Source organism: Oncorhynchus masou, chromosome 22 (assembly GCF_036934945.1).
Source record: "Oncorhynchus masou masou isolate Uvic2021 chromosome 22, UVic_Omas_1.1, whole genome shotgun sequence".
Classification (NCBI taxonomy): domain Eukaryota; kingdom Metazoa; phylum Chordata; class Actinopteri; order Salmoniformes; family Salmonidae; genus Oncorhynchus; species Oncorhynchus masou.
Genome location: NC_088233.1, coordinates 48378441 through 48522619, shown reverse-complemented (window position 1 = coordinate 48522619; position 144179 = coordinate 48378441). Strand labels below are relative to the sequence as shown.

At 42.7% G+C, this 144179-nt stretch overlaps 6 protein-coding genes, 2 long non-coding RNA genes, 1 other non-coding gene and 1 pseudogene across 19 annotated transcripts in view; 6 read left to right on the top strand and 4 right to left on the bottom strand.

The window, feature by feature from the left end:
* LOC135509615 (tripartite motif-containing protein 16-like) overlaps positions 1-8838 on the bottom strand; it is a 9860-nt gene extending 1022 nt beyond the window's left edge. Inside the window, exons 1-6 of the mRNA XM_064930411.1 lie at positions 8173-8838; positions 5770-5865; positions 5371-5604; positions 2816-2975; positions 1203-1250; positions 1-142 (exon numbers count right to left, since the gene is read on the bottom strand). The exon at positions 1-142 is cut by the window's left edge and continues 1022 nt beyond it. Coding sequence (XP_064786483.1) covers positions 1-142; positions 1203-1250; positions 2816-2975; positions 5371-5604; positions 5770-5865; positions 8173-8769 — 1277 coding nt within the window. The 5' untranslated portion in view covers positions 8770-8838. The remainder of the gene's footprint in view (positions 143-1202; positions 1251-2815; positions 2976-5370; positions 5605-5769; positions 5866-8172) is intronic.
* A 6366-nt stretch (positions 8839-15204) lies between these two features.
* On the bottom strand, positions 15205-25753 carry LOC135509613 (nucleobindin-2-like). Its single transcript, XM_064930410.1, has 13 exons — positions 25616-25753; positions 24067-24204; positions 23689-23796; positions 23314-23446; positions 22520-22617; positions 21160-21345; positions 18183-18273; positions 17956-18014; positions 17795-17887; positions 17579-17668; positions 17268-17438; positions 16733-16793; positions 15205-16521 (listed from the first exon to the last, which is right to left on the bottom strand). The coding sequence occupies exons 2-13, from the start codon at positions 24202-24204 to the stop codon at positions 16409-16411; spliced, it is 1341 nt and encodes a 446-aa protein (XP_064786482.1). The 5' UTR covers positions 25616-25753; the 3' UTR covers positions 15205-16408.
* A 582-nt stretch (positions 25754-26335) lies between these two features.
* Positions 26336-29427, bottom strand: LOC135509614 (uncharacterized). Its single transcript, XR_010450951.1, has 2 exons — positions 27475-29427; positions 26336-27330 (listed from the first exon to the last, which is right to left on the bottom strand). It is a non-coding gene; the product is annotated as an uncharacterized LOC135509614 (long non-coding RNA).
* Positions 29428-33675: 4248 nt separating this feature from the next.
* LOC135509612 (phosphatidylinositol 4-phosphate 3-kinase C2 domain-containing subunit alpha-like) lies at positions 33676-81992 on the top strand. The gene is made up of 33 exons (XM_064930409.1): positions 33676-33763; positions 43776-45010; positions 53843-53943; positions 54646-54806; positions 58764-58884; positions 61464-61575; positions 62484-62563; positions 62691-62754; positions 63050-63196; positions 64911-64935; positions 65107-65353; positions 66623-66745; positions 67286-67453; positions 67644-67752; positions 68075-68217; positions 69573-69761; positions 69977-70070; positions 70176-70270; positions 72489-72669; positions 73202-73306; positions 74192-74284; positions 75253-75382; positions 75508-75644; positions 76056-76225; positions 76671-76827; positions 77382-77491; positions 78031-78238; positions 78458-78582; positions 78919-79036; positions 79310-79391; positions 79767-79876; positions 80099-80224; positions 80407-81992. Exons 2-33 carry the CDS (start codon positions 43865-43867, stop codon positions 80587-80589), a joined length of 5160 nt encoding a protein of 1719 aa, XP_064786481.1. The 5' UTR covers positions 33676-33763; positions 43776-43864; the 3' UTR covers positions 80590-81992.
* A 1149-nt stretch (positions 81993-83141) lies between these two features.
* On the top strand, positions 83142-95332 carry LOC135509611 (small ribosomal subunit protein uS15). Its single transcript, XM_064930408.1, has 6 exons — positions 83142-83207; positions 89382-89430; positions 92633-92711; positions 92969-93138; positions 94632-94732; positions 95255-95332. The coding sequence occupies exons 1-6, from the start codon at positions 83185-83187 to the stop codon at positions 95286-95288; spliced, it is 456 nt and encodes a 151-aa protein (XP_064786480.1). The 5' UTR covers positions 83142-83184; the 3' UTR covers positions 95289-95332.
* On the top strand, positions 94880-95007 carry LOC135509821 (small nucleolar RNA SNORA19). The gene has a single exon (XR_010450988.1). It is a non-coding gene; the product is annotated as a small nucleolar RNA SNORA19 (small nucleolar RNA).
* A 323-nt stretch (positions 95333-95655) lies between the features above and the next one.
* On the top strand, positions 95656-101774 carry LOC135509610 (protein phosphatase 1 regulatory subunit 15B-like). Of its 2 annotated transcripts, none has more exons than XM_064930407.1 (3): positions 95656-96073; positions 96635-97770; positions 99139-101774. In XM_064930407.1, exons 1-3 carry the CDS (start codon positions 95890-95892, stop codon positions 99364-99366), a joined length of 1548 nt encoding a protein of 515 aa, XP_064786479.1. In that variant the 5' UTR covers positions 95656-95889; the 3' UTR covers positions 99367-101774. The 2 variants fall into 2 exon arrangements, with proteins under 2 accessions (XP_064786479.1, XP_064786477.1); XM_064930405.1 differs by having other exon boundaries at positions 96569-97770.
* Positions 101775-105365: 3591 nt separating this feature from the next.
* LOC135509641 (uncharacterized) lies at positions 105366-121226 on the bottom strand. Its single transcript, XR_010450957.1, has 2 exons — positions 121053-121226; positions 105366-105677 (listed from the first exon to the last, which is right to left on the bottom strand). It is a non-coding gene; the product is annotated as an uncharacterized LOC135509641 (long non-coding RNA).
* LOC135509751 (NLR family CARD domain-containing protein 3-like) lies at positions 114255-120719 on the top strand (annotated as a pseudogene).
* Positions 121227-140750: 19524 nt separating the features above from the next.
* The window catches only part of LOC135509634 (pleckstrin homology domain-containing family A member 7-like), a 202004-nt gene continuing 198575 nt past the window's right edge, over positions 140751-144179 (top strand). For 4 of the 10 annotated variants that reach the window (XM_064930452.1, XM_064930443.1, XM_064930442.1 and 1 more), the window contains exons 1-3: positions 140753-140918; positions 141045-141121; positions 141292-141349. In XM_064930452.1, coding sequence (XP_064786524.1) covers positions 140836-140918; positions 141045-141121; positions 141292-141349 — 218 coding nt within the window. In that variant the 5' untranslated portion in view covers positions 140753-140835. Of the gene's footprint in view, positions 140919-141024; positions 141122-141291; positions 141350-144179 lie in introns of all 10 variants that reach the window. The other 6 variants (XM_064930449.1, XM_064930448.1, XM_064930447.1 and 3 more) reach the window with 4 other exon arrangements.

Below are 144179 nucleotides of genomic sequence, written 5' to 3'. Positions count from 1 at the left end.
AGAACCTGGTAGTAGTTGGTGAATCTGTCTGGATGGCTAGGATATGATTGGGCTTGATCTGTAAAGGTGACCTTTCTCTTCCCTTCAGTCAGAAAGAGTTCTTCACATGCTGTGTTTGGGTCCAGTGTGAGCTGACAGGAATCTGGGACAAGAGCAGAGAAGAGACCAGCAGAGTTTAGAACAAGTTGTCAAATAATGTATCCACAATGTCAAAAAGAATCCTGTCTTTTTTCAGTAATTTACTGGCAGCACAGTAGCCAGTAGGTTACTGTAGATTTACAGGAAAAAAAAATTTTGGTGCTACAAAAATACAGTAAATGATTGGCAGCACAGTAGCCAGTAGGTTGCTGTATTCTGTGGCTGTACCCATTTCCCACAATGCACCATCATTTTCCAGTATGCTGCAGTAAATGAACAGCAAAACAGTTAATACAGTCATTTATTGTAAAATTACAGCAATTGCTAACAGTGTAGCTGAATGTCATTGAGCCCCCATAATGCATTGCTTTTACAGTACTGTAACAAAGAATTCCAGTAGCTAATTTAAGATTTTTAGCTGTACATTTTCACCAATTTGTTACAGTGTACCCGGTATTTGATTATAGCAGAGCAGAGATCAAAGGAGCAAGACAATGAATCAGATAGCTGCAGTACCCAGTCTTTGACTATATCCACTATTGCTATAGTATATATTCCTATCTCAGGGTATGTGAGGAGAGTCCGTATAAAGAGCATTAGTGATAGAGATAGCATCAACTGAGATTACACCAATCGGATTAAAACAGTTCCTACATTAATATTGAGGTCTATTGAACTTGACCAGTTCTACACACACACACACACACACACACACACCTCTTCTGCGCTAAACATGCCATTAGCTTTTCTTTGCTGCTTAATATTGCTGCCGCGGTAACATCGCTGCTACCCGCTATACATTGTCTGTTTTCTGCTAGACTCAACACCACCCCAGCCTCCACCTGTTTGTTTCTGCTATTTGTTCCTGTCAGGGGGATTGGTATATATATTTCGCTCACTGCCTGTGGTTGATTGATAATGGTAATAACGGTACTCATTGATATGGCATCGAGGCATCCCCTGAAGTAGCATTGCCTAATGCCAAGACCAAATCTATTGTCATCTGTTAAACGAATGAGGGTTTCCTGTCTGAACTGTTAGTTGCTTTGAATAAAGAGACTCACATTGTAAGAACTGTTCTCTTGTCTTGGGCTCTGTAGGCAAAACATCCACTACAGACAAACAAACACATTCACATAGAGAGGGAATGTTATCGTCATACCATATTGCACATGTACAGTGCATTGTTGTGTTACAGTGCATTATTACATTACAGCCTTATTATAAAATGGATTTAATTGTTTTTCCCCCTCAATCTAAACACAATACCCCATAATGACAAAGCAAAAACAGATTATTTTTTTAAATGTATAAAAAAAAATATTACATTTACATCATTATTTAGACCGTTTCCTTAAGACTTTGTTAAAGCACTTTTGGCAGCGATTACAACCTCGAGTCCTCCAAGGTATGACACTACAAGCTTGGGACTTTCTCCTATTCTTCTCTGCAGATCCTCTCAATCTCTGTCAGGTTGGATGAGGAGCGTCGATGCACAGCTATTTTCAGGTCTCTCCAGTCCGGGCTCTGGCTAGGCCACTCAAGGACATTCAGAGATTGTCCCGAAGCCACTCCTGCGTTGTCTTGGCTGTGTGCTTAGGGTCATTGTCCTGTTGGAAGGTGAACCTTCGACCCACTCTGATCTCCTGAATGCTCTGGAGCAGGTTTTCATCAAGGATCTATCTGTCCTTTGCTCTGTTTATCTTTCCCTCAATCCTGACTAGTCTCCCAGTCCCTGCCGCTGAAAAACCTACCACCACTATGTTTCACCGTAGAGATGGTGCCAGGTTTCCTCCAGACGTGACGCTTGGTATTCAGTTCAATCTTGGTTTCATCAGACCAGAGAACCTTGTTTCTCATGGTCTGAGAGTTCATTAGGTGCCGTTTGGCAAACTCTAAGTGGGCTGTCATGTGTCTTTTACTGAGGAGTGGCTTCCGTCTGGCCACTTTACCGTAAAGGCCTGATCTGAAGGTTCTCCTTTTGGAAGGTTCTCACAGAGGAACTCTGGAGCTCTGTCAGAGTGAACATCAGGTTCTTGGTCACCTTGGTAATCAGTTTGGCCAGGTGGCCAGTTCTTGGAAGAGTCTTGGTGGTTCCAAACTTCTTCCACTTAAGAATGATGGAGGCCACTATGTTCTTGGGGACCTTCAATAATGCAGAACTTTCCCCAGATCTTTGCCTCGACACTATACTGTCTCGGAGCTCTATGGACAATTCCTTCGACCCCATGGCTTGGTTTTTGCTCTGACATGCACTGTCAACTGTGGGACCTTATATAGACAGGTGTGTGCCATTCCAAATCATGTCCAATCAATTGAATTTATCAGAGGTGGACTCCAATCAAATTGTAGAAACATCTCAAGGATGATCCATGGAAACGGTATGCACCTGAGGTCAATTTCCTGTCTCATAGCAAAGGGTCTGAATATTTATGTAAATAAGGTATTTCTGTTTTTTTATAATAAATTAACAAAAATGTGTAAACACCTGTTTTCGCTTTGTCATTATGTGGTATTGTGTGTAGATTGATGAGGATTATTTTTATTTAACCCATTTTGGAATAAGGCTGTAACGTAACAAAATGTGGAAAAAGTCAAGGGGTCTGAATACTTTCCGAATGCACTGTATATGAATTGTAGGGATCTAAAGTTGATGTTCTTATTATTTTCAACGTACCTGTAGTCGAGATCTTGGTCCATTCTCTTTTAAGGAAGTATTCTAGTTTCTCTCTCAGCTCAGACACAGTCTTACTCACATATCCAAAGTACTGAAGAGGACGGACAGTGATGCTGGGTAAGTCTGAAGAAACACTGGGACTGGAGAGAGACTGATAACTCTGGGGAGTCAGACAAACGGACAGACAAATAATTGAGAGTTTCATCCATTCTACACTGATGTGTCACATGTACAGTTGAAGTCGGAAGTTTACATACACTTAGGTTGGAGTCATAAAAACTCATTTTCAACCACTCCGCAAAATTCTTAGGGCTGCAATCCCGTTAACGGGATTGATATGACAACAGCCAGTGAAAGTGCAGAGCTCCAAATTCAAACAACAGAAATCTCAATTAAAATTCCTCAAACATACAGTGGGGCAAAAAAGTATTTAGTCAGCCACCAATTGTGCAAGTTCTCCCACTTAAAAGATGAGAGAGGCCTGTAATTTTCATCATAGGTACACTTCAACCATGACAGACAAAATGAAAAAAAATCCAGAAAATCATATTGTAGGATTTTCATTAATTTATTGCAAATTATGGTGGAAAATAAGTATTTGGTGACCTACAAACAAGCAAGATTTCTGGCTCTCACAGACTTGTAACTTGATCTAGTGGAAGCCTTAGGAAGTGCAACATAACCAATATCCCACTGTGTATTCAATAGGGGCTGGGTTGAAAAATCGACCAACCTCAGATTTCCCACTTCCTGTTTTGATTTCTTCTCAGGTTTTTGCCTGCCATATGAGTTCTGTTATACTCACAGACATCTTTCAAACAGTTTTAGAAACTTCAGAATGTTTTCTATCCAATACTAATAATAATATGCATATATTAGCAACTGGGACTGAAGAGCAGGCAGTTTACTCTGGGCACCTCTGGGTACCTTTCATCCAAGCTACTCAATATTGCTCTGCAGCCATAAGAAGTTATTAACAAACTATAGTTTTGGCAAGTTGGTTAGGACATCTACGTTGTGCATAACAAGTAATTGTTCCAACAATTGTTTACAGACATATTATTTCACTTATCATTCACTGTATCACAATTCCAGTGGGTCAGAAATGTGCATACACTAAGTTGACTGTGCCTTCAAACAGCTTGGAAAATTCCAGAAAAATATGTCTTGGCTTTTGAAGCTTATGTTAGGCTAATTGACATAATTTGAGTCAATTGGAGGTGTACCTGTGGATGTATTTCAAGGCCTACCTTCAAACTCAGTGCCTCTTTGCTTGACATTATGGGAAAATCAAAAGAAATCAGCCAAGACCCCCAAAAAATAATTGTAGACATCCACAAGTCTGGTTAATCTTTGGGAGCAATTTCCAAATGCCTGAAAGTACCACGTTCATCTGTACAAACAATAGTACGCAAGTATAAACACCATCGGACCACGCAGCCATTATACCGCTCAGGAAGGAGACGCTTTCTGTCTCTTAGAGATGAACGTACTTTGGTGCAAAAAGTGCAAATCTATCCCAGAACAACAGCAAAGGACCTTGTGAAGATGCTGAGGAAACAGGTAGAAAAGTATCTATATCCACAGTAAAACGAGTCCTATATCGACATAACCTGAAAGGCCACTCAGCAAGGAAGAAGCCACTGCTCCAAAACCGCCATAAAAAAAGCCAGACTACGGTTTGCAACTGCACATGGGGACAAAGATCGTACTTTTTGGAGAAATGTCCTCTGGTCTGATGAAACACAAATAGAACTGTTTGGCCATAATGACCATAGTAATGTTTGGAGGAAAAAGGGGGAGGCTTGCAAGCCGAAGAACACCATCCCAACCGTGAAACACAGGGGTGGCAGCATCATGTTGTGGGGGTGCTTTTGCTGCAGGAGGGACTGGTGCACTTCACAAAATAGATGGCATCATGAGGATGGAAAATTATGTGGATATATTGAAGCAACATCTCAAGACATCAGTCAGGAAGTTAAAGCTTGGTCGCAAATGGGTCTTCCAAATGGACAATGACCCCAAGCATACTTCCAAAGTTGTGGCAAAATGGCTTAAGGACAACAAAGTCAAGGCATTCGAGTGGCCATCACAAAGCCCTGACCTCATTCCTATAGAACATTTGTGGGCTGAACTGAAAAGGCATGTGCGAGCAAGGAGGCCTACAAACCTGACTCAGTTACACCAGTTCTGTCAGGAGGAATGGGCCAAAATTCACCCAACTTATTGTGGGAAGCTTGTGGAAGGCTACCCAAAACGTTTGACCCAAGTTAAACATTTTAAAGGCAATGCTACCAAATACTAACTGAGTGTATATAAACTACTGACCCACTGGGAATGTGATGAAAGAAATACAAGCTGAAATAAATAATTCTCTCTACTATTATTCTGACATTTCACATTCTTAAAATAAAGTGCTGATCCTAACTGACCTAAGACAATGAATTTTTACTCTGATTTAATGTCGGGAATTGTAAAAAAAAATGAGTTCAAAGGTATTTGGCTAAGGTGTATGTAAACTTCTGACTTTAACTGTATCAAGGCAATATAGTTACCTGCAGGAAATGGATGTGGTCCTCTGTGTGTGAGAGCTGGTCCAGCTCAGCGTTTCTCTTCCTCAGCTCAGCTATCTCCTGCTTCAGTTGCTCCAGATGTCCTTCAGCTTGACTCGCTTGAGCCTTCTCTTGGGCTCTGATCAGCTCCTTCACTTCGGAGCACCTTCTCTCAATGGAGCGGATCAGCTGAGTAAAGATCTTCTCAGTGTCCTCCACTGCTGCCTGTGCAGAGTGCTTTTAGGACAGAGAGAGAGAGAGAGAAGAGAAGGCTTCATGTTAAACAGTCTATTCTCTCTTTAACTAGCCTGTTCCCCACAGTGGGGATCAGTGAGTTCGGAGAGGGGTCTCTCTCTTTCTCTCCGAGAGAAGTGACAAGGTGCATCCCTGGTCAATATTCACCTTGAGAGACTCCACAGCCTGTTGGAGATCCTTCAACTCCTTCTCTCTCTTCTGGACTCTCTGCTGGACCTTCTGCTGACTCATCCCCAGTTGCTTCTGTGGAAAGTCACTATTCAATGAGTTATCAAGCTTTATTTGTCCAGTAGTTCCACTAACACAGTAATGAGACATAGGGCCCATAGAACGTAAGGTCTAAAATAATGAGGAAATACCTTCGCAATATGATAATTGATATGTTGCTATGTAAACCTACATGTATCAAGTAGTTTACACTGAACTTTGGAGTCATGAAAGGGCTTATTCTGAATGATAATGGTGTTTGGCTTGAGAAAATGGTGATACATTTGGGGCATCTAGGTTAAAGTAATTATGTACTACATCATACATTTCGTATTATATGGTAATTTCCATGTAAAATTACCCATGAGCACCAGCATGTGAAGTTCATAGGAGCATATCAAATTGGGTGTCAAATGAAAGCTAAGAGTATATTTTTGGGAAATTAAGGCATAGATACATTTTCAACCATTTTCCATCTTAAAAATTAGGCACATGTTTCCATCCACAGTTTTTATGCGAGTAAAGTCATGCTATATACAAAAATGTATCACAACAGCTTTGAAGGAAACAGGAAGTTTCCGTCCAATATTATAAATGCCGACAGAACATTTCTTTGTTAGACATGGTGGGAGGGATCTTTTTGTGTCGGTAAAATGTATTACGCTAGACATTGTGGAAATGCCTTTAAGCGCAAATATTGATATAACAATCATCCAATTGGGAGTCACACGATGGCATGGTGTGTGGTCCTCCAACTAGGACTCGGGAAACAATGAAGTTTATTAGGCTACAGATTAAATAAATTATTATGAACTTCACAGGGTGGTGAAAGTGCACACCTTTCCAAGGTCACTGTATGTCAACAAGTCAGTTTGGTGGATCCACACCACTGGTGGAAAAATTTGCATATTTTCTTTATGCATATTTTTTAAATATTTGCATGATAATCTGTTGCCAATTGGATGGAAACCTAGCAACTAATGGCTTTGATTTCTGGTCAAACAGATGGAACATCTACCAGAAAAAAAGTCTTAAAAGGTATTAGAAATGCATCAATTACAGACCCCTGCCAATTAATATCAACACTTATATTTCGTTTGGATAAATTATTCGCCTTCTGTAAATTTAAGAAACATTGCCTTGTAATTCCGTTACCAAAAACCCACATATTTTTAAAAGCCCCGTGCATGATGGAGTTTTGGCTTGGTGACATTACCAGGTGGTAAATTCGTTAATAGACCAATTAGAAAGAGTTCCAAACATCTCTGCCAATTACAGCTAGTTTTCAGTTTTCCCCTCCCCACTCAGGCTACTCCCAGACAGTCCAAGCTAAATTCTTGCTTGAGAAATGTATCTTCGCTCAGAAGCAATTAGTTTCTTTTAGACCATTTTAATAGAAAACAATCATGATTTGGTGTTGAAATAAATAAATAAAATCTGCGTTGAACCTTTAACGGCAGAAGCACTGCAAGGACGACAGTCGTCAGGAAATGTCCCGCCATCACAGGATCCTTCTGAGCCGGTTTAGGGACCTGACTAATACAGAAAAGCAAGCTGATTTCGTTTAATTAACATTAAATTATTATTTGTGTTTTTTTCCCCTGCTTTTTTTCATTTTCTGAACTTCATTATCCACCTGTACAGCAGGTGGCGGAATGCACATATAATTGTTGCGAACGCCATTATACCAAAAATGGGGAAGACGACTAGTTTTCATGCAATTTCTTTCACTTGAGAAATACTGCGGCAAACATTTTAGTGAGATGAGAAATTGCGCACCTAACACCTCTGCAAAAAATGTGCAAATGAATTACGGATTTCTTGCGTTCTTAGATTAATTCAGACTATTTTGATAAAGTGTACTGGTTTACGGCATCTCGAGGGACAAACGGTAACATTGCGTTTTTCAAGCGTAGGTATGTTATAAGGGGATATGCGAGCGCAGACGTTCACTTCGCCTAGCCGAACCTATGTATGCGGAAGAGTGTGCAATAGCTGTCATCAAGACAAAGGGCGGCTACTTTGAAGAATCTCAACTAGAAAAATCTATTTTGATTTGTTTAACCTTTTTGGGTTCCTACATGATTCCATATGTGTTATTTCATAGTTTTGACGTCTTCACCATTATTCTACAATGTAGAAAATAGTAAAAATAGAGAAAAACCCTTGAATGAGTAGGTGTGTCCAAACTTCTGACTGGTACTTTATATTCTCACAGTTTGTGTTACTTCTGCTGTGGGTAAATTATATTTCAAATATATAAAATTCAAACAGACTTAGTTCCTACTGTATCTTTAAGTCTTTGTTCATCAGACAGTCACCAACATGTTGAACAGGTCCTACCTGTTTCTCAGTTCTCTCTGCTGCAGCTGACACTGTATCATGGCCTTTATGTACATCCATCACACACAGCATACAGATACACTGCTGATGTGTACGACAGTAAAACTCCAGCAGTTTGTCATGATGAGAGCAGATCTTCTCCTGTAGTCGAGCAGTGGCTTTAATCAATTTGTGCTTCTTAAAGGCAGGAACTTCATAGTGAGGTTGGAGGTGAGTCTCACAGTAAGAGGCCAAACACGCCAGACAGGACATGAGGGCTTTCTGCTTTCTGGTCCCAGTGCAGAAATCACACGCCACATCTCCAGGTCCAGCATAGCACAGAGTAGGAGGGGTAGCAGCCTGGAGTACTGTCTTCTTCAGTTTCTCAACTACCTCAGCCAACATGTTATTTTTCCTCAGAGTAGGCCTTGGAGTGAAGGTCTGTCTGCACTGGGGACAGCTATAGACCCCTTTCAGAACATTCTTATCCCAGCAGTCCTCAATACACCTCCAACAGTAACTGTGTCCACAGGCAGTAGTGACTGGCTCCTTCAGTAGATCCAGACAGACAGAACAACAGAACTGGTCCTGATCCAGGAGAACTCCTTGCTGAGCCATTTGGACTGTTGTTCACTCTCACACAGACAGATACTCAGATCAGCTTTGTTTTCTCAGGAGAGAGTTTGTGGGAGGGAGAGGGACTTCCTGGTTCTGGCCAGAGGGGTGGGGTTAGAAAGAGAGAGAGAGAACTGGGGCGTGTTCAGCAGGACGCAACGTTTCAGAACATTCAGATAGAAATATGTTATGTAGAATTAACATGCCACTCCGACATGTAGAATAAGGAATCACTTCGGCTCTATTTGTGGATTTCTATCTGCAATGTTCAAGAACATTTTGCAACTGAACGTGGCCCTGCAGGCAACTTCAAGAGAGGAACAAACCGTTTTGTTCCTAGGTTAGGGCCTGAAGTTTAATATGGAATAAATCAAACAATTAAACATTCTCAAATGCGAGTTATCAAATCAAAGTTATTAGAATATATGAAGTATGTTGTTCAAGTTTCCAGTTTATTTTTGTATAATTAGTTAGGTTGGAGTTAGAAAAGACCAAAGTTGCTTTTCAGATAAGCAGTGGGTTGGGTTTGAGGGAGTTTAATTAGGCTGAATCAGGGTGCACCGGGCTATGGCCCATGACATGACCGGGCAAAACCGGTGAGGGAGGAACACCCTTCTCAAATTGAACAGTGGGTGCCCCGGTTGGGCAAGGTTTGCTATCTGCTTTGCACTGGACACTCGGCTCATGCCCAGGACACAGCCGGTTACAAAATGAATGCAATTACTTTTCACCCAGTGCAAACTCCTCCTACTCAGTTAACCATACCATTTGAGCCCTATCAGTCCCAAAACCCCAGTATCACGTTTCAGGTAAGACCCAAATGCAGACTGTGTTGAAGTAACAATGTTTATTATAGCAACAGGGGCAGGCAAACGACAGGTCAAGGCAGGCAGCGATCGGTAATCCAGAGTAGGGGCAAAGGCACAGGATGGCGGGCTCAGAGTCAGGACAGGCAAGGGTTAAAACCAGGAGCGAGAAAAAGAGAGACATGGGAAAATCAGGAGCTGAGACATAACACTGGTTGACTTGACAAACAAGACGAACTGGCAACAGACAAACGGAGAACACAGTTATAATTACCCATGGGATAATGGGGAAGATAGGCGACGCCTGGAATGGGGTGGAGACAAGCACAAGGACAGGTGAAACAGATCAGGGTGTGACACCCAGCAAAAATGGTCTTTTCATTGATGACTTTCATTCATCTGCATGTCCAGCTCTTATACTGTATTTAGCCTCACAATGAAGTGTTTTACCCATTTCTTTTCAGGATAACCAGGGCTACAAGTGGAACACAAAACTATTTGACAAAATCCATTTTATTGACAAATGTAAATGTAAATATATATATATATATATATACACATAAAAAAAGGCTGCCAGAGCAAAAACCTGATAAAAATGAATTTATATGAAAGCGGTACAGAAATTGTTTGCTCACTGGGAAATTAATATCCAACTAGTCGATGACAACTATGTGGAGTCTGTTACAGTATTGTAGACACTATGTCCTAGGATTTCCTATGATCTTCTATGTAGAATAACCCCTTACCTTCTAATGACTCTATTGTAGTTTGTGGACATCAAAGAGCAAAGCATGTTCCATGTTGGTGAATCTCAGCTTTTCATAAATACCTTTTAATAGTTTGTTGCTCAAGCCATTCGGAATCTACAGACATTTTTTTTTTAAATACCTGGCACCAGGCCCCTTCGGGATTCGCCCTTGTCTCACAAACACCGCTCTACCTCAGCCCCCGTTAATTACACAAACTGCTTGGTATCTACAGATGAAGAAGAAATAGACAAATCCAAATGTTCCAAACCAGAAGTCAGTAGTTCAAACACATAATGATTCAAATGGATTAGAAGTTCAAAACACACCGGCGTTATGGTGGAACTAAATGGGTTAATCGAATCCCCTACCACACCCAATTCCGTTTTTAGGGGGCCCCCAATCAAATTGCTATAAAAAAATGTAGGGAAGTCAACTTACTGGCAGTATAGTAGTAGAATACACAATGTGGAATTTCGAACTTCGGTTGTGCATCAGCAGTTTTCTTCTTGTTATGTCAGTCGCTGATAATCACTCAATTAGCCCATGTCGTTTAACATTTTATAGATTGCTAGGTAAATTAGTCTAGCCTGCTGTCTAAACTTTGTAGTAATCATGGCCAAATTGCTGACAGGGCACGCAAGATATGTGTCCAGGGGCCCTGACCTCTTGATTTTGTTAGTCACTCTCACTCAGATATCATATGAACGTGGCATAATGCCGTGTTCACGTGTGTGTCAGAACTTCCTATTATTTTAAATGTGATGTCAGAAAAATGACTTATTGTCATTGATGTACATTCTGTCCGGAACACTTATACTACAAACCAATAATATTTTAGCGAGCTTGATAAGTTAACTAATGTTGCTTGCTTAACATTGACAATATTGTCAGACTAGCTACATTATCTATATTGATAGGGTTGAGGTTGTCAAAAATGGATTTGTTGTCATCTTTTGGTTGAAAGGTAAAATGTCAGTGGTGAAACGTCACAACCCGGCAACTCGGGCCACAACATTTTCTCTGAGCCTCCCAATTGTAATTCCGACTTGGAGGGTCATTCAAGGGAAACTTCCCAGTCAGAACTAGGAATTTCCGATAACACTGATAGCATGTGAACGCGCCATTTGTCATGGCAAAATATGTAGAATTGAAGGAAATTTGCTTTAAAACTGTCCATTTCTCTCTCCACCCAATGCAAAAATGAGTAGAACGCCATGAAATTTGTTTTGTTTTAAAACTTTAAACGTTTCTCTCTGCCCCATGGTAAAATGTGTATAATAGCAGGACATTAACTTTAAAGCTGCACTTAATACTCTCTGCTGCCAAGGTGGACATTAAAATGTTTTGCAGGCCCAGGAAAATGCTAAACGGCACCTGTGTAATATATCCCCTCGTGAAGGCAGGGGCCTGCTCTTCGAAATCTTTATGGGGAGGAAGTGAGTATTTCCCATGTTAACAATTCAATATTGGGCTATGTACAATGCTTGCCTGTTTCAATAAGACAAAATGGTGACAAAAATAAATTACAGTGCCTTTGGAAAGTATTGAGACCCTTTGACTTTTTCCACATTTTGTTATGTTACAGCCTTATTCGAAAATTGATTAAATAAAAAAGAAAAAAGATACTCAGCTATCTACACATAATACCCCATAATGACAAAGCAAAAACAGGTTTTAGCAATTTATTTACATAAGTATTCAGACCCATTGCTATGAGACGCGAAGTTTAGCTCAGGTGCATCCTGTTTCCATTGATCATCCTTGAGATGTTTCAACAATTTGATTAGAGTCCACCTGTGGTAAGTTCAAATGATTGGACATGATTTGGAAAGGCACACACCTGTCTATATAATGTCCCACAGTTGACAGTGCATGACAGAGAAAAAAACGTCAGTAGAGCTCCAAGGCATGATTGTGTCGAGTCACAGACCTGGGGAAAGGTACCAACACATTTCTGCAGCATTGAAGGTCCCCAAGAACACAGTGGCCTCCATCATTCTTCAATGGAAGAAGTTTATAATCACCAAGACTCTTCCTATTGCTGGCCGCCCGGCCAAACTGAGAAATTCGGGGGTCGGGGAGTTGACCATGAAGCCAATGGCCACTCTGACAGTGCTCTAGAGTTCCTCTGTGGAGATGGGAGAACCTTCCAGAAGACAACCATCTCTGCAGCACTCCACCAATCAGGCCTTTATGGTGGCCACTGAGGAGTGGCCAGACGGAAGCCACTCCTCAGTAAAAGGCACATGACAGCCCACCCAAGATTCTCTGGTCTGATGAAACCAAGATTGAACCCTTAAGCCTGAATGCCAAGCATCACGTCTGGAGGAAACCTGGCACCATCCCTACAGTGAAGCATGGTGGTGGCAGCATCATGCTATGAGGATGTTTTTCAGCAGCAGGGACTGGGCGACTAGTCAGGATCGAGGGAAAGATGAACGGAGCAAAGTACAGACAGATCCTTGATGCAAACCTGCTCCAGAGCACTCAGGACCTAAGACTGGGGCGAAGGTTCACCTTCAAACAGGACAACGACCCTAAGCACACAGCCAAGACAATGCAGGAGTGGCTTCAGGACAAGTCTCTGAATGTCCTTGAGTGGCCTAGCCAGAGCCCGGACTTGAACCCGATCGAACATCTCTGAATATACCTGAAAATAGCTGTGCAGCAAAGCTCCCCGTCCAACCTGACAGAGTTTGAGAGGATCTGCAGAAAAGAATGGGAGAAACTCCCCAAATACATGTGTGCCAAGCTTGTAGTGTCATACCTAAGACTCGAGGCTGTAATCACTGCCAAAGGTGCTTCAACCAAGTACTGAGTAAAGGGTCTGAATACTTAGGTAAATGTATATTTCAGTTTTTTTATATATATAAATTAGCAATCATTTCTAAAAACCTGTTGTTGCTTTGTCATATTGGGGTATTGTGTGTAGATTTGAGAAAAAAAAACACAATTCAATCAATTTTCGAATATGTCTGTAACCTAACAAAATGTGGAAAAAGTCAAGGGGTCTCAATATTTTCCGAAGGCACTATATATACCCGTTTTTGCAACACAATGATTCAAGCAAAAATACATTTGTGACTGATTTGTTCGTAAAAAAAATGCGTGGGGCAGCAACAGGCCAGTTATATCAAAATATATCGGTCAATTATCATTTCTACAAAACTGGTGGTTAAAAAAAAAATCTAAAATAATAATTAATATCATATATACGCTGAGTTTACAAAACATTATACAGACTGACCAGGTGAATCCAGGTGAAAGCTATGATCCCTTATTGATGTCAATTATTAAATCCACTTCAAACAGTATAGATGAAGGGGAGATGACAGGTTAAAGAAGGATTTTTAAGCCTTGAGACAATTGAGACATGGATTGTGTATGTGCACCATTCAGGTGTTCCTTACGTTTGTACACCCATCTAGTACCGGATCTGACCCCCCTTTGCCTCCAAAACAGCCGGAATTATTTGGGGTCTGGATATGTTCAGATATGCTGTGGCATTCAAACGTTGCTGATTTGGTATCAATTGGAAAACATTCCCCACACCATTACACCACCACAACCAGTCTGAACCGTTGATACCAGGCAGGATGGGACCATGGACTCATGCTGTTCACACCAAATCCTGACTTCGCCATCAGCATGAAGCAACATCAACCGGGATTCGTTGGACCAGACAATGTTTTTCCACTCCTCAATCGTTCAGTGTTGGTGATCGCATGCCCACTGGAGCCACTTCTTGTTTTTAGCTGATCGGATTGAAACCCGGTGTGGTCGTCTGCTGCAATAGCCCACCCGTGACAAGGACCAAAGAGTTGTACGTTCCAAGATGTCGTTTTGCACACCACTGCTGTAATGTGCCGTTATTTGTCCGTTTGTGGATCACCTGTTGCCTTGCACGATTCTTGCCTTTTTCCTTCCACCTCTTTCATCAACAAGCTGTTTTCACCCACAGGACTACCGCTGAATGGATGTTTTTTTGTTTGTCGCACCATTCTCTGTCAACCCTAGACTCTGTTGTGAGTGAAAAGCCCAGGAGGCCGGACATTTCTGAGATACTGGAACCGGCGCAACAGGCACCGGCAATCATACCATGTTCAAAATCGCTTAGGTCACTCGTTTTGCCCATTCTAACGGTCAATCTAGCAGTAACTGAATGCCTTGATGCCCGTCTGCCTGCTTTACAGATCATGCAACGGCCACGTGACTCATTGTCTGTAGGTGCAAACTATTCTCATGGAATTGGCCACTGAGTGCATCTCTGTATGTAATGATGGGTACTGTTTGTGTTTCAGTGTGTAAAATATTGGGTGGTCAAGATAATGGCTACTGTTGTAAGAAATGCAACCAGTTGATTGTCCTATGATGCCCATATAAAACATATTTAAGAGATATCCCCCTTCTCAAACCATCGCTCTCCCAGGCAGACTCAGGTAAACTGGTCCACGCCTTCATCCTCTCCCCGCTTGACTATGGCAACGCTCCGTTCAGGGGGCCACAATTCCTCCAAGATAGTCTTGACTAGAACCAGGAAGTCAGCCCACATCGCCCCCATTCTTGCTGAACTCCACTGACTAACACCACGGCAACTCACCACTGCTTCAAGTCCCGAAGACAATTCTCTGTACTATGGAGGACCGGGCCTTCTGCTCCATTGCCCCTCACCTATGGAATTCTCTCATTGACTTTCTGAGAGCCGCACCATCAATCAGAATTTAAAACGGTCCTTTCTTAGTGCTAATCTGGAAAGTCCTTTTATCACCAAGCCGACTATTGCTATTTCCTGGCTTGATTCTAAATGTGTTTTTATTAGTAATTTGTATTATCATTATTTTTGCCTATGTAGAACTTTGAGATAACACTGCAATGAAAAGCGCTATACAAATGAAATATATTATTATATCCCCACAATAGACTTTGGTCCTAAACTGTGATCATAATATATACTCTCACAAATAAAGACAAGGTCACACACAGAAATACAGACAATGGAAATTAAGATAAATGACACATTCAAGACTCCTTATTATCACTATTGTCCCTATCAACCACAATGAAACAATTTACAACATTCTAAGTCAACATCAAATGGGGCATTTTTGTTACACAAAAACAATTAGCAGTTTGTGGCATGTAAACATTCTTCGGACAATATTAAATTACTACAGTACCTTCTTAATGTATCTGTATGTATCTGTGTACTACAGTAATGTATCTGTATGCATCTGTGTAATGCATCTCTGTACTACAGTAATGCATCTGTATGTATCTGTGTAATGAATCTCTGTACTACAGTAATGTATCTGTATGTATGTGTAATGCATCTCTGTACTACAGTAATGTTTCTGTATGTATCTGTGTAATGCATCTCTGTACTACAGTAATGTATCTCTAGCTTAATGTATCTGTATGGGCAATTATTAATATCAGGAATGAATCAGCAAGGTTATCAGAGTAAACCATCTCCAGGTAAGGTTCTACATTATTTATCATGACAGCATACTATCAAGCAGCATATCGAAATTGACATTCATTTGACCCACCTCCGTAAACTATTTAACCAAAATGTCTTTTGTATTTTAAACAAATCTTTCCCCACAGAAATAATCCCACGGGGTAGCATACCTAACTAGGTAGAAAACAAAACATTGCACATATTCAGGAACAAAACCCTCTTTTCAATCATCCCAAATTACTTCCCATATCGAACCATGTGCTGGTTGTGGCAAGAGGGAAAATAACTAATAACAAAAGAGTGGATTGTCTACAAAATGCCTGGTTCAGCAATTATTTCAAGTCTCGTTGGTTGTGCTGGCTGTTCCTGCCAGCTCTGGAATGCCACGACTGGAAGTGGGTCAAAATCTAAGGCTTCATTCTGATTGGTTTAGCTGGTCTCTGGAAATTGTTGGACTGTATGTGTGCGTTCGGGTATATTGTGAGACCGTAGAGCGCTGACAACTAACTCAAACGGATTCGTTGCAAGATTAATTTACACACGTATGCACACAAAAACACATGAGCACACACACGTACAAACACACACCAAGAGATTCACACACACAGAAAAAGTTGCCAGGCCTGCTAAGAGTGTGCAGGTAAGTCTTGGTGGTGACTCGGGGGTAGAGGTTGGCTGTCTCCTGGTAGTACTGGCAATGATTGACCTCCAGGGGGCACTGCTATTGTAGCTCCTCCATCTAAAGCACATCATCGCATTTGAAACAGATAGTTAGGGGAAAATCCTTCCTCTTGAGTCAAATTTTCACTTTGTCTTCCATTGACATCAATGCTTGGCTAAGTGAAAATTTGACTTACGAGGAAGTTAGGATTCGACCGATGGTCATTATTCATGTTGACAATACTAGTCTATAATAGAGGATGTTATTACTGAAGGCAACTTGTACTGACCTTTGACCTCAACGGCCGCATTTGCTTTTTCAAATTTTATTATCTGCATTTGTTCCACCGCCTGAGGACAAGACAGACAAGAGATGGAGATGTTATTTGACCCCAAGAAAAAAAGAGAGCAATGACCCAGTTCAAAAAAACAGTTACAATAGGCCTAGGGCACTGCAAAGCAGCGCTAGCTGTGCCACCAGAGACTCTGGGTTCGCGCCCAGGCTCTGTCAAAGCCGGCCGCGACTGGGAGGTCCGAGGGGCGATGCACAATTGGCCTAGCGTCGTCCGGGTTAGGGAGGGTTTGGCCGGTAGGGATATCCTTGTCTCATCGCGCACCAGCAACTCCTGAGGCGGGCCGGGTGCACCGTGTTTCCTGCCGACGCATTGGTGCGGCTGGCTTCCGGGTTGGATGCGCGCTGTGTTAAGAAGCAGTGCGGCTTGGTGGGGTTGTCTTTGTGTCAAAAGGGTACGTTAGCTGTTAATAGCGGTTTATTCTGACATTTTATAAATGCTAACATTGATATCAGGTACTGTATTAGGTTACCTGCTGCAGCTCGGCTTTCTGGGCGTCGAGTTGCTCCTGCTGCCTTTCCAGCTCCTCTTTCTGTTTCTGCAGCTCTACGTTCTTCTGCTTGAGGTTGCTCTCCTCCTGGGCCAGCTGCTCCTCAAACAACTTCATCTCCTCGTCCGTGTAGGCTGGGGCCTGCTCCAGAGTCTGGAGAGGAGAAGATGTGGAGAGAGAGGAGTGGAGGGTAGAAGCACCATTATTAGGGTCAATGGCATTCAGTTCCTCTTGACCACTTCAGGCTTCAGCAGGAAACCACACTGAGGTGGCGGTAGTTGCCTGTCCCTTACCTCCCAGCTGTCTGGCTCTTGGAACTCTTTCTTGTTTGTGGAAATCAGGAACTCATCTAGGGAGACCAGTCTATCCTTGTTGGTGTCCACCTGAGTACAGATGAAAGGAATGAAATATCAGCAAATAGGTTGACTGAAGAAGCAGTGTTGATTTTGTGTGTGTGTGTGTCTATGACTCAGTGACTCCATCATACACCATCCCTCCTGCCAGCTCACCTCATTCATGACGTGTTCCCTCATGCGCAGTCGCTCCTCCTCCATCTCGGTCATGTCATCCTCTTCAAGATTAGGGCTGTACATCTTCTCCAGCTACAAAAAAACAACATATTTTTAAACTCTGGGCCTGCTCTGGTTACCACACACACACACACACACACCTCTTTAGTGAACAGGGCTTCAAGCTCCTGTTGATCAATGTAGCCATCTCCGTTGTTGTCTGCAAAACAAAAGAAGGAAAAAAGAAAATGGCTTCAATGAAAAAAAAGTGCTTAATTTGATGATTTCTTAATAAGGTCCATTGTGATTGGTGTGTAATTTGAGAACGTGACACAATTTTTTATTAGGCTTTTTTGAACCTGTGAATGGCTACTTATGTGAACTTTACCGTGGAGTTTGAAGAAGGTCTTGGGGTCAAAGTAATTTGGGTCCAGACCGTCAGACTCCTTCCAGACCTCTTTCAGCTGGTCCTGACTGCCCTACACACACACAAACACTCTTCACTAGTACAGTTTATAGAAATACACATATACAGTGTAAACTAGGGAACCAGTGAGGATTTCTTAACTTATTGATAATAATCAGCATTTTATACAGTACCGGTAAAAAGTTGACACACCTTCTCATTCCAGGGTTTTTCTATATTTGTACTATTTTCTAAATTGTAGAATACTTGTAAAGCCATCAAAACTATGAAACAACACACATGGAATCATGGACTTCAACTGTATACATATGCTCAAGCACACAAAACACACACACATGCATATTGACACACACACACACACACACGCTGCTGCTGGTTCTCCTTGCATATAGCCTTCTGAGTTTTTTTTTTATTGTGTTACTATTTGGGGCGGCAGGTAGCCAAGTGGGTAGAGCGTAGTACCTGAAAGGTTGCAAGATCAGATCCCCGTGCTGACAAGGTAAAAAAAAAAAAATCTGTCGTTCTGCCCCTGAACAAGGCAGTTAGCCCTCTGTTCCAAGGCTGTCATTGAAAATAAGAATGTGTTCGTAACAGACTTGCCTAGCTAAATGAAGGTCAAATAAAAATTCCTTGATTTAGTAGACATTTGTCTTACTTTTTAACTCTACACTGTTGGGAATGGGCACATATGTAAGCATTTGACTAAAGTCTACACCGATTGTATTATATGATGTGATATATGACCAATACATTTTTTTTTAATCCTTAGTTTTCTCCTATCACAGCCATTCAACTCTACCTCTTTTAAAGTCACCATTGGCCTCATGGTGAAATCCCTGAGCTGTTGCCTTCCTCTCCGGCAACTGTGTTAGGAAGGACACCTGTATCTTTGTAGTGACTGGGTGTATTGATACACCATACAAAGTGTAATTAATACATTCACCATGATCAAAGGGATATTCAATGTCTGCTTTTTTTTTACCCATCCAATAAGGTGCCCTTCTTTGTGAGGCATTGGAAAACCTCTGGTCTTTGTGATTGGATCTGTGTTTGAAATTCACTACTCAACCGAGGGACCTTAGAATTATTTTTATGTGTGGGGTACAGAGATGATGTCATTCAAAAATCATGTTAAACAATATTATTTGCACAGAGTGATTCCATGCAACTTATTATGTGACTTGGCAAGTCTAAATACATTCAGGAGTAAACATTTGCTTAACATAACAAAGGGTTATTGACTCAAGACATTTCAGCTTTTCATTTTTGATAGTAATTTGTAAAAATTCCACTGACATTATAGGGTATTGTGTGTAGGCCAGTGACCCAAAAAAAATCTAAAATGTAATTAATTTTAAATTCAGGCTCTAGCACAACAATATGTGGAAAAAGTCAAGGAGTGGGAATACTTTCTGAAGGCACTGTATAGTCCTTGGCCTATGTTGTTGTATAAGTGGAGTTATATATATATATATATTTTTTGTTGGTTTCAAACCACTTTGAAAATGTTTATCCCAATGTCACACATTGGCCCCATTATTTATAGAAAACCCCATATACAGTAACAGGGTCTTTGTTAGATTAGTATCACTGTAAATTCCTACAGGGTGGTAAAAGTTGTAGTCTTATCCTAGATCTGTTTTTGCATTATAGCCAACTCATATGGTTGGCTATAGGTCTACAGAACAAAAAAGATTGAAGACCAGGCTAGTTCATTTGGGGTTCAGTAATTTGGGGTTTAATATCACTGAAGTATCTTAGAGGGTGGTTGATAGTCAAGGTAAATGTCTTACATGGTGATTGATTTTGGGTTTAGTTATAGTATCATTGTAAAATCTCAGCCTCCAGTATTTATGCTGCAATAGTTTGTCTGGGGGCTCGGGTCAGTCTGTTATATCTGGAGTATTTTTCCTGTCTTATCCGGAGTCCTGTTTGAATTTAAGTATGCTCCCTCTTCCCTCCCGGAGGACCTGAGCCCTGAGACCATGCCTCATGACTACCTGGCCTGATGACTCCTCGCGTCCCCAGTCCACCTGGTCGTGCTGCTGCACCAGTTTCAACTGTTCTGCCTGCAACTATGGAACCCTTACCTGTTCACCGGACGTGCTACCTTGTCCCAGACTTGCTTTTTTCGACTCTCTCTCTCTACTCTGAATGATCAGCTATGAAAAGCCAACTGACATTTACTCCTGAGGTGCTGACCTGTTGCACCTTCTACAACCACTGTGATTATTATGATTTTACCCTGGTGGTCATCTATGAACATTTGAACGTCTTGGTCATGTACTGTTATAATCTCCACACGGCACAGCCAGAATAGGACTGGCCACCCCTCAGAGCCTGGTTCCTCTCTAGGTTTCTTCCTAGGTTCCTGCCTTTCTAGGGAGTTTTTCCTAGCCACCATGTTTCTACATCTGCATTGCTTGCTGTTTGGAGTTTTAGGCTGGGTTTCTGTACAGCACTTTGTGACATCAGCAGACGTAAAAAGAGCTTTAAAAATACATTTGATTGAAATGTCCAATACGGTGGTTGATTTAGGGTTTAGTTAATGCAATCATGTTTCCGTCCAACCCTTTTTAAACAAGTAAAGTAGCTGTTGGATAAAACAGCCTGATGGAAACAGCAAATTGTCTGTAAACTTCCCTAAACATTGACCAAACAAAATGATGCTCGAAGGGTGGATAATTTTTGGGCCGGTGAAACGGTTCATGTAACAAATTGGCAGTGGGAACTATTTTATTGGCGCAATTGTTGATGGAATAGGCCTAACCATCATGTTGGGGTAAATGTGCAGTCATGCAATAGAGGGTTTAGTTATGATATCATTGTAAAAGTCTTACAGGGTGGTTGAATTTAGGTTAAGTTACAGTATCAAGGTAAATGTCTCGCATGGTATTTAGCTTTGGGTTTAGTTATCGTAGCAGGGTAAATGTCTTACAGGGTGGTTGATTTTGGGATGGTTTGCGTGTTTCTTTCTCAGCTCTTCGTAGTGCTGTTCCTCGTCCTTGCGTTGCTCCTCGTCGAGGTTCTTCAGGTGCTCCTTCCTCTTGTGCTCCTTCATCATCTCGTACCTCTTAAACTCCTCGTGACGATCCTTGTCATAGTTTTCCAGGTCACTGGTAGCCTATATAAATATCAACCAGGAAAAGGAGAGAACGAGAACTGAACAAATGAAAACAAAAGGACAATTTCAAGTCAACCCCTAGCCTTAGATACCTCTGAAAAGGCTTTAGATTTGGGTAGATGTGGAATTGAGAAAAATTAATACTATTTAAGTCCACAGTTCTGTGTCAGAGACTAGTTACCCATGGATCTGGATGGATTTCAAACCAATAAAAAAAAATGTGGATAGAGACTATTATAGAAGAGACTGAGAAAGGATGTGACATGCTCTTGACGATTAGTTTTAAGTGCAAATGATATTAGTTCACATAGCAACATCACTGATTTCAGACTCATCGCTTAGAAGTAGCGCGCAACCAAAGGATTCACATTAGGCACTGGAAAGGTCAGAGCTCAAACTGAAATCACTTTTAGTTGAGTGTAAATGTGCAAAATCGTCTTAATTCAGATATCAAGAAAAACAGGAAGTAGGTTTGCATCCTTCTTTACCAAGGAGAAATCTTGAATTTTCAAGTTTAGTTCACACACACAACCCCAGGCTCTCTCAACAGTCAAAGCTGATTTGGCCCTTTACCTCTGGCAAACCAGCTCTCACCAACAAAGGACAAATAGCTCAGAATGCTTCACTACCTCTGTGTAATTAAATCTACAAGTGAAAGCTCAGGATTGTTAATAGCAACAAAAACGTTAATTTGTTCACCATGGATAAAGAGGAGCATTAAAAAGGTCATTCAAAGACCTCTATAGGTCAAATCGACCATTTAAATGTCTTGGGGACACTGTCGTCCTCTAAACATCCATGGTCTAACATCACCAGACAGAACACATGTGCATGGTCAGGATGAACTTTTCAATACATTTGCTATTCAAACAATAAGTTAGCTTGAAGACTATAACCCCTTGGGGCTGTTGGCTCAAAATGGATGTCCTAGCTCAGAAGAGTTTAAAAGTTATTTTATGCTTATTCATTCAAGAGGCATCAAGTGCAGAGCAAACATTTAAGCTGTCAGGCCATTGTCAGCATGTGAACTTTTAAACTCTCTTTTCGAGTATGGACCCTGGCATCATTTTGGTCCATGCACCATATGTTCTGAGCAGGGTGGTTTCAAGAACCATTGTGTGGTCATTTTAAACATTGCATCATGTTGTAGTGTGTGTATAAACAACATTCCTACCGATTTAATAAGCTTATCCAGGTCCTCCACTTCGAAGGTGTGTGGGTTCATGTGGTTCATGTACTCAAACTGCATGAGCAGCGCCTTGTGGTTCATTTCTGGGGGGGGAAGAGAAGTTTCCTATTAGGAGGGAAACTAATTCTGTACGATTTAAGTGGTTACAAATTGCTTGCTGACAACTGCTGCCAAAAAGTATGTGCCTACTTCATATGATGAGGTAATTGTATAGTTATAGCTCAAATGTATCCACAATTCAATCATTGTAATAGTGTTTGTAATAAATTAGTGACCTTTACTCTAGAATATTGTACATTATTATCCTCTCGTAACAATAATAAACTAGTCACTTGGTGATGACACCAAGCAGTTATTAATATTGCGGATATTGGACAATGGTAGTGCAATGCTAAAAGACTGCGCTAAGAATTCACAGGCAGTTGAGAGATTGTTTTGATGACTGACTCTTGCTTTGGCGGTGACCGCAGCCAGGTATTTCTGGCAGTCCCAATATAAGCATGGTCTTGTTTGTGTGCAAGACCATGCTTGTTAGTAGTATCTCAAACCCTCTTCCAAAATGTGTCAACACGGACATTTTCACAACATGTGACACGTTCCTATTTACTTGCACAATAGTCTTGAGTCACTTCCATTTTCCTATGTGACGGACTACATCAAGCTTAGGATGTTGGTGGTGGATTGCATCATATGTCCTGTCAATTGGACAAAAGTTCCTGCTGATAGGATGGCCGCCAGTTGGACAGGAAAGGACATATTTGAACAACAGACCAGCATACCATGCCCTCCCTCAACGTCTTGTTTAGCTTTGATGAGCGTCCGTAGCCTGTTCACCTCCTGCCTCTTCAACTCGTCAAGTTTGGTCCTCACGTGATGGCCGACAAAGTCCAGCTCTTTGGCCAGTTTGCCTTGCTGCTCAGAAACATAAGCAACCAGAGATTTGAGTGACCAATAACAATAAATGGAAACCGACCAGGAGGCCAGCTGGGTCATGTTCATTAGGGCATGCAACAAACAGTTGAAAACATTTTGCAGCAGAAAAATAAAATGAGCATTTCTTATTGGACAAGTCTGGGTAGTCCCTCCCTGTTTTTTCCCCCCCGTTTGGTGCCTATATGAACACAACCCTGCAAATGCTGTAGCTGCTGGGGTACCTTAATGTCCTCCATGTCTGTGTTGTGGAGCTTCTCTCTGAAATGCTGGTCCTTCTCCAGGAAATCAATGACTTCCCTGAGGTAGCGGTCATAGTGAAGCCCCGTGTCCTGAAACAAACAAAAAACGGTCAAAATCCACATTGTAGTGCGTAAGTGGGACAGAGATGAAAGGGGAGAGGTTCACATTGGATTCATATGGCCTAGGTCTAAACCTCCTTCCTTTTCCTGCAGCCCTTCCTCTTTCTTTCTTATCAAATAGCCTAGCCTTAGCCGGTCTCAAAATATTATTTGTCAAGTATTAAAAAGACAATCTGCTTCCTACACAGTCGTTATCACTTCTTCATCAAATTGCACATAAGTACTGCAACACAAACACACCACACTCTGTGGCGCCTCAAGTTTCTGCTCTGGGGTTTCCACTTTAGTCTTGTCCACAGCGATGGGCACTGCTTCCACACAGAACCACAAGCTCAGGACGAGCACAGGGCATCGGCAGAAGGCTTTACTCCACAACATCTGTGTACACAGGAGAACATCACCAGCCTAAGGTTAATAAGTGGCTACATCAACAGCTGCTTCAAGGGAAAGTACACAGGAAAGCATCACCAGGCTAAGGTTTATTGGCTACACAACAGCTGCTTCAAGGGAAACTTTGAGAAAATGCTGAATATAAAACAGACAAATGTCATATTTCACACACAATTGGTCAAATGAAATAACACTAATCTATTTTTTCACAGACATAGAATGGCAAGATCTACAGCATCTGTTTGAGCCTATATGTACGTAATTGATATTGCCAGTTGCCAATGGAGCTCTTTATGTATATAGTGTATATTACATTCCTAAATGTTTCATAGTGACAAGAACAAATGGGTTTATACTGTAAACATCACCTTCTTACAGTAAGCTCACTGGCCTGGGAAATGGGCCATTGATTTTGCAACCAGTGAACCCCCCCCACACACACACACACACACACACACACACACACACACTCCTCCCTATTGACCAATGTGTTGACAAGTAAAATGTTAAACTAGTTTAATCTCAATCTCCACAGTAACCGCCCCACCAAAAGAAAACAGTGGTGATTGTGCCACTCACCTGTCTGTGGGATAAACCAGGGAGTGTGTTCAGCAGGACATAACGTTTTGGAACGTTCAGATAGCAATATGTTATGTAGAACAGCAGGACATAACGTTTTGGAACATTCAGATAGAAACATCTTATGTAGAACAAAAATGCCTCTCCGACATGTAGAACAAGGCATCATGTCCCATGTCCCGAGTGGTGCAGCGGTGCGGTCTAAGGCACTGCATCTCAGTACAAGTGTCACCACTACAGTCCCTGGTTCGAATCCATGCTGTATCACATCTGGCCGTGATTGGGAATTCCATAGGGTGGTGCACATTTGGCAACAGCGTCGTCCGTGTTTGGCCGCCATTGTAAATACGAATTTGTTCTTAACTGACTGCGCCTAGTTATATAAAGGTTCAATACAAAATGTAATTAAATGTCGACTCTGTTCAAGGTATTTCTATCGACAACGTTTGGCAACTGAACTTGGCCCAATTCTCGTGGGCTTTAACACCTGAAAGAGAACCATGTCAACCTGTTTAGGTATTACTTCACGACACGACCACATCAGCAGCATCCAGTAGTTTTGAACCTGTTGTTGCATCTGTGATCTAGCTAATTTGATCAGGTCCATATTGTGGGTCTTTCCTGTTAATATTCTTGATAATGAGTTCTGGCTATATGTGTAAGAAATACCGGAAACATCATAATAACTACTTAAGTGTCGAACAAGTAGGCTGTGGATGATTTCCCTTCAACTGGTCCAACTAACGTTACTGAACTGTCATTTATCCATAATAGCATGATAATAAATGTCATTTAAAAGCTAAGAGAAACAGAAACTTACTTTGACAGCTGCCCCTTTCAAGTAATTGTCTGTCACGTTGCGCTTTTGAGACGTTAATTTATCCAAACGTTAAAAAGACTGGAGTCCGTTTCCAGCTGTCATGCACTACACACCGGCCAGTCTCTTCCTAACCCTAGTGGTCATCACTAGTTATCACAGCCACAAAGTCACAATTATGCCAAACCCCGCCTATTTAAAAAAAAAAATATATATATATATATAGTCCTTCTTCTTGATATCCCGAATTTAAAGCTAACCCGAACCCTAACCTTAACCACACTGCTAACCTTATGTCTAACCATAACCTTAAATTAAGACCAAAAAGCAACAACATTTTTTTTTTTACGATGCCAATTTTGACTTTATGGCTGGGGTAACTAGTGACAACTCTTCCTAGTAGTAAGATCAACCTACCGCTAATTGCCATGGTAACGCCCCCACGTGGCCTCAACTCTCCTCATTGGGTAGAAATATTCTCGTCGCTTTGTGAAATAGTCGCATTGGCAGCCAGTTGGGCAGAAGATGTGTCAGTCAAACTGTTCCTCAAAAGTGTTGGTCAAGGTGCTATGAAGCTAAACGTACGTGGCGTTTGCAAACCTGTGTGAACCAAGAACAAGTATGGTTTAGTATGAATATATTAAACCCACGTTCATGTTTGTAGGCGATGGGCGTATTCAAGTGGATCACTTTTGTCAAGTCGGAGACCACCGCCTTTCAAAGTGTGTTGCATTAAATCAAATCAAAGTTTATTGGTTGCATACACATATTTGAAGATGTTAACATAGGTGCATCAAAATGCTTATGTTTCTAGCTCCAACGGTGCAGTAATAACTAACAATACACACATAATGCAACATTTAAAAAAATAAAATGCTACTTACGGTTTGTATTTTAAAAGCTAGGTGGGAAAACCACATCACAGTAAGTACATTTTCTAGTTCTGACTAGTAAAGTGTAAAAAAAAGTCATGTCTGAGTGTTAGTTTACAAAAGGCATTCTGAATTAAATTTTTCAGGGTGAGGGTCAGAGGGGTAGAGGGTGTGGTGTAGAATTATTTAAGATCCTCTTCAAAGAGGTTGGTTTTAAGATGTTTTTGGAAGATAGGATAGGCTGTTCTAGCTTCAGGGGGAAGCTGGTTCCACTATTGGGGTGCCAGGATAGAGAAGATCTTGGACTGGGCTGCACATTCCCGTAGGGGTGGGAGGGCCAAGAGAACAGAGTACTCTGAGAATATGGTGTGTATTGACAGTATGGACAGTATATTAATAGAAAAGATATGTATAGCAGTATTTATAAAGGATGAGTTTTGACTAGAATACAGTATGTACATATAAAGTGGGTAAAACGGTATGTAAACATTAGTTGAGTGAATGGTGTTTGATGACTCTATTTACAGTACATAGGGCAGCAGTCTCTGAGGTGCAGGGTAGATTACTGGGTTGTAGCCGGCTAGTGATGACTGTTTAACAGTCTGATGGACTGGAGATAGAAGCTGCGTCTCGGTCCCAGCTTTGACACACCCTGTCTCCGCCTTCTAGATGGTAGCGGGGTGAACAGGCCGTGGCTCGGGTGGCTAAAGGTCCTTGATGATCTTCTTAGCCTTCCTGTAACACCGGTGCTGTAGATGTCCTGGAGAGCGGGTAGGTTGCGGGCGGGCGGTGCAATTCCCGTACCAGGCGGTGATGCAGCCCGACAGAATACTCTTGATGTTGAATCTGTAGAAGGGTTTATCATAGTCTAAAACATGTATGCACAGTAGAGTTCTAAAATATTGGATTGTTGGCTTTCATACTTTTCTCATTCTCAGCACAGCTCAAGCAATTTCTGGCAACACATTCAAATGAATAGAGGAAGCTTACCGGAGCTTACCGGATTGGAAATTGTGGCGAGGTGTGCTTTCAGGCTGTGCGTCTTCGACCGATGGTGGTCTCAGAGTCAAGTAGCTATGTCACAGTGGGACACCGTAATATCGTGTCTCAGCATCAGTATGATTTAAGCTTTATGGGGTTAAAAATTGTCCGACTTGCACCAACAACATGTTGATTGGGGTGGCAGGTTAGAGCATTGGGCCAGTCACCGAAAAGTCGCTGGTTCGATACCTGAGCCGACAAGGTAAAAAATCTGTTGACGTGCCCTTGAGCACGGCACTTAAAATCCTTAAGAGTCTATTGACGCACCCGCGTATCAATCTAATTAACATACTACAAAAATACCCATCAAAACTGTTCATTTAAGCTAGAGATATCTGGTTTTGCATGGGCTGGGTCTCAATCCACCACAGCCGTCTTTCGGCCTTCCGCATCTGCGGTGGAAAGTGGTAGAGCTAAAGAGCTGTTTGTCAGACCAGGAGACATCCCAAAAATCGCTCCATCTGTAGGGTCTGAACGGTTTGGCCTGCTAACTATGAAATGATAACACTCCAACAAACACAATGGTGTTTGTCACGGATCCCTCCGGAACTTTCATCATGCACACCCTTCCCCTATTCCCACTGATTAGTATTTGTATATATGTGCCCTTTGGTTTCCATTGAGGCTCGAAAATTGTTACAATGTCCGTTGGTGCGTGTGAGTACCTGTGCTGTGTGTTTAGGGCTTTCGTGCCCTTGTGGATTGAGCAGATGATTGCGGGTCTCGTCCCGTGTGTTAATCATTGTGCGCGTGTGTATTTATTTGAGGTACTCCTCCCTCTTTTGTTTGGGTTTCAATTCTGTGTTTTGTGTACGTGTTTGTTTGGTCTTCGTGCCCTTACACGGCACACCGTAATTTGGGGCCTAATAAAATTATTACGCATTCCTGCACCTGTCTCCCGAATTTTTGTTACCAACGTGATAGTATTCTCCGTTTTGAGGTACAACCCCCACAAGTGTCACGGGACTCAACCTCTCCCTCAACATGATTTAAGACAAAGGAGATGATTGTGGACTACAGGAAAAGGAGGACCGAGCACACCCCCATTCTCATCGACAGGGCTGTAGTGGAGCAGGTTGAGAGTTTCAAGTCCCTTGGTGTCCACATCACCAACAAACTGACATGATGGCAAGTTACTACAAAGGGTAGTGTGTATGCCCCAGTACATCACTGGGGCCAAGCTTCCTGCCAGGACCTCTATACCAGGCGATGTCAGAGGATGGCCATAAAAATGGTCAAAAACTCCATCCACCCTAGTCATAGATGGTTCTCTCTGCTACCGCACACTCAGCGGTACCGTAAGTCTAATTCCAAGAGGCTTGTAAAACAGCTTCTACCAACAAGCCATAAGACTCCTGAACATCTAATCAAATGGATACCCAGACTATTATTATTAAGTATGAGGGTAAATATGGGGTTAAATATGTGTCCAAAAAACTTTAATATTTCCTGAGCTTTCTTATATCTCATAGGCACAGGACAGACACTTCAAAACCTTTTTCTTGTGATTTATTTTTTGACAGTCATTTTTTGGCCATCCATGAATGTGTTATTCAATGTGTTCATGTGGGCTGTAGTAGTAAAGGCCAAATTCAATATTTTATCACTTTCTTTATACATAAAGGGGTCCTAAAATTCTAAATCTAATAGCTTAATGATCCAAGGTATGACCATCTTAAAACTATTCCATATATTAGCCTAGTAAAACAACACATTTCACTGCACCTATCCAGTGTATGTGACAATATTTTTTTCTTAATAATAATACATAAAAAAGACTGCATGAATATTGCAATCAAATACAAAGGTGGGGAAGTTTTTACTGCAGACGACTGAAAGTTTCTGCAGTTGCTCTTAGCCAACTTCCTCATGCAGCCATCGCCTGCGTTGTGGGAGGCTCTATTGTCAACCAATCATTAGACTTTTTTTGTTTGCCCCATGTAAACGTGACCCTCAGTCCCGCTCAAAATCCCTTAGATAGCTCTTTTGTCCCACCCCACACACATGCGGAGACCTCACCAGGCTTAATTGGTGCCTCCAGAGACAAAACCTCTCTCATCGTCACTCAACGCCTAGGTTTACCTCCACTGTACTCACATCTTACCATTGTCTGTACATTATGCCCTGAATCTATTCTACCATGCCCAGAAATCTGCTCCTTTTATTCTCTGTCCACAACACACTAGAAAGCCAGTTCATATAGCCTTTAGCCGTACCCTTATCCTACTCCTCTGTTCCTCTGGTGATGTAGAGGTTAACCCAGGTCCTGTAGCCCTACCCAGTTCCACTCCTATTCCCCAGGCGCTATGATTTTTTGATTACTGTAACCGTAAAAGCCTTGGTTTCATGCATGTTAACATCAGAAGCCTCCCCCTAAGTTTGTTTTATTCACCGACAACCCTGATGTCCTAGCCGTGTCTGAAGCCTGTCTTAGGATAGCCACCAAAAATTGGGAAATTTCCATCCCCAACTACAACATTTTCTGCTGAGATAGAACTGCCAAAAGAAGCGCAGTTGCAATCTACTGCAGAGTTAGCCTGCAGAGTTCTGTCATGCTATCCAGGTCTGTGCCCAAACAGTTAGAGTTTCTACTTTTAAAAATCCACATTTCCAGAAACAAGTCTCTCACCGTTGCCGCTTGTTATAGGCCCCCAGCCCCTAGCTGTGCCCTGGACACCATATGTGAATTAATTTATCATCAGAGTTTGTACAGTCATGTGACCTAAACTGGGATATGCTTAACACCCCGGCCGTCCTACGATCTAAGCTGGATGCCCTCAATCTCACCCAAATTATCAAGGAACCTATCAGGTATAACTCTAAATCTGTAAACACGGGCACCCTCATAGATATCATCCTGACCAACCTGCCCTCTAAATACACCTCTGCTGTCTTCAACCAGGATCTCAGCGATCACTGCCTCATTGACTGTGTCCGTAATGGGTCCGCGGTCAAACGACCACCCCTCATCACTGTTAAACGCTCTCCAAAACACTTCAGCGAGCAGGCCTTTCTAATCGACCTGGCCCGGGTATCCTGGAAGGATATTGACCTCATCCCGTCAGTAGAGGATGCCTGGTTATTCTTTAAAAGTGTTTTCCTCACCATCTTAAATAAGCATGCCTAGTTCAAGAAAATGTAGAATTAAGAACAGATATAGCCTTTGGTTCACTCCAGACTTGACTGCCTTTGACCAGCACAAAAACATCCTGTGGCGTACTGCATTAGCATCGAATAGCCCCCATGATATGCAACTTTTCAGGGAAGTTAGCAACCAATATACACAGTCAGTTAGGAAAGCTAAGGTTAGCTTTTTCAAACAGAAATGTGCATCATGTAGCACAAAACGTTTTGGGACACTAAAGTCCATGGAGAATAAGAGCACCTCCTCCGAGCTGCCCACTGCACTAAGGCTAGGAAACACTGTCACCACTGATAAATCTACGATAATCTATCATTTCAAAAAGCATTTTTCTACGGCTGGCCATGCTTTCTCACCTGGCTACCCCTACCCCGGTCAACAGCTCTGCACCCCCCACAGCAACTTGCCAAAGCCTCCCCCATTTCTCCTTCACCCAAATCCAGATAGATGATGTTCTGAAAGAGATGTAAAATCTGGACCCCTACAAATCAGCTGGGCTAGATAATCTGGACCCTCTCTTTCTAAAATGATCTGAGATCCCTAAAGATTGGAAAGCTGCCGCAGTCATCCCCCTCTTCAAAGGGGAGACACTCTAGACCCAAACAGTTACAGACCTATATCTATCCTACCCTGCCTTTCTAAAGTCTTCGAAAGCCAAGTTAACAAACATATCACCGACCATTTCGGAACTCACCGTACCTTGTCTGCTATGCAATCTGGTTTCCGAGCTGGTCATGGGTGCACCTCAGCCACGCTCACGGTCTTAAACGATATCATAACCACCATCGAAAAAAGACCTTACTGTGCAGCCGTTTTCATCGACCTGGCCAATCAACGCATACTTATCAGCAGACTCAATAGCCTTGGTTTCTCAAATGACTGCCTCGCCTGATTCACCAACTACTTCTCAGATAGAGTTCAGTGTGTCAAATCGGAGGGTCTGTTGTCCGGGCCTCTGGCAGTCTCTATTGGGGTGCCACAGGGTTCAATTCGTGGGCCAACTGTTTTCTCTGTATACATCAATGATGTCGCACTTGCTGCTGGTGATTCTCTGAACCACCTCTATGCAGACGACCCCATTCTGTATACCTCTGGCCATTCTTTGGACACTGTTTTAACAAACCCCCAGACGAGCTTCAATGCCATACAACTCTCCTTCCGTGGCCTCCAACTGCTCTTAAATGCAAGTAAAACTAAATGCATGCTCTTCAACCGATTGCTGCCCGCACCTGCCCGCCCATCTAGCATCACTACTCTGCACGCTTCTGACTTGGAATATGTGGACAACTACAAATACCTAGGTGTCTGGTTAGACTGTAAACTCTCCTTCCAGACTCACATTAAATATCTCCAATCCAAAATTAAATCTATAATCAGCTTCCTATTTCACAACAAAGCCTCCTTCACTGATGCTGCCAAACATACCCTCGTAAAACTGACTATCCTACAGATCCTTGATCCGGCGATGTCATTTACAAAATAGCCTCCAACACTCTACTCAGCAAATTGGATGTAGTCTATCACAGTGCCATCCGTTTAGTCACCAAAGCCCCATATACTACCCACCACTGCAACCTGTATGCTCTCGTTGGCTGGCCCTCGCTTCATATTCGTCGCCAATGACTGCCGTTGGCTGGCCCTCGCTTCATACCACGCGCTCCAGCAGGTATATTTCACTGGTCATCCCCAAAGCCAACTCTTTCTTTGGCCGCCTTTCCTTCCAGTTCTCTGCTGCCAATGACTGGAACCAATTGCAAAAATCACTGAAGCTGGAGTCTTATATCTTCCTCACTAACTTTATGCATCACTTGTCAGTGCAGCTTACCAATCATTGCACATGTACACAACCCATCTGTAAATAGCCCACCCAACTACCTCATCCCCATTTAGTTTTTTTCTCCTTTGCACCCCAGTATCTCTACTTGCACATTAATCTTCTGCACATCTATCACGTCAGTGTTTAATTTCTAAATTGTAATTATTTTGCCACTATGGCCTATTTATTGCCTTACCTCCCTAATCTTACTACATTTGCACACACTGTATATAGATGTTTCTATTGTGTTATTGACTGTACGTTTGTTTATCCCATGTGTAACTCTGTGTTGTTTGTGTCGCACTGCTTTGCTTTATCTTGGCCAGGTCGCAGTGGTAAATGAAAACCTGTTCTCAACTGGCCTACCTGGTTAAATAAAGGTGAAAAAAAACACACAAAAAAACAATTTTGTACATATCAACTGCATACATGCCATGCGGCAAAGTTGGTTCCCGTTTCAGTCACATTTTTGGTCAAGTTCGCGTGGGCCAAACAAAAACTCTAATGATTGGTTGACAATAGATCCTCCCACACTGTAGGTAATGGCTGCAGGATGAAGTTGGTAAAGAGCAATTTCAGAAACTTGCAGACGACTACAGTCAAAACGTCATGGTCTTTGATCACAGACAATATCCCCATAGTGCAACAAACCTTTAGAAGCGGTGAACATCTTGACAAAAGTGATCCGCACGAACACGTCAAAAGAGATGCTGAATTGGAAAGTGGTCCAACCAACTGTATCATTCGTCTCAGTTGTAGCCTGTATTTGAGATCCCAACGATCTCGGGTAGCACTAACCGTTTAGATGGCAATGCACAGCCTGTGTGTGAGAGATAGAGAGAGAGATTTTCTTGAGGTGACACAACTATTGCTAGTTATGTTATTTGAATAACCTACCTGGCATTCTGTTTGTTATTTCTCATTGCGCTCAAGCTATCAATAAAAAAGAAAACGGACTACAAATGGAACATACAAAATAAAATTAATATTCATATTGTTTGGGAACCTGACGACAGTGACACCAATATCGTGCATAAATAAAAAAAATATATATATGCAGAGATGTAGATAACTTGATCAACATTGTCCAGAGATTTTTCCTGCCTTATTATTTTAGTGTATTTTATGCCACATGGTGACGCTGTTTCATAATTTTAAATAATTTTGGTGAAATGTGATCAAACTACTTCAACAGGAACTGACGTTTATCTGCGCGAGCGGGTGGATGGAAAACAATTGCAGCTGCAGGAAAATGATTACAAACATCGTACCGCTCAAAGGTGAGAAATTCTATTTATTTACCGGAAATGTATGTATGTAAAAGTTAAGATTACCGAGAGCTACTGGCAGATATCCGTAAGGTATTCGAGCCTTGCTCGTACTCAAAATCCTGCGTTTCTTCCTTCTTGTGTTTCACTTTGTTGGCAGGTCACTGAGTGCTTTAAATGATAGAACCAGTGATGCGCAAAGTTCTGATCATCGAACATAAACAAATTATTCCAAGACAAATGGCACGTAGTTATGCCACGCGTGTCGACGTTGAAATATATATATTTGAACTTATCCACTGAAGCCAAACTGTTGACAATACTTTTATTCTCTCATCAGTTCTAGCTACTTAGTCAACTTTCAAAAAATATATCTGATGAGTCTTAAATTTACATGTGTGTACATCAAAGTCACAGCAGGGAAATTATTTGTGGCTGAGGAATTCTATTGAGAGCAAGTAGGCTTCAAAGGGAATTCAGCTCGAGTCCGGTGTGCCTTTTTTTTTTTTTAAATCGCTGGTGGTATACACTTACCCCAATGTAGGCCCGTATGTGGATAGTTGAGATAAATATGCGATCTGTAGCCCTGACTGTCAGAGAATGAATTTGTGCCAACAGAATGAAGTGTTAATGTTTGCCTCAATCAAGTCGCAAATCTAAAGCCTTTTCAGCATCAAATTAGAAGTTGATGAAGTTATTTTGCACCTTCCCCAGTGAACATTACGTAAACTTCTCAGTCTGTAGTGTTCTTTGCTATTGCTGACTGCCCGTTGCATCCTGCTAAGTTGTCGTCATGGCTGCTGCTGATCAGGGGGTGAGCTTCCCAAAAACATGAAGATACTTTTTAGACTGCGAAAGACTCCTTTGAGTGGGTGGTATCTATTTTCCCACTCCCAGAGGGAAAGGCTGGATCTGTGTCTGTGAGAGATTTTGCAACTGCTAACCATGAGCATGAAAGTGCATATACCAGTATTGTACTGAGGTTATGACCTGCCATTTTGATTGGGGAGTTAGCCTATCATCAATTGCCACTTTGTTTCCTACTTTCACTTCAAATCTCATTTTACATGGACAAAATTTGACATAGTTGTGTTTAGGTTATTGGGACTCCACTGTCAAGCATGGACACTATAAAGTCTTGCCAGTTTCTTTTTATAGGCTAGATGTTAATAATATAGCAGACACCTTTATCCAAAGTGTGTGGGTGGCCCCTGGAATCTAACCCACAATCCTGGCGTTTCAAGGACCATGCTCTACCGACTGAGCCATATGTTCTGTACACGCTCTCTGTTCGACCCAAAGCAGCAGGAAGATCAGCCTTTGAGATTTTGTCCCAGTCATTGGCCATCGTTGTACAGACTGAATCTATACAAGCTATAAGCATGACTTGGTTACTTAGTCCTGTCTTAAAGATGTTATTTTGTACCTTGATCCGCTGCCCGGTATGTCTGCTTCAGATTGGTAGTGGCGGCCTGCTACTTGCATTTTTATTAGGCAATTTGTAAAGAGACCATTCTACTCAATCCAGTGAACAAATTATCTCTGAAAGTTTCAAACTGACCCCTGCACCCTTAAATTATTCCAGTCAAGCAGACATTTCCACCGGAGGAGAATGGTCGTCGCTAGCTCCCAGTATCGCCTGTCTTTTTAGCCCAAACTACTTTTGAGGGGAAACTAACAATGTTCTCAGATCCGTTTTGAAGTCGTTAGGGAATTTGGCCAAAAATGGTTTACAGCACCATGGGTTATATATCTTGTTTTTGTTTTACTTTGAGCTATTTCTATTCCTTGTCTCCAACTTTTTCTTTTCATTTACCCTCTGCCTTTTAAGGGCTTTTAAAACATGATGGCATCTCAGGTCAGGACCCTTTGTTCTGGGGATTAGGTTTAGTGGCTGAAGGTTTAGCCCGTCTTCCTGTAGCCACTCATTGTAATATGTAGGCTAAATGTAAGAGACATTTGGGTACATTAAGTTTTGAACTCTATTGGTGAGTCATGTCCACACATTTAAATGGCATAGGTCTACATTCTCTCTTTCTTCTTCAATGGCCCTTCATTTGAATGGGATGGGTAGTCCAAAGCTTCAAGATGAAAAATGTATATAGGCCTGATCCCTCACTATATGTAGCCTAGCCTATAACATTTACAGACGCCATAGTCCACTGCATCTACTCAGAGTAGTGTTTAAGCTACTGTTTGAAGGGAAGACTGAGGTCCAAACTTGACACTCTGCAAATATGAGGCAGGGTTACATGATGATGATGAAGAATCCAAAAAATGAATCCAGTACCACCACAGTCTGCCTACCTCTTTCCTTTGCCCAGGTCAAACTCAGTTGACGTCTGTCTGGCAGAATGTGGCTTCACTACGCTGCTTGACAAATGCTTGAGCGCTGCTGCCGTTGGTTTTCCACCACCGGAATCTCTGCCCAGGCTCTGATATTAGCACAGCTGATAAGACACCCTTGGGCCATAGAGTACACAATGCTACAAAGAGAGAGTGAGAGACCCGCCTGGCTACCTTACATGCCAAATTCCTCACAAACATTAGTGCTAGGCTAGCTAGAGAGAGCCCATGCACAGCTAGCCTTCACCACAATGGGAGGTGTGAAGAAAACTCAGGAGAGGCCTGTGTCGCCTGATAGAGAGTATCTGACTGAGGGACTGGGTAGTGATAAGAATTTGTTTCTTTTGTTTTAGACCTATGTTGTTTGAAGAACTTGATAAATGCACACACGTGTTGCCGGTTTCTTGACAACACATAGGATGTTCTTATTTCGAAACACATTGTTCTGTAGTGTACAACCCATGTGACAGTCCTTGTGCAAGCCAGGCACACTAAACTTTAACAGGCCTTTTATGGACTCCCCTTTACCCTGACTGTGCATAATTTTGTAAGTGGGGTTGTCATGGATTTCTGAGACAGCATGACCAAATAGATTTAAATTATTTTTCCCTTTCCTCCCTGCTGTCGCTGGTCATTTCCATGTAAAAGAACCCATTCGCAGAAATTTGATATTTATAGGATCATATCAAATTTGGTGTCAAATGAATGCTAATAGTGTATATTTTTGAGAAATAAAGGCATGATATGTTTTTCAACCATTTCCCACCCTAAAAATGTGGAATAAGCAAAGGCTTTGATTTCTGGTCATACAGATAATCTTAAAAGTTATTAGAAACACACCAAAACACAATAATGTTGAAGTGAAGGTGCCTGCCAACTAATTTCAACAGCAAAGATACAGGTGTCCTTTCTAACTCAGTTGCAGGAGAGGAAGGAAACCAGTCATGGATTTTACCATGAGGACAATGGTGACTTTAAACCAGTTACAGAGTTTAATGACTGTGATAGGAGAAAACTGAGGATGGATCAACAACATTGTAGCTAATCCACAATACTAACCTAATTGACAGAGTGAAAAGAAGGAAGCCTGTATAGAAAAAAAATATTCCAAAACATGCATCCTGTTTGCAGGCACAAAAAAGGCACAAAAAAATCCAGCACATCACTGAGTACCACTCTTCATATTTTCAATCACGGTGGTGGCTGCATCATGTTATGGGTTTGCTTGTCATTGGCAAGGACTAGGGATAAAAAATAACTTTAGGATAAAAAATAAATATTTGCTTTCCAACAGAGATTGGGAGACAGTCACTTTTCAGCAGGACAATAACCTAAAACACAAGGCCAAATATACACTGGAGCTGCTGACCAAGATGACATTGAATGCTATGGCAAGACTTGAAAACGCAAAATGGTTAGGCCTATATTGGTTATCGCAATATATCGTAGAAGAGGTTTCCCCAAATATTGCCCAACCCTATTAGTCATAGTATTGTTGCTGCTAACAATTTTGTTTATGAATTATGATTAAGGCAGCCCCCCGCTCCTCTGATTGAGGGGTTGGGTTAAATGCAGAAGACGCATTTCAGTTGAATGCATTCAGCTGACGAGGTATCCCCCTTTCACCTTTCTTTTCCGAAATCAATGAGTGGCCAAAAAATCAGTAACATAATGACTGCAATTGAATTGGCCACAATGGGAAATTATAGTCACAAACCACAGTTGCAGTAAAGAGAAGTAGAGTATTCGTTCAGTACTGTACAACATATTGATTCTTCTTGACCTGAGTGCTGCTTTTGACATGGTGAGCCATCAGATCCTCCTCACCAGGCTTGAGGGTCTGGTTGATGAGGGCACCGCACTCTCCTGGCTATAATCATACCTCACCAACTGGACCCCATACATCTCTCTCAATGGCCACACCTCAGCTGCAGTTGTACAGGTGGTCCCCAAAGGCTCTGTGCTGGGTCTCTTACTCTTCATCATCTACATCCTCAAATCAAAATCAAATGTATTTATATAGCCCTTCGTACATCAGCTGATATCTCAAAGTGCTGTACAGAAACCCAGCCTAAAACCCCAAACAGCAAGCAATGCAGGTGTAGAAGCACGGTGGCTAGGAACAACTCCCTAGAAAGGCCAAAACCTAGGAGGAAACCGAGAGAGGAACCAGGCTATGTGGGGTGGCCAGTCCTCTTCTGGCTGTGCCGGGTGGAGATTATAACAGAACATGGCCAAGATGTTCAAATGTTCATAAATGACCAGCATGGTCGAATAATAAGGCAGAACAGTTGAAACTGGAGCAGCAGCACGGCCAGGTGGACTGGGGACAGCAAGGAGTCATCATGTCAGGTAGTCCTGGGGCATGGTCCTAGGGCTCAGGTCCTCCGAGAGAGAGAAAGAGAGAGAGAAGGAGAGAATGAGAGAACGCACACTTAGATTCACACAGGACACCAAATAGGACAGGAGAAGTACTCCAGATATAACAAACTGACCCTAGCCCCCCGACACATAAACTACTGCAGCATAAATACTGGAGGCTGAGACAGGAGGGGTCAGGAGACACTGTGGCCCCATCCGAGGACACCCCCGGACAGGGCCAAACAGGAAGGATATAACCCCACCCACTTTGCCAAAGCACAGCCCCCACACCACTCGAGGGATATCTTCAACCACCAACTTACCATCCTGAGACAAGGCCGAGTATAGCCCACAAAGATCTCCGCCACAACCCAAGGTGGGGCGCCAACCCAGACAGGATGACCACATCAGTGAATCAACCCACTCAGGTGACGCACCCCTTCCAGGGACGGCATGAGAGAGCCCCAGTAAGCCAGTGACTCAGCCCCTGTAATAGGGTTAGAGGCAGAGAATCCCAGTGGAAAGAGGGGAACCGGCCAGGCAGAGACAGCAAGGGCGGTTCGTTGCTCCAGAGCCTTTCCATTCACCTTCCCACTCCTGGGCCAGACTGCACTCAATCATATGACCAACTGAAGAGATGAGTCTTCAGTAAAGACTTAAAGGTTGAGACCGAGTTTGCGTCTCTGACATGGGTAGGCATCCCCCTTGGTCAGATCCTCCGTCACTTCAACCTTGACTTCCACTGCTATTCCACTGCCAAATCCCTCCTCAACCTACCTCTGATCCACATTGAATCCTGCCTCTCTGTAATAAAAACATGGATGCAACCAAACTTACTCAAGCTCAACAGTGATAAAATTGAACTCCTCCTCATAGGCACCAAATCCACCCTCACCAAAACTAGAAACTTCACCCTCACTGTCTCTCCCTCCCTCCATGCACACAACTTTGGAGTCATCCTGGACTCCACACTCTCTTTTGACCAACACATAAGACAGACTGTCAAATCTTCATAATTCCATCTCTGCACCATTGCCAAAGTCAGGTCTTCCCTCTCCTGTCCTGCTGCTGAAACCCTCATACATGCGTTCATCTCTACCCGTCTTGACTACTGCAATACACTACCACACTGCGACCATTGGTTTGTGCTCATAGGTGACGTTGTTGCCAGGTGAGAACCTACCTTACAACAGGCCTACAAGCCCTCAGTCCAGCCTCTCTCAGCCTATTGCGGACAGTCTGAGCAATGTTGGAGGGATTGTGCGTTCCTGGTGTAACTCGGGCAATTGTTGTTGCCATCCTGTACCTGTCCCACAGGTGTGATGTTCGGATGTACCGATCCTGTGCAGGTGTTGTTACACGTGGTCTGCCACTGCGAGGACGATCAGCTGTCCGTCCTGTCTCCCTGTAGTGCTGTCTTAGGCGTCTCACAGTACGGACATTGCAATTTATTGCCCTGGCCACATCTGCAGTCCTCATGCATCCTTGCAGCATGCCTAAGGCACGTTCACGCAGATGAGCAGGGACCCAGGGCATCTTTCTTTTGGTGTTTTTCAGAGGCAGTAGAAAGGCCTCTTTAGTGTCATAAGTTTTCATAACTGTGACCTTAATTGCCTACCGTCTGTAAGCCGTTCCACAGGTGCATGTTCATTAATTGTTTATGGTTCATTGAACAAGCATGGGAAACAGTGTATAAAGCCTTTACAATGAAGATCTGTTATTTGGATTTTTACGAATTATCTTTGGAAGACAGGGTCCTGAAAAAGGGACGTTTCTTTTTTTGTTGAGTTTATATAACGTAGGTACATGACGTAATAACGCCGCATAACATTTTGCGCTACACGTGCCTCACAGCATTCCTAACCTAGCCCGCACAATGTCTGCTGTGTGGGTCAAGCAGTCATTTGAAAGAGTAAGAAGATTTCAGCAAAATCCATTTAAAGCCAAGATGATGGAATTCAATGCCCTTGACAATCAACCGTTCTCTGTCGTGGGTGATGTTGGCTTTCGCCGACTGGTTGAGCACCGGTACACACTACCAAGTGCGCTATTTGTGAGATGTTGAACTACCGTAATTACACAGACATATATATATATATATATATATATATACACATATATACACATATATACACATATATATACTATGGAACGCCGTTTGGGTCTTTGCATGTCAAAAAAGATACAGTAGCACTGTCAAAGCTGTACAAAAAAGTCTGCAAGCAAACACCGGCCACAAACAGTGTGTTTACAGTACCAAGTTGGTAATAAAGCATAATTTGTTCGACTGCAACTTCTGAGGTTGCTAGCTTTAGTTTGGTAGCTAGTTAGCACAAATACAACCAGCCTGAAAACAATGACCAGTAGAAACTGCAGTCATTTTAATTATTCTTGGCAATGATTTAGGAATCCTTGTTGAGTAAATTTCAGCTAGGTTGCCACTTGTTTGCCAATTTGAAATTTCAGTTCATGAAAATAAATCGCTAGCTAGCTACTTAACCCTGTTGCCCAAAGCTAATGTTAATGTTATAAGCAGCCAGCTAGCTTCATCTGGCTAGTGAGGCTCGACTGAACAGAGTTATGTGTTGTTAAGCTAGCCACAATAAGGTTTAGGAAAAATAAAACAATGTCATTGACAGTGATGCAAATGAACACAAATAATTATATAAATACTTTTATTTTGAAGGCCAACCGCAAAGTCCACTATTGTGGCTAATCTGTCATAGATGGGTCCGAACACCATTCATGAAATAAGAACGGTCTTATAAATTAGGGTTATTTTAGATGATGACACCTAGCTAGCTAGCTAGCTATACCTACTGAAACAGATATATTTTTTTGAAAAGCAAAGACCCAAACGGCATTCCACAGAAATCCTGTTTGAGAATGAAACAACTGAGCAACGAAACAGCACAGCAAGTAAGTGAAAGAAAGGTGTTGATTATGTTTTACTGGTAATAGGGACATTACGTAAATGCCAACAAAATAACTTTTTGGTGTGTGTGTAACCTTTTATTTAACTTGGTGAGTCAGTTAAGAACAAATTCTTATTTACAATGACGACCCGGACGACGCTGGGACAATTGTGCGCCGCCCTATGGGACTCCCAATCACAGCCGGATGTGATTCAGCCTGGATTTGAACCATGGACTGTAGTGACGCCTCTTGCACTGAGATGCAGTGCATTAATCCGCTGCGTACGTGTGTGTAACTATTTAACTGTACTAGAATGCTTCAAATGTTAAATATCTGTTTTCGGTATCGTTTATTTTTGTCAAGGAAAATATAGGATATCGGTATCGGCCAAGAATTTAATGTTGGTGCATCACATACATACATACATACCGTTCAAAAGTTTTCCATGAAAACATACATGAAATGAGTTGCAAAATGAATAGGAAATATAGTCAAGACGTTGACAAGGTTATAAATAATGTTTTTAAATTAAAATAATTGTGTCCTTCAAACTTTGCTTTTCTCAAAGAATCTTCCATTTGCAGCAATTACAGCCTTGCAGACCTTTGGCATTCTAGTTGTCAATTTGTTGAAGTAATCTGAAGAGATTTCACCCCATGATTCCTGAAGCACCTCCCACAAATTGGATTGGCTTGATGGGCACTAATTACATACCATATGGTCAAGCTGCTCCCACAACAGCTCAATATGGTTGAGAACCGGTGACTGCTGGCCACTCCATAATAGACAGAATACCAACTGACTGCTTCTTCCCCAAATAGTTATGGCATAGTTTGGAGCTGTGCTTTGAGTCATTGTCCTGTTGTAGGAGGAAATTGGCTCCAATTAAGCGCCGTCCACAGGGTATGGCATGGTGTTGCAAAATGGAGTGATAGCCTTCCTTCTTCAAGATCCCTTTTACCTGTCCAAATCTACCACTTTACCACCACCAAAGCACCACCAAAGCACCCCCAGACCATCACATTGCCTCCACCATGCTTGACAGATAGCATCAAGCACTCCTCCAGCATCTTTTCATTTTTTCTGCGTCTAACGAATGTTCCTCTTTGTGATCCGAACACCTCAATCTTAGATTTGTCTGTCAAAAACACTTTTTTTCCAATCTTCCTCTGTCCAGTGTCTGTGTTCTTTTCCCCATCTTAATCGTTTCTTTTTATTGGCCAGTGAGATATGGCTTTTTCTTTGTAACTCTGCCTAGAAGGCAAGCATCCCGGAGTTGCCTCTTCACTGTTGACGTTGTGACTAATGTTTTGCGTGTACTATTTAATGAAGCTGCCAGTTGAGGGGTCTGTTTCTCAAACTCGACTCTCTAATGTGCCTTTCCAAATCATGTCGAATCAATTAAATTTACCACAGGTGAACTCCAAGTTGTAGAAACATCTCAAGGAATATCAATGGAAACAGGATGTACCTGAGCTCAATTTCGAGTCTCATACCAAAGGGTGCGAATACTTTTGTAAATAAGGTATTTGTTTTTTATTTCTAATACATTTGCAAAAAATTTTAACTTTGTAATTATGGGGTATTGTGTGTAGATTGCTGAGGAACGTTTTTTTTTAAATGTAATCTGTTTTAGAATAAGGCTGTAACGTAACACAATGTGGGAAAAGGGAAGGGGTCTGAATACGTTAACAAATGCACTGTATACAATGTCGGTATCAAATGTCTTAGAGTGATGGACTGTGCCTTCTCCCTGGCCTCCGCGATGGATTAGTCCAAAGAGACTGGCACGAATCAGACAATTGTATTGTGCACCATAAGAAAAAAAATAAGGATTGCGACTGCTCTACTAAAGAAATCTCAATCTTGGTCGACCAACAGCTTAATGACCAAACAATAAACGAGAACGAAATGGGGTCAGCCCTTAATGTGTATGGTTTGTTAAACTTTGTCATTTTTTTGCTTGGCATACATTTGAAAGTGAAAATGTGAGTCTCAGCGTCACTCTGTTACTGTGGAATTGCCCCCTCCATCCCCCATGTTGAAGGACGGTGATACTTCAGGATGTCGGTTGGTCTTGTGCTTGGATTTTTGTACAAGCCATAGTCAAAGGTCCAGTGTGTTTAAAACACAAATATATCTTGGTAATAGATTGGAAACAGCCTAGCTGTAATTCTATAGGGAACAGTATAAATGCATTGGTATCAGCTAGTTTTTAGTTTTTAGTTTTTTTAGTCGTGCAGACCATTCGCAGTTTCCATTCGCTATGGACATCGCTCATTAGATGCAGAACAAATGCCTGTCAGACCACTTCATGGTTGTGCGATGTTCCTGGTGATGTCTGTATTGTTCCTGGTGATGTCTGTATTGTGACTTGCGGTCTTTTCCCATCCTTTCCCAGGTGTTTGAAGAAGCAGAACTCCCGTCTGACCTGTTGACACCATAGCTGAACTACAAACGCTGCGTACATGGCACCCTCCAGTTGACACCATGGCCCAGATATCCAGTGGTAATGGGTTCAAGCTGGATGTGGCCCAGCCAAAGGGGGTTGTGGGTAAGGAGGAGGCCCTTCGTATGGAGGCGGAGGCCTTAGCGAAACTACAAATGGAGAAGAGACAGACGCTCCCGGCGACCTCGTCTTCCACCTCCTCTTCTGCTTCCTCACAAAACAAACTTCATCCCGCCGCCGCTCCCAGGCCTACTCCTTCCTCCAGCAACCGACCGGAGAAGGATCTCATCGTCTTCCCCGAGGCCAAGAAGCAGGTAGAGAAGGACAAGTTCCGGGACATCGACGTCGACAAGCTGACCAACCAGGAGCTAGAGAAGCTCCTGCTGGACGACAGCTTCGGGGCCAACAGCAGCAAGGCCTCGCGGCCCTCCTTGCTGCTGGGGTTCAACCTCAGCGCTTCTTACCCGGGGGGCCACGCCACCTGCAGCTCCTCGCCCTTCCACAGCGGCCAGTGGACGCCCTCCATGCTCTCCACCCCCTCCAGTTCGGGCGTGTCCACACCCACCCACCAGCAGGCTCCCATGTTCCCTTCTGCTCCGTTCCCTAACCCCGAAAACTTCTCCTTCCACAATGGCTTTTCACCGGCCATGCCGCCCTACATAGGCCAGCTCGGCCCGCAGACCTCATTCATGGCCTTCACTCCAATCCAGCAGCCCGGGGCCATGGTGTTCCAGCAGCCCACCGTCACCCTGGAGATGGCCAAGCTCTTCGACAAGATCCACAGTACCTCGGAATACTTGAAGAACGGCAGGTCGGCCAGCACAGACCTTGATTCTTCGTCGACCAGCGTCGCGTCCCTGGCGCCCAACCCACCGCAACCTGCCGTGGAATCCCCTGCTTTCAGCCGCTTCGAGTGGCTGGACCTGGACCCACTCAACAAGCGCAAAGCTGAGGGCGAGGAGGGCTCCTCCCTGGCATCGCGCGGTACAGTAATGGTGGTGGGAGGACCAGCTGGAGGGGACCCCTGGGATGCCGTGCTGCTCGACGAGACAGAGGGCGTGGCTGATGGCAGCAGTCAACTCGCGGGTCGCTCTCAGCCCCGGAGGTCGTCGACGGGGGCAGCGGTCACCAGGAACCACTCCCTTACCATCCCAGCGTCCTCATCCCAGCAAAAGCCAAACAATCAGGTACGTCTAATTATCTAACGTTAAAAATAAATTATACAATCTCTCTCCTAAGCAAATCTGTACACTACCATACCACAACCTAAACAGGCGGTCATAACACAGCCAAAACAACCAAGTTTTACCATGGCTCATTCAAAATAACCCAACGTAATTAACGCCTAAACAAATGGGTATGATTGTAGCTGAACCAAAAATATCAAAGGGTTCATCAAAAGCCTAGCCAAAACAACCAGGTCAAGTCTCACATCAATGACATCATACAGGCACTGCGAAAACATCAATTTTTGTTTCCAAAGCACATACCTATAGCCAAGTAAATGTTCCACCTTGCAATGCCAACACCTTGTGACGGCGATTCTAAGCCAGCAGTAGCGGAAAATATTTTTGGTATTTCAAATTTGTTCTGGCAATTCTAACATATATAAAATGCTATGGGAGGAAGATGTTTTATATTTGATTTACATTTGTATCACAAACAATACAAATAAAAAAATGCAATTTAAAAATTTTAGGACAACATCTTGGTGACATTATACCCCTTATATTGTGTGCTCTCCAATATGGTGTATGTTTAGGTTCTAAAATAAAAATATTCACATTCATTTATACAACGCAAAACTGTTCTTTTACAGTGTTTTTTTTCATGACTGTCACAACCCTGTGTGTGTGTCGCCCAAGCCTGTCTGCCTCGCTGCCAGGCAGCAGTACTTAGTGTTGGTATAGCCTAAGCAGGGACAAGATCATACAGCTCCCCAACATGCCCCACGGCGGACTCATCTGACAAGCCCCAGAGCGACCCAGTGTTGCCATGGCAGCAGGCGCTCTCATTTAGGCCGAGTGTGAGACTGAGTGTGGCCGGGCGAAGCACTACTATCAACCAGCGGGGCCAGCACAGAGTTACCTTTTACAGACCCAGTCACCCCTTTTATCGGTTTACAGCCCCATAGTAATCTTTCATCAAATGTGTGTTTCAGAAAGTATTCACACCCCTTGATCCCCCCCCCCCCCCCCACCCCCACATTTTGTGTTACAGCCTGAATTTAAAATTGATTAAATTGAGATGTGGCCCTATAATGTCAAAGTGGAACTATGTTTTTAGAATTTTTTACAAATGAATTAAAAATGAAAATCTGAAACGTCTTGAGTCAATATGTATTCAACCCCTTTGGTTATGGTAAGCTTAAATAAGTTCAGAGTAACAAATGTGCTTAACAAGTCACAAGTTGCATGGACTCACTGTGTGCAACATTTTTGAATGACTACCTCCTCTCTAACCTCTGGGCAGGTAGCCTAGTGGTTAGAGCTTTGGACAAGTAACTGAAAGGTTGCAAGATCGAATCCCCGAGCTGACAAGGTACAAATCTATCGTTCTGCCCCTGAACAAGGCAATTATCCCACTGTTCCTAGACCGTCATTGAAAGTAAGAATTAGTTCTTAACTGACTTGCCTAGTTAAATAAACGTATAATTTAAATCTGTAAGGTACCTTAGTTGAGCAGTTAATTTCAAACACAGATGCAACCACAAAGATGCCCCGCAGAGAAGGGCACCTATTGGTAGATAAGGCACTTATTGGTCCCTTTGTGCTTGGTGAAGTTATGAATTACTTTTTGGATGGTGTACCAATACACCCAGTCACTACAAAGACACAGGTGTCCTTCATAACTCAGTAGCATGAGAGGAAGGAAACCGCTCAGGGATTTCACCATGAGGTCAATGGTGACTTTAAAACAGTTACAGAATTGAATGGCTGTGAAAGGATGCATCAACAACATTGTAGTGACTACACAATACTAACCTAAATGACAGAGTGAAAAGGAAGCCTATACAGAATAGAAAATATTCCAAAACATGCATCCTGTTTGCAATAAGGCACAAAAGTAAACCTGCCAACAAATATGCCAAAAATGATTGTCCTGAATACAAAGTGTTATGTTTGGGGCAAACACAGCACATCACTGAGTGCCACTCTTCATATTTTCAATCTGTATCACGTTATGGGATTGCTTGTAATGGGCAAGGAATAACAAGTTTTTTTAGGATAAAAAATAAACGGAATTGAGCTAAGCACATGCAACATCCTAGAGGAAAACCTGGTTCAGTTTGCATTCCAACAAACACTGGGAGACAAATTCACCTTTCAGCAGAACAATAACTTAAAACACAAGGCCAATATACACTGGAGTTGCTTAACAAGACAACATTTAATGTTCCTGAGTGGCCAAGTTACAGTTTTGACTTAAATCAGCTTGAAAATCTATGGCAAGACTTGAAATGGATTGTGATCCACAACCAAAATAATAATGTGCAAATATTGTACAATCCAGGTGTGCAAAGCCCTTGGAGAATTACCCAGAAAGACTCACAGCTGTAATCGCTGCCGAAGGTGACTAACATGTATTGACTCAAAGTTTCACCATATTAAAACGAGAGTTCAGTTCACGCGACAGGGTTTCCGTTAAAATGTCTTCTAATGAAAGCAACAAAATAACAAATTCTTTACAATGATGGTGAAACCTTGGATACATCTTGGGGTTAAGTGGGTTTAAATCTTCAAGGATGTCACAGGGAGTGCACAGAAGAATGTCAAAATGCTGAATTTTAGCGCTTTATCAAGTCTCTGAATATTAAAAAAAATATTTATTTTTTTAAACATTCTATGTGGTCTAAAGATACCAAAGGGACACAAAGGTGAATTGGTTGGTGGAACTAACCATAACCGAAGGCCTCCTCAGCCCTCTTCTAATCTTCATCCTCCATTTGAAAAGCTTTAAGACACCTCTGTGCACCTCTGCAAGAAAATCTGTCTCATTTAGGTATACTTCTGCAATTAAGACCAAATTATAACCATGAGTCTTCTGCGTTCTGTTCTTTCATACACTCTGTGGTGGTGGATAGATAGGCCTACAGAGTGACATATATGGCTAAAAGTAAACTCGGTGACTCAAGTCAATTATCTCGGTCTTCTCCACCTTTCACCCTGTTTAGTCACGACAAACAGGAAGTGCCTTGTGGGTGGAAATTGTAGTTGAGAGCCAGACACTAACGGAATCCTGTGAATCAGCTGATTAAGTCCTAGATGATAACAACAACCGCATCCTTTGTTGAAAAAGGACATTTCTATAATGTCACAGTGGAGGTTAGGACAGAGGAATCACTAACTTTCTGATTAGAAAGAGGAAGTCAAACTTTACTTGGTTCACTGGTTCTCCTGACGTGGCTTACGCTAGAAAGTGTAAACCAGGAAGAATCCAATTAAATTGACTTTCATATGCGCCGAATACAACAGGTGTAGACTTTACCATAAAATGCTTACTTTCGTGCCCTTTCCCAACAATGCAGAGTTAAAAAGTAAGAAAGGTTGCTAATAAAAATAGAGAAATAATAACAGCGTAACTAACAATAATGAGGCTATATAGAAGGAGTACCAGTACCAAATCAATGTGCAGGGGTACGAGGTAGTTGAGGTAATATGTACTTGTAGGTAGGGGTAAAAGTGACTAGGTAATGAGTGTAGATAACAGAGTAGAAACAGCGTACAGTGCATTCGGGAAGTAGTCAGACCTCTTGACTTCTTCCACATTTTGTTACGTTACTGCCTTTTTCTACATTTGATTAAATAGTTTTCCCCCCCTCATCAATCTACATACAATACCCAATAATGACAAAGTAAAAACAGGTTTGTAAAATAAAAATACCTTATTTACTTAAGGCGGCAGGTAGCCTAGTGGTTAGAGCATTCCCCAAGCATTCCCCAAGCGGACAAGGTAAAAATCTGTCGTTCTGCCCCTGACAAAGGCAGTTATCACACTGTTCCTAGGCCGTCATTGTAAATAAGAATTTGTTATTAACTGACTTGCATATGTAAAAGTATTCAGTATTTACTGAGAGACTTACTATGAGCTCAGGTGCATCCTGTTTCCATTGATCATCCTTGAGATGTTTCTTCAACTTGATTGGAGTCCACCTGTGGTAAATTCAATTGATTGGACATGATTTGGAAAGGCACACACCTGTCTATATAAGGTCCCACAGTTGACAGTGCATGTCAGAGCAAAAACCAAGTCATGAGGTTGAAGGAATTGTCTATACAGCTCAGAGACAGGCTTGTGTCGAGTCACAGATCTGGGGAAAGGTACCAAAACATTTCTGCAGCATTAAAGGTCCCCAAGAACACAGTGGCCTCCATCATTCTTAAATGGAAGAAGTTTGGAACCACCAAGACTTTTTTCTTAGAGCTGGCCACCTGGACAAACTGAGCAATCGGGGAAGAAGGTCCTTGGTCATCTCTGCAGCACTCCACCAATCAGCCCTTTATGGTCGAGTGGCCAGACGGAAGCCACTCCTAAGTAAAAGGCACATGACAGCCCGCTTGGACTTTGCCAAAAGGCACCTAAAGGATTCTGACCATGAGAAACGAGACTCTGGTCTGATGAAACCAAGATTGTACTTATTTGGCCTGAATGCAAAGTGTCACTTCTGTAGGAAACATTGCACCATCCCTATGGTGAAGAATGGTGGTGGCAGCATCATGCTGTGGGTATGGTTTTCAGGGACTGGGAGACTAGTCAAGAACGAGGCAAAGATGAATGGAGCAAAGTACAGAGAGATCCTTGATGAAAACCTGCTGCAGAGCGCTCAGGACCTCAGACTGGGGCGAAGTTTCACCTTCCAACAGGACAACGACCCTAAACACACAGCCAAGACAATGCAGGAGTGTCTTCGGCACAAGTCTCTGAATGTCCTTGAGTGGCCCAGCCAGAGCCCGGACTGTGCAACCTGACAGAGCTTGAGAGGATCTGCAGGGAAGAATGGGAGAAACTCCCCAAGTACAGGTGTGCCAAGCTTGTAGCTTCATACCCAAGAAAACTCCAGGCTGTGAAGTACTGAGTAAAGGGTCTGAATACTTATGTAAATGTGATATTTCAGTTGTTGTTTTTTTAATAAGGCTGTAATGTAACAAAATGTGGGAAAAGTCAAGGAGGTCTGAACACTTTCCGAATGCACTGCATGTGGAGCGTGTGAAGTTGTGAGTGAGCATGTGGATGTGTTTAAAACACACTTTTTAGCTTTGTTTTTTAGCCGGTCAGTTTTTTTAAAATTTGTTTTTATCCTCTTATGTGAGTTGTGTAGTAAATTATTTCAGCTTTATTTTAATTGTTTTTGTTTTGTTTGTATTTTCCTGTAACGCACATTGTGTTGCATTCCAAGTCTTAAATGTGCTGTATGAATAACGCTTGATATGATTTATACTAACGGGACATTTTGTTAGTCCCCACATGGTCAAATGCTATTTCTAGGAGGTTTAGGGATAAGGTAGAATAAGGGTTAGTTTTAGGAGTTACGGTTAGGTTTTGTGGTTAGGGGGGGACCCAATAAGGTTACTGCAACGAGTGTGTGGGTGGAGTCCAGTCAGTGTAAGGTTGAGGAAAGTAAAATGGGCTCATGTCAATGGAAGTTTACAGTATTAGCAAACCACTAAAAACCTGGGCCAGTGAAGAAGGCACCATTTTCTAGGACTGTATATACAGGCAGCAGACTGGCACAAGCCTTGGACCATGAAGTGGTGTACTGTACCATTTTAAGACAGACCCAAGACAGAGGAGCTGTTAAGCAGACCGGACCTGACTCAGAACAGTAGGGTGACTAGACCAAAGCGAACCAGAACAGAAGAATGACGTGAATGGTGTGAGTCACATGGGCCATACTCATCCCCTCAGGCTCCAGTACACCCCCCCACCACCACTAAAAGCAGCTCAGAGGATGAAATGGAGAAAACAAAGACAGGACTGTCTAACTGTACAGCCTGGTGTCTGTCCTGCAGTGTGTGTGTGTGTGTGTGTGTGTGATCTCCGCCTCATTGGATTATCTCTGCGTGTTTGTTTTCGATGAAAGGATCTTGTCTCAAAACACGAACACAGCTAATGCCTCACTCTTTTCCTGCCAACTGGAGACCTGGCTAGCTGGGATGTACAAGTTTTCTCGGAGAGCGAGAGATTGCCATCTCAGCCGTGTCAGAGCTACAAACACACTGATTTGTAGATATGTATCAGTTTCGTGATATTTTATGTCAAAACAAGAATGTGTTAGTCTCTAAGAGTTCGCCGCAAAATGTATCGTGTTGATTAGACAACGCAATGGAAAACGTTTTAAAACCCTTTGCGATGAAAAAAAAATAGTATTTTTTTATTTTATTGGACAAGTCCAAGTAGTCCCTCTGTAGTTAAGTCCGTTTTCTTCCTTTTGGTGCCTAATGAACACAACCCTGATGCCTTTGCTTGTGGAGTGAAGTTTTTATAGGAACCGCTAAGCTGAGCAAAGTAGCTCATAAAATAATGCTAAATCTCCTGTCGTCATTGTCTCTCTTTTTGTTCTGGCCCCCGAAAATGACAAAACATAAAGAAGGCAGACTGATCATTAACGTTGTACTTCTCATGTCAGCAATTACAAATAGACGCAGTCATGACATCCTATTAACATAAAACATCTGTAAAGATGTGACTTTTTCTGAACACAAAACTAACATTACATTTTTCCCCATGAAGTGTCGATCAGTGGGTGTTAAAATGTGTGTGTGTTTTGAATGTTTTAAACATTTTTTTTTATATAAGGATAGTTCCACGAAATGAGTCTATTTAGGGTAGTGTAGCTTGTTGAACAAAAATGACCTGTGTTATTTCACAAAATGTTTACATTCTGTCATGACGAGCACATGTTCAACTTAGGAAAACATGTTTGTTTATTTACTATCGCAAGAGGTTAAATAAATCACTGTCTGTAGTAAGTGCCAAGTAAAGTAAGTGATCATCACAATATTGACGATTTCATCTTAAATCAGCCATGAATGTCTTTGTGACAGTGGGAATGTAAGCTTTTTGTGTGCAACATTGAGGGCAATTAAATGCCAGCTTCACCAAAACATGTACATTGTTAAAAGATTTCTAGCCTGTCTATTTATTTTGACGTGTTATGCTCCACCCATTCAGTTTTTCACCACGAAACACCAGAAGTTTGGGAAAGAGAATAGAACACATGAAGTGTGTGTAGATCATGTTTAGATGGCTGTATTTTGCATAAACCTCAGCGTAAGAGTCACTGAAGTGGAGAATGGGTCAAGAAGTGCAGTTACTTTGACAGTGGTAGCTATGATGTGCAGTATGCCCCGAAAAGCTGTGCTCTGTTGGTGAAAAAGATGATTGATAACTTTTCATAAGTGCACTAGAAAGCACACGTTTTTTAAAAATGCGTTTTTGTTTTCAAATGTCTGCAACAAGTAACAACACACATGGAACAACACACAAAAGTTACTCTGCATACCAGGCATTTTTGTAACCCTTCCCTATTCCCTCAGAGCAGAATCAAAGTCTTCCTCTGTGTGCATCATGATGTCATTGAATTCCAACGCCTGTGTGCTTTTCTGCTGACTCACAGCAGACCAGGGAGAAGAGGCGGGATTTTAACTTGTAATTTCCTGTTGCACAGGAAACACATTCTTAGCCCCAACTAGTTAGTCAAATTATGGGGCGTTCCTCCTGCCAGTTCCCGGCAGCTTTTTCACGGCATCCAGGAATCTCTGAACTCAATTCCTAGGGGGGCCCTTTTAGTGTGTGAATGTGTGTGTAGATTTTCCCCACTAGGAAAAATTCACTTGATAGGATTCATTGCTTTCATATATCAAAATGTGTCTTGTTTTAGCTGCCTGCATACACCTCACTTACTTAGCACAATGCACAGGACTAAATTAATCGAGCCTCCGTCAGTTTGTATAATGTGTAAATGTACACTCCCCGGACAGTTTTTATTAGGTGCACCCTTCTAATACCGGGTCGGACCCCTCCTTTGCCTCCAGAACAGCCTCAATTATTCGGGGAATGGATTCTTCAAGTCGAAAACGTTCCACAGAGATGTTGGTCCATGCTGATGCGATGGCATCACACAGTTGCTGCAGATTGGATGGCGGTACACCACTGCCACCAGCCTAAACCGTTGACAGCAGGCAGGATGGGTCTATGGACTCATGATGCTTATGCCAAATCCTGACTCTGCCATCAGCATGACACAGCAGGAACCGGGATTCATTGAACCAGTCAATGTTTTTCCACTCCTCAAGTGTTGGTGATCGCGTGCCCACTTGTTTTTAACTGATATTAGTGGAACCCGGTGTGGTCGTCTGCTGCAATAGCCCATCCGTGACAAGGATCAACGAGTTGTGCGTTCCGAGATGCCGATCTGCACTCCACTGTTGTACTGCACTGTTATTTGTCTGTTTGTTGCCTGCCTATTAGCTTGCACGATTCTTGCCGCTCTCCTTCGATCTCTCTCACTAACGAGCTGTCTGCCGCTGACTGGATGTTGTTTTTTTTGTCGCACCATTCTCTGTCCACCCTAGACACTGTCGTGAGTAAAAAGCCCAGTAGGCCGGCCTTTTCTGAGATACTGGAACCGGCGCAACAGGCACCGGCGATCATACCCCACTCAGTCACTTGTTTTGCCCATTCTAACGTTCAATCGAACAGTAACTGAATGCCTCGATGCCTGTCTGCCTGCTTTATACAGCAAGCCACGGCCTCGCGACTCACTGTCTGTAGGAGTGATCCATTTATGTGAATGGGGAGGGGGGGGGGGTGGTGAGTGTTTACGTGCGTAGGTCCAATTAGGTGTTAAGGTCTTACTGCAATTGTACTTTTTGTATTTAATGTGTACCTTTCCTAAACTAATAACAATTTAATTCCAGTTCCATATTAATTTAGCACCAGTACATTGTCTCACGCACCTACTTCTTCTTGTTTTGCTCACCATTTTGTCCCCTTTGCTTTGTCTCATTGTCTCGCAGCACGATAAGGGAAGTGGGAAAGCACTGGCAAAGTACACCGCCCTGGAGGACCAGGAAGCCCAGAACCTGGAAGTTGTAGCCTTCTGTGAAGACGTAGCAATGTAAGCTGTGTGTGTGTGTGTGTGTGTTCAGTATGTGTGTGTTCTGAGCACACACTTAGTACTGTGTGAGTGTACGCAAAGGAGTGTGCGTGCTCACAGTACTGTGTGTGTGTGCTGTAATTGCGTGTTTGTGTGACTGGGTGTGCAGCCTCACTCCAGTCCTCTGGGTGGAGTGACGATGTAGCTTGGGTCTGAAATCGCTCTCCAGCATGGTAAAATAACATCACCAACAAAGCAGTGCACCACACACACACACACACAGCGTAAAAGCTGCCCCATCTACCCCCATCCCTAATGGGAAAGCCATCGTTATAGACCACAACGAGTCTTCACATGTAATTGCGAGTAATCTCGATAACAGTTCAGTAAGCATCAATACATTAGTTCCTGAGTAAGTATTCAATTCCGTTCAGTAATGCTTTATTGGCAGAAAACGCAGTACATGTGCAGCAAATATCGCCAAAGCAGAAGAGTTTTAGAAGAACTTTAGATCCAATAAGGAAGTACGGGAGGGGGAAGTTAAATAGGAGAACTAATCACAGGTATTTAGTCAGTCCGTTATCTACTAGTTTCTGCATCTACATGTGTAATAGGCCAGTAAACTTCCAGATTTGCAAACTAAGGTAATAAAAAGTAGATAATCAATTCTATGTAAAGGTAACATACTAGATTTCAATTGGCTGATTTGTTTTGTTTTTTCAGACTGAGGTCAAAGTTCGCCCACGATGACCTCCACACCAACCCGGGGTACGTGCTGAGCGCGGTGATCCCCCAGAGGGACGGGGGAGGGGACAACGGCTGCAGCGTCAAGGTGTCCATCGAGATCTCTGAGTCCCAGGAGCCTGTCACTTTCACCTGCGACGGTGAGCACATATCACAACACCCTTATGAGGTTTGCTAAATTCTGAAACCTCGGTTGGAGAATTCCAGGATTCGGACGCGAACACGTAGAGGCACAATCCTCCAAATGGGATTTCTGGATAACCGAGGGAAAGTTTCTAAAATGTTGCAACCCTAACCCATACAGAGGTGTGCAGTGTCCTCAACCCTGGACCCTGGGTGTGCAGGCTGGTTGCTAAGATAACCTACTTTTATGGTTATAAAGGTATTACTACATGCAATGACATCAAGGGCCTTCTTTAGAATGGAGCTCTCCCAGGTCTAATTGACCCAGCTGCAACAAAAATCGGAGGCATTTCCCCTTTAAGACAGAGCTCTTCAGATGACAGATAAGACTACTGGGCCAGAGGTCCAGAAGAGGAAGAAGCATTCGGGACAGCTAGTTTTTTTTCTTTTTTTTCCCTTTTTTGTGTGGAAACACACCACATTCCCTCTCCTCACAAATAAAAGGTTGTGCCACTGCCCTTGGAGCAGCTATGTCGGCCAAAGGGCTTCTCTATATTATGTTCACTCATTCGCCCACTGGGCTTTTGGTTTGATCTCTGGGGTTGCGTTGTCATTGTCTGACCCCAGGTTTGTAGCGCCGCCCCTGGATCCACCCCTCCAATGCCAGTCACTGATCTCTCTTGGCCTGGCCCAATGTGACCAAGTTCTCTAATGGAGTCCGCTCTGAACTCCCTGGGTCCTGGCAGCGAATCAACACCAGCCTTTTGTGTGTGGATTCTATCTATCCTTAATTGCTTTTTTATTTTAAAACCAAACTGGTATTGCTTGCTCGTTCCAGTGTGTGTGTGTGGCCAGTCCCACTAACCCAGTCTCTCTGTAACCACACCAACTGGTCATGCTGCCTCTTCTTTCTCATGTACTGTACAGCCAGGCCTGATTCGCTGTACAGTACAGATTCCCCCCAGGGTTGTATGTCGGCAGACAGGAACAATGGCCTTCAGTTCTCTCTCTTTTAGGAGTGGGGGGAAGTGTACGGAGGGAACAAGAGCAGGCTGAAAATATATTTTCTTTCCCTTTTTCTCTTTCTTGTGTAGTAATCTGTCGCGTTTCTCTCTCGGTCTTCAGACAGGCCCCTCTGTTCCACTTCCACCGGCATTCCACCAGCTTCCTAAATTTGCCGTGTGGAAAAATCTCCCGGGGTGAACAAAAACGCATTCCCAGATGACTCTTTCCCCAATTGCTACTGTTCCAGCTTCTCTGCTCCCCTCTGACACTCTTACTGTATTTAACAGCCAGACATAGCTGAGCTAGCTTCTGTTGCTGGAGAGGGAAAAAACGATTAGTTCTTTCTTAGGCTAGAATCTTAACCTGCAAGATTTAGGTTAGAGATTCCTTGCATACCTTGGCGTGGGGAGAGAGGAAACCCAGGGAACTGGCCCGAGGTGGATGTCTGGTGGCTTTGAGTGTTGTTGGATGTCACCTTAGTCAAAGCCCTTGTTTTTAGCTCTGTCTGCTGCAGTTCTCTGATCTGAAAGGCCCCGCTCTCTTTGTCTTGTGTTCTCTCTCTTGCCATCATACTGTCTCTCTCTCACTGTCTTGCTTTCCCTTATGTTCTCTCTCTTGCTATGTTGCTCTCTTTTTTTTATCTTTAACTGCCTTTTTAAATGTGATGAAGAAGTAGACAGTAAAACGCAGAAATGGAGTTGTTTAAAATCCTCGTATTGATGATGAGAAATGCAGTTGTTCCTGTCCCCGTTGGTGCTGAGGTAATACATCTGGGTTCTGCTTTGCCCTGGCAGGATCGCCCTGGACCTGGCCCCTTCCTGGCGGCTGATTGGATGTGAGCCCTCAATTGGCATCACTCATTGGCTGGGTATTCAAGTGCTAGCTAACGAGTTGCTAGCATCCTGCTGTGTTTCGAGCCTAGTATTGTAATCGTAGACACCAGTCCTGCCCTAAAAATTGTCAGACTCCAACCACCCTAGTCATAGACTGTTCTCTCGACTAACCGGTGCCCCCGCACGTTCTCTGTACCGGTGCCGCTGTATATAGTCTCGCTATTGTTATTTTACTGCTGCTCTTTAATTATTTGTTACTTTATTTTTTTAGGTATTCTTCTTAAAACTGCGTTGTTGGTTAGGGGCTTGTAAGTAAGCATTTCACTGTAAGATCTACACCGGCTGTATTCGGCGCATGCGACATAACATTTGGTTTGATTCGATTCTCCCGCTTTAGACCAGACCCAGCCCCCAAGCACCTACGTTGGTGTGCGTGTGTGACCACGCAAGTCACAAACATTCCAGCACCATGTGTGAGTTCGTAGCGACACGCAAGAGGGCTTTTTTTCAACCCACACTCTCCGGAATGCCAGCCTGGTCCCAGATCTGTTTCCGCTGTCTTGCATCCTCCAATGACCATAAGAGGCAAGGCAGCACAAGTAGATTTGGCAACATGCTCCCAAAATGCCCTCTCTTCGGTTGTTGACCAGTTAGCCTCACAGGGATCCTTAGAAAGTCACCTCACAGCACCCAGCCACTACCAAGATGTGACCAATCATAACGCTCTCTAAATTCCCCAATGGGCCTTCTAGTATTGAATCCTTAATACTAAGTCCAGTCCATTCCTCTGTAGGGTGTGGGGTTGTTATTGCTGGAGAGCCCGGGGTGGTCTGTGTGTGTGTGCTGGCATCAAACGGAGGAAAGAACCCCCCCCCCCCTAGAAGTGGCAGAACAATCTGTTTTGTGTCAGGTTACACATGCACTGCACACACACAGTCACATAGACACGTTTCATTCTCCGCCAAATATTTCCCAGGAAACATGCCCATGTATACGAACATGAGGCTTTTCCAATAACACAGTATCGTAATGCAGCCTGAGATCATTCACTGAACCGTTTTAATTCGATTTACGATCGGGGAGATCAAATTAGCCTGGTCTCAGATCTGTTTGTGCCGTCTTGCCAACTCATATACGCTCATTGTCAAAAATCTCTGAAACTGGAAACACTTATCTCCCTCACTAGCTTTAAGCACCAACTGTCAGAGCAGCTCACAGATTACTGCACCTGTACATAGCCCACCTATAATTTAGCCCAAACAACTACCTCTTTCCCTACTGTATTTATTTATTTATTTTGCTCCTTTGCACCCCATTATTTTTATTTCTACTTTGCACATTCTTCCACTGCAAATCTACCATTCCAGTGTTTTACTTGCTATATTGTATTTACTTTGCCACCATGGCCTTTTTTTGCCTTTAACTCCCTTATCCCACCTCACTAGCTCACATCGTATATAGACTTGTTTATACTGTATTATTGATTGTATGTTTGTTTTACTCCATGTGTAACTCTGTGTCGTTGTATGTGTCGAACTGCTTTTCTTTATCTTGGCCAGGTCGCAATTGTAAATAAGAACTTGTTCTCAACTTGCCTACCTGGTTAAATAAAGGTGAAATAAATAAAATTAGAAATAAATTGTCACGCCAGTGACAAGGAGTGGGCGAGACGGCACCTACAGATCTCGGACCAGGTTAGGTATGAATATGGTTTGACTTGAACCACCCACACTGTAATCCCATCTGAGAGGACCCTCGAGATATTGTTTTATGAAACCGCTATCTGGCCAATTGTTGACTTTTTTCCCGTGAGCGATAGTTTCTGACCCGTTTCGTCGAGCCTCTTGGACTTGAATTCATCACTTTATTGGGTGGATCAGAAGCTCTTGATTCCTCGTTTAGTGAGCATCTTGCTGCTTCTCCTTCTCCTACCTGTGGCCTAGAGGTGGACAAACGGCACCTTGTTTTATTAGCGTGGTGGCGTCCTTGTGTTCACCTGTCCAGTCATGTCTAATCAGTGATTCCTTCAAGGAAGGAAGGATGCACTTTTAAGGAAATTGAGCGGGGGACTTTGTATGCCATTGTGCTTGCTTTAACTCTCACTCTCTCTCCCCCCCCTTCCTCCTCCTCCCTTAGTGAGTTCTCCTGTAGAGCTCCTCATCATGCAAGCCCTGTGTTGGGTCCACGATGACCTCAACCAGGTGGACATCGGCAGCTACGTCCTCAAGGTCTGCGGCCAAGAGGAGGTGCTGCAAAAGTGAGTCGCGCACATATGCACAAAGTCTCACACACACACACACACACACACACACACACACACACACACACACAAATGTAAAACCCTGGCCTCCACATTTCCCACAATCCTATAAGCACACACACAACCCCACGCTGACACCTGCGTTTCCCACAATCCTCCCTCTAAGTGTCCTCTCGCCCTCGCAGAAAGAGGAGTGAGATAAAACAATATCAACAAGCTTACTGCCGGCATTCCTCAAGCAGGGAGCCATTTGTCTTTAATTGTGTTAGGAAAATGTTTCCTTTTGGCCGTTTTGCCAGTTCTGTTGCAAAAGCAACAGTCAGGAGGGCAGGGGCTGCTATTACTAAAGAACAGAGGGATTGTGCAAAAGGAGGTTTTCTTTTAAAGACTTCTTTGGCATAAATCCTCTTAGGTAAAGTGTGTGTGTGTGTTCGTGATGCGCCGGGTTGACTCATAACCTGCAGTTATCCGCGGGCCCGGCAGGTTTAGGGTCGTGAAATATTGTGCTGCTGAAGGGGTGCGTGGGTGACGGGTGGGTTGAATAAAGCGAACTCTGCATTATACATGTGTCCTTCTTGTGCAATTCATACCTAGGCTACATTGAGGTTTTTAATTCCATTATTTATCTCTAGCGTTAGGCCCTGAAGTTTAAGCTTACGCACTAACTACGTGCGCCAAATACACGGCAATTGCCACGTGCTTTTGGGAACTTGGGCAGAAAATGTTGACTTCGATCCACTGAGGGAATAAAAGGACAATGTTGGAGTTGCAATTGAATTTTACATTTTTTTAAAATAAAACATAAAAAAAATGGGAAAATAGCGAGGTTGAAAATAAAGAGAAGGGAGGGCCAGAACAGTAGCCTAATGTTTGGGAAATATGTTGTGTGTGATTTGTGAGGCGCTATACAAATTTGACAGTCACAAGACGGGGACTTCAAGTTTGGTACGTCAAGGGACATGTACTGTTCAGATGGGTTAAATGGAATAGTAACTGAAGTCTGGACGCTGACTGTAGGCTATAACCTTTCACATAGCCTAATATATTATCTTCGGCAGCATTAAGCACGTTGTTTCAGTAAAATGATACACCAAATGTACATTTTCACTCGGGAACAGGAGTGGAGAAATACGATTTGATTTATTTCAGCGACTGATTGTGTGGTTAGGGACCGTCTGTAAAGTTGCCATCTTTATCAGCGTCATAAAAGCTGATTTAGTATTACGACCACATAAAATATGCATCCAAGCCAAACTGAAATCTTATCAGAAACATGTTGGGTCATTTTCACAGCTTTTAATTCCCTTAAAACCGGTCCAACTTATGTTTGGATGGAAAATCATTCCCATTTTGTTTTTTTTGTTATTGCATTTTCTCCACGGTCCTTCAACGTCTTTGCTGCAGGAGAGAAGAAGAGATGAATGAGAAATGTACCAATGTCAACTAGATTGAAGCATGCGTTCTATAGATGTATGACATGTATTTTCTGATGAGCAAGGGTTTATTTAGTGTTCTAGGGCAACAAGTAATGACAGAAGAGAAGCTGCATGTATCTATAGACAAGTTGACTAACAAATAGTCTACCAAAGTGTTGAAAAATAGGCATATCTAAATTGAGCTTGAAAAAATCCTACATCCCCGGCAAAAAATTGTTTGGGTGCGAGCCTCAGGTTTTCACTTTATCACATACAGTCAGGCGGTTATGGATGGGTTATTAACAATATCGGGCGGCTGCAAGTGAACAAATAGCTGGCCCGCGTAGCGTGTGTGTGTGTGTGTGTGTGTGTGTGTGTGTGTGTGTCTTTCTGTGTGTGTTGCTTGCATGCACTAAATTTTTAGAGACTTGGGTCAGTTTCGCTTTGTGTCGAGCTACAAATTCCCCACTGTGTTTATCTCTACTCTCCTGGTCTTGGCAAACCCTCAGAAGGTCCTGGAATGTTTCCATTGCTCCCAGCCCCCGCTAAGCATAGCATCTCTCTCGGGTCAGGTCCCCCTCTGGCCCTTTAGATTCATTGGAACTCTTTAACTTTAAGTGGGTTTTAAGTGCTGAGTTCTAAGTTAAACTTGGGTTTAATGTCCTTGGGTACACCAACGGCCTTAACCGATAAATCTGAATGACTATGGCCTAGTTCCATTTGGCCTACTTTCTCACCATTGAACACCATTGATTTGAAAGGTTAGAGTAGGTGGAAACCAGAAGACGGACGTTCCATCATAACCTATTGGAAGGCTAGTTGGAGCCACTACCATATTGCTGACTCGTCCTTTTTCCCATAATTTGAGATCTATGAACACCAAAAGGATAGGTGGTAAGGGCTTGGGGCTAAGTGCTGAAACAGAACTGGGCTCATTCCTCACAATGTTCAGAGCATAATGCTATAACTGCTGGGTGTTGTTCATTTGGGCACGCAACGGGAAACCTTTGTAAAATTCTTGAAATAAAAATAAACTTGTTCATTTCTTATTGGACCAAATCCAGGTTGTCCCTTTGTTTCCTTCTGTTTGGTACCTAATGAGCAAGACCCTGATATCACATTTGACCTTTGACCCCCTGTGGCCCTGTGTCCTCTCCATAGTAAGCACAGCCTGGGCAGCCACGAGTACGTACAGAACTGCAGGAAGTGGGAGGCAGAGATCAAGCTCCAGCTGCTCTCCCAGAGCACCATGAGAAGGGATCTGGCACGAACGGTAAGACCCAAACCAACCAACCAACCTACCAATCAGTGATGTAGCACTTTGATGTGTGTTTTAAAGCTCAAAAGTAGCATAAGACCAGCTAAAGGTCAACGGCCTGGAGGAAAGTTAATGAAAGACAGACAGATGTCCAGAAAAGAGAACTTGCAGGGAGACGGGCAGACCTGCAGGGAGACGGGCAGACCTGCAGGGAGACGGGCAGACCTGCAGGGAGACGGGCAGACCTGCAGGGAGACGGGCAGACCTGCAGGGAGACGGGCAGACCTGCAGGGAGACGGGCAGACCTGCAGGGAGACGGGCAGACCTGCAGGGAGACGGGCAGACCTGCAGGGAGACGGGCAGACCTGCAGGGAGACGGGCAGACCTGCAGGGAGACGGGCAGACCTGCAGGGAGACGGGCAGACCTGCAGGGAGACGGGCAGACCTGCAGGGAGACGGGCAGACCTGCAGGGAGACGGGCAGACCTGCAGACTTGCAGACTTGCAGGGTGACGGGCAGACTTGCAGGGTGACGGGCAGACTTGCAGGGTGACGGGCAGACTTGCAGGGTGACGGGCAGACTTGCAGGGTGACGGGCAGACTTGCAGGGTGACGGGCAGACAGGCTGGCTATCATAAATACCTTGTTAAAGCAAACATTCAAGAAATACTGACCTTATTGGTAAGACAGACACACGCCATTTGAAACCTAGCAGTGTCAGGCCTGTAAGTTCAAGGTTCTTCCCATACACTTCAAAAGCGTGTACACTTCAACAGTGCCGTCGTTCACCATCAGATGCAATCATATTAAGACCTTTCATCAAAAGCTTGTCAATCTGCACTCCAGAAATGAGCCGACTTTAAAACCCTAGTGTGATTTGAGGGCGGCCGCAGTGAAATGTCATGGTTTGTTGTGCGCACGCAGGCAGAAGACGACACCTCTCAGGTGGACTTGGAGAGGCACTTGGGCCAAGTGGAGAGGCCGTTCAAGGAGAACGTCACCAGGTAGGAACATGCCTTTCTTTTTGCTCCTTATCGCATCATCTTAGCCATTGTCTGGAGCCAAACATGGCTGTCTAGAATTCCCGATAACGGCTGAGATTTCTGTGATTGGATCATTTCTCTCTCTCAGACAAGGCCTGGCCGACTATCTGGAAGGCTACCACAATCAAGTCAACATCTGCCTGCAGAATGAGGTAGCTTATGAAGTTAATTCACGTCTTTGACACTGAACTGAAGACCCTCAATGTTTCTGTGATAGCGGATGTGTGTGATGGTTGTGGTGTAAAATTGCTATCAGGTGTTGAGTAGTGGTTGTTCATTGTGTGCGTATAGTTCACACATGCTTGCGACAGGCCTATAAATTCCTGGATGACATGTGCTCTATAAATGGCACATCTGTTTCAAGAATCACTTGAATTGTTGAGTAACCGAACAGAGATTGTGTACACACTCACACACACATGAGACAATGACTTTGTTCCATCTCAGAGCACCCAGTATAAGACGGTGGATCGGGTGGTGCAGACAGTGAAGAACCTCTGCTGTGCCCTGGACGAGGTGGAGACGCAGGCCATCACAGAAGCAGTGAGAAGGGTTAAGCGTTCTGTCAACCTCCCCAGGACACGCTCGCCAGAGGTGGGTACAATCATGTATAACCATTCTATGAATATATAAAGGTGCAGTACCAGTCAAAAGTTTGGACACACCTACTCATTCCAGGGTTTTTCTTTATTGTTGCTATTGTCAACATTGTAGAATAATAGTGACGACATCAACACTATGAAATGACACATGTAGTAACCAAAAAAGTGTTAAACAAATCTAAATGTATTTTATATTTGAGTTTCTTCAAATAGCCACTCTTTGCATTGATTACAGCTTTGCACACTCTTGGCATTCTCTTAACCAGCTTCATGATGTAGTCACATGGAATGCATTTCAATTAACAGGTGTGCCTTGTTAAAAGTTAATTTGTGGAATTTCTTTCCTTAGTGCGTTTGAGCCACTCAGTTGTGTGGTGACAAGGTAGGGGTGGTATACAGAAGATAGCCCTATTTGGTTAAAACCAAGTCCATATTATGGCAAGAACAGCTCAAATAAGCAAAGAGAAATGACAGTCCACCTTTACTTTAAGACATGAAGGTCAGTCAATATGTAAAATTTCAAGAACTTTGAACATTTCTTCAAGTGCAATCGCAAAAACCATCAAGCAGTATGATAAAACTGGCTCTCATGAGGACCGCCAAAGGAATGGGAGACCCAGAGTTACTTCTGCTGCAGAGGATAAGTTCATTAGAGTTACCAGCCTCAGATTGCAGCCCAAATAAATTCAAGTTCAAGTAACACATCAACATCAACTGTTCAGAGGAGGCTGCATGAATCAGGCCTTCGTGGTAAAATTGCTGCAAAGAAACCACTACTAAAGGACACCAATGAGTAGAGACTTGCTTGAGCAAAGAAACATGAGCAATGGACATAAGACTGGTGGAAATCTGTCCTTTTGGTCTGATGAGTCCAAATTTGAGATTTTTGGTTCCAACTGCCGTGTCTTTGTGAGACGCAGAGTAGGTGAACGGATGATCTCCGCATGTGTGGTTCCCACCGTGAAGCATGGAGGAGGAGGTTTGATGGTGTGGGGGTGCTTTGATAGTGACACTATCTGTGATTTATTTAGAATTCAAGGCACACTTAACCAGCATGGCTACCACAGCATTCTGCAGCGATACGCCATCCCATGTGGTTTGCGCTTAGTGGGATCATTTGTTTTTCCACGGGACAATGACCCAACACACCTCCAGGCTGTGTAAGCGCTATTTGACCAAGAAGGTGAATGATGGACTGCTGCATCAGATGACCAGGCCTCCACAATCATCCAACCTCTACCCAATTTAGATGGTTTGGGATAAGTTGGACCGCAGAGTGAAGGAAAAGAAGCCATATAGTGCTCAGCATATGTGGGAACTCTTTCAAGACTGTTGGAAAAGCATTCCTCATGAAGCTGGTTGAGAGAATGCCAAGAGTGTGCAAAGCTGTCATCAAGGCAAGGGGTGGCTTCATTGAAGAATCTCAAATATAAAATACTTATTTGGTTACTACATGATTCCATATGACATCCATTTGATATCTTTGCTATTATTCTACCATGTAGAAAATAGCAAAAATAAAGAAAAACCCTGGAATGAGTAGGTGTGTCCAAACTTTTGACTGGTACTGTATGTCTATTGGTTGGTCACTTCTACCTGTCTCTGTCTTTCTGCGTCTCTGTGTCTCACTGCAGTGATAGGGCGTAGGATAGTTTTACAGGGACTGTAATTCTGGCAGTTATCATATGTGTACTTCTCTATCTCAGGTGGGCTCCAAATCCTCTGCAAATGGTGAGTCCTACAACAACCAGTCACATTTTTCACACACATCAAAAATTTGACTCCGCAATATGACTTTGATCAGTCTATAATCGCACACAGTGGGGCAATTCCTGCTTCCATAAATCAACAACAAAAACAGTTCAAATCATTTGAGCTCACGTAACCCTCTGACCCATCCAGGTCACCTCAGCCCCGTGGAGGAGTGCATGGGCTTCCTAACGGACGCTGTCTACGACCTGGCCAAGCTGTACTTGCGCTCCTTCTGCCCCGTCTCCTCCTCTTCCCCCGACCCCTCCTCCAACTCCCAGCATACCGAGGGGGAGTCTGCTGCGGAGGGGCGTGGCAGCAAGGAGGCCTCGGGCACCACGGACCATCTGCAGTTCACCCTGTTCGCCATTCACGGCATCCCCGCCGTCTGGGTCAGCAGGTGTGTATACCCCCAGTCCAATATACCATTTTACGTTTTCTGGATTGCAGTAAGGAAGACAACTGAGACTATAGTTTCCACCTTTTTAAGAATGACTTGGCCTCAGAACTGATACTCTTGTTTTGCTCCTCCGTTGTTTCTCTCCGTGTCTTATTTCCCCATCACTGTATCCAATTCCACCAAGGCTTTAATCTATTTATGGTGTCTTTCTGTCTGGAATAGACTTGAGCCAACCTTTCCATTCAGTGAGCACAATCTTGCACGACTTGGGGAGTGGCACATTTTGTGACGGTCTCACTCCAGGGTTGTGTTCAATATGGTTCACAACAGAAAGAGCTTTAAAATATTTTGCAACGGAAAACAACAATGTGCTTTTCTTATTGGACGCTTATTGGACGTTTCTTATAGTACCTCCCTGTTTCAGTCACTTTTTTTTTCCGTTTGGTGCCTAAAAAAAAATCCAGGCTTGATGGGAGAGGGGGAGGTCCAAAATGCCACTGTAAAACGCCGTCCAGGACCCAAGTATTTTTATGGTTGGCAGATGACTGCTTCAAAAAGAGAGGATCTGGTTAATAACAGGCTGTTTCTTTCTGCCCGTCATCCATAGGGCCTCATCCAAGAGCTATTTTTAGGAGATATGGAAAACATTTTTGAGCACCATACCAAAGGAGGCCCGAAATAATTTATCCCGTATCACAAGCCCAGAAGTGCTCCCCTGAAAATGTTTAGTCCCGAACGAACAGCTACTCTTGTGTTCCCAAATTATTTCATGGCTAGAATCGTCCCTCGTCATCATGGCTTGAGTGCTTTGCTCTTTTGTGGCTAGCGTCCTATGACAAACACACATGCAAACACACACACACACCATCTGTAGGCACAGCGATGCATCATGTCACCAGCGACAGGGGAGGCACGCATACCATGCTGTGTCGAAGCACAAGACTGATGGCATTGAGCAATAAGAAATATTTTGGAATCCCAAATGGTTCACTGCCTGGTATTGTGCTCATCAAATGCAATGTCTTTCATAATGTGAAAGTAATGGAACTGTTTAAATAAGAGGAGCCAACTTTAACAAAATCTGCATTTGATAAATGGTTCTGAGAGCTCTGTTAGTGGTGTATTAAAGAATGCACGAGTGTGGCTTTATTAGGTACAGAGGACGACTGTGTTTGTTATGGACAAGAGTCTATTCTCTCTCTGTACATAGATGGGATTTTAACTTGTTCATTCATAATTTGTTCATTTCTTGCTCCCTTCTTTTTGCAGCTATGAGAAGTACTACCTGATGTGTGCTCTGACTCACAATGGCAAGAACCTGTTCAAGCCCATCCAGTCCAAGAAAGTGGGCACCTACAAGAGCTTCTTCTACCACATCAAATGGGACGAAATGTACGTGACTCACTACCCTCTAGCCATAGAAATACAATGGCTAGTTATAATAGTGTTTATGTTGAATTATGTGCCTCTGCCTTTCACGTTTGCCTCTTTAGGATCAAAATGTAGACGAGGATCAAATGTTCTTCGCTTTCTGTCATGCAGGCTCCAATACAACCACATAGCATGACAGTAATACAAAACTGATAGCCAAGACAAGGCGAGGTCTGTTGTTACCCATAATCAGTGTATCGTTCAGCCTATCACTGGATACAATTACGAGTAGATAGATAGCAGATTCCACTTGCAGACACTTTGATCCAAAGCATCTTGCAGGACAGTGAGGGATGCTGTACGTGTTTTTGTATGTGATCCTTGCGGGAATTGAACCCTCATTCCAACTGAGCCACAAACCGTATGATGATGATCTAAGAATCTACTTGCAGGCGAGTGGGAATACAGACTCATAAACTATGCAAGTTCATACTTATTCACTATTCTTACTCCAATCCCACTCCATTTCCCACTCCTATTTTCACTCTTCCCTCTTTCCAGGATCAACTTTCCAATGACGGTGTCCCTGCTTCCATTGGAGTCGATGCTGACTCTTTCCCTCTTTGGGGTCCTGAACCAGAACGCCAGCGGCTCCCCAGACTCCAACAAACAGCGCAAAGGACCAGAAGTGCTGGGCAAAATCTCCCTGCCCCTATTTGACTTCCGACGGTGATGCGCAACACGTTTTCAGTAGTGTGGTTGACTGCAATTGCTGTTTGTGTGTTTGTTGTGTTGTATGGCATTCGAAATGAGTGTATTTCAAGAGTTGATTGTGTTAATAGCTGTCTATTGGGGATTCAGAATGTTGGGTTGTTGTGTGTGGCTTTGTATGCTAATGCTTATGCGTGTGTTTTTCCAGGGTGCTGGCGAGGGGAACCAAGCTGCTGTGTCTGTGGACCTCTCCTCAGGCTGCCTCTGCTGCAGCCGGGATCCGGAGGAAGAACCTGGCCGAGAGGATCATACTGCAGGTGACTCTACACAGCAAAACTGTACCCATAGAAAATTACTAGAGCGGGCCTTTGCCGTCCAAGTCAATGTTCTGCGACTTTCTTGTGTGTAGGTCCTGTTCAAATGCAAATCTTCCCTCCCTTTTTCAAAGCAATCAGTGATTCAACAGTTTTAACCTCAAGCAAATTGAAAAAAAACTTTTTTATTTTTTATTTATTTTTTACTTCAAACATTTCCCAATGTCTCTCACACAGTCCCCTATCTCAAACACATTTCCCATTTTGTGGTGACCTAATGTTTGTGTACCCATGCAAGTTTGTGTGTCTGCCTAACCCCCCCCAGGTCGACTTCCCCAGCCCAGCAGTGGACGTGCTGTACGTGGGGCCCCAGGAGAGCCCCTGCCCTGACCCTAACACCCTGGAGGAGCTGGACCCTGACCTGCGCCGCCGGGTGGAGAAACTTTGCAGCCGAGCCTCTACCTTCGGGTACTGTGTCTGTCGTCATGATATAATACATGAGTTATGAGGACACAGACTGTTATGAACCTTCCTTCTTAAGGCCCTTACATATCACAATCATAATTATGACACAGCAGTTGTCATAAACCGTCATGGCAGCTAGTGTCTCACGGTTTATGACATCTGCTATGTCATAATTATGATCGTGATATGTAGGGCCTTAAGAAGGAAGGTTCATAACAGTGATGTGTAGGGCCTTATGAAGGAAGGTTCATAACAGTGATGTGTAGGGCCTTATGAAGGAAGGTTCATAACAGTGATGTGTAGGGCCTTATGAAGGAAGGTTCATAACAGTGATGTGTAGGGCCTTATGAATGAAGGTTCATAACAGTTTGTGTCATAACTTTGTCACGTCTGTTGTCATAAGCTGATACCAGCTGCCATTATGACAACTGTTATGTCATTATTATAATGGTGTTATGTAGTGCCTTATGAAGGCTTTATCCCCAAATTACTCTCCAGTTCTCCCAGACCATAGATGTCTGTTCTCATTTCAGTGTCTGTTCCACCAGACATTTAACTGTGGGCATATAAATACCCACTTAAACCCACCCCAGGCTGCCAGCCAGATTCATTACCCTTTTTCCCAGCCTCCACAGAGAGCAATTTCTTCTAAAGCGCTAATCCCTTTTACTTTCTCTGAGCTTTCTCTCATTTACTCCGATTTATAACCATATGGTTTTGCCTTCTGTTTTGTTTGGGTGTATTTCCGAGTCCTAAAGGTTATCTCAGAACCAGAGCTAACCTGAAAGGCTGTCCACAGCATAGCCTGTAGACCAGAGGTTTCCCAAACTGGGGGCACGTTTTTTTTTTTTTTTTTGCCTGAGCACTACACAGCTGACTCAAATAACCAAGTCATCATCAAGCTTTGATTCTTTGAATCAGCTGTGTAGTGCTATGGCAAAGACCATAACGTGGCACCCAGAGGTGTCCCCAGGACCTGTGTCATCATAGGGGATGAGCATTATATGAGCTGTTGGTGGGATTTGTGGCAAGAGAGTGCTGCACTGCCGTCTATCGTATAGTGTTCATTACCACACCGTAGCAAAATGTTTTGCAATGGACAACAAACACAAGCGCTTCTTACTGGTCAAGTATTGATAGTTCCAAACCATTTGACTTTGCTTCAGACCCTTTTTTGTTGTTGTTTCGTGCCTAACTGAACATGACCCAGATGGTGATGACCATAAATTACATATAGAATCTGAAGAAAGTGATTTCTAATAGGGTCTTTGTTGTGAGAACCCTGTCAGCGGTAGCAGTGGTCTATATTCTGACTCACCGGTATCACCCCTCTCTCTCCTCCTCCCTCCCAACCCCAGGTTGACGCGGGCTGACCGCCAGCTGCTGTGGGACCAGCGGCACCACTGCCGAGCTCACACCCACAGCCTGCCCAAGGTGCTGGCCAGCGCCCCCAGCTGGGACTGGGGCAGCATGGCTGAGATTCACGCCCTCCTCCACAACTGGCCCTCACTCCAACCCGTCTGTGCCCTGGAGCTGCTCGACTCTAAGTACGTGTGGTGGACACACAGACACCGAGAGAGAGGCAGACACACACACACACACACACACAAGTTTGAGTGTGTCAAGCTGTGGTCAATAGAAACCTGCGGTAGATAAGTCGTATTTGTAAAGTGGGAGGTGTGCGAGTTGACGTTTTACGTGAGTATGTAGGTTAAAGGTCACCCTCAAGTTTGACCTGCCTGTCTTGATCTCTGTCCTGCAGGTTTGCTGACACAGAGGTGAGGAGTGTGGCTGTCAGCTGGATCGAATCCAGCAGTGATGACGAGTTGGCCGATTACCTGCCTCAGCTCGTGCAGGTGAACAGTCTATAGTACACACATACACAGGTAAACAATTTGTTAGTGACCCTGAATGCTTTTCTCACCCACTTATCCTTTTCCGTGTCCTTGTCGCTCTCTCAGGCGCTGAAGTTTGAGTGTCACCTGAAGAACGCCCTGGTGATATTCCTGCTGTCCAGAGCACAGGGCAACGTCAACATCACCCTTTACCTGTACTGGTGAGTCTCCACCGGGGCCTAAAATGAACACCAACCACCAGCCCAAATGCGGGTCGATTTTTGGAGTTGACGGATAAGAATGTAGAATTCATCAGCCTTGTTGGCAGGTGCTCACGCTCAGTGGGATATACAGTGCGAGCAGCTCATAAAAAGTCAAGTATGGGTACAAGTGCAGGAAGCCTAAACAGATTTAACATTTTACTAAAACATAATCACCTCAACTTGCTTATGTTTGCATACAATCACATATCTGTAACGCGTGGGAATACTTTGGAACAAAATGAAAGTCACTTGGAGATGTTTTCTTGGTGATTTTACAGTCTTTTATGTACCAAAAAAAATGTAAGTAAATAATTATTCAGAAAACTTGGTGGGGGGTAAATAAAATCACCAGCAGTTGGAGATGAATTATTTATTAGTATCCCCATTCGCCAATGGCGACGGCTCGTCTTACTGGAGTCCGACACATACAGACAAACTTTACAATGTACATACACTGCCGTTCAAAAGTTTGGGGTCACTTAGAAATGTCCTTGTTTTTGAAAGAAAGACCAAAATAAATCAAAATACCAAAATAAATCCCGTTTTTGAAAGAAAGACCAAAATAAATCCCATTACGATAACATCAAATTGATCAGAAATACAGTGTAGACATTGTTAATGACTATTGTAGCTGGAAACGGCTGATTTATTTAATGAAATATCTACATAGTGTGTTCCAATGGCACGTTTTGTTAGCTAATCAAAGTTTATTATTTTAAAAGGCTTATTGATCATTAGAAAACCCTTTTGCAATTATGTTAGCACAGCTGAAAACTGCTGTTCTGATTAAAGAAGCAATAAAACTGGCCTTCTTTAGACTAGTTGAGTATCTGGAGTATCAGCAATTGTGGTTTGATTACAGGCTCAAAATGGCCTTTCTTCTGAAACTCGTCACTCTATTCTTGTTCTGAGAAATGAAGGCTATTCCATGCGAGAAATTGCCAAGCAACTGAAGATCTCGTACAACGCTGTGTACTACTCCCTTCACAGAACAGCGCAAACTGTCGCTAACCAGAGTAGAAAGAGGAGTAGGAGGCCTCGGTGCACAACTGAGCAAGAGGACAAGTACATTAGTGTCTAGTTTGAGAAACAGATGCCTCACAAGTCCTCAACTGGTAGCTTCATTAAATAGTACCTGCAATACACCAGTCTCAATGTCAACAGTGAAGAGACGACTCCGGGATGCTGGCCTTCTAGGTAGAGTTGCAAAGAAAAAGCCATATCTCAGACTGGCCAACAAAAAGAAAATATTAAAAGATGGGCAAAAGAACACAGACACTGGACAGAGAAACTCTGCCTAGAAGGCCGGCATCCCGGAATCTTCTCTTCACTGTTGACGTTGAGAGTGGTGTTTTGCGGGTGTGCCTTGAATTCTAAATAAATCACTGACAGTGTCACCAGGAAAGCACCCACACACCATCACATTTCCATGCTTCACGGTGGGAACCACACATGCGGAGATCATCCGTTCAAATACTCTGCGTCTCATAAAGACATGGGGTTGGAACCAAAAATCTCAAATTTAGGGTTTGGCCTGGGTAGGCCGCCATTGTAAATAAGAATTTGTTCTTAACTGACTTGCCTAGTTAAATAAAATAAAACCTGATGTCAGTACATACACACGACAAGTAGGTTGTTGTGCCGTGAGGTGTTGCTTTATTTGTTTGTTTTTTTAAACCAGGTTTGCGCTATATAAGAGTGAAGGGAGTTCCATGCACTCATGGCTCTGTATAATACTGTAAGTTTCCTTGAATTTGCTCTGGACCTGGGAACTGTGAAAGTAGTATTCTAGTAGTGTGTGTGCTTATGAAGCATAGTATATAGAATAGAGTAGTTTTGCTAAGTGGTATAATGTAGACTTTTATGGAACAGGAGGTACCCAAAACTGATTTTTAAATGGGTGTCTAGGCTGGGAAACTTCCTCCTTCTACTCCATAAACGCAAGGTCGCTGTTTCCCTCAAATGCCGCAATAGGTAGTCAGAAATATGAACTGAGTCTTGTTCATTAGGGCACGGAATGGAAAACGTTTGAAAGCATTTTGAAAAACGGTTGTGTTCTTTCTTACAAGTCCGGGAAGTCCCTCCTAGTTTAAGTCCATTTTCTTCCGTTTGGTGCATAATGAACACGGCCCTGGTTTGTCCGATCCCATTATACTCCCCTCACTCTCCCCACCAGGCTACTGAGAGATGCGGTGCAGGACCCAGCGTTTGGCCGGAGGTACGACCAGGTGCTGGGGGCCCTGCTTTGTCTGTGTGGGGCCGGCCTCCGGGCCGAGCTGGACAAACAGACCCGCTTGGTCACTCTGCTGGGGGCGCTGGCCGAGAAGGTCCGGCAGGCCGGGGGCTACGCACGACAGGTGAGAGGGCCAGGAGGCATTCAAACACACACCAACAGACACACACCAACATATATATATATATATATATCACACACACACACACACACACACACACACACAGTAGGAGGTAGTATTCTAGTAGTATGTGTGTATCTCACAAGCCTCTAAAAGGGCTTGATAACACTTTATTTTACGGTCTGCTGTTGGGGCGGCAGGTAGCCTAGTGGTTAGAGCATTGAACTAGTAACCGAAAGGTTGCGAGATCGAATCCCCCAAGCTGACAAGGTAAAAATCTGTCGTTCTGCCCCTGAACAAGGCAGTTAACCCACTATCCCCAGACAGTCATTGAAAATAAGAATTTGTTCTTAACTGACTTTATCTAGTTAAATAAATGCAAAATAATATACAAATAAAATACTGTATTTATTTATGGTCCGTATGTCTTGTTTAACTACTTACGTTATTTACCAATTGTGTTTAAGTGCCCATTTTTTACATCATAATTTAAACCGTGAAGGCTTGACATTAATTCAACTATTTGTGTGTGTAGGTGGTGCTCCAGGAAGGTCTGGAGCGGGTGCAGTCATTCTTCCAGAGGAACAGCTGCAGACTGCCCCTCAGCCCCAGCCTGGAAGCCAAACAGCTCAACATCAAGGTACGTCCGTTGTCCAACAATGGAAACAGTGACCCAAAGCACGACCAGGTCTGTTTCCTATGGTCATTGTCATACAAGACGGCACAAACGGATCTGTTACCAGCTTAAAGTTTGACCGTACACTGAGCAAATGGCCATTTGACCATGGGGTTACTTGTTTGGTCCGTCGCTTACTGGAGGCTGACATGTCAACTGATCAGCATCATTTCCTCCATTTCAACAACAAATGGCCATATCTCGATGACCCATACTGTAGTTGTCCAAGTGGCTGATCAAGCCATCATAACCTCCACCATCCAAATCCTAACTGGCACTTAATCTACAGGTCACTTCAGTTACTTCCTAGTTACCCCCCCCACCACCTCTTGTAAGAGGCCATTGACTAGAATACAAGATCTAGTCCCGTACATCTACTGTAAGTGTGTAATGCAGGCATGCTCTTCTCTGTCCTCGGCGGCTCCCCTTTTTCCTTTCTGACTGAGCGCTGTGCTCCGTCCGCACACCCCCACCATGTTTCTCACAGCTGGGCAAGTGTGTGTGGCTGTGTGTGTGCGTTTTGTGTACTGTGTGCGTTTTGTATATGAGATGATCTGTGTGTGTGTTGTGCTCACCGGTGTATCTGACCCCAATCTCGTACCAGACAATCCAAGGTGATGCCCCCTCACTCAATAAAATCATCCCTCCTTTGTCTCCCAAAAGTAGGCCAGTGCTCCCATGGCCAGGGCAGGCTTGTATAACTAACCACAGGCACTCTCCTCTCTCTCCCCTTACTATTTTTTTTCCTCTCTCTCTCTCTCGTTCTCTTTCTTTTTCTCTTTTTCCCTCTCCTTTTCACTCTCTCCCTACTTTCTCTCTCTTGCTCCCTCTCTTTGTGTCTGTGTACAGTCGTGCTCCTTCTTCAACTCCAATGCGGTGCCCCTGAAGCTGGCCCTGGTGAACGCTGACCCTCTGGGAGAGGAGATCAATGTCATGTTCAAGGTGGGAGGCAGGGCTGGGAGTGCAGTTTGGCCTTTTAAATCATAATAAATAAGAGGGGGGGACCTGATCCTAGATCATCACTCCTCGACAGATTAGACTACTAGATTATTTTTCTGTGACGCCAGACTCAATGAAATATGCACTTCCAAGTTTCATGAACAAGCAATTTATCAGAGGTGTAATACTTAGTAGTCCTTGACATGTCACTGGAAATACCTCGACACATTTTCGAACCGTTCTCTGCATGAATTAATGGACAGTTAGTCATTGCTTTGGGAGTGTTTGAAGCATGGAAGAATGCAGGAATAGATTCTAAAGAGTTCCCTTGGTTTTGATTTGCTGCTTTAAGTGTAATTTTTTCCAACATAGAAAAGAGATCAGTTACTACAATCGTTTGCATCTTGTCTTTGGTTTTGTAGTTAAAACAGCACCACCTGGTGGCATGACAGTATCACAACATAGGGCTCTGTCAATAGAATGTGTAGGGTAGTCTTTGCTTGGCCAGACATTGACAGACAGATGGAAAGAAACTCTGAATGAGAATAAAATATTTTTCTGTGGATGATAACTTAGGGGTGGCAGGTAGCCTAAAGGTTAGAGCGTTAACCGAAAAGTCTCTAGTTCGAATCTCAGAGCCGACAAGGTTCAAATCTGTTGATGTGCCCTTGAGCAAGTTACTTAACTCTAATTGTTCCAGGGTCGCGCTGATAATGGCAGACCCTGACTGCAACAAACACATTTCCCAGTCACACTTGCATATTAATACGCATGAATACATGCTTGTACATCTGGGAAATAGGACAAATATAAGCACCTGCCTAATTCTAAATATTCTAACTAACGTGAGTCTTGGTCTGTGTGGGCCTCCTGTGTGTGCGTCTGCCTGCCTGCGTGCGTGTCTGCCTGCCTGCGTGCATGTCTGCCTGTGTGTGTGCATGCCTGCCTGCGTGTGTGTACGTGTGTGTTAGGTGGGAGAGGACCTGCGGCAGGACATGCTGGCTCTGCAGATGATCCGGATTATGGACCGCATCTGGCTTCAGGAGGGGCTGGACCTGCGCATTGTCAACTTCAAATGCATCTCCACTGGCAAAGACAAAGGCACTAATACACACTAGAATTCACAACACACACATCCGGTTTACTAATTGTAATGCAATGCGTACTCATGCCGTGTCTGTAGTTGTGACAGAGTGTGTGTGTTGTGGTGCTGTGTGTGTTGCCAGGTATGGTGGAGCTGGTGCCTTCCTCAGACACCCTGAGGAAGATCCAGGCGGAGTATGGCGTGACGGGCTCCTTCAAGGACAAGCCCCTGGCAGAGTGGCTCCGCAAGTACAACCCTGCTGAGGATGAGTACGAGAAGGTAACTGTCTGACCCTTAAACTTGACCCTTTTAATCTTTGGACCCCAGACTCCGACAGAGGATGAGGTTGAGAAGCTGAACAAGTGGTGATATGATCGTTTTATTTCTCATCTGCGCCTGCAATGCGCATGTTACACACAGATTTCTCCTTTATCACTGCACAAATTGGCTGAAAAGTCCAGTATGCAGATCTCTAGTGAGGATTCCACCTATTAGAGGGAAAACCAAATACTGTAGGACTTTTTACACTGTGCTTAATCGAGCCAAGTCGAACTGAGCTGTACTGAGACGGCCCGGTTATACATCCACCAGAGTTGCTGGAACCTTGCTGAAGAGAACAATGTTAAAAGGAAATCTCCAAGCCAGCGCAGTCTGGTATGTGTGTCTCACTCCTCCTCTCTGTCCCTCGAGGCGTCGGAGAACTTCATCTACTCGTGTGCGGGCTGCTGCGTGGCCACCTATGTGCTGGGTATCTGCGACCGCCACAACGACAACATCATGCTGCGCTCCACCGGTCACATGTTCCACATCGACTTCGGCAAGTTCCTGGGCCACGCCCAGATGTTCGGCAGCTTCAAAAGGTACGCGCTGTGGCCTGGTTTAGACACCCATCTTCCTCCAATGCTGGCTTGGGTTCAAATCTAGCGCACTCTCTCCCCTACCCTTTTAACTGTTTCTCGCTAACCTATTCCCTCCCTTTAGTAAAAGTCAAATGTTTCCTCAGAACTAAGAGTAAAGCTTTATTGACCTGTAACAACAAAAAATGTAGAGATACCATTTGGGCTCTGTGCTTACGTTTAAGACGGGGCCTGAGTGTCTGCTGGTTTTGGTCAAGTCTTTCAAATCAGTGTTCTGATTCAGACCTGTGCCAGACAACGTGCCATGTAGCCTGGTTACGCTAGACCAAAAGCTCCCCGTTTTAACCAGGCTACATGACATGTGCTTTGTTTTTGTTTTTAATTCTCCATCTCCCATGTTTTAGTAATATTTTCTCTCTCTCTCTCTCTCTCTCGCCCCTTCTCCCAGGGACCGTGCTCCATTTGTGCTGACCTCTGACATGGCCTACGTGATCAACGGGGGGGAGAGGCCCACCAGTCGCTTCCAGCTGTTTGTGGACCTGTGCTCCCAGGCCTACAACCTAATCCGTAAACACTCAGGCCTCTTCCTCAACCTGCTCTCACTGGTAAGATAAGGCTCTGCAGTCAAGTCCTAGCCCTGGTTCCAGATCAGTTTGTGCTACCGCTATGATTGTTGTCATGGTAAACATTTTAACATGACCATAGGAGTGGGAAAGACAGCACAAACAGTTGACGTGGAACAACAACATTGGCCTTTTCTAGGAATTCACCTGGCATTTAAGCTTGGCATCACAAATAATTCACAAAAATGGTACACAGGACCACTGTCAGATAGATGGGGCACAAAGCGTGTTTCTAAATTGTTTTTTCCCCCCCAAAAAGTGTGACGTCAACTTGATGAGTTACTTTGGTGTTGCCTGGGTAATGCCCTTTGTTAGGCCTTGGTGATGGCCCTCTTCTTGGTCTAAGGAATTTCTTGAGTGTACCGTAGCGATTCAAATGCTCTATTCTAGCCTCATTAATCAAAGCTCCCTTGTTACAGTATGACCTTCCCTAAGTCAGTGGTTTCTAATAGTCTTTTGTTAGTAAATCCTTTCGCTGTACATTAATGGATTGTAATTGTGTGTGTCTTTGTCTGTATGCGTGCGCGATTTAACAGATGACATTGTCAGGCCTACCAGAGCTTACTGGAGCTCAGGACCTTAAGTACGTGTACGACGCGCTGCAGCCCCAGACCACCGACGCAGAGGCCACCATCTTCTTCACCAGGTACTGTCTGTAAAGTGGGCTGTTTTTCCACGAGTGAATAGCTTTGAACATGGTGCACCGCTCCTCTCTGAGCCCCTGCCACAGTCGTGATTCAGCCTCCCAATGCAAAAGGCACAAGAATACGTGCTTAAGCCTTACTATGTTTAGTAGCTTGAATGGCTTGCGCTTGAACGACCAATTGGAAAGGCGACCAGGAGCCACAAATGAAATGTAACTTTGATTTTATTATTGCGTTTCAGCAGTGACAATTAATGCAGCGCTATACTTGATTTGCAACCACCGACTGCCCCACAATGCCCAGCTGGTGGCAGAACAATGTCGTCATGAACCGCCATAGAACTCCCAGTTGCAATCCTAAAACATTCATGTGAAACGCTACTATTTATCAATTTCTTCTTCCATTTACCTCCAGTCTCTTTTCACTCATTTTCACAGAGGCAAAGTGGAAAACACAGCTAATAGTGTATCATAAAAATAAAAATACTCCCTTTGTCTGAAGTTGAACCTCCTCTTCACTCTCCCGCCCTCCCTCCCTCCAGGTTGATTGAGACCAGCCTGGGCAGCGTGGCCACCAAGTTCAACTTCTTCATCCACAACCTGGCCCAGATGCGCTTCTCTGGCCTGCCGTCCAACGACGAGCCCATCCTCTCCTTCTCCCCCAAGACCTACACGCTGAAGCAGGAGGGACGCATCCGCGACGCCTCCATCTTCTCCTTCCAGAAGAGATACAACCCCGACAAGCACTACGTGAGTCTCCAACTATAGACGTACATGTGTTCATTGGTCTCACTGCTGCACTGACAGGGCAAAGCTGCCCTATAGGGATACCAGAAGAACACATATCTGGCATATCAAGAGTTTGAATAAATCTACATATCGAGAAGTCATAACATGAATGTAATTCTAAACAAGATAAGTTAAAATCCTATTTTTTTCTCCCTCCCCCTCGTCTTCCTCCTCCTGTAGACCTATGTGGTGAGACTCTTGCGAGAGGGGCAGAGCGAGGCCCAGTTTCTCTTACGCACCTTCGACGAGTTCCAGGAGCTCCACAACAAGCTGTGCATCCTCTTCCCTCTGTGGAAGCTGCCAGGGTACGCTCACCCGTGCACACGCACATTTTTGGGAGAACCCACATTTTGTAGGTGTTGCTCATAACACCTGAAGCTGTCTGGAAGTGGCATGGCAGCACCCTGTTCCCAAAAACACTTTGAAAGTCTGCCATATATATGACCTTAGAAAGCCAAAGGTAACCTCAGATTTTACAATGACAGTAATAATATTGAGAATATTTGTTGTGCTTTAACTCGAAGAGCCTTACATTATATGTGGGTAAAGCTTCCCTTCCACCCCCAAAAGTGTAGCCCCCACTTCTCCACAGATGCACGTCTTCTTGTTAGTGCACTAAACTTTCCCTGTCCCCTCCCTAGGTTCCCTAATAGGATGGTGCTGGGCCGTACACACATCAAGGACGTGGCGGCCAAGAGGAAGGTTGAGCTCAACAGCTATGTCCACAACCTGTTGAGGAGCTCCACAGAGGTCGCCCAGGTGATTGACACACACACACACACACACACAGTTATAAAAGCCCAACACACTCCATTTTCACTCAATATTTTGGTCACATTTTAGGGTAGTCAGGATAGTCCATCTGTATGTGCTCTACAGATGGTCATACTATCCGTTGGATAACAAATTGCTTCCTACGATTAGGGTGAAGTAGTACATAGTTAGTTGAAAGGTTACCGATAGTCCATTTGTCAATGCTCTACGGAATATCCAAATAAGGGTTTCTCAATATTTTCTCTCTTTCTCTATCAGTGTGATCTTATCTATACATTCTTCCATCCGATCGCGAGAGACGACAAGACGGAAGGATTCGAGGCGATGGCCAAAGCACCAGGTAAATCTGAGTCCTATTGTGTATATGTCAAATCACATTTTATTTGTCAAATGTGCCGAATACAACCGGTGTAGACCTTACCGTGAAATTCTTCCTTACAAGCCCTTAACCGACAGTGCAGTTAAGAAAATAAGAGTTAAGAAAATATTTACTAAATAAACGTGCGGGGTTACAGGTTAGTCAAAGTAATTGAGGTAATATGTACATGTAGGTAGAGGTAAAGTGACTATACATAGATAATAAACAAAGAGTTGCAGCAGCGTAAAAATAAGAAAGGGGGTTGGGTCAATACAAAAATAGTCCGGGTAGCCATTTGATTTGATATGTATAGCCATTGTTGCAGCTACAGTTTTGAAAGAGTTATTTCTCCTGCAGAGGCGCCACCATTGAGTCCAACCTCAGGTAGAGTGGAGGGGGAGGTGAAGCTGTCTGTTTCCTACAGGAACAGCACACTCTTCATCATGGTCATGCACATCCGAGACCTGGTGAGTAGGGTGGCTAACAGGGCCCAATCCTAACTAGGGCACAACTCAAACTTTTGGCAGTATAATTAATTGATAACTTTATCCTTAGCCCCACATATCTCAAGATCCATTTATTTACCCCTGATAGGATAAATAAAATGGTATGGAATTGAATTACATACATGAATCCTCAGTTTGGCCTTAGTTAATGCTCACTAAGCATGTCCATCTGCCTGCTTATAGGTATCTGAGGAGGAGACAGACCCTAACCCTTATGTGAAAACCTACCTGCTCCCAGACCCCCACAAAACCTCCAAGTGCAAAACAAAGATATCCAGGAAGACCAGGAACCCCACTTTCAACGAAATGGTGAGTGAAATCAGTGTGGCACATTTTCATTAGGCCACCTAGCAAATTGTCATAGCTAACGGCTTTGTGTCCTGACCGACTGTCACGTTGGAACTGTTCTCCTCATCTGCCTTTGTGACGAATGCGAACTAATACAAATTGCTGCTAACTCGTGTTAACTGCTTTGACTACCTCCTCCTTAGCTGGTGTACAGTGGCTACAGCAAGGAGACCCTTGGTCTGCGGGAGCTGCAACTGAGCGTGCTTAGTGCCGAGTCGCTGAGAGAGAACTGCTACCTGGGCGGCGTCACGCTCAAACTCAAGGACTTCGACCTCAGCAAGGAGACGGTCAATTGGTACAAGCTGACCGCCGTGCCCTACTTCTAGACGACTCCACCTGGGAACAACTCCACTTCTCACCTCTTCAAAAACTCCAGAGATACACCCATATAAGGGCAGTGGAACTGGCCACTCCCCAGGGGTGGGGCTTCTAAACTCCACCCCTTCCTCCTCAAGCTCACCTCATTCCCAACCTCTCTTTGACCCTGTCCAGAAACCCCTCCTACCCCTGAAGGCCGTTCATGTAGATCCTAAAGAATTATAAGCAATATGGTTGTAGCACCGACATTTCAGATCTACACAAGTGCCTAAGGGTTAGGGGCTAGGCTAGGGGTTGTTTCTGGGTGTGGGGCCTTTCTCTCACTCTCACTAATCATGGTTGTTTGCTACGATGAGGAAACAATCTCCACTTATTTTGTTTGTTCCTAAACTATAACACGAGAGCTGTAATGTTTTGTACATTTTGACATTAGAGGACCAAAATGGCTTACTTTCAGAAGAGTATATATAGATTGACACATTTATTTTTTAAAAAGGGGCTCATTTTTACATGTAACTTTTTTCTACATAGACAAATAGGAAGCGTCTGGTTTCCTGCTAAGCTAGCTGAGAATGTCTGGGGATGTGTCCGTCTCAAACCAGACTCCAGGAAAGAGAGTGATCTTGTGTTTCCCAATCACGTGCCAAAAGAACTGATGATGATGATGGCAAACCACTCTTCCAAAGGGGAACCGAACAGGGTGCCTTGTTTGTGTTCACAATCTCTACTACGCTCCACTTTAACCTTATCACAGTATATTTGATAGAAATGGTGATACCCCAATTGAAAAGAAAATCTATTCTGTCAAATAATGTCAACAGTTCTTCCACTGTGAGTGGGGTTCAGTACTAGCAACAGAAGGTGTTGGAATGATCAGCTCCAACTTGTCTGCACACCACCATGTCTTTTTAATGGTAATTACTTGACTCCTTTTCGGGATTTGTATCACGAACACACTCTTGTTGTGCATTTGATGATGGAGGATAAGGTTGCCTCTAAACACTGATCTAAGGTCAGATGTTATATCGCCACATTGGTTTAAGGGTAGAATTTGGGGTGGGGTAAGCTGTCCCTAGATCTGTGCTGTAGGGGTAACTTGACCTGGAGCCATATGGACAAAAAAAGGGAAAGACATCCAGGGCAAGAGATACGCTGCTTCCTCTGAGCCGACGACAAAACTAAAGATGAAATAATGAATAACGAATTTATCCTGGAGGGGTTTTAAAAAGAATATCAAAGACAAATAGTGACGATCCACTATTTTAATGACTGTAAAAAAATAAACATGCTGAGTTTGTATTATTAACATGGCCAGTTATTTATTCGTAATTGGTTACCTTAACCAGAATGAATCGGTGTGTACTGTAATCCCTTCTTTCCTAAAGCGAAATAAATGTTTTTTGAACAAAGACTGAAGTTCATTGTGTTTTTTTTGGTTATTTATGTTGGCAAAGGGCCAATCAATCAGTGATATTGACTGTCATTGATAATTGTACGTCTTATTTTGTATTTCTATGCACCTGATGGTCTCTTTTCCAAATCAAATGTCATTTGTCACATGCGCTGAATTTACAACCGGTTTTGATCTAAAAGTGAAATGCTTACTAACTGGCAATGCAATTAAAAAAATACGTGTTAAAATATTTACTAAAATAATCTTTAGTAAAAAATAAAGAGAAAAAAACTAATAATTAATGAGCAACAATAAAATAACAGTAGCGAGGCTATATACAGGGTGTACCGGTACAGAGTCAATGTGCATGGGTACGGGTTAGTCGAGGTAAAGTGACTTCATGGCAAGTAAGCAGCGTAAAAATGGGGGATGGGGGGAACAATGCAAATAGTCCGGGTAGCCATTTGATTAGATGTTCAGGATTCTTATTTAGATGGAAAAGTCAGTGAAAAGCATTCTTATGATGACATAGCCCAAAAAAAACAGAACCACACATTTGACCGAAAATATAAGGTTGTTTGAGGATGGTTGTGTTTCTCCAGCGCCATCCCTCACCTTTACAGCCAATCTAGTGGCGGGGCTGCAGTTCAGTTGTCTGAAAACAGTGCGGGATTGTGGTTTTCTTCTACTCAAACGCATTTGACGTAATTTCCCACGCAGGCGCAAAATTGTTATTTCAATCGCGGATCATTTTGCTCTGTTCACCTAAGAGTCGTTAATTTGGCTCACAAACGGCTCTTCGTTCACTAATGCTTAGAAATTGCCCTAAAACCATGAACACATTCTAAATCTGTAATGTAAAGCCTAAAACGTTGCTTACCGTTATATAAGATCGTGAAACGTGATTTAATAAGTGTGTACCTGATCAAATTATTAGATTGCCTGTAAAAAAAAAGAGAAACCACCTTCACTATATTGTTGCTGCACTGAGGAATTACCATCTTCAGACAATGTTTTTATCATTTATATCCAGATAATAGATGTCTGGAGCTCAAAAATCAATATTAGCAGCACAGATTGAACAATGAGGTTTAGTTATGCAAATCAGTGAGCCAAATGAACAACTCCCTTGGTTCCCAACGTTCACCAAAAGAGCTGTTCGTTCACGAACGACCGGTCATCCAAGGCTCTCTCTTTCTCTACTGCTATTATGGGTCGCATGCACGCTCCCGGGTAAGCTTTATTTTCACCGTACAAAACAGCTTTTTAAACATCAGTTATTAAATATATTTACCATTTATGCAATGAGAATATATTGTCTACACATGACATCCACATTGAACCGTCTAAATCGCCCCAGTCCCAATAAATTGAGTTTAAACATTGTCCCATTTAGCAAGCTAATTTAGCCAGCTACAAGCTAGTTACAGCCAGTCGTATAACTGGTTACTGTTAGCTAAAGTTATTTAGCCAACACACTTCCCTGCAGGCTAAAGTGTCAGCAGGCTAAAGTATCCACCACACAAACACTTTATCACTAGCTTATAACGTTATGAACTAACGGTAACTCCCTGTTTTCTTTTAAATTTAGTCTTGTCTCAATGGGGCCATTTTAGCTAACGTTAGGGCGTTATTGTGGTAAAATAAACATTGCTTTTAGGGCTGAACGGAGCATACCAAATGACACAACAGACTCTCAGAAGCACAGTGTGGTCAGATTTTTTTTAATTTAACTTTTATTTTTATCAGAATTTTTTTATTTAATCAGGTAGGCCAGTTGAAAACAAGTTCTCATGTAAAACTGCGACCCGGCCCCAGATAAAGCAAAGCATTGCGACAGAAACTACAGTGGGATAGACAAAACGTACAGTCAATAACACAATAGAAAAATCTAAATGTAGTGTGTGTGTAACAGTATAATTTTAGACCGTCCCCTCGCCCATCAAGGTCTCGGAGCAAGTGATGTCACCGATTGAAACGCTATTTAGCGCGCACCACCGCTAACTAGCTAGCAGTTTCACATCCGTTACATGTGCAAAAGTAAGATTAGGGAGGTAAGGCAATAATTTATAGGCCATAGTGGCGAAGTAATATCAATTTAGCATTTAACACTGACTGGAGTGATAGATGTGCAGATGATGATGTGCAAGCAGAGATACTGTGTTGCAAAAGAGCAAACAAGAAATATATGGGGATGGGGTAGTTGGGTGGACTATTTACAGATCGGCTGTGTACAGGTGCAGTGATTGGTAAGCTGCTCTGACAGCTGATGCTTATAGTTAGTGAGGGAGATATACGTCTCCAGCTTCAGTGACTTTTGCAGTTCGTTCCAGTCGTTGGCAGCAGAGAACTGTAAGGAAAGGCGGCCAAAGGTGGAGTTTGCTTTGGGGATGACCAGTGAAATATACCTGCTGGAGCGTGTGCTACGGGTGGGTGTTGCTATGGGGACCAGTAAACTGCGAAGGCGGGCTTTACCAAGCAAAGACTTCTAGATGACCTGGTTCCAGTGTGTTTGGCGACGGATATGTCGCGAGGGCAAGCCAACGAGAGCATACAGGTTGCAATGGTGGGTAGTATATAGAGCTTTAGAGTGACAAAACGGATGGCACTGTGATAGACTACGTCCAATTTGCTGAGTAGAGTGTTGGAGACACAGGTCAATGGCAAAGCCTTTTCCAAAAATAGCACCAAAATGACAGACTGGACTCTGACTAACAAACATAAACTAGGTGTTTCGAGCCCTAGCTGAATGCTGATTGGCTGAAAGAACAGACTTTAGCCGTGGCATATTGGCCATAAACCACACCTTCGGCCTTACAGCTTAATTATATAACTGGTGGGTCTAATCCTGAATGCTGATAGGTTAAAAGTGCATTTCAGACGGTGTCTTTTCCACAAGTTAACACCGGCTAAATCTATGACGTTAAAATTCCTATTTACTCTGTTCCATCTGACTGCGCAATCCACTGTCTCATCAGCTCAGGCAGGGAAGTTTATAAAGTTGATCTCCACTATTATAAAAACCATGTAGACATTCTCACATTAATTTTAGAGTAATATTTAGTTTTCAACAGTGAAAATTTGTATAAACTTTCTCCAACATTGTTTCCATATTTAAATTCGTTCTCCAACTGTCCCATAGTAATGAACGCGTACGGGTCAGGGCGAGAGAAAGAATGCAAGCAGCATTTCTGAGCCAGTTGAAATCATTAATCAGTTTTATGTGCAAAGAAAAGTAAATTAAAAAAAGGTAAAACGAAACGCAACTAGTTTGCCGTTTTCCAGCGTCAGTTTGAAGTGATTGTGTTACTGTAGCTGTGTTGTTGGCTAGCTCCTCTGAACAACATTGTCCTGACAAGTGAGCATATTTTCTATGCTAGGCGAAATCTTGCCTCATTAGCTCATTGTTATGGATGTATCCAAATACATGTCACTAGAAAACAGCTTAAACAAATGCAGCTACTGTTGTTATTCTGTCTGCACTGTTTGATGTGACTGTAAGTTAGCCATAGTTGGCTAGCTAGCAAGCAAGGGATAATAGCGTTGCCAGCCCGTATGGCAATGGAACATTTTAGAACCAACAACTGGGTCGCGTCCATAGATACAGAACAAAAAGATTGAACAACTGGGTCGCATCTCTGGCAACTGTTCCAATAGAACGACTGACCAGCCGGCTTGGGTAGCAACCCTAGATTCGTTTCGGGACTATATCTTGTGGAGAGATGAAATAGTATGAATAATTTATATAGATATATATTTATTTTTTTAATGAAAAGATGTCAATCATTATTTTAATATGTTGGTAACCCGTTGTATAAAAGTAGTAATGCCCTCCAAGCCGGTGTTTGGAGGATATATTGGCACTGCTTGCCGGCCCTCCACGAACAACACCCGTTGTTCTTCAAAACACCGGCTTCTCGGACATTGTCACTTAATTATACCATGGAGTTGTTAGCCAATGCTCTCTGATTGGCTTTAACTTAGCGTTCTAAAGCGTGCATTATTTCCATATAACGCTTTGTATATTTGCATGGTAGAATTCAGTGGCTAAAGTAAAAAAAAAAATAAAGACAATTCGATATTCACAAGCTAGGATTGATGGTTTGGTTAGCTAAACTAGACGTTTGTTTGTTTTGGTTACCATGGCAACTGCTATAGCTATCTGAACTTGCTAGCTACTTCAGTGGATGTTGAACCTATTTCTTCCAGCAAGTGAGTAAATTTCTAGTGGCAAATGTGTTAAATTATAACCATGGTATGAAAGGGATAATCAACTCGGGGCTCTATGCGTTTTCTGGTTAATAATACAACTGCCATGGGTGGAAGGTCAGTTCCACTCCGCTAGTGCGTTGTGGAACACACCTTCCACGTCGTTCATTATTTTCCATGGAACGCATCCCTTATGAAACTCATATCTCAAGATAGGAATGTCCTATCAGCATGATAGTTTCAGGGGTTATACAATATTATGAGCATGTTAAAATGGAATATAATGAAATATACGTATGCAAATTGGCTGTTAATTTATGCACATATTGTAAGTATGCAATAAAATCATTGACAATTGCTAGGTTCCCATCTAATTGGTGACAGATTTTCATACGAATATTGTAAAACCTGCATAATGAAAATATATGCATTTCCTCACCAGTGTTTCCACCAAATGGACTTGTTGGAATAAAAATAAGTGTGATTACAGACAAAATGTAATTTTCCACTCAAGTTTTCATTTCATTGCATTTTCAACTCCTCTGATAGTTTGGTCACAAAACTGTTGCATTAAACAGCAAATGTGCCTACTCTGGTCCTGGCACATGTTCTCTATCCAACAGCTCGCAGAAACAATGCGGGTAGGCTCATCTACATGATGAGAATATTATGGATAGGAGCAAGAATATCTTTCTTTGTCAAATGGCAGTCAAGCTTCGATCATCATGTCACCTGAATAAGACCCCCATATTTATTGGAAAGGAGCATCAAGATCACCATGCCCTTTCACCACTCTGACATTCATCAGAACTTATTTCATCTGTAGCCTAATAAACTGCATGGTTTCCCAATTCATAGGAACAATTTGATATGAAGCAATTGAAACTGAGGTTTAAATTGATTATAGTGAATTTTTGTTTCACCATATCGAGCGAGAGAGGGAGTCTTGAGAATGCAGTGAGAGGAGAAAACGGCCCACTCTATCCCTCAGCTAATGTTAGCTAGCTAGCTAAACGGCTTGTTAACCACCTACTCGCGGTAAAACCTATGATCGCTTCAACAATTCAGCATGAAATCTTTATAGCAGCATATTAAAATGCTACCAAGAACCTGAGCTTTGTAGTGATATACGTTTTTGTATATGGTCACAGTGTAGATGAATGCTTGTTTGTTGCTTACATTCTCACTCAGCCGATTTTTGCGCTTGCTCCATAAAACTCCTTCCAGAAGTCAGTCAACTTGTCTTCTTCGAGTTGATACTCTTAATAGTTTGATTGAACAATATGACACCTACAGAAATGGACGAATGTGAAAACAGTATTTTCAGGAGAGCCCGAAAAGTGGTTGTCAGAAGCGTCAAACTGCTCTGACCCCTCTGATTGAGCTTGCTCCCCCGAATCAGAGATGCTCACAAATGGTTTATCAGACAACACTGACATTTACAATATTTTGTTATTCACAACATATTAAGGAAGATTTTTGTAAAAAAATATTTACATTTAATTCAGTTAATAAAATGGTATTGTCTGAAGAGAGAGCCTTGAATTATATGCCGTATGCATCTTCTCTATCTTAGTTTGTGCCGGTGACTGTGACTTCCTCCTCAGTCAGACCAATTGGCAGAACTGCTAGAATATGTTCTGGAAGTTAACTTCTTGATGCACCCATCCCGTTAGCGGGATCATTTTCATCAATCACCGCAGAATTGCAGAGTGTCAAATTCAAATTAAATCACTAAAAATATTTAATTTTCATGAAATCACAAGTGCAATATAGCAAAACACAGCTTAGTTTGTTGTTAATCCACCTGGTGTGTCAGATTTCAATAAAGCTTTTCGGCGAAAGCATACCAAGTGTTTATGTAAGCACATCTCTCAGTAGGAAAAGTATTACAAACAGATAGCAGCCAAGTAGATTGGTCACGAAAGTCAGAAAAGCAATAAATTAAATCGCTTACCTTTGATAATCTTAGGATGTTTGCACTCACGAGACTCCCAGTTACACAATAAATGTTCATTTTGTTCCATAAATATTATTTTTATATCTAAAATACCTCCATTTGGTTGGCGCGTTATGTTCAGAAATGAACAGGCTCGAGCGGTCACGACATCGCAGACTAAAATTCCAAATAGTGTCCGCAATGTTCGTAGAAACATGTCAGACGTTTTTTTATAATCAATCCTCAGGTTGTTTTTACAATATATAATCAATAATATGTCAACCGGGAATGTAGCTTCTTCAGAGAGAGAGAAAATTAATGCTCCAAGCTGTTGCGCATACAAAACGCTGCTGGCACCCAGCCATACAATGATGCGATGTGATCTTTCTCGCTCATTTTTTCTAAATAAAAGCTTGAAACTATGTCTAAAGACTGTTCACACCATGGGGAAGCCATAGGAAAAGGAATCTGGTTGATATACCTTTAAATGGAGCGAAGGCAGTCTATGGAACATGGAGCTTTCAAAATAGAAGCCACTTCCTGGTTTGATTTTCCTTAGGTTTTCGCCTGCAATATCAGTTCTGTTATACTCACAGACAATATTTTGACAGTTTTGGAAACTTTAGAGTGTTTTCTATCCTAATCTGACAATTATATGCATATTCTAGATTCTGGGCCTGATAAATAGGCAGTTTAATATGGGTATGTTTTTCATCCAAACGTCAAAATACTGCCCCCTACACTCGAGGTTTTAAGAAGGGAGACATTGCTCAGTTTCTTGGCTAACCAGTCACCTGCAGGAACCAACCCAATGAACAATGCCTATGTAGCTTTTTTATATAGCAGTATATAAGAGGACTGAAGGGACCGCCCTGGCGGAGCTTGTGACAGACTTGTACATGTGTTGTAACCTCTACAATTAACTGATAATAAATAGTGATTAGTCATTGAATATAAATAGTAATTGAATATTGGCTTCAGGTGTCTCTGGTGTTGAATTTCCACCACAATATCATGATTAATAAAGTGAGCACCAGAATCAAACCGTATTCCCAGTCAGCGTTCAGATTTTGCCACGTGAACGAACACCCTACAAACGTTAGTATTTGACGGACTCAGTCTTATCACCATCTCGGTCGGTTCACTGAATTTGTAGCCAACAATGAATTGCACCGCACACAAACATTTTTCAACCTGTTTGCTGCCAGTTTAGCTACTTATAAATTGCCCAACTAATGTGAATGCCATGTCTGTTGCAGAAAGGGCTTGTCCCAGTCGGCGCTGCCTTACAGGCGAAGTGTCCCCACTGTAAGTACAACGGTTCATCAGTATTGTTGGGTCAATATTGGTCTGCTGTATACTATACGAGTGGATGTAGGCAGCTAGTGTCTACATAAGACTGGTAAGTAAGCCTTCGGTAAGAAGGTGAGTGGACACCTACCTGATGGTAGGGAAGTCAAATGAATGGGCTGCTGTAGATATGGGAGTTCTTTCTAGAGCACCCGGTTAAATTGTGAATAAGAGCATTTTTGTAATCTCAAAATGGTTCCACTAGTGAGAAATGTGTGATTATTGACAAAATCTTGCTTCATTTACTATCATCCTAAATTAAGATATTGAATTATTACGCTAGTTTCCAGCATGTGGACAGTATGTGTTACTGCAAGCTGACGTTTTGACCACATTGAATTAGGGAGAATTGCACATCCTTTTTACCTCAGATTGGTGATGTTAGTAAAAGGTTGTAGTCAACACAATGACACAAGATCAATTGCATAATCCATATATTTTGGTTTTGTACGGTTCATTTTGTCATATGTGGTGGAGGTAGCAGGTCTTAGAACGCAGCTATCCTTTGTGTCTCAAATGGCAAAGAGAATTCTGGGTGGTCTCTATAAAAGTCGCTGACCGCACACCAATACACAAACTATCACTCAAACAGCCAATCCTTTTTATTGTAAATAATAATATGGATGCCACCATGATTATGGATAATCCTGAATGACTCTTGAATAATGAGTGAGAAAGTTAGACTCACATATCATAACCCCCCCCCAATAAAAAAACGAACAATAACCTCCCTTGTTATTGTAATAGTGAGATATTAGTCTTGGGAGTTGTGATATTTGTGCGTCTAACTTTTTACAGAACTGTTTAGAAACATATTATGTTATTATATTATTGTGATAGTTTGTGTATTGGTGTGCGGTCAGCAACTTTTATTGAGAGACCGGACAGATAATATTCACATTTTCGGTGACTTCAGTATTCGCTTGGAAGAGTCCACAGACCCACTCCAAAAGGATTTTGGAGCCATCATCGACTTTTGTCCAACATGTCTCCAGGCCTACGCATTGCCACAGTCAATCCCTGGATTTAGTTTTGTCCTGTGGAATAAATATTGGGAATCTAAATGTTTTTGCAATCGCAAAAAATAATCTAATCAGACCCCAAGGATTATCAAAAGACACTATATAAATTCTCGGACAACCCAAAGATTCCTGGATTCCCTTCCAGACTCCCTCCACCTACCCAAGGACGTTGGAGTAAAAACAATCAGTTAACCACCGAACCAAGGATCTAAATGTAACCTTCCTAATACAATGGGTGGGTCTAATCCTTAATGCTGATTGGTTAAAACCGCATTCCACAAGTTAGCACCGGCTAAATATCTGACATTAAAATGCCTATTTACTCTGTTCTATCTGACTGCGCACAGAGTAAATCGCACCTCATTAGCTCATTGTTATGGATGTATCCAAATAAATGTCACGAGAGAACAGCGTAAACAAATGCAAATGCGGCTACTTTGCTGTTATTCTGGCTGCAGAACGTGACTAAGTTAGCCATAGTTGGCTAGCTAGCAAGCAAGGGATAAGAACGTTGCCAGCCAGTATGGCAATGGAACATTTAGAACAAAACAACTGGGTCGCGTCCATAGATACAGAACAAAATGACTGAACCGATAGAACGAACAAAGCCGGTGTTAGGAGGATATATTGGCACGGTTTGCCAGCCCTCGACTAACAACACCTGTGCCAATATATCCTCCAAACACTGGCTTCACGGGCATTATCACTTAAGAAATACCCTAGATGCAGTCGCACCTCTAAAAACAAAAATCATTTGTCACAAGAAATGAGCTCCCTGCTATACAGAAAATACCCGAGCCCTGAAGCAAGCTTCCAGAAAATTGCAATGGAAGAGGCGCTCCACCAAACTGGAAGTGTTCTGACTATCTTGGAAAGATAGTACCGTGCAATATCAAAGGGCCTTCACTGCTGCTCAATCAGCCTACTTTTCCAACCGAGTTGAGTAGAATAAAAACAATCAAATGTATTTTTGATATGATCACAAAGCTAACTAAAAAGCAGTATTCCCCAAGAGAGGATGGCCTTCAGCAGTGTTGAATTCATGAAATGAAAAAAAAAAGGTAATTAGAAAGCAAATTATGGACTCCTCTTTGAATCTGCGTATTTCTCCAAAACTCAATTGCACGAGTCTGCCAAGAACTGTCAGGACCCAAGATCAATCGAGACAATCAAGTTTTTAAATCACGTATCTCTCGATACATTCACAAACATAGTCATGGCCTCTAAACCTTCCATCTGCCTACTGGACTCTATTTCAAATAAACTACTGAAAGAGCTACTTCCTGTGCTTGGCCCTCCTATGTTGAAGATAATAAACAGCTCCCTTTCCTCCGGGTGTATACCAAACTCACAAAAAGTGGCAGTAATAAAGCCTCTCCTCGAAATGCCAAACCTTGACATGGATTTTTTTTAAAGTATCAGCCTATATGGAATCTCCAATTCCTCTCAACAAAAAAAGCTGTTGCGCAGTCCTTCCTGAAGACAAATAATGTATACAAATGGTTGCTGGTTCAAATCCCAGAGGAGGCAAGGTGGAAAAATCTGCCATTCTGCCCTTGAGCAAGGCAGTTAACCTGACACCCACCTGTCTTGATCAATGAGATTATTTTGGAAAAAATATGATAGCATGTATATTATTTTATTTGTGCATATTGGAAAAAAATTAATTAAACTCCTCACCATTTTCTAATTGCCTGGTTTCATGGGCAACTAGCCACGGGAGTTTATAAGCCAACGAAGCCTTCTGAAATTATTAAGAAAGTACTGCTAAATTTAGTTTGGTGGACATTCATCTGTAATTGGTGAGTATGGAGACAATAATTAACTCCGTACGGGAGCTTCACACACCTGGTTACAGAATGTGGATCGGTGTTACACTGGTTGGAGCTTAGTTTTCTCATTTCCTGGTCTGCTCGCTGAACCCAGACTCCAAGTATATATGAAAAGGTTTGTCAATCCAGGCATGATTGATGTCAGTGTACTCCTTATAATCGGGAGTAGCTATCCTTCCAAGCCTGGATTAAGGAACATTTTCATATCCCTTTTCGGTCTGGGTGAGGTCATCATCGGATGAAAAGTCAGCCCCCCTCATGTCCCAGCCTTCAATGGCATAACACTCTTATGGTGTCCTCTTCCAGTGGCTGAAGCTGACATCTGATGATGTCAAGGAACAGATCTTCAAGCTGGCCAAGAAGGGATTGACCCCATCTCAGATTGGTAAGTGCAACAATAGCAAATACCAGCTGACGGTCCATGAATGAGAGAGCTTTATCTATTCATTGTTGTTGAATTGTCATCTTTGGGTGAGTTCTGAATAAAGCTGGATTTAGGCTAACAGGGGTGCCTGTCTGTTTCCTCATGGGCAAACTGCTTTGGTGTCATGCCAAACAGAAAGGTATCCAACCATGATTACGGTCATTTCTCTTGACTGTCCAGTTGACTCTGTCCCTTCCTTCCTCCCCCTCTCTGTCCAGGTGTCATTCTGAGGGACTCCCACGGTGTGGCCCAGGTGCGGTTTGTCACCGGCAACAAGATTCTGAGGATCCTCAAGACCAAGGGCCTGGCCCCAGATCTTCCCGAGGACCTGTACCACCTCATCAAGAAGGCTGTGGCTGTCAGGAAGCATCTGGAGAGGAACAGAAAGGTGAGCAGGCTCACATAACATAGGCTATGATGGGACACTTTGATGACACTGATCTAATATGGCTTGATGGGTGAAATCTAGTTGTAACATTTCAGTGTTTACTTCAAGGCAGGGAGGAAGATATTTTCATAAGCCATATTTTATTCAGAACGCTGTCCCTTTAAGCGAGCTAGCAACCTTTTGGTTATTTGCCCAATGCTCTAACCACTAGGCTACCTGCCGCCCGTCCAAGATAATCCATCCACCTGGCAGGTGTGGCATATCAAGAAGCTGATTAAACAGCATGAACATTACACAGGTGCACCGTGTGCTGGGGACAATAAAAGGCTAGTCTAAAATGTTCAGTTTGTCACACAACACAATGCCACAGATGTCTCAACAGATGTCGCAATTGGTATGCTAACTGCAGGGATGTCCATCAGAACTGTTGCCGGAGAATTGAATGTTTAATTCTCTACCATAAGCCTCGACCAACCTCGTTTTAGAGAATTTGGCAGTGCAACCTACCTGCCTCACAATCACAGACCACCTGTATCGTGTAGGCGAGCGGTTTGCTAATGTCAACGTTGTGAGCAGAGTGCCCCATGGTGGCGATGGGGTTATGGTATGGGCAGGCATAAGCTACGGACAACGGTCAAAATGGCATTTTATCGATGGCAATTTTAATAAACAGATACCGTGACGAGATCCTGAGGCCCATTGTTGTGCTATTCATCCGCCGCCATCACCTTATGTTTCAGCATGATAATGCACGGCCCCATGTTGCAAGTCTCTGTTCCCAATTCCAAGGAAGCTGAAAATTCCGCAGTTCTTCCATGGCCTGCATACTCGCAAGACATGTCACCCACTGAGCATGTTTAGGATGCTCTGGATCAACGTGTATGACAGCGTGTTCCAGTTCCCACCAATATCCAGGAACTTGGCACAGACATTGAAGAGGAGTGGGACAACATTCCACAGGCCACAATCAACAGCCCGATCAACTCTATGCAAAGGAAATGTGTCGCGCTGCATGAGGCAAATGGTGGTCACACCAGATACTGACTGGTTTTCTGATCCACGCTCCTAGCTTTTTTTAAGGTATCTGTGACCAGCAGATGCATATCTGCATTCCCAGTCATGTGAAATTAATAGATTAGGGACTAATGAATTCATTTCAATTGACTGATTTCCTTATATGAACTATAACGCAATAAAATCAATGAAATGTTGCATGTTGCGTTTTTATATTTTTGTTCAGTATATTTACATCTGATGGCCGAAGTGACCCCCATCGCACAATCGTCAAAAGTAGGCCGACCGATGTAAACACGTTTTTGTCTTTCACAAGATGTGTTAAATTTTGAGCCATATCAGGGACAGCACTCTCCTGTCTGGATCTGGTGTTTTTGTACTGCATGTGGGGATGAGTCATGTGTGCACTCTTTAAGAATAGCTTGTTAAACTACTTTGTTTCTAGAGATGCTAATGTCTGTACCCCTGTTTTTTTGCAGGACAAAGATGCCAAGTTCCGCCTGATTCTCACCGAGAGCAGGATCCACAGACTGGCCCGTTACTACAAGACCAAGAGAGTACTTGCTCCCAACTGGAAGTAGTATGTACCAGTAAACACAATTACTGCTCTTTTGTATGGCAAACATAGTCTGCCATACTTAATTAAGCTCAAATTGCTTCATAACATGTCCATTATATTACTGTACCAGACCTCTGTCTATGCCATTTAATTTGGACGTTATGACTCCTGCACAATTCTATGTCCTACTCTTTTTCCTGTAAGAGCTGAGATATTTCTGTTGTGCCAGAGGAATGCTGGAGGTCAATTATCAGAGTGGCTGCACTGCCAACTCTGCCAGTCCCCTTCATATAGCACTGTATTATACACTATAACCATGGTTTATTTCCGGGTTGTCTGATCTTGGGTCAAATATAACTAATTAGAATGTGAGTCATTATTTAAAAAATGTTGAAGTGGGGTGCCCTGATTTGTGTTGTAAATTGAAACGCAAAGCAGTTCTTTGTATTCTCTTCATGCTTGGTTAGGTGGTTCACTTTTGGTTTGTGAGAGTATTATTGCGTTTTCCTGTCTCTAATAATTTCCTTTATGTTTCTTCTCCAGCGAGTCCTCGACAGCTTCTGCTTTGGTGGCATAATCATCATCACGTTTTGGATAAATAAATAATTGCGATTCAAATAATTATTTGTCTTGTGTTTATTTAATGAGGACATGTTTGAGAATAATTTGTACATGTCTTTATGAAGCTGTCTCAATGAATTACATGGCGGCATAATATGGATATGTAATGGGAGTTTCTATTTGTGTTATTGTGTTGTTATACGTTTATTTTAGGCTGAACTACAGAGGCAGCCAAGGGAATTTACGGGAACGTTCCATGCACTTTCCATGCGTCACTGAAACATGTGAGGGGCGGTAGAGTTTACAATGAGGAGGAGGCACTTGGGTGTGACTGACGCTTACCTTGTCCAATCACAGCATGATACGACGACGCGAACTTGTTTATTTAAGGAGAGTGTTGTCGCAATCGTTCGACATTCACTCTACTACAACATCACAACTGAAAATATGCCTGCACGACTACTCAACGTTTGAGATATTTTACATACGTAGAAAGTAATACTTCAGGGGGAAATGAAATATTTTATTACGGTACGACAACTGACGAGGGAGAGTAATCTAGTTGTTTTCGACGAGCGATATCAGAATACGTGAGGATAATTGTTCGAATTATAGACATGGCTCGAGTTAAAATGGCATCAAGTGGCATCAATTCTTCTGCGACTAGTTCTCATCGAACTGCGATGGAGAGGTTTGGCGACCGTGGTATGGCACTCCTACCGTGGATCATGCATATACTGACCGTACTGTGGGAACAACAACGGTCGTTGGTCCATGTCATTTACTACAGTTTCTTGTCAGGTACAGTAACGTTCATTGCCATTTCTGTTTTGTTGTATCTGTCGAACTGCTTTGCTTTATCTTCGCCAGGTCGCAGTTGTAAATGAGAACGTGTTCTCAACGAGCCTACCTGGTTAAATAAAGGTGAAATTTAAAAAAAAAATGGATGCAGAAACCTCACTTCCTTTATGTGGGGAAATGTGGCCCTGGTCGCACGGATTGTAACTTGTTTGGACCTCGTACCGTAAAACATGCGACAGTAACAATATTAATTCATATTAAACAAAAGTTTATTAATGTCCTTATTTGATAAAACATTTTGGGGGGGAAAATGGGTTGGTAGGCTAGTTATTGTCCAAATAACAATACCGGACATAGAACCATGTCTATTTGGTATGACATGTCAACAATTTGTACATTGTTTAATCCATACAGTCTGGGTTAATCAGGCAAAAAGAGGGACGTTTTGGCAAACTATATAGGTAGCCTAACCTATTTTGAATTTATTTTTTACAGTTTTCCATATGTTCAGGTTTGAAGTTCACCTAAGAATCAACTCTGTCTCCGGAAATTCCCACACAGGGGCCTTTCTGTCCAGTCTACAGGCTGAGGCGATGTGCTGCAGATTGGTGGACGACTTTGTGTCCCATGCCAGGATGGATAGCGATTATGGACTTTGTCTTGGACACCACCCCAGCTGGAAACTGGGCTTTCCAAGTGACTGTAACCTGTTAGTGAGCAGCGCTGACTGTAGCTCCAGCTTGGATGAAATGTCTCACAACAACAAGGAGAAAGTGTTTGACTTTAAAACCAAACATGACACCACCGAAGATGATCTGAGTGTTTACTGGGGTAAAGAGGATGACCGAAACATGGGAGCATTTGACAGTGAGGACAGTAAAGCACTTTGCGAGTCCCTGGCCATCTCCAGCGACCCTTACAATCCCTTCTCTTTCCCCTCCTGCAATTCAAGCTGCTCCAATATGGAGGAAACAAAAAATGAAGATCAAGTTGGCGGCGGCGGCCTCGACTGTAACTTGTCCAGCCGGCCGGGTGAAGAACTTCAAGAGAGCCTCGGTGGCTTGAACATCTGGACCAGTCGTTCAGATAGCGAAAGCAGCTGGGGGAGTTCTGATGATTCCTGCGCAGACCTGGACGAAGAGGAGAGTGACAGACTCTGGGCGCTCTTCACCAGCCCTGTCGACCCATACAACCCCCTGTGTTTCACAGCATCTGTAGCCAGCTCAGTCCCTCACACAGACAAAACACTTACACACTCCCAGGAGGCTGATAGGGCCTCAGTCCTGACCTCATGTTCTTTTGACAGCGAGACCCCTGGCCCTTCCTCCTCTGAGGATGACACAGAGGAGCAGCTATTGAGGTCCTGCTCCCAAAATGAAGACCCTTACCACCCTCTGAACTTCCGTGCCTGCCTCCAGAGCTCCCCTACAACCACAGATCCACCTGCCTTCAGCACTGGAGACCCTCTCACCCCACAGACCTGTCCCACACAGACACCACCCGGCCAGGGTAAGCAGAGGGGCGTTGTGGCCAAAAGCCTCCAAACAACCAGGCACACAAAGCCTTGTCTACCCAAGAGACCGCTAAAGCAGCATTGCCACCCAGCTACCACACTAGTGCCCTGGAGGAGACCTGAAGCTAAAGTAACAGGAGGACAAAGACAACCTCAGGAGAAGTTCAACCACCCTCTTAAAAAGGTTATTAGTTTTCCCTGTTCTACATCCCTCAGTCTATAGTTGTAGTTTTACTGCCTTAAAAATGATATGCCCATCACATCGCCCATATAAACATTAGCAACCAAACATGATGTACTATTAATAGCTCAAGTTTGCATATTGGCTAAACCATAATACTTTAATATTAGGAACTGAATATTAGTAAGGGGGAACCACTTATTTACTCAGAAATACAAAACAAATATATAAGAAAGGTAATTGGCGATTCCACACAAGCGCAAATATTTTTCCGTATTCCAGATTGTTTTGGCAATTTTCAGAAACTTATTTGGGCAAGAAAGGATGTTTGATATGCTTTTTTCATTTGTATCACAAACCGTTTGAGAGAATCGCGAGTGGCCATTTTAGGCCCTTTTTAGACTTGCCTCCGACCCATGAACCGACAACATCTTGGTGTCATTTATACTCCTTATAGTGAGCTCTCAAACATGGATTATGTCTAGATTCTGGAAAAAAAACACACATTTATTCAACATTTTAAATATGAATTTCTCAAAGCTACATTTTTTTGATTTATTTAACTTTTGACATTGTTTAGAACAATATTCTCTTTAAACATGTCACATTTCCAGAGTGGGCTCTCTGGTACTTCTTAATGATATAATCCATTTTATACATAGAAAGTGAAGTTATAGGTCATTAACCAGTCACAGCCCTCCTTTAGGATTGCGAATTCAGCAAATCAACAGCAGACGAGAGTTCCATTTGAATCCATTTACTAGTCACTGTGTTTGTTGGTGATGCTCATAAAATGTATCATAACTTCAGCATTAGCAGAGAGCCCCTTCTGGAAATTTGATGTACTTCTAGAGTATATTGTTCCAAACGATGTCTTAAAATGAATCAAAGGGGGTAGTTTTGAGATTAATATTTTTAATGTTGAATAAATGTCAACCATTGTATTTCAGAATCCAGACATACTCCATATTTTAGAGAACACTAAGGAGTGTAATGCCACCACGATGTCTGTATTATGTACAGATTGTTTGGGATACAATGGAGTTTCCATGTGAAAATTCCCCGAACAATCTTGAGTTACCGAAAATATATTTCCTGCTTCCGCTAGTGTGGAATCTCCCCCAATGTAAATTGTAGTATCGTTGATGGTGAGGTCATTCAATGACTCATCTGCCTCGTACACGGCGTAGGCTTACTTGTGTGCTTACCCAAGCCCTTGTTTATTGTTGCTTAGCAACAGAGGTTGTAATGACTAAACCTGTCATATGATACAAGAGTCATGAGTCAGTGGATAGTAATGTTGCGTGACTGTCTCCCAACACTGCAGTCAAATGCTCTCATCTGACGTGTGTACCTGTTTGTGTATTTTAGGTGCGGTTCTCACCACTTGTCCAGGTCCATGTGATGCATACTTGGCCCTTTGCCCGGCAGATGTCTCGCAAAGGACCCTGGGAGGAACTAGCCCGCGATAGAGACCGGTTCCGAAAGAGGATCCAGGAAACCGAGCAGGCCATTGGCTACTGCTTCAGTCAATCACACAGACACGATTTGGGCAAATTTGCTAAGCACTTCAACATCAGCCATGCCCCTGGTCCATGAGCTCTGAACATAAATGTTTTACCATACCTTCCTAATGAGAACTTTTGATTGGTTGCAATGCAACATGTGGTTTTAGGTCAATTTATAATGTGAAGATGGTTTTAGGCCAATAGGATTTGGCATCAAATTCTACCTGCACTGTACCTCAACACTGTTGCACTGATTTTTATATTGGGTATAGTTATTATTCAACATTAATGTATGTAATGTTCTTTTGTATGCCTTAAAGTAATTTATTAATGCCCTATGGAGCTTGTTTGAATTGTACCAGTTTGAAATGTTCATCTTAATCCAGATAAGTGGTGTATTTAGAACTAAAATAATTAACAGATGGTATGTGATCATACTACAGTTAATAAACAACCTGTTTGACACCATAACTATAATGCTCTGTAATTCATCTTTGGATAAGGAAAACTCATAACTGTCTACTTTTTAAATTGAAATGACTTGAATCAGAATGAAACTTCAGTTGGTGTGATTATTTTAGTGGGAGGTATACTTTGACCATCCTGTGTGAGGTCAACCAAACCTATCTCTGTCACCATAGCTACACAGAAGTCAGTGTCAACTTGAATGCATAATGTGTCACGTCTATATTTAATGCCTTTACATGGAACAGCTGTTCCATGTAAAGGCAAAAGGCTTTCTGTCTCAGATTGTAGTGACATGCCTACAAAGCAGGGAGGGTATGTTCAGTGGAGTGAGTTCACAACGCTGCAGATAGAAATGTAATGTATAGAGCTGACATGAGTCAATTAATCTCCACAATACCAGGCTTGTCAGTATTTTCTGTATAATCTTGCAGAAAAGTCCCTTCATTCACTTCAATATTCACCTATTCTCCACATCATAAATCTAGTTGCCTACCTATTTTCACGCTATGTCGCTTAGGCTGTGTTTACACAGGCAGTCCAATTCTGATCTTTTTTCTACTAATTGGTGATTTGATCAATCCCAGATATTTTCACATCAGACCAATTGCTCGTGGAACATCTCATTCTGGCTCGCAGTCGGCGGTCCAATTCCTCCCAAAAGTGTGCGATGGGACTGAGGTTAAGGCTTTGTGCAGACCAGTCAAGTTCTTACAAACTGTTGTGGAAATTGCAAGATTATTGTATTATAATAATTGTTTTATTCTACAGAAGAGTATTCTGTTAACTATTGTGTGTGTGTGTGTTTTACGAAGGGCCTCTATGAGATCGCACTGACAGGAGATTTACGATGTCTTTGGGTAATAAAGCCTAAAGAGAATTCCAGAGCTAATGGTTCTGTTCTATACCGTACCAGGGAGACGGTTCCAGTTTGGAGTAGGAGGGCCAGACACTGGTCTTTACAATGCAAACTGTTGTAACTGTTGTAAATGTTTTATAGATATCTTTCATACAAATCTTAACCTTGTGACCATTCTATGTATCTGTTGTTCGTCATATAGGTTGAGAGGGGTGTATCTTGGCTATAAAAGATCTCTGTGCTTGTGTTGTCACATTTAATGGTTCATTAGAAATGGCGCATCATTGAAAGTTAATTGCTATTGCAAAGTTCTTATTATTAAACATGTAGTTTAAGTATAACTCTGACTGCTGTGTGAAATTTCTCATTTGGTAATGCAGAAATTAGCCACCATAAAACCAAACCGATCTTGACAAACCATTTCTGTATGGACCTCGCTTTCAAATTGATCAGAAATACAGTGTAGACATTGTGAATGTTGTAAATGACTATTGTAGCTGATTTTTAACGGAATATCTACATAGGCGTACAGAGGCCCATTATCAGCAACCATCACTCCTGTGTTCCAATGGCACGTTGTGTTAGCTAATCCAGGTTTTTCATTTTTAAAAGGCGAATTGATCATTAGAAAACCCTTTCCCAATTATGTTAGCACAGCTGAAAACTGTTGTCCTGATTAAAGAAGCAATAAAACTGGCCTTCTTTAGACAGGTGTGTGCCTTTCCAAGTCATGTCCAATCAATTGAATTTTACCACAGGTTGACTCCAATCAAGTTGTAGAAACATCACAAGGGAGATCAATAGAAACAGGATGCACATTAGCTCAATTTCGAGCCTCATGGCAAAGAGTCTGAGTACTTATGTAAATAAGATATTTCTGTTTTTTATTTTGAATATATTAGCAAAAAATTCTAAAAACTTGTTTTCACTTTGTCATTATGGGTTATTGTGTGTAGATTGCTGAGGATAATAACAAATAAATGTAATAAATAATAATATATTTTTTTTAGAATAAGGCTGTAATGTAACAAAATGTGGAATGGAATGCACTGTATTGCAAAAGCGTTGCAAAATTCCGGGAACTGTCAATAAATTCCAATATTTTTACAGAATCAGAAGGGAATAAAGCAGGAAATCTGGAATTCTCCAACCAGAATTTCTGGGAAACCACAAAATTTATTGAAAAGTTTTTGCATCCCTATGTCTATCTGAATCTTTAGTCCAGGTTATGTAACTTTGACCACATCATGATAGGCTACATCACTATATATTTGTTTACAGAAAGTCATAGAAAAATCATTTTCTGTTGCATTTGTTCCTACAATCCTGTCTCTATAACTGCCCTTCGGTATGTTGTTACTACAGGAGCGTGCCAACTTAACTTGAAAAAAGCTAAGAATACTTTAAGAATACTTGAAGTAGAGTTCGTCATTGGAGCCCTACTGAAGATGGCGCGCCACCGAAATGAAGGGAAGAAACTGAAACGGGTTCAATTTTACGCTACAGAACAAAAACGGAGCCAAGCTAAGCTGTACTGGGATGGCATAGTTGAACATTTTACACTTTTGCAATATGGTTCTAATTAGTCACTTGATACGTGGGTTGCTGATTGTGACGCACCTCTCCGTCTCCTTCATGCTGTTGGTCTGGTTGAGAGATAGGCAGCAAGGTTCCTATGAGCAGCCAGAATAGATCCATCTTCCTGTAGAAAGGTGATCTTCTCCTTGTGCATCTCCTTTCTTTTGAATACTGTTCCCCTGAGTGACCTTCTTCACAGATCATACGACATGCATGCGGTGTATTTTCCGACAGCGTTAGGAGAGTTTGACTTATGGGGTTAAAGAGAGGAATCAAGGGCTTTGACAGATACATGGTTGAACCCAAACGTTTCTGGGGGTCTGATTGAGACATGGACCGGATGCCTAAGAGATTCATGGGGTCCGGGAGGAGGATTAATATTGTCCTTGGTCCTCCTGTCTGTATATCCTATCCTTAGGCTGCACATTCTGAGTGTGTGACATGGGACAGGAGCTTAGGTTTTTTTCCGTGTTAGCCATTGAGGACTGAGTTTTTTTTGTTGAGTCCATCCTAGTGGGAGCTTTCATGTCGCTCCATGGAGGCCACTAGTTTGGCTCAATATTTGATGTCCAGTTCAACCTGCCTACTTTTCTTCTGTTTTATCTCTCTCTTGTTCCTTAAAAGTTTCTCTTCCAAGAGCAGGAACATGTACAGAAAGAGTTGCCATCTCCGCCTTAGTCATTGTGAGTGCAGAGACTTTTGATGATACAGGATAAGTAGAATTTGACGCACTGCCATCACAACCAATGTCACTGGTACACAGAAAGTAGACTGTCAAAATGGCCTTTACAAAGTACACCAACGGTCGGTCAATTACAATAGTTTGGCCCAGGTGGTGACCGTCTTTCCCGGTCAGGGTTCTGCTGAGGTTCCTGCTCCCAGTCTGCTCTCTGACCAATACAGCATTCTCTCTCTCATCACCTTTGTGTGTATATGACATGATTTGTGTTATGTTCTGATTCTCTACCTCAGGGGTTCAGCTCGTCACCCAAATTAGGAAAGAACTGTCTTCCAGCAACCCAAATTAAGAAGAAATAGTATTTATTATATGTGATTATAAATGTCTAACTTGCGACCCACCACTCACATACCCAGGGCCCACTTTTCGGTCCTGACCCATAGTTTAAGAAACCTTGCTCTACCCTGCTCTGTGCACCAATAGCACCCCTCATTTAAGCATTGGATTGAGTCATTTTATTTTTCCATTCTAGTTTTGATTTAAAACCCAGCAAATGCATATGATTTCTGAGGTTTCTGGTTAAAAAAAGAGCTCTGAACATGGTCTTTTTAAAAATGTTTTACATATATGTTTAAATACCAATGAACTGCCAATGCACAACGCTAAACTTTTGGGAAGGACACAATATCCTTAAGAACCTTAATAGTATTTAACAAATTAAGAACTCTTTGTTTGTTTTACAGGTTGCAGAGTGGGTTGTGTAGGAGTGAGCACTTGACTCCCATGTATCATAGACGGTGTTCAGACAAGACAATTATGTAATCCTGTGTCTGTGTGTGTTTGTGCCCATCAGCAGATTTCTGAAATGCTGACAAATTACAAATGTGTTAACTGTTAAAATATACACTGCTCAAAAAAATAAAAACAACACAATGTAACTCCAAGTCAATCACACTTCTGTGAAATCAAACTGTCCACTTAGGAAGCAACACTGATTGACAATACATTTCAAATGCTGTTGCGCAAATGGAATAGACAACAGGTGGAAATTATAGGCAATTAGCAAGACACCCCCAATAAAGGAGTGGTTCTGCAGGTGGTGACCACAGACCACTTCTCAGTTCCTATGCTTCCTGGCTGATGTTTTGGTCACTTTTGAATGCTGGCGGTGCTTTCACTCTAGTGGTAGCATGAGACGGAGTCTACAACCCACACAAGTGGCTCAGGTAGTGCAGCTCATCCAGGATGGACATCAATGCGAGCTGTGGCAAGAAGGTTTGCTGTGTCTGTCAGCGTAGTGTCCAGAGCATGGAGACGCTACCAGGAGACCGGCCAGTACATCAGGAGACATGGAGTAGGCCGTAGGAGGGCAACAACCCAGCAGCAGGACCGCTACCTCCTCCTTTGTGCAAGGAGGAGCAGGAGGAGCACTGCCAGAACCCTGCAAAATGACCTCCAGCAGGCCACAAATGTGCATGTGTCTGCTCAAACGGTCAGATACAGACTCCATGAGGGTGGTATGAGGGCCCGACGTCCACAGGTGGGGGATGTGCTTACAGCCCAACACCGTGCAGGACGTTTGGCATTTGCCAGAGAACACCAAGATTGGCAAATGGCGCCCGGTGCTCTTCACAGATGAAAGCAGGTTCACCCTGAGCACGTGACAGAGTCTGGAGACGCCGTGGAGAACATTCTGCTGCCTGCAACATCCTCCAGCATGACCGGTTTGGCGGTGGGTCAGTCATGGTGTGGGGTGGCATTTCTTTGGGGGGCTGCAAAGCCCTCCATGTGCTCACCAGAGGTAGCCTGACTGCCATTAGGTACCGAGATGAGATCCTCAGACCCCTTGTGAGACCATATGCTGGTGCGGTTGGCCCTGGGTTCCTCCTAATGCAAGACAATGCTTGACCTCATGTGGCTGGAGTGTGTCAGCAGTTCCTGCAAGAGGAAGGCATTGATGCTATGGACTGGCCCGCCTGTTCCCCAGACCTGAATCCAATTGAGCACATCTGGACATCATGTCTCGCTCCATCCAACGCCACGTTGCACCACAGACTGTCCAGGAGTTGGCGGATGCTTTAGTCCAGGTCTGGGAGGAGATCCCTCAGGAGACCATCTCATCAGGAGCATGCCCAGGTGTTGCAAGGAGGTCATACAGGAACGTGGAGGCCACACACACTACTGAACCTCATTTTGACTTGTTTTAAGGACATTACATCAAAGTTGGATCAGCCTGTAGTGTGGTTTTCCACTTTAATTTTGAGTGTGACTCCAAATCCAGACCTCCATGGGTTAATAAATTTATTTATCATTTTTGTGTGATTTTGTTGTCAGCACATTCAACTATGTAAAGAAAAAAGTATTTAATAAGAATATTTCATTCATTCAGATCTAGGATGTGTTATTTTAGTGTTCCCTTTATTTTTTTGAGCAGTGTATATATTGTGGCAGACCAGGGGGTTGGGTCAAAACGTTTACACGGATCAGACCCGGACAGAGTCGGATTAGCTCAGATCTGAGGTGTTTATTAAAATAATAGTTCAAAAGAAAAGAATAGGTATCCCCCATGAGACCCTCTCCGGGACACCGTCTTCTGGGCTCCCGGTCTTGCTGGATCCTGTGGGGATCAAAAACTGAACTCACTCCTGTTACCTCTGCAACCGTCCCCAACAATACTGGAGTCCTTCCCCCACTCTCTCTTCTGTGTGTTGCCCTTCTGGCAGCTTTATGGGACTTGTACAGCTGGTGAGCAATCAGCCCTTGATTATTCACAAACTCCCCATCAGCCCCAAGTAGTCCTGGCCGGAGACCCCGCCGAGACCTGGCACAACACACACACACACACACACACACACACACACACACACACACACACACACACACACACACACAGTGAAATAACACATTTGTAATCATATAGTAACCAAAAAGTGTTAAACAAATCAAAATATGTTATATTTGAGATTCTTCAATGTAGCCACCCTTTGCCTTGATGACAGCTTTGCACACTCTTTGAATTCTCTCAACCAGCTTCATCTTGAATGCTTTTCCAACAATCTTGAATAGGTTTGTCCAAACTTTTGACTGGTACTATATTTATATATATTACATATTTCTTTATAATCTAAAACAATAATTAAGTGGAATGCTCTCCTTTTCACCCCCTCACCCTGTTCTTCTCTGCTTTCCTCTCCTCTCTTCTGTTTCCTCACATACCCCTCCTCTCTTTTTCTCACCATCCCCTCCCAATATCAGTCAATCATCGATCTGAACTCTGATCACCTTTCTGAAGGTTGACTGAGCGAAATGAAGTTGCCACCAAGCAACACCGCAGACGAGCGGGAAGCAAGACACCTGCGCATGCGCACATATTCGATTCACGCTGTACGGGCCTAAAACAGCGGAGACGTTTTACCCTCACCCCTCAACGATCTTCGCGGAAGTTCACCCACTACATTGTTTACTTTGTGCAGCTACGTAATATTGCTGAGTCTTACCTTTAAATACAAATTAATAGCTTCCTTTCCACGTGAGGCAGTGGTCTTAAAACCAATTGCAGTGAATTACCTGACATTTCATCATGCCCCTGCTAACTTTCTATTAAAATGTATATTTTTAATAACATACCAACATGAACGGAGGTCATGTCAGGGGTAGGTCACTACTGTAAAAGGTTTTCTCCATATATAAAGTGGAACAGATTTTCTGTGCGCTCTACTTTGCTGGTGTTTACAGTGCTGCGCTGTAGCAATACTGCTCTCTAGTGTACATTTAAAAACATGGTTCAAACTTAGTTTGGAAACAACAAAAACAAACAAACTCTTCATTTATTACCTAAATGAGCTACAGAAAGTATTGTAGCCGCCATTGTAGAGTCCATACTCCAATTGACACTGTATATTGTTTTCAGAGTTTATCCAATGTTTGTAGAGTTTGTGAAAGAAGTCAGCTTGGCCATGGATGTGTGATGGTGTGTTGACAGCTCACCCATGTCAGGACATGAAGTGAAAGCAGAAGCATTACTTTCTCTCTGGTTGACCAATGTGAGGATTCTGTGTTATGCACTATAGCCCTTTACCATATATGTGTTTGAATATTATTTGCTGTTGGCTTGTGTGGATGTATGTGTTATGCAACATAGCTGACTTGAGACGTTGTTAACAGTTTCAGGGCCATGGGCCTTTCTCGTGATGGAAAAATACAGAATAACATAAAAACGGACACATACAGAACGTGGTGTGGGGAACAAACGGTATTTTGTTAGATAACAGGAGCCAGGTGTGTGATAACTGTATCGAGTGTGTGGGCACATAGATATTCTACATAACTACAACGACTGACCGCTGAAGCGCCTAGGGGGCTGGGACTAGCTCGTGCGCCAACAATCAACGATAGGCTGGGTGAGTTTAAACCACGCCCAGTCTCTACTGTGACACAGGCCGGCTCAGAAGCAGGAACCACTTCTGTCAGAGTATATTAACTTTGTCAGAGTATAATATCTTTGTCAGGAACAAGTCAGTTCTCTGTTTGCCCTGCGAGTTGTGACAGAGAGCCCGTATATACAAAAATTGCATTTATCACTTATTGCTTAGCTAATAAAAAGTACATAGTAATCCATTCGGTGACTCAGTGTCACACTTATCCTGATACCAGATTCGATTGACGCGACCCTTAACACCAGACAGGATCCATTTTGAGAGGTAATGGAAAACACTGAAAGCTAGCTATAGAGAAGACAACACAGTAAGTACAATTATTAAGTTGACAGAAACAAATCAACATTTAACTGACCACTGTTCGAGGGAGTCGGCTTGCGGGAGTAAAGGCAGTATGGTGTCACGATTATTAGAAGTGATTTCTGTGGATCACTTTTCTCTACAGAGTCATGATGTGGTTGTGTGAACATTTCTGTTTATTATAATCTCCTCCTGAACAGTCAAAATCATGGATGATATTACAATGAAACCAGATTTTAAAAAATGGATGACCACACTATGGGAAATTGCTTATTGCGTAATGCTTATTGAAAATCAATGTGACATCACATTTAGCCACACATTTTAATGAAAGAGTATTAATACACTAATGGAAATCTCAGAAACCCGTGACTAAAATCTTGCAAAATTGCGTCAGATGCTCGTTTAAAGTGATAGTTCACATTCCAAAAAATTACATTCCAAGCTTAATTGCACCCACCACATACCTTCCTCCTACAGATAAACATTCACTCAGATGTTCGCCTTAGCAATCTCACTAGGATAAAGACCTCCTCCATTCCTGTCGTTATTGAAAGAGATCATGATACCTCACATCTCAAAATAGGGCTACTTAATGTTAGATCCCTTACTTCAAATGCAATTATAGTCAGTGAACTAATCACTGATCATAATCTTGACTGAAACATGGCTTAAGCCTGATGAATTTACTGTGTTAAATGAGGCCTCACCTCCTGGCTACACTAGTGACCATATCCCCCATGCATCCCGCAAAGGCGGAGGTGTTGCTGACATTTACGATAGCAAATTTCAATTTACAAAAAAAAAAAATGATGTTTTCGTCTTCTGAGCTTCTAGTCATGAAATCTATGCAGCCTACTCAATCACTTTTTATAGCTACTGTTTACAGGCCTCCTGGGCCATATACAGCGTTCCTCATTGAGTTCCATGAATTTCCTATCGGACCCTGTAGTTATAGCAGATAATATTCTAATCTTTGGTGACTTTAATATTCACATGGAAAAGTCCACAGACCCACTCCAAAAGTCTTTCGGAGCCATCATCGACTCAGTGGGTTTTGTCCAACATGTCTCTGGACCTACTCACTGTCACAGTCATACTCTGGACCTAGTTTTGTCCCATAATCCTGGACTATCGGACCACCATTTTATTACGTTTGCAATTTGCAAAACAAATAATCTGCTCAGACCCCAACCAAGGAACATCAAAAGTTGTGCTATAAATTCACAGACAACACAACGATTCCTTGATGTCCTTCCAGACTCCCTCTGTCTACCCAAGGACGTCAGAGGACAAAAATCAGTTAACCACCTAAATGAGGAACTCAATTTAACCTTGCGCAATACCCTAGATGCAGTTGCACCCCTAAAAACTAAAAACATTTCTCATAAGAAACTAGCTCCCTGGTATACAGAAAATACTCGAGCTCTGAAGCAAGCTTCCAGAAAATTGGAACGGAAATGGCGCCACACCAAACTGGAAGTATTCCGACTAGCTTGGAAAGACCGTGCAGTATCGAAGAGCCCTTACTGCTGCTCGATCATCCTATTTTTCCAACTTAATTGAGGAAAATAAGAACAATCCGAAATTCCTTTTTGATACTATCGCAATTCTAACTAAAAAGCAGCATTCCCCAAGAGAGGATGGCTTTCACTTCAGCAGTAATAAATTCATGAACTTCTTTGAGGAAAAGATCACTATTATTAGAAAGCAAATTACGGAGTCCTCTTTAAATCTGCGTATTCCTTCAAAGCTCAGTTGTCCTGAGTCTGCACAACTCTGCCAGGACCTAGGATCAAGATAGACACTCAAGTGTTTTAGTACTATATCTCTTGACAGAATGATGAAAATAATCATGGCCTCTAAACCTTCAAGCTGCATATTGGACCCTATTCCAACTAAACTACTGAAAGAGCTGTTTCCTGTGCTTGGCCCTCCTATGTTGAACATAATTAATGGCTCTCTATCCACCGGATGTGTACCAAACTCACTAAAAGTGGCAGTAATAAAGCTTCTCTTGAAAAAGCCAAACCTTGACCCAGAAAATATAAAAAAAACTAATCGGCTTATATCGAATCTTCCATTCCTCTCAAATCTTTTAGAAAAGGCTGTTGCGCAGCAACTCACTGCCTTCCTGAAGACAAACAATGTATATGAAATGCTTCAGTCTGGTTTTAGACCCCATCATAGCACTGAGACCGCACTTGTGAAGGTGGTAAATGACCTTTTAATGGCATCAGACCGAGGCTCTGCATCGGTCCTTGTGCTCCTAGACCTTAGTGCTGCTTTTGATACCATCAATCACCACATTCTTTTGGAGAGATTGGAAACCCAAATTGGTCTACACGGACAAGTTCTGGCCTGGTTTAGATCTTATCTGTCGGAAAGATATCAGTTTGTCTCTGTGAATGGTTTGTCCTCTGACAAATCAACTGTACATTTCGGTGTTCCTCAAGGTTCTGTTTTAGGACCACTATTGTTTTCACTATATATTTTACCTCTTGGGGATGTCATTCGAAAACATAATGTTAACTTTCACTGCTATGCGGAAGACACACAGATGTACATTTCAATGAAACATGGTGAAGCCCCAAAATTGCCCTCGCCAGAAGCCTGTGTTTCAGACATAAGGAAGTGGATGGCTGCAAACTTTCTACTTTTAAACTCGGACAAAACAGAGATGCTTGTTCTAGGTCCCAAGAAACAAAGAGATCTTCTGTTGAATCTGACAATGAATCTTAATGGTTGTACAGTCATCTCAAATAAAACTGTGATCTCTCTTTTGACGAACATATCAAGACTGTTTCAAGGACAGTTTTTTGCCATCTACGTAACATTGCAAAAATCAGAAACGTTCTGTCCAAAAATGATGCAGAAAAATTAATCCATGCTTTTGTTATTTCTAGGTTAGACTACTGCAATGCTCTACTTTCCGGCTACCCGGATAAAGCACTAACTAAACTTCAGTTAGTGCTAAATACGGCTGCTAGAATCCTGACTAGAACCCAAATAATTGATCATATTACTCCAGTGCTAGCCTCCCTACACTGGCTTCCTGTCAAGGCAAGGGCTGATTTCAAGGTTTTACTGCTAACCTACAAAGCATTACATGGGCTTGCTCCTACCTATCTCTCTGATTTGGTCCTGCCGTACATACGTACGCTACGGCCATAAGATGCAGGCCTCCTAATTGTCCCTAGAATTTCTAAGCAAACAGCTGGAGGCAGGGCTTTCTCCTATAGAGCTCCATTTTTTTGGAATGGTCTGCCTACCCATGTGAGAGACGCAAACTCGGTCTCAACCTTTAAGTCTTTACCGAAGACTCATCTCTTCAGTGGGTCATATGATTGAGTGTAGTCTGGCCCAGGAGTGTGAAGGTGAACGGAAAGGCTCTGGAGCAACGAACCGCCTTTGCTGTCTCTGCCTGGCGGTTCCCCTCTTTCCACTGGGATTATCTGCCTCGAACCCTATTACAGGGGCTGAGTCACTGGCTTACTGGTGCTCTTTCATGCCGTCCCTAGGAGGGGTGCCTCACTTGAGTGGGTGGACTCACTGATATAATCTTACTGTCTGGGTTGGTGCCCCACCTTGGGTTGTGCCGTGGCGGAGATCTTTGTGGGCTATACTCGGCCTTGTCTCAGGAAGGTAAGTTGGTGGTTGAAGATATCCCTCTAGTAGTTTGGGGGCTGTGCTTTGGCAAAGTGGGTGGGGTTATATCCTTCCTGTTTGGCCCTGTCCGGGGGTGTCATCGGATGGGGCCACAGTGTCTCCTGAACCCTCCTGTCTCAGCCTCCAGTATTTATGCTGCAGTAGTTTATGTGTCGGGGGGCTAGGGTCAGTTTGTTATATCTGGAGTACTTCTCCTGTCCTATCCGGTGTCCTGTGTGAATTTAAGTATGCTCTCTCTAATTCTCTCTTTCCTTCTCTCTCTCTCGGAGGACCATGCCTCAGGACTACCTGGCATGATGACTCCTTGCTGTCCCCCAGTCCACCTGGCCGTGCTGCTGCTCCAGTTTCAACTGTTCTGCCTGTGAATATTATTATTTGACCATGCTGGTCATTTATGAACATTTGAACATCTTGGCCATGTTCTGTTATAATCTCCACCTGGCACAGCCAGAAGAGGACTTGCCACCCCACATAGCCTGGTTCCTCTCTAGGTTTCTTCTTAGGTTTTGGCCTTTCTAGGGAGTTTTTCCTAGCCACCGTGCTTCTACACCTGCATTGCTTGCTGTTTGGGGTTTTAGGCTGGGTTTCTGTACAGCACTTTATAAATAAATTTGATTTGGTGTAAACCCTCGACTACTAAAGCACACCAATAAGAAGGAGATACTTGCTTGGGCCAAGAAACATGAGCAATGAACATTAGACAGGTGGAAATCTGTCCTTTGGTCTGATGAGTCCAAATTTGATATTTTTGGTTCCAACCGCTGTGTCTTTGTGAGACGCAGAGTAGGTGAACGAAGGATCTCTGCATGTGTGGTTCCCACCGTGAAGCATGGAGGAGGAGGTGAGATGGTGTGGGGGTGCTTTGCTGGTGACACTGTCTGTGATTTATTTAGAATTCAAGGCACACTTAACCAGCATGGCTACCACAGCATTCAGCACGGATAAGCCATCCCATCTGGTTTGTGCTAGTAATATTTTTTTGCAAAAGGACAATGACCCAACACAACTCCAGGCTGTTTAAGGGCTATTTAACCAAGAAGGAGAGTGATTGAGTGCTTCATCAGATGACCTGGCCTCCACAATCCCCCGAACTCAACCCAATTGACATGGTTTGGAATGAGTTGGACTGCAGAGTGAAGGAAAAGCAGCCAACAAGTGCTCAGCATATATTTTTTATTCAACCTTTATTTAACTAGGCAAGTCAGTTAAAAACAAATTCTTATTTACAATAAAGGCAAAGGGTGGCTACTCTGAAGAATCTGAAATATATTTGTTTAACACTTTTTTGGTACTGTAACGTCTGCTCCCGACTCACACTCCCAAACACCCAAATTCTAATCACCTGCTCACACAAGGGTATGTCATTATCACACACTATTTAGTTCAGGTCTTTGCACCCCATCACTGTGAGGTATTGTTTGTTTTGTGACACACGTCTTTCTGGTTTCCCAGTGATTTACTCCTCCCGTGTATGATAGTTTTGGCTTGCCTGACTACCCTTTTGCCTATTCCCTGCCTGGAACTTTCGGATTTCATGTTCTCTACCTATTGCCTGATCTCCCAGACTACTTTACTAGCCTTTTCCCTGCCTGTACTGTTGCCCTTTTGGATCCCCTGTGTATGAATATTATTCTCGGTGCTTCTACACCTGCATTGCTTGCTGTTTGGGGTTTTAGGCTGGGTTTCTGTACAGCACTTTGAGATATCAGCTGATGTACGAAGGGCTATATAAATACATTTGATTTGATGACCTTCTGCCTGCCCCTGCCCCTGTGCCCTGTGCTTGAAACCAGCTCTGTCTCCCCTCTGTTCATTAGTTACTACATGAATCAATATATGTTTTTTCATAGTTTTGCGGTCTTCACTATTATTCTACAATGTAGAAAATACTAAAAATAAATAAAAACCCTTGAATGAGTATGTTTGTCAACTTTTGACTGGTACTGTATGTAAATTAGATTTCTGTATTTAATTTTATATACATTTGCTAAAAAAATCCTAAACAATGTTTTCACTTAGTCATTATGGAGTATTGCGTAGAATAAAAAATATATATGAATCAATTTTGAATTCAGGCTGTAACTACAAAATGTGGAACAAGTCAAGGGGTATGAATACTTTCTGAAGGCACTTTCTGAAATACATAACATTACATGCCCTCCCGGATGGACAGGGTGTATAGTAGGCTGCTGTTAACAGCCTACATTATCTCGTTTTCATCCAATACAGCATGTCAGATTGCGCATTGAGTTTTGCTCGACATGCTTTGTGCCCGGCCCGCGTGATCCGTGAGTTCCGTAATCAAGACACACACAGAACCTGCCGCACTCCGATGTGAATGGCTGATAAATTGTGCGCGAGTGTAGAAATCATGAGGCAAATCAGCCTTAAAAAAAACAGTTCTTTGTTACCTCTTTTTAATGCTTTTGCATGAATATTTTTTATTAAAGGACATCTAAAGTGGTGGGGCGCTGCCACACCCGATAGAAAAGTCCTGGGGAAAATGGTATTTGGTATTTTATTAGAATCCCCCCATTAGCTGTTGCAAAAGCAGCAGCTACTCGTCCTGGGGTCCACACAAAACATGAAACATAATGCAGAATGACATAATACAGAACATCAATAGACAAAAACAGAACTACATTTTTTTATTTTTTATTAAAAGGCACACTTACTATACACACAAACTATCTAGGTCAAATAGGGGAGAGGTGTTGTGCCGCCAGGTGTTGCTTTATCTGTTTTTTGAAACTAGGTTTGCTGTCTATTTGAGCAATATGAGATAGAAGGGAGGTTTCATGCAATAAGTGCTCTATATAACACTGTACGCTTTCCTGAATTTGTTCTGGATTTGCCAGCTTACATTCTGAGTCAGGCATCTTAGGCATACAGGACAGGTGTATATTTTTTCCAGAGGAACCAATTGCTGTTTATTCCAGCTGAAAACAGTGTTTTCTATTTTTGCCTTTGACAGGCTTCAACAGGAGAGATCAGAGTCTCCTGTCCTTGGCTGTGGTGTCTATGGCAGAAATCGACTATGGGCTCAAATCCAAGCCGAAGAGAGTGTGTGTTTGAGTGGACAGCACAGCAAGGAAACCCTACACTTCTCAATGAGATCTATACAGAGCTTCACATCACAGAAGGTGGAAGCGGAGAGGTCAACAATGAACATGAGGTGAGACAGATTGATACATTATCCAGGCGACTAGCAACACAAGAGACACCTATCAAATGCAATGACATCTTTAAACTCTTGCTGGGACAACAAGACAAACATGTCAGAACTGTTCTGACAAAAGGAGTTGCGGGGATCGGAAAAACTGCCTCTGTGCAGAAGTTCATTCTAGACTGGGCCGAGGGAAAAGCTAATCAGGACATCCAGTTGATATTCCCTCTTCCTTTTAGGGAGCTGCATTTGATGGAGGGGAAAAAAACACAGTTTGGTAGAACTCCTTCGTTGTTTTTTCAAGGAAACAAAAGAATCAGAAATATTAATTAATGATGACTTCAAAGTTCCCTTTATCTTTGATGGTCTGGATGAATGTCGACTTCCTTTGGACTTCCAGAACAATAACAGTTTGAGGGATGTCACAGCACAGAGTCAACCTCAGTGGATGTGCTGTTGACAAACCTCATTGAAGGGAATCTGCTTCCTAATGCTCTCCTCTGGATAACATCCCGACCTGCAGCTGCCAATCGTATTTCTCCCGACTGTGTTGACCAGGTGACAGAGGTACGAGGGTTCAATAACCCACAGAAGGAGGAATACTTCAGGAAGAGAATCCATTCTCCGAACCTGGCTAGCAGAATCATCACACACGTGAAATCATCAAGGAGCCTCGACATCATGTGCCACATACCAGTCTTCTGTTGGATTGCAGCAACTGTTCTAGAGAGGCTGTTGGGTGGTGCAGAGAGTGGAGAGATCCCCAAGATGCTGACACAAATGAACCTTCACTTCCTGATCTCTCAGACGAGGTTAAGAAACAAGAAATATGCTGGGAGAAAGTGGGACAGATCCTGAGTGGAACACGGATAAAGAGCTGATTCTGAAACTGGGCAAACTGGCCTTTAAAGAGCTGGAAAGGGGCAATCTAATCTTCTATGAGGAAGACCTGAGAGAGTGTGGCATTGATGTCAAAGAAGCCTCAGTGTACTCAGGAGTGTGCACACAGGTCTTCAGGGAGGAGTGTGGGCTGAACAAGGGGAAGGTCTACTGCTTTGTGCATCTTAGCATTCAGGAGATTCTCGCTGCTTTATACGTGTTTCTCTCTTTTGTGAACGACAACAGAAATCTAATGTTGAAACAGCAATCCAAGTTCACACCTACAATCGATCACTACAAGAGTGCCGTGGATCAAGCCATTCAGAGTGCCAATGGACACCTGGACCTTGTTCTCCGTTTCCTTCTCGGCCTTTCACTGAAGTCCAATCAGACTCTCTTAAGAGGCCTACTGGCACAGACAGGAAGCAGCTCACGCACCAATGAGGAAACAGTTGAGTACATCAAGGAGAAGATCAGGGAGAATCCCTCATTGGAGAGATGCTTTAACTTGTTCCACTGTCTAAACGAGCTGAATGACCATTCTCTAGTGGAGGAGATCCAACGCTACCTGAGCTCAGGAAGTCTCTCTGAAGATCTCACTCCTGCACAGTTGTCAGCTTTGGTTGTTGTGGTGTTGACTTCAGAAGAGGAGCTGGATGTGTTTGAGCTGAGAAAATACTCCAGATCGGAGGAGGGTCTTCTGAGGATGCTACCGGTGGTCAAAGCCTCCAGAACAGCTGTGTGAGTACTGCCATACAGTACCGCTCATCATACACAGATCAGTAATAACCAAATAAAGATGTACTCACAGATCTGTTGGGAAAATAAGACCATTCCCATAGAGCAGCTTGAGAAAGCCTTGTTCGCGATATTGCATGTAGTCATATTTTCATACATAATATAGTATGGGCATTTCCATAATCATGTTATACATTTAGTTTCGAGCTGCTCTAGAAACAATACTAATTTGAAGCTATACTCATTTGAGTATCTCCATTTGTCCTCAGGCTAACTTACGGCTACCTCACCGAGAGATGCTGCAAAGCCCTAGCCTCAACTCTCAGCTCGACCTCATCGGGTCTGAGAGAGTTGGACCTGAGTAAAAATGACCTGAAGGATTCCGGAGGGGCACTGCTCTCCATTGGACTGGGGATTTAGCCTCCGTTTCAATCCTACTTATTAGGAAATATGACAGAACGAAATTTGGGTCTTGGAGGCGTGCTTCGATGTGGGGATCTTTTGTGTGTGTTTGCACATGGGAAGCGTTTGTGCATCACTTGGCCAAAACAGTACACAATTATGGTCACTCACCCTTCTAGACAACCTGAAACAGTCTAATCAGGTCTTGTGTCTCGCAGTAGCCGAGGCCAACTTCTTTTGCCAATTAGCTTCAGCCGGCTGGTGTGTGACTGGCAAAGTTGGTTAGACTTTGGATAGCCAATCTGTGGGGCTAGTTCGGGACCGTCGATACATTTCACAGTGTAAATGGGACAATATTTTCATGTTAAACGCCTTTAAGTTCTCTTTAAGTGCTTTCAAAATTTGCGTTACGTTAGCCAACATACAATTTAATGTTAGTTTGAGGTTTTTAAATCATTGAAATTGGGAGCTATTGAAGTTTGTAAATATTGGTGATTATTTGGGTGCTGCCAGTATGTGGGCAGGATTGAGATAAACCCAACCCAAGGAAAACCATTTTACGTACCCTTCGTTTTGTGACTTTTTTTCCTAATTATCTCGCAAATCTCTATTTGGACAAGACTGGCTTTATGACATAAACAATTATATTTACACTTTGTAGTCAATTTTGACACTAGAATAAATGTTCGATATTGACGCCACATATGCTGTTTTCAACCAAAGTTGGTTTTGAACCATTTCTCTGTGCAGGCTCTCAGGTTGCAGAGTCACTGGGAAAAGCTGTGCTTCTCTGGCTTCAGCTCTGAAGTCAAACCCCTCCCACCTGAGAGAGTTGGATCTGAGTGGGAGAAATCCAGGGGACTCCGCTGTGAGCCTGCACTAGAGGATCCACTCTGTAAACTAGAGACACTGAGGTGAGCGTTGGTCCCATTACGGCTCAATAATACTCAAGACACAATGGTAGATCTTTTGACAATAACAAACCTCTTGAGACATGATAGAAATGGCAATCCTCAGAAAGTGACACACATAGCAGACACCGAGAGCTTTCCTCCTTCTCCCTGCAGGCTATCACGTGGTAAGTGTCACAGAGGAAGGCTTGCTTCTCTGGCTTCAGCTCTGAGGTCAAACCCAGCGAACCCGAGAGAGCTGGACCTGAGCTGCAATTATCCAGGTGACTCAGGAGTGAAACTGCTCTCTGCTCTACTGTAGGAGCCACACAAACTGAAGACTCTGAGGTGAGTGTTGGGGCCATAATAGCACAACTGTGAATAACTATAGAAAATTATAGGTGATGGTGTGTGCCCTGCCTTCATTGTGTAGCGTAATGTTGAAATGTATTACTCCGGAGTGTGGATTCACAGACAAAAGGCTGTGCTTCTCTGGCTTCAGCTCTGAGGTCAAACCCTTCACACCTGAGAGAACTGAATATGAGCTGGAACTACCCAGGTGACTCAGGAGTGAAGCTGATCTCTGCTTTACTGGAGGATCCGTGGTGCACACTGAAGACACTGAGGTGAGTGCTTTGAGTTCTCACCTGTCACTGAAGAGGGTCTGTCTGGGTGACATTCCCTCATACCTTTGTTGGCATTACAGTTTAAGTCAGAAGTTTACATACACCTTAGCCAAATACATTTAAACTCAGTTTTTCATAATTCCTGACATTTAATCCAAGTAAACATTCCCTGTCTTAGGTCAGTTAGGATCACCACTTTATTTTAAGAATGTGAAATGTCAGAATAATAGTAGAGAGAATGATTTATTTAAGTTATTATTTCTTTCATCACATTCCCAGTGGATCAGAAGTTTACATACACTCAATTAGTATTTGGTAGCATTGCCTTTAAATTGTTTAACTTGGGTCAAACGTTTCGGTTAGCCTTCCACAAGCTTCCCACAATAAATTGGGTGATTTTTGGCCCATTCCTCCTGACAGAGCTGGTGTAACTGAATCAGGTTTGTAGGCCTCCTTGCTCGCACACACTTTTTCAGTTCTGCCCACAGATTTACTATAGGATTGAGGTCAGGACTTTGTCATGGCCACTCGAATACCTTGACTTTGTTGTCCTTAAGCCATTTTGCCACAACTTTGGAAGTATGCTTGGGGTCATTGTCCATTTGGAAGACCCATTTGCAACCAAGCTTTAACTTCCTGACTTGACATGTCATGTCTTGACATGTTGCTTCAATATATCCACATAATTTTCCATCCTCATGATGCAATCTATTTTGTGAAGTGCACCAGTCCCTCCTGCAGCAAAGCACCCCCACAACATGTTGCTGCCACCCCCGGTTGGGATGGTATTCTTCGTCTTGCAAGCAATTTTTCCTCCAAACATAACGGTGGTCATTATGGCCAAACAGTTCTATTTTTGTTTCATCACACCAGAGGACATTTCTCCAAAAAGTATGATCTTTGTCCCCATGTGCAAACCGTAGTCTGGCTTTTTTATGGCGGTTTTGGACCAGTGGCTTCTTCCTTGATGAGTGGCCTTTCAGGTTATGTCGATATTGGACTCGTTTTACTGTGGATATAGATACTTTTCTACCTGTTTCCTCCAGCATCTTCACAAAGTCCTTTGCTGCTGTTCTGGGAATGATTTGCACTTTTCGCACCAGAGTACGTTCATCTTCAGGAGACAGAACGCGTCTCCTTCCTGAGCGGTATGACGACTGCGTGGTCCCTTGGTGTTTATACATGCATACAATTTATTTGTATTTGTATTGTTACCCCTTTTTTCTCCCCAATTTCGTGGTATCCAATTGGTAGTAGTTACAGTCTTGTCTCATCGCTGCAACTCCCGCACAGACTAGGGAGAGGCGAAGGTCGAGAGCCATGCGTCCTCCGAAACACAACCCAACCTAGCGCACTGCTTCTTGACACAATGGACATCCAACCCGGAAGCCAGCCTCACCAATGTGTCGGAGGAAACACCGTACACTTGGCGCCCGGCCCGACATGACACAGGAGTCGCTAGTGAGTGATGAGACAAGGATATCCCTGCCGGCCAAACCCTCCCTAACCCGGATGACGCTGGGCCAATTGTGCGCAGCCCCATGGGCCTCCCATGGGTTTGAAGGTAGGGCTCGAACCCAGAACTTCTGGTGGCACAGCTTGCACTGCGATGCAGTGCCTTAGACCACTGCACCACCCAGGAGGCTATACTTGCATACTATTGTTTGTACAGTTAAATGTGGTACCTTCAGGCATTTGGAAATTGCTCCCAAGGATGAACCAGACTTGTGGAGGTCTTCAAAATGTTTTTCTGAGATCTTGGCTGATTTCTTTAGATTTTCCCATGATGTCAAGCAAAGATGCACTGAGTTTGAAGGTAGGCCTTGAAATACATCCACAGGTACACCTCCAATTGACTCAAATTATGTCAATTAGCCTATCAGAAGCTTCTAAAGCCATGACACCATTTTCTGAAATTTTCCAAGCTATTTAAAGGCACAGTCAACTTAGTGTATGTAAACTTCTGACCCACTGGAATTGTGATACAGTGAGTTATAAGTGAAATAATCTGTCTGTAAACAATTGTTGGAAAACTTACTTGTCATGCACAAAGTAGATGTCCTAACCGACTTGCCAAAACTATAGTTTGTCAACAAGAAATTGGTGGAGTGGTTGAAAAACGAGTTTGAATGACTCGAACCTAAGTGTATGTAAACTTCTGACTTCAATTGTATATTTCAGTCAGTGGGTCTGTATTGTTTCCCCACTGTTCCTCTGTTTACTCCATTAGATTAAGTCCATGGGCCAGAGACTGGTGACAGAACTGGAGGACGGAAGGGCATCCCAGCCCAACAGAGCGGATGTGTCATTACTGTTATTGGGAAACTTGCTTTTCAGAGCTGGAAAGCTGCTTTTACTGTCCAAACAGGAGGAAACAAAATAGCCTGTATGGATCTCAGTGGCAGATGTGCTGAATATCACATCCCTATTATAATAGTGTGTACTTAGCAGAGGTGGGACCAAGTCACAAGTAAGTCTCAAGTCTTAGCACTCAAGACAGGCAAGTCTGAGTCAAGTATCAAGTCAAGACCGTCAAGTATCAAGTCAAGTCTCAAGTCCTAAACTTTGAGTTTCGAGTCCTAAACAAGTCATAATGTGCTCTTCACGAAATGTAATACCATTTCATATTTTTATCAAGAGTAATAGTTAGAATATTACATTTATGCAAATCATGAATGCTTTTAAAAATATATTTATTACTTTCCAAATAAACTTTCTATTTCCATGGAAATACATGGGTAGCCATAAGACCCCCCACCCCCCAATAGCGATCGACTACCGAGGATCGCTATGGGGCGCAATCGGGCGATGTAGGCTGTACACAATCGTCCAACCTTAACACACACACACACAGTGTGTGTGGTTACAGTAGGCTAACATATGTCAATGACTTTGGAACAGCAGTAACATCACGCAGGATTTAGGCTACCAAGTGCCTAGCCAGTTGGAGCTCAATCTTGGGTGCAATGATCATGTTCCCGCACTGACTGACTGTGTGGAGGCTCATTGAGTTAACGTTACGTTTGCCAACATGCTACACTGGCAAAGTTATGAATGATATAGCTGCCGGCTATATTAGCCACGACTTACCGTTCTTTGTGCAGCTTCAAATGTTGAACGAAGTTGGTGCGCCTCCGTCTGTCATTTTCTTCCCGCATGTTCTGCAGGTTGCAATCCTTTTTTTTGTTGATACAGCGTAGTCTTTATATTCGAAAATAATAATTTGGGGTATCATCTTTCCAAGGACTCCATCTGAATTCACTCACCAACGTTCCTCTGCACTGCCACGCACAACTTTTTCTCTGCTGGCACAATTTGATTGGCTGCTGTCTGATTCAAACTGTAATCCGTTAAATTAAGAGTTGATGCTCTGCACACTTTTTTTTAATAGCATCATTTTTAATATTTGGGGTTTGGGGGGGGGGTATCAAGTCAGTTTGAGTCAAAAGGCTCAAGTCCAAGTTAAGTCACGAGTCATTGGTGTTAAAGTCAAAGTCGAGTTGCAAGTTATCATATTTGTGACGAGTCCACACCTCTGGTACTTAGCCTGGGGAAGTACACACTACACCTACTAGTACTCTGAGACACTTTATGAATACTGGCCCGAATCCTCCTCGGCTTCATCCATCTTCTAAAGTAAATGAGGATTCAACAACAACACAATATAACAAACACTCACCCATTGGTCATATGACCCATTGTACACTGTAAAATACAGAGTGTACAAAAACATTAGGGAAACCTGCTCTTTCCATGACATCGATAGACTGACCAGGTGATTGACGTCACTTCAAAATCAGTGTAGATGAAGGGGAGGAGACACGTTAAAGAAGGATTTTTAAGCCTTGAGACATGGATTGTGTGCCATTCAGAGGTCGAATGGGCAAGACAAAAGATTTAAGTGCCTTGGGACGGGGTATGGTAGGAGGTGCAAGGCACTCTCGTTTGAGTGTGTCAAGAACTGCAACGCTGCCGGGTTTTTCCACGCTTAACAGTCTCCTGTGTATCAAGAATGGTCCACCACAACAAAGGACATCCAGCCAACTTGACACAACTGTGGGAAACATTGGTGTCAACACCTTGTAGAATCCATGTTGAGGGAAAAAGGGGCTGCAACTCAATAATAATAAAGTGTTCCGGATTTGTTGTACACAATGTATATGATGTGTTAAAAAATTACTCAAGTGTCATTATGTATTTTTGTATGGTCAAGCTTGTGCAATACAATTTTAATATGTTTCAATGTACACCTATCCTTTAAATTTCAATCCCTTCTCTATCCACATTCACTGAGCCCATCAATCCAGGTTTAAGTGATTACGCAAACTCCTCAGCTTTCAAGAGCATGCCTTCCATTGTGTCAACTGTCAACCTTTAGCAAGGGCTGTTATACTAGTAGTTATTGTGATTAAAAAAAATAATATTCTAATGCACATTTAAGTAGTAGGGTTTTGCTTGTTAGAGCAGAAATTATTATTTTGGGTTAAAAAAAATAACCCCAGGCCGCGTTTGAACGTCTAAAACTAGAGAAAGTATGTATGGACCTACACGTTTTCAAATAACTGCCCTTTTTCTGGCCCGCAAATTGCTCCTGAAGAACAAATCGAAATCCCGATATCGCCATCGAGCCATAATTTTATTTATTTTTTTAAACTGATGCGAGGTCAGCGTCTAGGGGCATCTACATCAGGTGCAGTGCGACTGTTATGACATATAAAGGCCAGCAGAGGGGATCAGAGTAACACAAAGGGGTCGCTTCACGTTCAACAACCAAACAAGTGAAGCGCTACATAACAGTAACGTTCCCTAGGCCTTTGCTAACGGCTTATAAAAACAGCCAGAAAATAGTAGAGTGTCAGTTTATCTTAATTAGAGAGATGGTGTTTTCTACAGACACAGTTCTGCATCAAACTATCGGTGTTAGCGATGTGGTAGAAATGGTTTACTTGGGCTGTGGTCTACTATGAAGGAAAAGGTTCCTTCAGGGCTGCTGGGAGATTTCACTGTTATGCAAGTTGCAAGCAAAGGCATGCATTATTCACACCACATTTACATAAAAGACAATAGGGAAGTGTGTGCCGAGTGTGTGTGTGTGTGCATGCACGTGTGTGTTTGTGTGGCTATTCAATTCTCTTAAATGCTTTTGCCACCCGAGCATCTAAGTAAATCCTGCCAAAGGTTTTGTTGATGTGAAGTTGTGGAGGTGGGTTAAGGCCCCCAGACTCTCCTGATATCACTTGCTCCTATACCAAGCTGTCCTATACTGAACCCTACCCTATACTACGATTGGATAATAGAGAATCAACATCTACCAAACAGGTCTCTCTCCCCCTCGCTCACATTTTATTATTCTCTCTCTCGGAGGTCCATGCTGAAGCTTGTCCAAGCAATGGCAGACTTTGCGATTTTATTAAACAAACAGTGGCTGGATTAGTTCTGGATTACTTCAGCAGGAAACAAGCTTCCTGTAGATTGAATAGTGATTATAAGATTCATGTTTTAATTATTCATTTTCCTGAATGCAACGTGCACTGGTTTGGATAAAGTTGCATAGTATCTTCATTTCCCAACGGATTTGATTGGCCATCGTAATCATGCACCAGGCAATAGTAAGTAAACCATTAGTGCCGTATTGAGAAATACTTGCCTGACAAATGTACAGTAATTATACTTTAAGTGACAGCCCTCTGACCCAACCAATCAACCGACTCTGTTTCTAACAAAGGACTGCACGCCAACTGCCCCAGCTAATCAATAAACATGTTTCAGACAGGTAAAAGACACTACAATGAATGACTAATTTGCAGGTAAAAGAGCAACATGGAAAAGTATTATACTGTACTTCCAGCATAAAAGGTACACTCCCATCTACTGCGAGCGGTCCTTTTGTTGAAGCCCACAAATGGACTTGACTTGAATTTGTCTTGGATGTGTGATGTATTGATTTGGAGGCACAAGCTCACTATACAAGTGCTTTTTTTAGTCGAATTAAAAGCCTTTCTCTTTTCACTCACACACAATTTAATTTTCCCTCTTCTCTTCTCTAATTGATGGACACCATGTAATGCAATCCAGGCAGCAGCCAGACAATACGTGTCCTGACTTTTGTTACAAAGGTTCAAGAGCTTAAAGAACAAACATCTGTAATGTTCTGGGGAAACCTTTCCCAAGAAGCTAAACGATTGAGTGCTCTGTTTCTTCATCCTACCTCGTCCCTAAGCACAGGGATTCTACAGTATATGTCATTCTATGATCCCTGGCCTGAGTCCCAGATCTGGTTGTGCTTGGAAAGACAGCACAAAACAGATCTGAGACTCCCGACTACCTCATCACATGTGTATTGTATGATAAATATTGTATTTTATACACAGTAAAACAAATACATATTGAACATACATACTCGATACCCCAGTTTTATACTAGTGATATCTAAAGAGGCCTCCTCCCTAGAGTCGTACTACGTTATTGTCAGGGACATACAGTATACGAATCACTCCTACTTGTCTCTTCAGTGGGGGGGGGTAAACAAACCGGTTAGTCGCTCTCGTTTCCTGATCCTGTTCCTAGTGTCAGGTGTCATGTGTGCTTACCTTCAGCCAAGCATTTGCCTTTACAATGTTGTCTTTCAGCACTTCATCTCTCCTAGTATGAGAGACCCCCCCCCCCCCGCTACTGCTCTACCTCAGAACAGCAGGGACTCACCTTGAAATACAACGGAATTCCAGCAGTATCGGAATGGAACCCGGATGATATGCAACTGACATTGCAGTCACCTTTTTCCAAATAACTCAATGCAAATAAGGGGTCAAACTAAAGACCTGAGGGAACAACTCCACAAAACAGTATGAGACATTTATGATTCACAATTGATAAAAACATGTGTCCTGCAAGCACCCACAGGCCAAACTGAACGATCTACATTTATGGTGAGCTTCAACTGCATGTTCATTTCCCAGGCAGAAAATTGCTCCGTGTTGAAAAAAGTACCCAATTGTCATACTTGAGTAAAAGTAAAAGATACCTTAAAAGAAAATGACTCAAGTAAAAGTGAAAGTCACCCAGTAAAATACTACTTGAGTAAAAGTATTTTGTTTTAAATACCTAAGTATCAAAAGTAAACGTAATTGCTAGAATATACAAAATTCCTTAAATTAAGCAAACCAGGTGGCATAATTATTTAAATTTTATTTACAGACATTCAAACGTAATTTACAAATGAAGCATGTGTGTTTAGTGAGTCGTCCAGATCAGAGACAGTAGAGACGACCAGGGATGTTCTCTTGATAAGTGTGTGAATTGGACCATTTTCTGTTCTGCTAAGCATTCAAAATGTAACAAGTACTTTTGGATGTCAGGGAAAATGTATGGAGCAAAATGTACATTACTTTCTTTAGGAATGTAAAAGTATCCATAAATATACTGAACAAAAATATAAAGCGCAACACGCAACAATTTCTAAGATTTGACTAAGTTACAGTTCTCAAAATATATTCATTAGGCCCTTATCTATGGATTTCCCGACTGGGAATACAGATGGGCATTTGTTTGTCACAGATACCTTAAAAAAGGTAGGGATGCCAGTCAGTATTGGGTGTGACCACCATTTGCCGCATGCAGTGCGACACATTGCCTTTGCATAGAGTTGATCATGCTGTTGATTGTGGCCTGTGGAATGTTGTCCCACTCCTTTTCAATGGCTGTGTGAAGTTGCTGGATATTGGTAACTGGAAAGTTGATCCGGAGCATTACAAACATGCTCAATGGGTGAAATGTCTGAGTACGCAGGCCATGGAAGAACTGGGACATATTCAGCTTCCAGAAATTGTGTACAGATCCTTGCGACATAAGGCCATGCCATATCATGCTGAAACATGAGGTGATGGCGGTGGATGAATGGCACCACAATGGGCCTCAGGATATCGTCACGCTATCTCTGTGCATTGAAATTGCCATTGATAAAATGCAATTGTGTTCATTGTCCGTAGCTTATGCCTGCCCATATCATAACCCACCATGGGGCACTCTGTTCACAACGTTGACATCAGCAAACCGCTTGCCCACACGGTGCCATACAGGTGTTCTGGGGTTGTGAGGCCTCAAATCTTGAGACATCTGTGTCATTGTGTCACACAACACAGGTGCACCTGTGCAATGATCATGCTGTTTAATAGGCTTCTTGATATGCCACACCTGTCAGGTGGATGGATTATCTTGGCTAAAGAGAAATGCTCACTAACAGGGATGTAAACAAAATTGTTTACAGAATTTGAGAGAAATAAGCTTTTTGTGCTTATGGGAAATGTCTGGGATCTTTTATTTCAGCTCATGGAACCAACACTTTACATGTTGTGTCTATATTTCTGTTCAGTGTCGTGAAGTACAGATACCTCAGAAAACAACTTAAGTAATACATTAAAGTATTTTTATGTAAGTACTTTACACCACTGACTAGGTCGAATCTAAATGACAAATGAGTTTAGCCACATGTTTTAATGTCCCACTACAGGATAGGATGCAGAGACATGGGTGAATACAAAAGCCTCTCTACCTGAATTCCCATGAGGGCAGCTCATTGGCCTCTGCTGAGGATCGAGTGTGTGTGTGTGTGTGTGTGACTGAGTAAGTGAGTGAGGATTAGATACGTCACTGTTGAGCTAAGTGTTATTCTAATGTCCACTGTACAGTGTCATGGAGGAGGGGGTCGGCCCTCTGTCCCTTAGTTGAGCCACAACAACAGGGATGTAGAACACACACACAATTTCCTTAGAAGACTTTGCCTTCCGTTGCTACCATAACCTCTCTCTGCCCTTGATCCCATCTCGCCATGTCAGGCGTTTCCTTTGTTGTTGCGCCTGTGTGAATGCTGCTGCCCACCGCAACCCAACAGGGGAGAGGAGAGAGGAAATCAAAAGCCACAGATTGCCTCGTCTCAACTCATTCACACGGACCGCAACACGGGGCAAAGGTTAGAAGATCTTTTTTTGTACTCACCCTGCCTTTAATTCACCGGTACTGGGGGAAGGAGCGAACGAGAGACAGAGAATAAAAGGCTGAAAGAGTTGCTATGTACTCTGGGATTCAGTCATGTAGCACCAGTGAGCTGTTGCTAAGCAATGACCTCAGCTGTGAGAATCAGAGAATGACAAATGGGAAAAGGGAGAAAAAAAGTTACTTGGGATGATAATGATATTTTGGACTATTTTGTCCCAATTATCTCGAGAGCTCCAAAGTCACGTTATGTTTACAAAGCCAAAAAGCAGGGCAGTTGGACCTTTTCATTTCCAGACTTTGTTTCATCAGGTTGCATGTGTCACAAACAGTATGATGGAAAAAGCAAGTTACCTTGTCCTCACCAACAAGCTGACACAGGCCTTCTCAATTAGATGGCCTCATGCTTCCTGACACATGGATAATAACAAGCGGTTTGTCTTTCTAGGCTGTGTTCTCTGGGCTCTATGTACCTACAGTGGGGCAAAAAAGTATTTAGTCAGCCACCAATTGTGCAAGTTCTCCCACTTAAAAAGATGAGTGGCCTGTAATTTTCAACATAGGTACACTTCAACTATGACAAACAAAATTAGAAAAAAGATCCAGAAAATCACATTGTAGGATTTTTAATGAATTTATTTGCAAATTATGGTGGAAAATAAGTATTTGGGAAATAACAAAAGTTTATCATCTCAATACTTTGTTATATACCCTTTGTTGGCAATGACAGAGATCAAACGTTTTCTGTAAGTCTTCACAAGGTTTTCACACACTGTTGCTGGTATTTTGGCCCATTCCTCCATGCAGATCTCCTCTAGAGCAGTGATGTTTTGGGGCTGTTGCTGGGCAACACAGACTTTCAACTCCCTCCAAAGATTTTCTATGGGGTTGAGATCTGGAGACTGGCTAGGCCAGACTGGCTAGGCCAGCTCTATTATAGAGGCCACTATAGACATCGATCAAGTGCACTCAGCTACATGTGAGCAAAAATAACATTCACTGAGTAAAAAAAAAGAGAATCCCCCCCACACACACACGTTACTGTCAAGTTCAACACAACAAAAACAATATCTTTGGGCTACACTGCACATTATTACATTGCACACTTTCTGCCTGTGGACATCTGTTCTACAATGTGCCAGCAGCAGTGAGAAAGAGGGAAAGTGTGTGGTGTTCCTTTCACCTCTATAGTGGCATCCAGCTTAAGCCAGGCACAGCTCCAGCTACACTTGATCCCTGAATCCACTTGTTTAACAAGCAACAACACATTTTCACCTAATTAGTTAACAGATAGTGGCTAGTTCGTTAGCTAGTTAACATTTCACACAGATTTCCAGCGTCCAGTAAGCAACTAACGCGTTATAACTTGAGGAACCGCCGCCAAGGACTCATCTACCAGTTAATACTATAGCAAATTGGTTAGGTTACTAATGTCAGCTCATCTGATGATGTAACGTTTGCTAGCTGTAACGTTAACTGTCTGACTTTATTAGCAAGCTAATTTTCACACCATAAACTCAATTATTTGATCAGATGAGTTGGCTAATGTTGCTCAACTTTTCTCTGGCTAGCTAATGGAGAATTCGATCCAGCTAGCAAGATATTAACAATGGTAATACTTGTTCCACCACACTTTCTCCCTCGAATTTTGCTGAAAGTTGACTAGTTTGCATCCCTGAAGTTGATGCGCAGAGGATCTGGGGGGTGCGTAGTGTGTGAATAACAGCTGATAGTTTTTAGAAGAAAGCCTACTGAATTTACAGTATCTCATTCTATTCCCAATTGATCCTTTAAAAAAAAAATCAGGCAGCTCTTCATATTACTTTGCTTTGAGATAGTTTGATTTGCTTCGCATGTCACACTGAAATTGTAAAAGATTACATTTTTGCACTGTGTCAGATTCCTGTTTTGGGGAAATCTTGAACTTGAAACATTTACTGGAATGAAAGAGCAAAATAACATCTAAGGAAGCATTTCTATGTGCAGTTGGCAATTCAGCCCCTTTTCATGCCTGAGACATTTGTGAGAAAACTAATAGTAACCATTGTGTCATTGGATGCCAATAAACAAGTTGTGAGGATCATGGCACATTCTCACATTCCCGATGTTGTGCGTGAATGTAAATGTGTTAGTGTTAGTTAATGTGTTAACCTCTACAAAATCGGTGCCCCCCCCCCCGTGGGATGGTTGAGCTAACGTAAGGTAATGTGGATTAGCATAAGGTTGTAAGTAACAAAAACATTTCCCAGGGCATAGATATTTCTGATGTGGGCAGAAAGCTTAAATTCTTGTTAATCTAACTGCAGTGTTCAATTTACAGTTGGTATTACAGTGAAATAATACCATGCTATTGTTTGAGGAGAGTGCACAGTTATGAGCTTGAAAATGTATTAATAAACCAAATTAGGCACATTTGGGCAGTCTTGAGACAACATTTTGAACAGATATGCAATGGTTCATTGGATCAGTCTAAAACTTTGCACATACACAGCTGCCATCTAGTGGCCAAAATCTAAATTGCACCTGGGCTGGAATAGTACATTATGGCCTTTCTTTTGCAAAACACATATGTTTTTTTCTTTGTATTATCTTTTACCAGATCTAATGTGTTATATTTCCCCACACTTCAATGTGTTTGCTTTCAAATGGTACCAAGAATATGCATATCCTTGCTTCAGGTCCTAATTTGGGTATGTCATTTTAGGTGACAATTGAAAAAAAGGGTCTGATCTTTAAGCCCTGTTTTTAGTCATTTTTCATATCCTGCCATAGTAACCATGTTTTCAGCCGTTTCACCTGCAGCAGTCAAGTGTGTCAATTAAATGTTTGAGGAGTATGTGTGTGTTTCTTCAAATTTGTATTGGGGGATCGCAACCAATTGAAAGGTGCATACACCGCCACCTACTGTTCTGGAGTGTGAGGCCGGTCACAACCTCCCTATTGATCTATTTCTGTTATCTAGCCCTGTGTTCCTGCCTACTGTACTGGAGTGTGAGGCCGGTCACAACCTTCCTATTGATCTATTTCTCTTATCTAGCCCTGTGTTCCTGCCTACTGTACTGGAGTGTGAGGCCGGTCACAACCTCCCTATTGATCTATTTCTCTTATCTAGCCCTGTGTTCCTGCCTACTGTACTGGAGTGTGAGGCCGGTCACAACCGTCCTATTCATCTATTACTCTTATCTAGCCCTGTGTTCCTGCCTACTGTACTGGAGTGTGAGGCCGGTCACAACCTTCCTATTCATCTATTTCTCTTATCTAGCCCTGTGTTCATGCCTACTGTTCTGGAGTGTGAGGCCGGTCACAACCTCCCTATTCATCTATTTCTCTTATCTAGCTCTGTGTTCCTGCCTACTGTTCTGGAGTGTGAGGCCGGTCGCAACCTCCCTATTCATCTATTTCTCTTATCTAGCCCTGTGTTCCTGCCTACTGTTCTGGAGTGTGAGGCCGGTCACAACCTCCCTATTCATCTATTTATCTTATCTAGCCCTGTGTTCCTGCCTACTGTTCTGGAGTGTGAGGCCGGTCACAACCTCCCTATTCATCTATTTCTCTTATCTAGCCCTGTGTTCCCGCCTACTGTTCTGGAGTGTGATCATTACACTGTGACACAACAGGGAAGGGGAAAAGAGATGACAAAATGACAAAACTACCAACTAACCCAACACCCATTAAAACCTCACCACTATTCCACGACTTGGCCCTATCTGATCCTACACCGGGGGCGGCAGCCTGGGACGACAGGACACCATCGCTCAACACAGCTTGTAACTGTTCTGCAGTAAAATCTCGTGCACCAAATACTTCTCTGCAGCTGCCAGCACCACAGCAATGTATGTGATTTGCGTTCTACTTCTGCGGTACAGACGATAACCATGGCCCATGAACGTGAAGAAGCCAAACTTACCGAAACATGTTATTCCTATTACTCTCTATTGGGCCTCTGCCGACTCACAGGGATCCTCCTAGGATTCCTCACCCTGGACCCATCTTCCCGTACCGCTCTCCTGGCAACCTCAACCTGTCTTTCCCACACCGGACACCTCTGACCTCCAGCACCATTGGTACCCAGACAGTTAACACACACAACTTTTCCCACCAATACTACACATTCCTTTGCCTCACGTTCTGCTGTACATTTCTCACATCTAGGAAACTCCCTCCTACACACTGCTGCCACATGACCGTAAAATAAGCTTGGCACCTATAACAACTTCAATGGGTTCGGGACCAAAAAGTTCTCGCGCGTTAACGAACACAACCTACCTTCACTTTGTCAGTTTTAAAGATGTCTGTGTCAAAACCCAGCATGACAAACAAAGTGTTTTCTCTTGTTTCACCACGCTCTCCACCGGGTCAACATTCCCCAACCATTTCTCCACCCATACTGACACCCTATATGGATCAGCTAGAAGGCAAAAGAAAAATACATCTCACCCCCCCGGGTCAGAATCATCGTTGTCATCATCGGGGCAAGGCTAGAACTCTGCGGTCTTCACCGCAGGTAATGTTTGGTACTTACGGCCAATCTTCCTCACCGCACCGCTTCCATCTACACTCAGCTCCTTACCTTCTTCCTCACTGTCCATTTCCACCTCTCCAGGCTCTTTCTGCTTTTCCATCCGCTGTAATAAGCAAACTATTCTTGTATCTTGAATTTGCCGCCATGTCGCATCAACTCCAAAAGCTCTACAAGCCGCAGTTACTCCCCGCGGCCTCATTGTGTGTGTGTGTGTGTGTGTTCAGAAGGACTGGCTAATAGTGTAGGCCTCAACCCACCAATTTCAGTAAATTTACCTCCGGTGTCGTGCCAACTCATTTGAGTGGAAGACGGGCAGTTGCTAGTTGGAAGCAAGGGTAGAGGAGAGCACTCATTTGATACAGTCCAAAAGGTCCAAAAGTATTTTTTTACAGTGACACATTTTGATGTTGTTTTGGCTCTGTACTCCAGCACAATGACTACGAGGTTACAGTGCAGACTGACAAGCTTTCATCTGAGGGTATTTTTTAACAGCTTATAACCCCAAGCCATAAAACTTCTAAACAAGACTGCTAAATAGCCATACAAATGTCTACCCGGACTATCTGCACGGGCCCTTTTGTTGCACTAACTCTCCTGCACTGACTCGACCCACACACACTCACACATACTTACACTGACACCCAGGGGTGAAAGTAGATTTAATGTCTTACCGGTATGGGACACCCAAGTGTGCCCACACATACTTTATACTGCAAATGTGACAGGATAGCCCACTCTAGTGACACTGACAACAGATCAACAAAAATTATGTTGTCAGATCCATATAATTGGCCTATGAAAAGGGGAGACTAAAATACAATATAAAGTCCATCTAACCCAGGGGGAGGAAATGATTGTCCAAAAATAAACAAAAGTGAATATGAACACACTGGGGATATGGCCGATGTTCTCCGCGGGTGCCAATGAGACGGGCTACTGTTTGCTCCATTAAATTAAGAATTTTGATAATTAAAAGACAGTTTGGAGTCTTTCCATTGCCATGTCTTTACACCAACAGCCATTAGCTTTCCAAACAGTTTTTCCGCAATTGTATTTTTAAATATCGCAACATGTTTGGCTGGGTCCCTCTGCTTTTCACTGAGAGTCGCAACGCAACAATCATCTATTTTGGTATTTGTAGCTCACGCTGCCCCAATTGCTGGCCCTTCTGACTGTAGGCTATAGACAGGATTAAGCTAATTATATCATTTTGGCAATTTAATTGAATTTACTTGAGGGAAAGCTTAGCTTCCCCTAGCCTTCTGGACTGACATGCAGCAATGTTCAATAATGTTGTTAATAGCCTATAGATTTTTGGCAGGTTGTATTAATTGTGATAGGCTCACGCGTTTTACCAGTACCCACACCATTTCTTTTGCCAGGATGCCGCACCGGACCGCCTTTCACCCCTGCTGACATCTCAACACACACACACTCCTTATATAAAGGCCATGTGACTTTCTACTCCCTATATAAAGGCCATGTTACTTTCTACTCCCTATATAAAAGGTAATGTGACTTTCTACTCCCTATATAAAGGCCATGTGACTTTCTACTCCCTATATAAAAGGCCATGTGACTTTCTACTCCCTATATAAAAGGTAATGTGACTTTCTACTCCCTATATAAAGGCCATGTGACTTTCTACTCCCTATATAAAAGGCCATGTTACTTTCTACTCCCTATATAAAAGGTAATGTGACTTTCTACTCCCTATATAATGGTCATGTGACTTTCTACTCCCTATATAAAGGCCATGTTACTTTCTACTCCCTATATAAAGGCCATGCTACTTTCTACTCCCTATATAAAGGCCATGTTACTTTCTACTCCCTATATAAAGGTCATGTTACTTTCTACTCCCTATATAAAGGTCATGTTACTTTCTACTCCCTATATAAAGGCCATGTTACTTTCTACTCCCTATATAAAGGTCATGTTACTTTCTACTCCCTATATAAAGGTCATGTTACTTTCTACTCCCTATATAAAGGCCATGTTACTTTCTACTCCCTATATAAAGGCCATGTTACTTTCTACTCCCTATATAAAGGTCATGTAACTTTCTACTCCCTATATAAAGGCCATGTTACTTTTACTCCTTATTTTTATTTGTTATTCACTGTGCCACTATTCCTATATTTAAAAAAATCTTATTTTTAACTCAGCATTGTTGGAAAAGAACCCGTAAGTAAGCGTTTCACTGTTAGTCTACACCTGTTGTCTACGAAGCAAGTGACAAATACAAGTAGATTTTCATCCATATCGGGTGAACTGTTGAGAAATTACAGCACTTTTTGTACATAGTACCCTCCATTTTAGGGAACCAAAAGTTGTCAAAAGGTTTGTATTTTGTCCCATATTCCTAGCACGCAATGACTACATCAAGCTTGTGGCTCTACAAAGTTTTGTTTTGGTTGTGTTTCAGATAATTTTTGTGCCCAATAGAGTCACTATTATTGTAAATAAGAATAGAATATGTTTCTAAACATATCTACATTAATGTGGATGCTCGTATGATTTAATGGTGGAAAAGTACCCAATTCTCATACTTGAGCAGTGGTGGAAAGTAACTAAGTAAAAATACTGTGAAATACTACTTAAGTTGTTTTTTGGGGTATCTGTACTGTACTACACTTAACAAAAAGATAAACGCAACATATAAAGTGTTGGTCCCATGTTTCATGAGCTTAAATAAAAGATCCAAAAGATTTACCATATGCACAACAAGCATATTTTTCTCAATTTTTGTGCACAAATTTGTTTACATCCCTGTTAGTGAGCATTTCTCTTTTGCCAAGACAATCCATCCACCTGACATGTGTGGCATATCAAGAAGTTGATTAAACGGCATAATCATTACACAGGTGCACCTTGTGCTGGGGGCAATAAAAGGCCACTATAAAATGTCCAGTTTTGTCACACAACACAATGACATAGATGTCTCAAGTTTTGAGGGAGGGTGCAATTGGTATGCTGACTGCAGGAATTTCCACCAGAGCTGTTGCCAGATAATTTAATGTTAATTTCTCTACGATAAGCCACCTCCGACGTCATTTTAGATAAATTGGCAGTACTTCCTACCGGTCTCACAATTGCAGACCACATGTATGGCGTCGTGTGGGTGAGCGGTTTGCTGATGTCAAGTGCCCCGTGGTGGCAGTGGGGTTATGGTATGGACAGGCATAAGGTACTGACAATGAAAACAATTGCATTTTATTGATGGCAATTTGAATGCACAGAGATAGCATGACAAGATCATGAGGCCCATTGGCGTATCATTCTTCCGCCACCATCACCTCATGTTTCAGCATGATAATATATGGCCCCATGTCGCAAGGATCCGTACACAATTCTTGGAAGCTGAAAATGTCCCAGTTCTTCCATAACCTGCATACTCACCAGATATTTCACCCATTGAGCATGTTTGAGATCCTCTGGATTGACGTGTACGACAGCGTGTATGACAGCGTGTACGACAACATGTTCCAGTTCCCGCCAATATCCAGGAACTTGGCACAGACATTGAAGAGGAGTGGGACAACATTCCACAGGCCACAATCAACAGCCCGATCAACTCTATGCAAAGGAGATGTGTCGCACTGCATGAGGCAAATGGTGGTCACACCACATACTGACTGGTTTTCTGATCCACGCTCCTAGCTTTTTTAAAGGTATCTGTGACCAGCAGATGCATATCTGTATTCCCAGTCATGTGAAATCCATAGATATGGGGCTAATTAATTTATTTCAATTGACTGATTTCCTTGTATGAACTGTAACTCAGTGAAATATTTAAAATTGTTGCATGTTGCGTTCATATTTTTGGTCAGTATATTTATATTTTTGACCACTTTTACTCCACTCCTAAATGTGTACTTCTTACTCTTACATTTTCCCTGACACCCAAAAGTACTCGTTACATTTCAAACGATTAGACAGGACAGCAATATGTTCCAATTCACACACCTATCAACATAATACGTTGTCATCCCTACGGCCTCTGATCTGGCGGACTTACGAAACACAAATACTGCGTTTGTAAAGTATGTCTGAGTGTGCCTCTGGTTCTCCGTAAATAAAAGAAAAATACAAGACAAATGTGCCGTCTGGTTTGCTTAATATAAAGGAATTTTATGTATAGCATTTCCTTTTCACTTTTATTCAAGTATGACAATTGAGTACTTTTCCCACCACTGTACTTAAGTACATTTAAAATCAAATGCTTTTAATCTAGTAGTTTTTTCCTGGGCGACTTTCACTTTAGTACTTTTCCCACCATTGTACTTGAGTAAATGTAAAGATAACTTAATAGAAAATGCATCAAGTAAAAGTGAAAGTCACCCAGTAAAATATGACTTGAGTAAAAAGCCTAGTATTTGGTTCTAAATATACTTAAGCATCAAAAGTAAAAGTATAAATAATTTCATATTCCTCATTTTAAGCAAAACAGGCGGCATGATTTTCTTGTTTTATTAATTTATGGATAGCCAGAGGCACACTCCGATACTCGAGGGGCATACTCCGACACAAAGATCATACCCCCAAGCAATGTTCCCTCTAATTGTTTTCCTCACTGAGCAAATTTCAGTTCTGCTGAGCGCAAACTTGAACGTTGTGAAAATTCTATGCAACTTCCAGCACGTGTTTACTGTGAACACTGAGGGTGTATCCGCTTTAAGTTACAGCTGTAACAGTGGCCATGTAGGCTACTGTGGCTATTTGATCATAATGTAGGCCTACCAGAGTGGCCTACCGTAAAAAGAAATGGAGAAAATGCATCCCATAACATTTTAACATGGAACTAGCTGTTCTATCATTCAGCCTACAGCAGCAGCCAATGTGTGGTGTCAAAGTAGGCCTACATTCCATGAGACTTTGAAAAAAGACATGCATGGCTTGACATGAACCTGTTTATCCACTTGTCCTTCAGACAAGGAGGTGACTGAAAATGTTGTGTTGTTTGATGCAAAAAAAACATTATACAAAATAAAATGCATTATTATTCCCATACCATTATCACAGAGAATCAAACAAATGATGCTACCCTCTGCCTATTGGCTACTTATTCAAGCCTGTCTCAAAAACACTGCCCCTTTAAAGATAAAAAAAAGCTCTTCACCTGACTCGCTTTTCAAAGTCGAAAAATGTATATGTTGTGCTCTTGTAGGAAGCAATCACTTCCTTATTGCTGACTACAAATGATATATAACTGGGCTAATAACTCAGAAACTAGCAAAGGATATGAACAAAATGTGCAGACGTGGCGACATGCAGCTCTCACTTTGATCTCAAATCAAGCGCATATACTCACAACTGCTCAGTCTGTAAACACAGTCCAGTTCAATAAATGGCACAGATCCATATATGGCAATGGTCTATTTGCATATAGGCCTACTGCAGATCTGATTGTTTATGCCGCACTGGTCTGTGTAGAGTACGGGCTGAGTAGTTTATTTTAAAAAAATGATTTCACCTTTATTTAACCAGGTAGGCTAGTTGACAACCAGTTCTCATTTAGAACTGTGACCTGGCCAAGATAAAGCAAAGCAGTGTGACAAAAACAACACAGAGTTACACATGGAATAAACAAACGTACAGTCAATAACACAATAGAAAAATCTGTATACAGTGTGTGCAAATGAAGTAATGAGGTAAGGCAATAAATAGGCCATAGTGGTGAAGTAATTACAATTTAGCAATTTACACGGGAGTGATATATGTGCAAATGAGGATGTGCAAGTAGAAATACTGGTGTGCAAAAGAGCAGAAAAACAAAAACAAATGTGGGGATGAGGTAGGTAGTTGGTTGAATGGGCTATTTACAGATGGGGTGTGTACAGCTGCAGCGATCGGTAAGCTGCTCTGACAGCTGATGTTTAAAATTAGTGAGAGAGATAGAAGTCTCCAACTTCAGTGATTTTTGCAGTTCGTTCCAGTCATTGGCAGTAGAGAACTGGAAGGAAAGGCGGCCAAAGGAGGTGTTGGCTTTGGGGATGACCAGTGAAATATACCTGCTGGAGCGCGTGCTACGATGGGTGTTGCTATGGTGACCAGTGAGCTGAGATAACCTAGCAAAGACTTATAGATAACCTGAAGCCTGTTGGTTGGGTGACGAATATGTAGGGAGGACCAGCCAACGAGAGCACACAGGTTGCAGTGGTGGGTAGTATATGGGGCTTTGGTGACAAAACGGATGGCACTGTGATAGACTGCATCCAATTTGCTGAGTAGAGTGTTGGAAGCTATTTTGTAAATGACATCGCCAAAGTCAAGGATAGTAGGATAGTCAGTTTTACGAGGTTATGTTTGGCAGCATGAGTGAAGGAGGCTTTGTTGCGAAATAGGAAACCGATTCTAGATTTAATTTTGGATTGGATATGCTTCATATGAGTCTGGAAGGAGAGTTTGCAGTCTAGCCAGACACCTAGGTATTTATAGATGTCCACATATTCTAAGTCAGAACCGTCCAGAGTCGTGACGCTAGTTGTGTCAATACAATAGAATCCTACTCCAATGCGTTCTGCCTACAATAAAATCTCTTGCATAATTTGTTTTGTTTCGGTATGTTGCATTGAAAGTGGCTAATGTTGATTTGATCACAATTGTCACAGTAAAGGGAAACGTTGATAGTGTTAACAGGGAAAACTGTAGAACAGTGGTCACTAACCTTTTCTTAATCAATATCACTTAGTGTCAAAATGCAAGCTGAGATCTACCTCTCAGTAAGCTATAGGCCCATTATCACTGCATATTGGCATATTGCCCTGCCAATGCAGTGTTGTTTGGGACATTTAAAAAAAAATATGTATGTTTCAAAATTTGAGGCAGGCTATATGATCACACCGGAATAGATCATACATTTAAATAATTTGCTTTTATTTTCCTGGGCTGATGGAGCCTGCATCTGATGGTCAGTCTCAGTGGAGGGAGAGAGCAGCATACTGAGGGTCAGCCTCTCAACATCCCTCCGCTCTCCCTTTCCTCCACTGACACTGACCAAAAAGGGGCACCGCATTATTTTTGCCTCGTGCACAAATTCCTGTTATTATGCCTATTTGAACAGAGAAGGTGAAATATTCCTCAATATTAATAAAAGACCCAAGCCGCTAATAATAACAACAAAGCAAGCCTAAACCCAAGCCTATAGATACACTTTCCTACTCATTCATTACTGCTGCAGTGCTTGTTAGCGTGTATATCTTGGTGGGGCCACATTTTTATAAAAAGTTGGACGCATGCCAGCAAAACCACTACACAACACTAAACAATAAATTAATTGCACAAAAAATTAATTGTCCCCACGAGTGACAGAACACTGAGCTAATCATGGCGCAACTAGACAAGATTACCAATACCTACGCTCCGTATTTTCCGCTGGCTGCCCACCACCAGAGAAAGCACTGAACTAGGCTGAAACACCTGCATTTTGGAGCTGCCTTACTCAAGAAAGCAAAAAACGAGACCATGTTTGTATGCGGCTTTATTAACTCAATTATATTTTTTTAATACATTGTTTGCAAACTGATATGAGACATGGATTAATACTAAAATAACATGCAAAACAGGTAAGGGACCAGTTGGTGAGCACTACTCTAGAAAATTGTGAAGTACAATCTCGTGCTTCTCTATGTGGGCTGATGTTTTCTGTGAGGCAGTCCCAGGAGATCTGTGCAGCAGTCTCGGGGCCACTGCACACACGCAGTTTAGAGGGAATGTTGCTCCCAAGACATGCTAAAGTTGCACCAATAACAGGGGAAGTTATCATCCCTCCCACCAACAAAAATGTTATTTACAGAGGCTCAACTTTTACCGGGGAAGGGGGGGGGACATGTTCCCACATTTCGAAATGTCCCCAGTTTTATCATTGGAATGTGATACAAAACGGGGCAACGGTGTGCTTTAGGACCCTGCGGACGGCTCCGAGAAGGCCGCGTAGGCTGTTTGGAGTGTTTATCCGACTGGATATTTTTTTAAATGATGTCCCCCCACTTCTAAAAACAAAGTTGAGCCCCTGGATACTTATGCCTCTAACTTTCTCACTCATTATTCACGATTAATTCAGGATTATCCGTAATCATGGTAGCATCCACATTTGTCCAAATATTTTTGGTTCCCTGCATAGAGTTGATCAGGCTGTTGATTGTGGCCTGTAGAATGTTGTCACACTTCAATGGCTGTGCGAAGTTGCTGGATTTTGGCGGGAACTGGAACATGCTGCCATACACGTCCATCCAGAGGATCTCAAACCTGCTCAATGTGTGACATGTCTGGTGAGTATGCAGACCATGAAATAACGGGGACATTTTCAGCTTCCAGGAATTGTGTACTGATCCTTGCAACATGGGGCCATGCTTAATCATGCTGAAACATGAGGTTACGGCGACGGATAAAAGGCACTACAATGGTCCTACAGAATCTCGTCACGGTATCTTTGTGCATTCAAATTGCCATCTATAAAATGCAATTGTGTTCATTGTCCATAGCTTGTCTGCCCATACCATAACCCCACCTCCACCACGGGGCACTCTGTTCACAACATTGACACCAGCAAACTGCTCGGCCACACAACGCTATACACGTGCTCTGCGGTTGTGAAGTCAGTTGGATATACTGCCAAATTCTCAAAAAGACGTTGGAAGCGGCTTATGGTAGAGAAATTAACATTCAATTCTCTGGCAAGAGCTCTGGTGGACATTCCTGCAGTCAGCATGCCAATTGCACACTCCCTCAAAACTTGAGATTTCTGTGGCATTGCATTGTATGACAAAATGACACATTTTAGAGTGGCCCTTTATTGTCCCCAGCAGAAGGTGCACCTGTGTAATGATCATGCTGTTTAATCAGATTCTTAATATGCCACACCTGTCAGGTGGATGGATTATCTTGGCAAAGGAGAAATGCTTACTAACACAAATATAAACAAATTTGTGCACAAAATGGGTCAATATTATTTTTGTGAATATGGAATGTCTGCCATCTCATTAGGGGATCAACATTTTACACGTTGCATTTATATTTTTGTTCAGTATAGACTGCCATGCACTGATTACCTCAGGGAACCTGCGTTAAATAAGAAAATGAAAAACTATTTTGAGAGCAATAATTGGCTTACACGTGCAACTACAAAACCTTAAAGTAACCAAAGCCGCTACACGAGAGCTCCTTTTTAGTTTCCAACTACGTGTAACTTTCATTCGGTCGGCAGACAAAAGTAGGCTACTCAGAAAACGTACTTCTCCGTCAACTGAGTAGCCTAGCTGACAGCCCTCCCCTTTATTCGCCCTGGCGGTGATCACTGGATTTTGAGTGCCCTGGAGAACTCCACGAAGAGGGAATGAAATAGGACTTCATACCAGGATCATGGCGGCGCCGCTCGGGCGGGAGACCTTACCTGAGCACTGGTCCTACGGTGTCTGCGGAGATGGCAGGGTGTTTTTCGTTCAGTGAGTCGAATATGTGCTTTTTGGCGAGGCGAAATGTGGTCGTTCTTTTTTTGTTGGCTCTTTTAAAGGAGAGTTCGATTGTCTAGTGTTTATTTCCTCTTAACAGGTGTTTTGTCTTTCTGGCAGCGATGAAACGAACACGACTGCTTGGCTCCATCCGAAAACGGGCGAACCTGTCAATTCCGGACACATGATACGGTCAGGTATGCTTGCACTCGTATCAGATTATTAATGCCGTTTTGACCTACTTCACAGAAGAACGGGTTTCTTTTGTGCGTTATTGATATACGGGTAGCCTAATGATGCACGAAACTTTCAGGGAATGCGCCTACCCTCGAAGGTAACGCACATTTTTTTTACTCGCCCAATGCAGATTTACCTCGAGGATGGGAAGAGGGTTTCACGGACGGAGGTGCCAGCTACTTCATAAAGTAAGTCAAAGCAATTGAACTCGACTATATTATGTCGTGGCGAAGTATCTGAGCGCACTACTGCCGTTGGTTACTAGGGGAGCAAAAAAATATGGCTCCTCTAGCCTACTGACACAGGTGTTCGTGTGTGGTGGGGGTGTTCATAGGTTAAAATACTTCAGTTACAGTTGGTTTTACAACTAGCCCGATAATGGACAAAAGGAACCTACTTACTCCTTAGTCCAGGGATCTTACATGTTCTGTTTATACGCGAATTGGCACTGGAAGCCAAAACAGTCAAATCCTCTATCTAAACGTGAACTGATTCTCAATTGTGGTATGGTTCGAGAAACACAAATCCCTCTACTTTCATATCACGTGCAAAATACTTACTTACTGTATCCATTGGCGATTTTAGCATGTCAGTCTTGGTGGGGCAAAAAATAATAATTGTGGGATGCATTCCAGCAAAGCCACTACACAACACCAAACAATACATTACTTGCACTATAACTATGACAAAAGGTGCCCATAAACTGTTAGGGCCTACACAAATCTGTCCCAACTCCTTACCACTGCTACACCTGTCTTTCAGCGGAGCCTTGTCTGGCAGAGAAACGGTTCATTCAGCCTCATTTACTGCCTTAAAAAAACAAACACATACCTGATATGGCTGAGTTGCTTAAACAAATGTAGTTTCTACTGACAATTGAGATGTACAAATTATGGCATAAGGGGACGACAAGCGGATAAGAGGCAATCTAATTAACGAGCATTCGATGATGGACGTAGTCAATATAACTATTTGTTCAGCACTTTTTGAAATGTACAGTGACAGATGTCAGAACATGGGCCGTTCTTACAGTGTATTCCCTGTACACCAAGTCAGAACCGTAGGATAAATAAACGGGGCATATAAACAGAAAATGAAAGCTCTTAACAATATTCAATGATTCCATTTCTCTAAAACATGCTATGGGCTATTTGTGTACCACCAAGTCAGAACAGCAGGTGAAATTAGGAGCTGAAAATAGACCAAATTATTAGGGTGGTGCACTATTTGGAGTGGTACACTATTTGATGTGTTAAATAAGCCTTTCATTTGACATGTCAAATAACACAATTCTATTATAGAATGTTGTGTGTGTGTGTGTGTGCTGAATTTGCACATGCAAGCAAAGCACCACAACTACTAATGTCATGTGTTTACAATACCGTGTTGGTGAAAATAGACCAAATTATTAGGGTGAGGCACATGGGCTACTAAATGCTTACTACACAACACGCACTTAGTATTAATTTCTTAGCTACAGTATACATTTCTCCCTTGCATATTACACCATTTATGCAGCAGCATACAAGACATTTTTGGACTCACCTTGTGAAGTTGGCGCAGCGGTCCTTTTGTAGGCACATTTTGTTATCAAAGTCTGGTATTCTCTGGATTTATGGTGGGAACTCTGGGAGAAAAAACCCCCCACAGCCACTATTGAATAGCAGGCTAACGTTAGTGGTTTCTTTGCAACTCTTAGCCACTGATTCCTTCCAAACAACTCATTGTTGAATTTGCAATTTCCAACTTGTTGTGTAATGTTTATGTACAATGGCTGATGAGCACCAATACTTTTTATCTATAATTTCTCTTCATTATTTCTCTTCATATGACAAGGGTCGAAAAGGATTTGCCAGTAGATTGTCGACTTGATGACAACTGATGATGACAGCTGATGATGACTGCTAGCTAAGACTTTGAAAGTAAGATGTTGACATCAGTCCAATCAAAGCTACTGCAGATATGTGATTTGATATCATTCTATCTGTGGCCAATAACCTTGAGCCTTCTTGGATGGGCTCTTCTCATATAACTCTACAGCAGAACCCAAGGGGCAAACAGTTTCGAGCTCTAACCTTAGAATTGGGGATGACGTATTGTTCCATGAGTGAAAGAAAACTGAGCCAATCAGGGTCAACACTGTATTTTTCGTCTGGCTAGCACCACCACCAAATAAAGCTCTGAGCTAGGCTGAAGCACCTGCATTTTGGAGCTGCTTTACTCAAGAAACAAAAAAAGAGACCATGTTTGTATGACATAAAATTAAAAAAAAAGATTTCACCCCATGCTTCCTGATGCAGCTCACATAAGTTGGAATGGCTTGATGGGCACTTCTTATGTACCGTACGGTGAAGTGGCTCCCACAACAACTCAATAGGGTTGAGATCCGGTGACTGTCCTGGCCACTCCATTATAGACATAATACCAGCTGACTGCTTCTTCCCTAAATAGTTATTGCATAGTTTGGAGCTGTGCTTTGAGTCATTGTCCTGTTGTAGGAGGAAATTGTCTCCAATTAAGCACTGTCCACAGGGTATGGCATGGCATTGCAAAATGGAGTGATAGCCTTCCTTCTTCAAGATCCCTTTTACCCTTTACAAATCTCCCACTTTACCACCACCACCAAAGCACCACCAGACCATCACATTGCCTCCACCATGCTTGACAGATAGCATCAAGCACTCCTCCAGCATCTTTTCATTTTTTCTGCGTCTCACGAATGTTCTTTGTCATCCGAACACCTCAAACTTAGATTTTCTGTCCATAACACTTGTTTCCAATCTTCCTCTGTCCAGTGTTTGTGTTCTTTTGCCCATCTTAATCTTTTTTTTTATTGGCCAGTCTGAGATATGGCTTTTTCTTTGCAACTCTGCCTAGAAGGCCAGCATCCCGGAGTCGCCTCTTCACTGTTGACGTTGAGACTGGTGTTTTGTGGGTATTATTTAATGAAGCTGCCAGTTGAGGACTTGTGAGGCGTCTGTTTCTCAAACTAGACACTCTAATGTACTTGTCCTCTTG

What these genes read in the sequence shown, in the direction of transcription:
- LOC135509613 (XM_064930410.1), bottom strand. Translation starts at nt 24,204, where the DNA reads ATGTTGTGGAGTAAAGCCTTCTGCCGATGCCCTGTGCTCGTCCTGAGC. An exon ending in TTGAGGCGCCACAGAGTGTG is followed by an intron (nt 23,797 to 24,066) that starts GTGTGTTTGTGT and finishes TGTTTGTTTCAG; the next exon opens with GACACGGGGCTTCACTATGA. An exon ending in AGACGTTGAGGGAGGGCATG is followed by an intron (nt 22,618 to 23,313) that starts GTATGCTGGTCT and finishes TTCCCCCCCCAG; the next exon opens with AAATGAACCACAAGGCGCTG.
- LOC135509612 (XM_064930409.1), top strand. Translation starts at nt 43,865, where the DNA reads ATGGCCCAGATATCCAGTGGTAATGGGTTCAAGCTGGATGTGGCCCAG. An exon ending in GAAGGGATCTGGCACGAACG is followed by an intron (nt 61,576 to 62,483) that starts GTAAGACCCAAA and finishes GTGCGCACGCAG; the next exon opens with GCAGAAGACGACACCTCTCA. An exon ending in CCAGGACACGCTCGCCAGAG is followed by an intron (nt 63,197 to 64,910) that starts GTGGGTACAATC and finishes TCTCTATCTCAG; the next exon opens with GTGGGCTCCAAATCCTCTGC.
- LOC135509611 (XM_064930408.1), top strand. Translation starts at nt 83,185, where the DNA reads ATGGGTCGCATGCACGCTCCCGG. An exon ending in GGTCGCATGCACGCTCCCGG is followed by an intron (nt 83,208 to 89,381) that starts GTAAGCTTTATT and finishes TGTCTGTTGCAG; the next exon opens with AAAGGGCTTGTCCCAGTCGG. An exon ending in ATTGACCCCATCTCAGATTG is followed by an intron (nt 92,712 to 92,968) that starts GTAAGTGCAACA and finishes CTCTCTGTCCAG; the next exon opens with GTGTCATTCTGAGGGACTCC.
- LOC135509610 (XM_064930405.1), top strand. Translation starts at nt 95,890, where the DNA reads ATGGCTCGAGTTAAAATGGCATCAAGTGGCATCAATTCTTCTGCGACT. An exon ending in TTACTACAGTTTCTTGTCAG is followed by an intron (nt 96,074 to 96,568) that starts GTACAGTAACGT and finishes TATTTTTTACAG; the next exon opens with TTTTCCATATGTTCAGGTTT. An exon ending in TCAACCACCCTCTTAAAAAG is followed by an intron (nt 97,771 to 99,138) that starts GTTATTAGTTTT and finishes TGTGTATTTTAG; the next exon opens with GTGCGGTTCTCACCACTTGT.